The sequence below is a fragment of the Selaginella moellendorffii genome, unplaced genomic scaffold (assembly GCF_000143415.4).
Source record: "Selaginella moellendorffii unplaced genomic scaffold, v1.0 SELMOscaffold_0, whole genome shotgun sequence".
NCBI lineage: Eukaryota > Viridiplantae > Streptophyta > Lycopodiopsida > Selaginellales > Selaginellaceae > Selaginella > Selaginella moellendorffii.
Genome location: NW_003314261.1, coordinates 3,508,290 through 3,632,747, shown reverse-complemented (window position 1 = coordinate 3,632,747; position 124,458 = coordinate 3,508,290). Strand labels below are relative to the sequence as shown.

The window sequence follows — 124,458 nt, the reverse complement described above, 5'->3', positions numbered from 1 at the left end:
TTAACTATGGTAGCAAACTAAAAAGAAGCTACTTTTAGTCTCATTTTCTAGAGGCTCCAGAACAGCCAGATCCCCGCTTCTTCTCTACAAGAACTGAAGATTCCTTGGCCGCGTCCATTTCACACAAACGGCTCGCCACGTCCCAAGTCTTCAAGCCCGCCTGCTGAACACCAGCGATAACAACAAAACTACTCCACTTTTGCCAAATCCAAAGTCGGATGGAACATGATCGGGAACTCGTCGTGTGCAAGGTGCAAGAGAATCTGGCTTGATAAACAACAAAGAACAGGGAACTCTAAACCATCAGCACACCTCATACTCGCGAACTTCAGTTTCTTTCACTAGCAAATCTGGCGCAGACAGTATCTGCAGAAAACACCACCGGGTCAAAATCAGAATCAAAACGTTTTACCCAGCTTTTACCCGAACACCAGCAGGGCCAGCAACAGCGGTTACAAGACGCCCCGGTCCAGCAACAAATATTCGGTGCTCGGTGATGGCTACCAAAGTCGGATTGTAGCTTCATCCTATAAAAATATCACAAGTCCAAACCAAACCAAACGTTGTGTATTTGTTACCATGAGTTGGTCCAAGGTTCTCAACGCTTTCCCGATCTTCGACAGCCTTGTCCGAGGATTCCCAATCCGAGCGTTCCACTATATAATCTTGTATCAGCAGCATTGCGCCCTTGGTTGATGCGCGACGTCATTTGCTTCCGGATGCTGCAAAACGATTCAATGCTTACTATCGAAGAAGTGGAAGTAGGAGCTTCGACATCACAAGAGCTGGTAGAGCGATTTCGTGTCGAGAAACTCCAAGCGAGAGGTCATCCACATCGACTCGCGTGCAATCCATTGTGGAGAATCAATCCACTCACAATCATGGAGCTCGTGGATCATGGAGCTCGTGGGGGACATGAAGTCACAGACAGCGTCCTTGGATCCATTTCCATCGGCGATCTCGGCATCGACGTAGAAAAATCGCCACTGCCCAAGAGCGGCAAAATCAAGAGGAGGATGGTTCTTCGGGTGGGCTTTGGCGTGAAGGCGATGGCGATGGCGGCCGGGAGCTTCGGTTAGGATCCAAGTTTAACAGGCAGAATGCGGGTGTTTTACTGTGGATTATGGCGCAGGCGATGATCCGTGGGAAGCTCACTGCGGCGCTGTTGACGACTCGCCGCCTCTGGGCCGTGGCCAAGACCGGGAACGCGTTTGATCTCTCCAAATTGTGAGTGGATATTACTTTCTCGGATGCGAGTGATCGATGATGCGTCTTGTTGCAGCGACATGGATTTGGACCTTGATGGAGGTTTTAACAAGCTAGCCTCATCATTCAATTCTCTCTTAGAGGCCAACAGTTCTTGACCATACAGTAGTCGCTGCTCAAGACAAGCTGCGTTGATCTGGCCGAGGAACGACAAGAACGCTGACACTGGATCCAAGTGAGTTCTCTTCTTTTATTGGTTTAGAGGCCAAGCTATAAATTCTTGATTGACGGTACAGTCCATGGAGATTTCTCCAGTTGCTGCTCAAGACACGTTGATCTGTCCTGCCTGGATTCTAGGAATAACAAGAACGCTGACACTGGATCCAAAACTAAAGAAGTGAGTTCTCTTTTTATCTTGGTTTAGAGGCCACTGATGATATAGTTCATGGAGATTTCTCCAGTCGCTCGCGATGGGACGTCTGGACATCATCCTCGAGTTTCAACGGCTTGTCAAGGAGGGAGATGTTCCCACGTACATGTGTCTGAGTTAATATGGGTTTCAAAAATTGACAGAAGGGAGGATGTAAAAGAATGTTCTGCTAATGGTCGTGTGTCTCATTGAATAAGCACCAGTGGAGGCCAAGGAAGCTCCAGTATACATTGTAAAGATATGACATATCAAGACATAAAAACTGCGATATTTCAAAAGAGACTTTTCGATACCACTGTCATCAAAACCGCAGTCTTCGTCCTTGTCGCATGGGATTTCATCTTCGTCCATGCCTCCAAACCGCAGCAGATCTGGGTGGAGACATAGCCAGTCAAGGTTGGGAGCATGAACCAGTGCGTCAACTTGCGACTTGCCTGGGAAACACTCTCAAAGCTGACGCGTGGAAGGAACTGAGTTAGACAAGTACATGACAAAAGGCAAGTATGTTACCGGTGTCGTAGCTTCCCAGCAGCACTCGAATCCGAGGAAAAAACTTGCACCAGGTTGGCATCTGACGGGCACAAGCAAATGATTAAAACACCATTCCAAGCAGTGAGGAAACCACATACACGTTACGTTTATGCCGGTGTATATGTTGAGCTGGGAGCCTCGCATCCACAGCCAGGTGTGTTCAATGCAGTCCTGCAGCACAAGCAAAAGAAAGAGGCTTGTAAATCCTGCACAAGCAGCAACTTAATACTTCGAAATCTCTCACTATCACAGCTTGGAAGTGGGGCATGGTTGAGTTGGGTGGCCGAGGCACAGCAGCTCCCCGAGGAAGTCGCAAATGCGCATGGCCTCGAGGCACCGCTCCCAAGCAGAGACGCTAAGCAGGATGGGTTGGATGTTGCGAATGGGGCAATTCGCTTCCGATCGGGACCCAGGACACCCGTAGACACTGGCATCTGTATAATACCACGACAGCACCGTTTTCAGCTCTCCATCACCTGAACAAGACCAAGTATGACAAAGAAAGGAAAAAAGGGGAAACAGGAGCTTATCTTACAGTTTTGCAGCTCCCTCTCCACGTTGAAGATGAAGAAATGAGTTGGTTCATGAACTCTCTAAGCCGGTCATCAATCTCGGGCATCACCCCTGTATGAACTGCCGTCCAGCCGAGCTCGAAGACATGAGTCAGATTGTCCCAATAATCAAGACCAGCCCCTTCATCTGCCAGCCAGTTGCGCCATTACGGATGCTTCCGAAGGAAAGAGGTGCAAGACGCCTATGCCGAGGTCGCCATAGGCCTCCCAGCGAAGCAACGAATAATTCGCCGAGTATTGCCTGATGAGATTGCACTGCCTTGCCTCTCCTCCACTGGTTCACCAGGTTGGGATCATCCCCATACTCTCCTATAACTCTTTGACACCACCATACCTGGCTGAGCAAGGAGGGTCGCCGAGAAGCGAGCGCTCCACGTTCATGGATGTTCTTTGTGAAGAAACAAAGCCAACTTCGCAGAGAGCTCAAGTCATCCACACTCACCGCACAGGTACCTCCATGTGAAGCTTCGGCTTGGTGATCAAAGCAGGCATGCTCGCAAACATGGAGGGCCTCTTCCGCTACATGTTTAGCACTTAGCGCGATGAAGTCTATGGCAAGGCGCTGACATGGCAGCCGCTCGACAAGCGGCGTTGGAACAAACGCTATCCGGACGCTCACTGGAGACCGAAGCTCGCTCGAGTCAGAAACTGCTGCTCAACGGAGGAGCTCGACGCAAAGGCATATGGTCTCACGGTGGGCATCTACGGGAGAAGGAAGGACTTCCAAAGGGTAGAGAGATGCTCCGGACGTCTCGGCCTGGACATTGATGGTGAAGAGCTTCGGATGGACGAGATCTGGAGCCATGTTTCGTCGTGCCAGCTCGAGGCGGACTTCTCGAGAGCTCTTCTTTCAGAAAGATGGAGGCTGCTTGATCGAGCGATCCAAGCCCGGGAAGGCCGAGCTTGTCAAGGCTGCCAACATCGTCTATGTATGAAGCGAAGGGACGATGGAGTAGGCGCTGGACGAAATGGACGATGATGTCTTGGACATCCGCACCGACAATGCCTTGATCGATGGGTGGAAGAGGAAAAGCTTGCGGAGATGTCGAGGGCGGGGCTCAAGGCGCGAGTCACAGAGCAAGCACTCCTTGCTGCGCACGGCCGGAATGAGATATAAATCTATCAATTTCTATGTTGTTTTGATAGTCTTGTGGTGCAGAGACTAACTTGCTCTTACTGGCTCGGCCATGAGCTCTCGTGCCGCTGTCGCTTCCAGAGGCGTCTTCTCGTACCAAAAGGTCTGGACGTTGTCGATCTTGTGATGGAGCGACTTTGAACTTGGACGTGACGAAGCGCTCCTCCGGCGAGGGGTTACGGAGCGGGCTTCCACTTTCTTGGTCGTCCAGGGAGGGACGAACTGTCATGCTGGTGGTGTTGTTCATCTTTATCCAGTCGTCAGCGTACTGTAAGTCATCAAATCGTCTGTCGTTGGCCCCTGCATGGACGCGAGCTTCCAAAAGAAGAGAAGAGATGGACCTTGGTAGCGAAAGAAACGAGCGAAAAGCATGAGCTTACAATACGTTTCTTCACTTTCATCTTGAGAGGCTCTATCCTGTAGTCTAAGTCAGCTCGGACAACTTTCCAGCATCAAAGGAAGAATCAAGCAAACGGCAGCTGCGGGAGCGAGGATTCATGTGTTTAATCTTGTGGAGCTGCAAGCAAGACGCTCACATTTTAGGAGCCTTCTTGTTCATGGCTCGGCCTTTGGTTGCATGGGGATTTGGGACGTGCTCGCGATGGATCATGGCTGCAATTCTTTGCAAGAGACAAATCCACGAAATCACTACCGCTGCAAGGTTCCGCTTGATTAACAGCTCATTTTTGTGAGACGAATGCCTCACCACGACTATTTCTTCTTTCTTCTTCCTCTCATGCACTCTTCCTGCAAATGCGAAACAACCGTGGACTGACGGAATATACCTAGCCAAGAGCCCTAATGAATTAGGGCTCGAGCTGGAATGCCCCGCTGCCGCATTCTCGAACTGGATTTACATGTCTCGTCAGGGAGGAGGAGTCCACCGTCTGGTGCTGCGCCTCAAATCGCGTAGGCTGCTGTGCCTGCGCCACGGCAGATCTAGATGCGCGCTTCTGGGCAGCGGTAGAAGGTCTTGGCGCTCTCATGGTCACCTGAGAGATTACTGCTCGCCTCGCTGGTCCAACGCGCACGGTACCGCCGCCGCCACGGGATTCTTCATCTACTTCTGAAGATTTCTCTTGTGGGATGGAGGTAGCGAATTCTTCCCATGAGGACTCTGTTCCTACAGAGCTCATGGATTTGCCAACCAGTCTCTTGGTGGACGTGCTGTCCAGGATCTCCGACCCCGTTCACCTGGCCTCCATCTTATCGGCCTCTCGGCAATTCAAGGCTCTGGTGGCCACGGTCTCGTGGGAGCTGCGGCTGGTGCCGGGGATGCTCGAGGACAAGGAGCTCAAGTTTAGTCCTGGAGCGTGGCAGCGCGCGGCAGTGGCGATGATCCGAGCTCGGATGCCACTCACGCGACTTTTGGATCTGACTGGCTGCTCGATCATGGACGACGACGTTGCGTCTCTACTCGGCTATCTCCGGAACCTGCATTGCCTCATTCTCGACAGCTGCCAGAAGTTGTAAGTTTCCTTCTCATTCTCTACGTAGCTTGTACGTAGGTTTAGAATATCTTTCTTTTCTCTAACGCGTCTTGGTCTCTGCAGGACTTCCTCTGTGATAGATGCCTTGGCAGTGTCCGTGAGATCGGGACCGAGAGCTCTCAGCTTACAGCGATGTTTTAGAATTGGACCGACAGCGGCTGGAAACTTGCTGGCTGCCGCAGCCGCGGATGGCTCTCGACTACGGTGTATTCTTCTTAGTCACCTCGACAGATTGGAACTTCCCAGGGAGTCTCCTCTCATCGAGGAGGAACATATATATGAGCTCCCTCATTCATTTGAGAGGGGGAGTCTGGGATCTGCTTTGAGAATTCTGGCTCTACACAATTGCGGTGGCCTTGGAACATTTGAGCTGGCAGCGGTGGTAAGATTTTTTGTTTTTTGTTTTTTTTCCTTGCAGCAATGGTTGATTTTTCAGGCCGTAACATGTCCTTTAGTGGAGCTTATGTTCTTGGGAGGATCGGTCGAGGCCTTGGGGTTGTCTAGAGAAGAGAACCTCTCGGAGGAGAGAGTCTCTATTGCTACTATAACTCTTGTGGACTTTGCTCGTTCTCTTAAGAAGCTCCAAATGCTGGAGCTCACCTTCTTTACACAACCGGTTGTTCATGCAGTGAGGTACGTTTTTTTTTCCTTTCTCTTCAATGGAGTGTTCGCTTCCATTTGCAGGGAGGAGCTTCTTAATTTAATACAAGTCTGGAACTTTTGTGAGGAACAATCGGTCACGGCAGCTGTGTGGTTTTTGAGAGGAAGCAGTATCAAGAGCCCGGACCTTCCAATCTTAAGCAACTGGGAAGACATTCGCGAGGACGTTGCTCTAGCACTCCGTGCCGCTGCAAACTGCTCGGATATCCGCCGCCGGACGCCTCTTCACTGGACGTCATGCCAGGGCGAAGCTCACTCGGTAAAATGCCTCATCGACATCGGTGCTGCACCTAGGGGGATTTTGGACTCGTCAGGAGCTACGCCGCTGTTCGTGGCTGCTGAGTTTGGCCACGCTCCAGTTTGCAAGCTCCTGCTAGAAGGTGGCGCTGATATGTTTGCAAAGAACCGCGGTGGGGAGAATCCCATCTACATTGCCTCGCTCAAGGGCCACTGTGACGTGGTCGAAGTGATGCTCGCCTTTTGTGCGACGCGGGGATGGAACTGGCAAGACGTGAAACTATATGGTAAGCTTTTCCAAAGTTCCTTTCTTTGTAGCTAAACGCTTTGTTTCTTCTTCTTTTCCAGGTGATGGATGGACTCCTCTCATGGCGGCAGCTGTGGCGGACAGGCAAGACGTTGGAAAAGCTCTTTTGCTGGCGAGCGGCTACAACTTTAGCAGGTCCTCGTCGAGTTCCTCCTCACCAGCCACAAGGCTTTTGGACACGCAAAACAGGCATGGTCAGACCGCAATGCACATAGCTGCGCGAAGAGCCTCGGTGTGGTTTGTCACCAATCTTCTCGCAGCGGGGGCGTCCGTGGAGATCCCGGATGAGTATGGACACCGAGCACTGGACGTGGCGGTGTATTATTGTCACCACTCGGTCGTAGAGATTCTCAGGCAGTGGGAAGATCAACACAGTACCGGCGGCGGTGGCGGTGGTGGTGGAGGTGGTGGTGGTGGAACCGGCGCTAGACGAAGGCTTGGAGCAGCTAAAGCCACTGCCTCGAAGCCTCAAACAAAAATTTGGAGGGCCAAGCAACAGCACCACCACCAAGAACAAGAACACGGTAGAAATCATGTATAGATTGGAATCATGAACACGTGAGAGAGCCACAGGCTCGGCCACGCGAGATTTGAAGAACCACTGCTTCCAACATTCTGGGGCGATAAGAAAATTTAAGAGCTTGTTGGTGATGACTTTGGCCATGGATTTCCAGACTTGACGCTACAAACTTGCTGTGGCGATGGACCGTCCCATATCTCCCAACGCTTCTGGAAAAGAGAAGCCTGCAAAACACAATCCCCCTGTAGCTGCTTGCTGCTGGCAAACTTTTCTCTCGTCTTGGCAGCTTCTTGTCCTGCTGCCGAATCGAACAAGGCCTCCCAGCCTCGCTCCCATTCCAGGCTTGACGCATCACACAACTCTAGCTTCTCCATTCCATCTGTAGGAAACCATCCGGACCTCTTGCACAGCGACTCCACAATCGCTGACGAGCGCTCCAGGCTTGATACTTTGGGATTGCAAGGCCGGCAGTAAGCCCCGTTCAAAGGTCCCTTGCTGGAGATGGAAGGCACTGATAGATGCCAACCTTTTGGAGGCCACGGCCACTTCCTATGATCGATGAGGCAGAAGGAAAAGTTGGTCGGCACTGCTAGAATTCGCTGGAGCTCCAAGTGAGACTCGAAAAGAGCTTCCGGCCATAAGTTACGATCGCCCTGTGCATGGAGAGCCGGAAGGATGCTGAGCTTGAGTCCTGTGGCCATGGCAGTGGCTCGATCACCCACTCCAAGCTTGTCGTTCACTCCTCCACAGTTGTTCCCGAATGGAATAGTGTAGACACCTCTCTCGTACTTGGTTGGAATCGGATCTGTCCAGTAGCTGTCCAGCCTCACTTTGATGATCCAATCGTAGAGAAACTCGTGCTTGCGCTCGTATTCAGTGACCAAGTCTCCACACCCCTCGATCAAGCGGAAAAAATGTAGCAGGCCTTGCAAGCCATGAGAAGAACCTTCCGCCCCGACAACCTCTCGAAGGACGTTGGTCTCGGGAATTCTCGCGGGCGTGAAGAGCCTTGCCTTTGCAAAGCGTGACTTTGCACTGCGGAGGATTTCCAGCTTGTATGAATCGCGATCCAGGGGCGCGTGGAGGAAGACGTGAGCGTCGGGCAGCACGTCCAAGACGTAGTTCTTGAGGCTCAGTCCTGTGAGCTCAAACTGTCTGGCTTCGCCATACAGGCAGAGCGCCACACGCGGAGGTGAATCTCCCTGCTACGGATCAAGAACAAGGAATAAATCTCTACAACACTTACCGGTTGTATGATCATAGAGCAAGAACCTCGGAGCTTCTTGCTGTGATGTCCACCAGACTTTTGGCTAGCCTCGCGGGAGTGACAAACTTGCGGCATTCCTCGAGAGTGTTCGTCACAGGCCTTGATCTAGCCTGCATTTCACCCCGATCGCCCTCTCAGGACTAGAAGAAAATCTCACTCACCTGGGAGATCGAGAGCTGGCGGTAGCGCCTAGCGACATCGAATGCAAAAAGTAGGAGAAATCCAAGAGCAACGAGGAGCCGCGCGCGGCGTCGCCCCCGCTGGAGCATCCGCCCAGCCATTATTCCAAAATTAGGGCGCCTTGAGGAAGAACCCTAAATTAACGGCTCTTCGGACGTCACGCCAAGTTCTTGAATCCGACTTGGAAAAATTAGAATTTTTTGAGCATGGTAATTATGGTTCTTTAATAATAATAATAATAATAAAGGGGCAAAAAGTTAGATCCGGAACCCCATCTACTAGCTGCCTTAACCTGTTTATAAACTCACACGGTATCAGTCGGCGAGATAATCTCGTCAGGGGATATTCTCATCTATAAGAGCCCTAAAAAGAAAGAAACAAGAGAGAGGGAGCTTGTTTCTAAAAGAAGGCGCGGGAGGGCGAGGTCAGAGCGATGGGAGGAGGGATTCTACTGCGGGGAGTGGCTAAGGCCGTCACCAAGCCTCCGATTGTGGGTCTAGCAGCGGTGGCGGCGGCAGCGACATCGTCGAGCGTGCCCCAGTCGGTGATGATGGGCAGTGCCAGCGCCACCAGCGCCGCCGCGCTGCCGCTCCGCGCGGCAGTGGCGGATGATTGGGTGTTTGCGGGAGATGAGGAGCGATCCGAGTATTTCGTCCGCGACCATTTGGTGTTTGGAGCGGCGCCGTCGCGGGACGAGGTCGAGGAGGCTACCGCGGATTTGCAGAATGCCCTTGGCATGTAAGTTTGTTCTTTTCCTTGATGTAAAAATTAAGAATTTTTTTTTCGTTTTTTTTCTGGAAGGTGTTTTGGAGAGGGACTTCCAACTCCAGCTTTGCAGCAAGACTCCCCGGTTTCGAGCATTCGAGGGCCAAGCAGTGTTCATCTCGGTCACCCGGTTGTGGATTGGATCGAGCCGCATTTGGTGTCGCATGAGCCTGGCAACGTCCAAGTCTGTAGAAGGAACGAGGTTGCCGAGGCGTTTAGTTTGCTCCAGAACGATCCTATCGTTCAAGTAAGTGTTTTTTTATTTCTTCTTTTTTTTACTCAGTGGTGACATTTTTCTTCCAGGGGGTCGTGATGTCGGTCGCCAGTGACAAAGCCGTGTGGGATGCCGTACTGGCGAACGAGAAAGTCAAGGAGTTTAGGAAGAAGCTCCAGGAGAATGGTGAGTGTGTGCGTTTAAGCTTGTTCCACTTTGCTCCACGTAGCTCCGTTCCAGGATACGAGAGCTTTGTAGCTGGCGATGGCGAGGTCATACAGGAGGGGAGCAAGCACACACGCCCCAGCGATCAGCCCAACCCCAACCTGGTGGATTTCCTCGCGCAGCTGCTGGATTACTCCAAGAATGCCTACCTTCGAGTCAAGCGCATGCTCACTGAGCTTCTCTCCAGCTTCCTATCATTCGCCGACAATAAGTTCTTCTCAACCAAGGATGGAAACTTTGCCGACCCAGCCATCAAGTCGTGTTTCATGCTGAGCCTCGTCGTTCTCTCGGTGGTGCTGCTCAAGCGAGCCTCGGCTGCCTGAAAAGAAAGAGATCTTTCCTCCTTCCAGTCACAGGTACTTTCATTTCTCACCATAGAGTAATCCTCTCTCTTCTTGTGCATACTACTAGATCGATAGATACAGGAAAGTGGTTTAACAATTCCATGCAATACACATTTTGTTACAAGAAAGCCAGTGGCTCTTTCGAGTCAGACTCTTGGTCTGCTCGGGCCTGCCGATGGAGTGTGCTGAGACTTCGGAAGCTTGTGGAAAGTTCGAACTTTGTGTGTCGAGGGGGGGACGTGATTCGGGCCTGCCGGTGGATGGATCGAGTACTTTGGAAGCGTCCGGACCTCGAGCAGCTTGGTGCCGTCTGGAGGATAAGTGGTGCCTTTGGGAAGGTTGCTGAAAGTGAGCTAGCCAGAGACGATGGAGCGAAGATCACGATCAATCGCTGGTAGCTCTCCATTTTCTTCTTTTCTTGTGGATGCAAAGTATGGTGTGTGAGAGCCTGAGATCTGGGAGTGGAGAAAACATTGGTGCATTTAAAGGCCGCTAAAGTGAGCTCTCCTTTTCTGGTTGTGTGAGCAATTCGAGCGCTCACCCCTGGATCACATTGCAGAAACTTCTGTGGAAGTCTGGCATGGATCTGGATCAAAGTCCGAATCCGTTTCCACTCCCTTCGAATGATCTAAGCTCATTGTTGGTCGGATATGCTCCAGGACCATCACATTAAAGTGGTTCCAGCCAGGGCAAAAAATTAACGGCCTTCAGGAGCCCATTCTCTCTCCTTTGTGGGGTTCTCGTTGGAACAGCTCTCGCTTTTCCTAAGAAGGCAAGAAAGAGTCACACAGGAATGAAAAGTTTCTTTCATTAAAACACAACAAAGAGCAGGGTGGTGGTCGTCCTGGATAGATGTGTTTATAATTGCCCAGTGAGAGCATGGGACTTTTGAGTAGGAGGGGAGGAGAGAAAAAGCTGCCATTCAAGTATTTGTATGGCGTGCAATTCGTAAAGGGTGGATTTTACAATGGTTGTATGCCTGCTATTGGTCCACGTGTATTATGGTGTAAAAAAAACACAGGCATATAATATTTTACGAATATCCAATCCTTATTCCCCAGATGGAACATCATGCCCATAGCAATGACCCATGCTATGTATGGAATGGAGCCATTCATGACCCATAGACCCATTCATCCCATGCATTCTAGCAAGTTGTTAATGTTGCAAACCAAATGGACAATCGACTAGATTGCATACTATATTACCTTATCTAGAGCACTATGTTCTCACATCTTGCTCTTGGCGCTCATGGCAAAAGAATTGAATTATCCTTTTTTGGCACACCTCTTTTAACATATTGTTCATAGCAATTGTAAGTGAACTCCATCTATCTCCATTGCAAAGCCATGGATATATATTGTCTGGAGTTATATCTCTAATGCATCCCATCAAGTTAATCTTTCGTTGCCATTGATTTTCAACACTTTAGTTTTGTACCATGATGCTTAAAAGATTTGCATATGATTCAAAAGTAGGTTGAAGTCTAATCAAGTTGATGAATTGGTAGGGCTCATACTTGAATTGTGTACTATACAAAGGTGCATAGTGTTGATGTTTGGACCTAGAGTTCTTTCAACAGGAGCATGCTGAAGGAGATTTGAAAATATAAAGGTTGCAATTGCATGTAGTAACATTTAGGATAACAATAGACACTTTCAACATTTTCCAATTATAATCGTTTCAAATTGGACCTGGAGTTCTCTCAAGAGGAGTATGCTAAAGAAGATTTGAGAATATGGGAGTTGCAATTGCATGCAATAACATTCAAGTGAGAAGAGCAATAACAATGGACACTTATAATATTTCTCAATTATAACTGTTTCAAATTTTGAAATTTGTAAGAAGGGTTTCCAAGCATGGGGGAAAACTATCCAATGTATGCTGTGCGCTGCGGCCGAAGAATTGGAGTTTTCAAGGATTGAAAGCTCGTGCTCACTTTGGTAAGAGTAGATTTGTGACAGTTTCATATATGCTCTAACCCTTTTGCAATATTTGAGATTTCTGGGTTTCCTCTTGGTATGGCAAATTGGAGAGGATTCTATGACTTCTTTGAGGCATAACAATAGATTCAACAAGGGATAGGACCGAGGATTCTATATGATGCCTCCTCCTCTCAAGGCTTGACAATCCCTCTAACAAGGCAGCCCAAGACTACTTCTAATGTTGTGCCAATCACTAAGGGGAAAGGTCCTACTGAAGAAAGTGACAATGAGGGATATGTTACTGCTTAAGATGCAAGCAAAGATGAATTTACAGACCCAAAGGTGATTTTGGTTCTACCATGAAACAGGTTGAGAGTTCCTCAAGCAAGGATGGGCATCATGTAGCACCTAAGCTTGATAGTTTTGACCCAAATCCTAAATTGGGAGTTGCTTTAGAAGCTATAGCAAGCATAAGCCAAAAGGGCTACAAGTGCTTATAATGGGCATTTGTGGAATATTTTGAATATTCTTACCTTTAACTTCACCAATGAACTGGAAAGAGTCTTTTTCAAAGTGTGAAACATATTTCAAGACAATTATTTATTTTTATTGTGAAAGTGTCTAGATTACTTCCACAACATCAGCCCAATCCATACAAGCTCTCTAGATTTTGGAGTGTTCAATGGATCTTGTGTTTAGTCCACTCCATTGACGGGTATGTTAAAGGAAAGAAAACTTCTTGTATGCATGTGGAAAACCTAGGAAATCGAATAGATGATGTATTTTGTCTTTCAACTTAGATCAAAATAGGCTCTCCCAGTTGGAACTCTGAAGAATCAACCGCAAAGTGATGGAACTTAGATAACTCTTTCGGGCTCATATCTATAAAATGTTCAAATATACAAAAGTTTTAATTGTTTGTGAAAATAAATAGTTACCTCGAATGATGTCCACAATCCAGCTATGGAAGTTCTCTCCAAAGTCCTGATCAAAGATTAAGCAGTTGATGAACTCCGCGGGAGGAATGATCATCTTTACCCAAAAGGCCTATAATAAAGCATCTGTCCCAATGAGTGAAAGCCCACCTAGCAATGCTGGACTCTTGTAAGGCCTCTGACAAGCTTCCATGCACATAAGTCTCCCACTACGTTTGGCTCGATGAATAAGTAATACCAGACCACTATAGCTATGCATGCCTCCACAACCTACTCATAACCTTCACTAAGTTCAGTAAGTCTAGACTCAAGCACTGCATTGTAGTCGGTAATTGCAAGGTTCTCTAGGATGGAATCCACATACTTGTGCCAATTGCCCTCCTCCTTTAAGCTTAATGCACCTCGCAATTGGTTGAGTGCATTCCAGATATGCGGCATGCATGCCTTGAGGTCCATCTCGTATAGTCCTCCTCGGGCAAGTCTTCGGTCATTCTCATCTAGAACCTCTCCAGCTGCAATTACCAATGTTGCAATTGTACACCCGTGAGATACCTGTGCATTACATTCGAACGCTTGGAATAACAACCATCCCACAAAAATAGCCTGTGCATATAGAAATGAGGAGCATATAAAACTTGTGCTTTAAACTTAATTTACCACATACCGCTCTTCTTGTCACAATGTCCTAGAATGCATTAGCATCCTGGGATGCCAATATGTGACTCTTTCCCTAAGCACAAACAGTCTATATATCTGTAACACAAAGTTATTCTAGTGAGCCAAGTGAAAATTAAACTTACCAATCCTGGAATTTGGCGAACAACCTCCTTAATGGCTTTTGCATGTGGCTCACCCACATCTATTGTGGATTCCTAAGCTCCTCCAATCTCAAACGCATAGACCACTTTATAATTCAGTGTGTGGAGATTAATATTGGCGAATTAGAAACAACTGAATTCATTGTTTGGTGCAATCTGGAAGGACAAGTAAGGGAACTCCAATTCATAGGCAATCCATTGCTTACCAGAATGTGAGATGACCTCAAATGTGTACAAGCAAGTCTATATGGCTGAAGCATGGCCTTCTCGATGCAAAAACGAGAGAACTTACAATATAATGTTTTAGTAGTGTCACTAATTCTCTCAATTGTTGTGCAGCCCCCCAATTCCTACGTAGGTTCCTGCACAAAACAATAAGATGGTACTAAGTGCTAAGAAATAGATACATGTACTTCTTCTCAATGAACTATGCTATTGTGGACTTAACAATTGAAGATGGCACATTGATACTTACTTCAGCAAGGAGCTATTAGATTGTGTTGTCACAAAACACATCGTCATACTATGTTTTTGAAAGGCCAAGCTTAAGGAGAACACTCTCCCAATCCTGCCAATGAGGCATGGTTTGGCTGAAAAACACGCGTTGAAGAAATATTTCACTGCCAGCCCAATGGAACTCAGGGTGTTTAGCAACAGCGTCTAGTGTCTCTTCGTCACTTGTGCTCTCCATGCCAAAGCAACCAAGAAACTTGTGTTTTAGCCACTACACCTATGAGAGAACTTCAGCATCCCTCTGTGCCCTCACCTCAAGGGCTGTGGTGGCATCCTGTAAAGCAAAAACCTCCTCATGCTGCAGCATGATGAAGTTGGCACTATCTTGAGTGGTTAATCAAACAGCTTCATTAAATGCATTGGTGGCATCAATCCATCATTATTGATGTTCCAACAATCTACATGCAAACGTTAGTTTAATTTTGAATAGTACAATTTTCAATTATCTTACTCTACTGTAGAAAAGTTGTCAAGCAACTCCATAAGTAAGCGGAGTGGAGCTACTTCCCTCTAGAAAGGGGGTGGAGGCACACCATGGTCTTCAAAGCCTCCGCCATCACTGTCATACACTACCATTGGCCTATCTGCACACAAAAATTAGAAAATGACGAAAATATTCATTTATGTTAATGCTTTTTACCGGCCGCATGGCTTGGAGCCACTATCTCTGGTGATAAGGATGTCTTCGGAGATCCTTGGTGTGATTCATCCCCACCATCACCTTGTTCTTTGACTCTGATGATGTCCATGTTGTCTTGTGTGGGGAGAGTTTCTTTCGGTAATGGAAGAATATCTTCTTCATCTGTAGAGTCTTCTTCTTCATTATTCTCGTCTTGGTTTGGTTCTTGCGTGGCTGGCCTTCAAAGAAATGGCTCTATCACCAAGGGATCATCATTTGGAGTCAAGGTATTTGTAGCAACTACAATTGTAAAGACCACAACATATATTTGTGAGGAGGGAACTTAAAAAAAAAAAATGACTTACGTTCATGAACATCCTTCTCCTCGAGTGCTCGAGCCTGTTTTTGATAACTTAGCCAATGTTTGTTAATAAAATGCTCCATAACATTGTATAAGTATATTACTGTTGCCCAATTGCCATTGGCCTTGTTTGCTATAGCTCCCTATGATGTTCGAGGAGGCCAATAGCAAGGCCGGATAGAGCTGAGGCCAAATTTTGTAGACTCAGCATGGGCCTCACCACCATTGGATTGCCTTGCATGCTGGATAAATGCTCCTGGGTTGTGTGAGACACAAAATCCCTAGGCCCCAAAGTGGAGCCGGAAGGGCGCCACATGGTAGTGGCCGAAGCGAGAGCCAAACGAGCGTAACACGTTTGGACCAAAAGCTCCGACTTGAAAAGTCAAGAGCGGGAGTGGAACTCCCAACGAAGTGCTCAAGGAACGAGCACGAAGCGAGCAAAAGGCGAGGCTCCAAAAAGGGACCCAAATGGACCAACACATGACACGTGGGAGTGTCCAAGATGGAGTCCGAGGTGGACCCGAGTTGGAGTCCGAAGTGGAGTCCGAGATGGACCCGAGATGGACCCGAAATGGAGTCCGAGATGGAGTCCGAGATGGACCCGAGATGGACCCGAGATGGAGTCCGAGATGGAGTCCGAGATGGACCCGAGATGGAGTCCGAGATGGAGTCCGAGATGGAGTCCGAGATGGACCCGAGATGGACCCGAAATGGAGTCCGAGATGGAGTCCGAGATGGACCCGAAATGGAGTCCGAGATGGAGTCCGAGATGGACCCGAGATGGAGTCCGAGATGGAGTCCGAGATGGACCCGAGATGGAGTCCGAGATGGAGTCCGAGATGGAGTCCGAGATGGAGTCCGAGATGGAGTCCGAAGTCGAGACCGAGACCGAGACCGAGACCGAGACCGAGATCGGGACCGAGACCGAGACCGAGCCCGAGCCCGAGTCCGAGTCCGAATCTGAATCCGAGTCCGAGTCTGAGTCCGAGTCCGAGTCCGAGTCCGAGTCCGGAGCCTGAGAGGGTGAAAGCCCAAAGCGTTCGTCTCCCAGACCCTGGGGGGTTTGGTGAGCTCCAAAAGTATAGTAGGGGGAGGACTGCAGTGGAGCCAGTTTGGCTAGGAAAGGCCAGTTTGGCCCAGGAAGGCCAGACCCAGTGTTGGGTGAGGAACTGACCACTGGGAAGTCCAAGACTAGAGTGAATACGGACCGACAAGCGGGGTAGCTTGGTGAAGTGTTCAAGAGCCAGCTCTAGTTCCCCCGGGAGATCGACTGGCCAATGCTCCCAGTCCAAGTGTGGGTGGCACTACCTACTTGGATACCAGGCGTGGCTCAACGGAACCTCGCTCTAAGCCCATGGCTAGAGCACCTAAAGGCGAAAGGCAGGGAGAGTACCCAGGTGGCTCGCGTAAGGCCACGGTGTTCCAAAATGTTGTCCCAAAGGCCTAGACTGTGGAAAGGAAGAGGAGCAGTCCTCTGGGGTAGTGACCAAGGACACAGTCGTGTGGTGAGGAAGTCCTAGAGGACCATGGGACTTAGTGGTCGGGCTTGTGGGCCTCGATCCAGTGGCAGTGTTGGCAAACACGGCCAGGGGCAGAAAGGGACTTGGTAGGAACTGACAAAGGGACTTTCGGGAAGGCGATTCCCCAGGTCTGTAGGCATCCTAAGGATGCTAAGGAGTGGATCCAGGATGACCACTCATGGACAGATGGCCCAGTCTTGGAGAGACGGGATGGTGATGCAAGTGGTATTGGATCACTAGTGTAGCAAAGGTGAATGGGCATGGCCTTAGCGTAACGGGCCGAGGTGTCAGTGGTACCTTTGGGTGTCGGTCTTGGGACCGGACACGTGGAGCACTTGGACCAGGTGCAAGTGTGGGGTGGCATGGATGCCATTCTTGGGGCTAGCAAGTCCCAAGTCCTAAATTGGACTTATGGAGGTTGTGAATGAGACTCCTCTAAGGGGTTGGAGGTGTGGTTAAGTGACTAAAGTAGAATGGAAAAATTAGTCGCTTACAGGTTGGTCATGGATGAAGGTTGGATTCTTAAGGCTTGGAGTGATAGTAGAATCACATGTTGGGCCATGCCGGGTTGGAAAGGAATACTAAAGTATAAGCCACCCCATATGAGACACTCTAGGAGGTCCACTGCCAGCTCGTCAAGTTCTGTCACCTTCATAGATAGCTTTCTTTTCCACCCATACAAGTGTACATGCCAAGTCTTTAGGATTGCAATCCACTTGGTGACAAGAATTGTGGTGAACAACCAAGGGATCAAGGGTGTTGTAGACGACATCCCACCAATGACTTTGGATCGATTGCTATAATGTCCACAACGACAAGATAAGGACTGCCGATTGTTATCGGCATAGGTGTGCATTGCAGCCACAAGCAGTGAGACAATCTAGCATAGTGAAACAAAAATAAGTTAAACAAATCCAAAAAAAAAAAAAAGAGTGCATGGAGTCATGTTATTATGTGGCTCACATGGCAGCTTGCCTTGAGGGTTAGCTTGAACATATCTGGATGTCAAAGCTCCACTAGATGATGATGTTGATCATTGGGAGTAGTTGTGGAATGCTGATGGGGAATTATAAGCTTGTTGGTGTGGCGGCATTATCAAGTCACCCTACACAGAAAACACATGGAAAAAAAACAAGTAAAAATGAAAAACTTATCGAGCTAAAGCACTTGTTGCTTCAGGAGGTAGATGGCTAGATACTGGCATTTGTACCGGTAGATTGAGTTGCGAGAGTTGTAGTGGCTGGTGGAGTTGCAAGGCTAGTAACAATGGCACTATATGGGGTTCTGTAAGCACGTCTTGTAGTTGGTGTTGGTGGCAGCATTCTAGATTGGACAACACCATGGGCATGAGACATTCGAACTTGCTCATTTCGGATGCTCGGGCTGCTACTTTCCAAGGAAGGCGAGGAGAACAAAACATGTTGGAGGTTCTCCATATGTTGTAGTGTATGCAATGTTAGGTGGCACTCTGCTTGCTCAACTGCAGTCAGGAGCTGTGGATGGGATGTTGTTGGAGTTAATGTCCATGTTGCAGAGCTTGGAAAATCAAATGGCTGGTGTGTGTCTCATAGGACTGTTGGCTGTACCGATTGCAGAATATTGCGTGCTTGGCTACGTGCTTGCGAGGTGTTTCCTGCATAGTGTCTACTGCTGTTGAGGCGTGCGGCGTTCTTGTTTCGAGCCTAAAAGCCACAAGGGATTAGTTATGCAAACATGATCAAGGAGAAGCTACCCACTATCATAGCTGTGGCGCTCTTGCTTGGGCGATGGTCCTGTGATCGGAGGAGTGTGCACTAGAAGCCTTGCCTCCAGTTAGATGATGCAAACCGATTGGAAGAACAAACGAACTATTGATAAAATCATGTCATAAAATGAAATTGCCTCGTATCAAGGTATAATTAATATGCTAATCCCGCATGGGAACCCTAAAATTGAAGAAATCAAGAATTTAATTTAATTTTGAAATGTACACTAAAGAACACTCAATTTTCTCCGAGTATGGCCAAGTATAATTTTTCCAAAGCTCGTCGCTTCACTAGTGTTGTTGTAGGCAATGCATTCTTAATGTAAAATGGTAAATCTACACCTACAACATCAAATATTGCACACTCCATTGTTAGATCCAAATGAAGTAAATATTGCTCGTCCAAGTTGAGTCCCTTCCAATGCATAAAAAATGCCTGGTTTTGAATAGTGCCAAAATCCTATAAGGTAACCAAGCACAACGAAATAGATTTAAAGAAATTGTTCTATTCTTGCTTTAAAGATTACCTCTGACAAAGTTGCACCTTTGACATTGGAGAGAAATAATCCAGAAAGGTCTTCAATATCTTTTCCACCAACAGCCGGCATAATTCTACAAAAGCACAATTTATAAAGGATTCTGTAACAATACCAAAATTCTTACCCAAACTCTTGTTCCATTGGTTGAAATAAATTTGTTGTAACATGAGATAGTCTAAAGTAATCACCACATCGATATGAACAGACCTCATGGAAGTTCTATGTTGCAACCTAGTGTGAAATATCCTTCTTGAGGTATGGAGCAAAAACATAATGTAGACTTTGGTTATGCCATGGATTAGATACATTGAAAATTCCTACATCTTCCATGGACTCAAAAAAGGTGCTTATAAAACCACACCATGCACTCAAAAAGCTCTCTCCACAAATGCTCTATGTGCTGTAAAACAAATTTGATTTAGTCCTTATTTGGAAAAACTCTAATGCTGTGAGTACCTAGTTACGTGTTGATGTCCCACGTATGAAACTCCTAGCTACAGGACCCCAACAACGGACCATGTCCCTCTCAACCTCATTGTGCTCTGGAGCATTGTCGCTCCAGATGCACTTGGGCCTTCCAAATCGATGAACAACTTGTGCATATGTGTTGAATATTGCATGGGATTTTTTGGAGGTAGCTAGCTCGCTGTAAGGAACCGACTCCCCGAGATGTCGTAGGCTAAAGGATCCCCAAAAGCTTGACCGAAATGACAAAGAGTTCATCGGATGGGACTAAGTCGAGGATCGAGTCCAAGACCGACTCTAGGACCGAGTTCGAGATAGAGTCTGGAATCGAGTCCGAGACCGACTCGGGGACCGAGTTCGAGTCCGAGTTCGAGACCGAGTTCGAGACGGAGTCCGGATCCGAAATCGGGTCCGAGACCGAGTCCGAGGTCAAGTCCAAGGTCGGGTCCGAGATTGGGTCCGAGATCGAGTCCGTGATCGAGTCCGAACCCGAATCCGAAGTCGGATCCGAAATCGGGTCCGAGATCGAGCCAGAGACTAAGTCCAAATACTAATACGGGTCAAGGGGTGAAAGCCCAAAGCGTGCGTCTCCCAGGGGGGGGGGGGCTGCAGGGGGTTCCAAAAGTATAGTAGGGATAGTGAGGTCCAGGAACCAGTTTTGAAGGGACTCTCCAGTTGGGCTTCCAAACCGACTTGAGGTTGAGACTGGGACCGAGGGGCCTTGGGTGGGAGTGAGCATGGACTTGGCTGGTGCCGGAGGGGCCATCCAAGGAAGTGCTCAAGAGCAGCTCCCACTCCCGAAAGGGAAACCGATTGCGGTGCTCCCGGCTCATGTGGAGTGGTGCCCCACTTGAGTACCATGCGGCTCATTGGTCCTCGCCCTTCCTAGGGGCTTGGGCCTTCCTTCGGGATGGAAGTGGGGGGCGAGAGGTACCCATACCGGGCTGCTAGGCCACGGTGTTTCGCCCCGGCATCCCGAAGCAAGTGTTGCACTCAAGACTTGGGATTTAGAGGGTCCCATGATCAAGTCTTGTGGTACCAAGGGATGTTAGGAACCTGGAAGCTTGGTGTGCTTGGCTGCTTGTGCTTGCGGGGAGTGTAGCCGAACCTTAAGTCCAGTCTAACCCGGGGAGGGGGATTGGGAGTGATTTGGGAATCCGTGGAAGGATGGCTAACACCCCGTTGCTCGTGCAGTGAGTAGCTGAAACCAAGTAGGAGCTGGTACCATAGGCGAGAACCTTGGCAAGGGGACTTAGCAAAAGCCAAGGCAATGTTGGACGGATAGACGAGGTAAGCTGGCAAATTGGAAAGGAAAAATTTGTGGCTTACAATTTGGTATCGGAGCCTTTATCTCAGTTCTAGCGAAGGATAGAGGCGGATTGCTGGGAGATGGCAAGGGCAGGGCGTAAGCGAACCCAGACGGAGACGGAACCTCCGCCGGAGCTGGAGCCTCCGGTTGAACAAGAGGCTATGGATGAGGAATCCTTGCATGAGGAGGACTCTAGTGAGGAAACTTCCAAACAGGAGTCCGGTGGCGAGGTTCGGTCGTCCAAGGCTCGATTGGACGTGCTAGAAGGACAGTTGGCATAGACCAATGCCCTGCTGGAGACTCTCGTACGCAAGTTAAAGCGTGACGAGAAGCGGAAGAAAAAGCGAAAGACTGCGGATGAAGGCAGCGCAGAAGGTGCAGACCCTTCGGCAGGGACTGAGGCAAAACCAGACAAGGTCGAACAGACCGAAGTGGAATCAGTCCCTCAGGCAGTTCCCAAGTACAAACCAAAGCCCCCACCGGTGTTCAAGGGAGTGAACGACTATAAGGTTGTGGAGGATTGGTTTTACGATATGGAGGACTACTTCCGAGCGTTACGGTTACCGAGCTCGGAGAAGGTCCCATGTGCAAAACCATACTTGGCAGATAATGCCAAGTCTTGGTGGAGAACAACGGAGGCCAACGAAGGACCGGTGGCCACCTGGGATATGATGAAGGCGAGGATCCGCGCGACATACGTTCCTCCGAATGCCACTCTGCATCTGAGAGATGAGCTGAGTAGGCTGAAGCAGACTGGAACCATCTAGGAATATGTGAATGGGTTCATGGCAAAGAGGATACTTGTCACGGACATGGGGGATATGGATGCATTCCATGCCTTTATATCAGGTTTGCAAACCTGGGCTCGCGGTGAGGTGATGCGCTGGAACCCGACCAACTACAAGGAAGCGTTGGATGCGGCCATCAAGGTGCATTTCAACGATAACCTGCGAAAGGGGAACACGACGGGGTCGGGATCCACGTTTCACAAAGGGGCCAAACCGAGGGGAACATATAGCAGGGGGAAATTCAAGAAGAGTTTCTCTAAGAATGAGTCCTCGGGATTCCGGAAAGGCAAATCCGGTGGCCAGCGAGCAAGTACGTGGGGGAGTCAAGCGAAAAGAGACAAACCCACGGATAAGAAGGTCAAGTCATATAGCAGCGTGGGAAACAACGTATGCTACAACTGCGGTGAAGCGGGACACTTTTCGAGGGAATGTCCCTACCCGAAGAAGGCCAGAGCCAATATGGCCATCAAGTCGGGTGAAGTCCAAAATGAGGTATGTGATCCAGTCCCTAACTCAAAGTTACTCATTACACGAGCAACTTTGGTAGAGAGTCGTTCGCGACATCTACTAGCCCTCCGAGGGAAGCTCGGAGGTAGCTTTGTTAAGATCCTTATTAACACGGGTGCTTCGGATAATTTTGTGGCTGTAGACATAGTCCGGCAAGCCGGACTAACGGTGCAGCGGCTAGGCGAACCAAGAACTATAGAGTTTGTTCAAGGTAGCCAAAGCACCGATGAGGTACTTCGACAAGCGAGAGTCGAAGTGGGGACATGGAAAGTGGACATGGATTTCACCGTCTTGGACATGGCGGGATTTGACGTGATCTTCGGAATGGATTGGTTTAATCGGTTCGTGGTAGCCCTGCATGGACAAGGTAGGAACCTTGTGGTATTGGCGAATGCCCAAGGAAGAAGATCTAGGGTGGAGGCCCAGGATCTAAAGGTGGGGCAAAGCAAGGCCAAAGAGTCATGCTTAAACCTGGTGTCCACAAGAGGACAACTCACTAAAGGAACTAAGGCAGCCTTTTTGTGCTTACTCTCGGTGAAGAGTGACAAAAAGACAAGAACGGAAGAAGTACCTTTAGTGATCCAGCAGGCGCTGGACCAATTCCAGGATACGATGCCAGAGGAGCTATCGGCGGGGTTGCCCCCTGCACGACCGATAGAACATAAGATTGAGCTAGTCGAGGGTGCTGAGGTGGTGGTTCGTCCACCCTATCGATTGAACGGAAAAGAACTCAAGGAGCTCAAGAGCCAACTAGAGGAGTTGGTGGACAAAGGGTATGTTAGGTTGAGCAAGTCGCCGTATGGGGCGCCGGTGCTATTTGTGAAAAAGAAAGATGGATCTATGCGCATGTGCATAGACTACCGGTTGCTCAACAAATATACCAAGAAGAACAAGTACCCTTTGCCAAGGATCGAGGACCTGTTCGATAGGTTGGGAAAGGCAAAATACTTCTCGAGGATTGACCTAAGGTCAGGATACTACCAGATCAGGGTAGCTGAGGAAGATGTCGAGAAGACAACTTGTCGAACGAGGTATGGGAGCTTTGAGTTTCTGGTGATGCCCTTTGGGCTGTGCAATGCGCCGGCAACGTTTTCGGCGTTGATGAACCACATCTTTGTACCCTATCTGGATCACTTCGTGGTCGTCTATATTGACGACATCCTGATCTATAGCGAGACGCTAGAGGAGCATGCCGAACACTTGGCGAAGGTGTTTGAGAAACTAAGGGAACACAAACTGTATGCTAAAGAGAGCAAATGTGACTTTGCTCAACAAGAGGTAAAGTTTCTTGGGCATGTGGTGGGCCAGGACGGGCTCAAGGTGGACCCGGAGAAGGTCCAAGCGATCCAGGATTGGGAGCGACCATCGAATGTACATGAGTTGAGGGCATTCCTGGGGCTATGCAACTACTATCGAAAGTTTATCAGACACTATTCGAGAGTAGCCCTGCCCTTAACGGACCAAACAGGAAAAGGGAAGATGGTATGGACAGCAGAATGCGAGACGGCATTCGTCCACCTCAAAGGGAAGTTGAGGAAGGCTCCCGTATTGGCATTGCCAGACTTTGGTAAGGACTTTGAGGTAGAAACGGATGCTTCGGACTTTGCGTTGGGCGCAGTTCTGAAGCAAGACAACCATCCGGTAGCGTTCTTCTCGAAGAAGCTGGACAAGGCTCAACGGAAGTGGCCTGCCCATGAGAAGGAATTGTTTGCGGTGGTCAAGGCACTCAAGGAGTGGCGACACTACCTTGGGAGACACTTCAAGGTTTACACGGACAATGTGGCAACGAAACACTTCTTGTCACAGCCCGACCTAAGAGGGAAACAAGGTCGGTGGGCCAATGCCTTGGCCGAGTTTGATTGCGAAATTCTGTACAAGCCTGGGAAGAGCAACATCGTGGCGGATGCGCTAAGTCGAAAAGCGAGCTTGAAGTTGGCAATATCCAGCGCAACAGCAACCTTCTGGGACGATGTGCGGACAGCATATGAGAACGATGGTCTAGCACAGGAAGTGTTGCTGAGGAATCTAGAGGCGCGGGAAGCTCACCAGAGAGGTGAGCTGCCAACGGAAGAGAAAACGGGCTATGCAGAACGCAACGGACTCATTTATTACAAGCAAACGAGGGTGTATGTTCCAGAAGGGGAACTAAGGAAGGTGGCCTTAGAAGAGTGTCATGACGGACCTCTTGCGGGACACGGTGGAGTGCCCAAGACGATAGGCTTACTCAAAAGGAAGTACCATTGGCCAGATATGGCTAAGGACGTCCAAGACTATGTAAAGACATGTCCAACATGTCAGCAGGTAAAAGCCGTGACCAAGGCTAGTGGGGGCTTGTTGCAAAGCATCCCAATTCCAGATCGCCCGTGGAAATGTCTTACAATGGACTTCATCACGGGACTCCCCCCAAGTGAGGGGTTTGATGCGATATTCGTGGTGGTGGACCGATTTTCGAAAATGGCACACTTCATACCCACCACAACAGAGGTGGATGCGGAAGGTGTGGCAAAGCTGTTCTTCGAACAAGTGGTTCGAGTGCAGGGAAGACCGGAAGAGATCATCTCAGATCGAGATAAGATCTTCACCAGTAGGTTCTGGAGGACTCTCCTGGAACAGTATCGCACCAAGTTGAAATTCAGCACAGCCTATCACCCACAGACAGGTATGGGGTATTGAGTCAAGTTGTTGGCCCTAACACTTCTTGACAGACGGACAAACGGAAAGGGTGAATAGGCAGCTGGAGGATTATTTGCGATGCTATGTCTCGGGAGACCAGACCGATTGGGTAAGTCATTTGGGACTTGCGGAAATGTGTTATAACAACTCACCACATTCGAGTATCGGGGTGAGTCCATGGGAAGTCATCAATGGGCGAGCTATTGAAGGTCCTGTGGAACTCGGCGTGGCCGAGTATCATGGAGAGTTGCCCACAGTGGAGGCATTCACGGCGGAAAGACTCAGCATTTGGAATCTAGTGAGGGATTCCTTGGAACAGGCTCAACAAAGGCAAACCAAATACGCGAACCAGAAGCGTCGGGATGTAGAGTTCCAAGCTGGGGAGAAGGTGTGGCTGAACACCAAGAACCTCAGACTACCAAGTGGGATCAGCCGAAAGTTGACCCAAAGGTAAAGATGCATGTATTCCTGTAAATGAATTGATCTTGAGTTCCTTAAGCAGGTTCGCGGGGCCTTACGAGATTGAGGCTCGAATCGGTAAAGTGGCTTACCGACTCCGACTTCCTCGAGAGATGGGGAAGATGCACCCAGTGTTCCACGTGAACTTACTCAAGCCGTACTTTGAGGATCCACTTCGCAAGGACCAAGTGAGACCTTTACCTGAGGTTATCCAAGGGGAAGAGGAATACGAAGTCGAAGCCATCCTCAATGCGCGCAAGAGCAAGCGACAAGGACGCGAGGTGAGAGAGTTCCATGTGAAGTGGAAAGGATTTCCACACTGCGAAGCAACATGGGAACCGGAGGAGAACCTAGCGAACGCGCGAGATCTAGTGGAGGAATTTCTGCAAGGCAGAACTCTATGTACTTATGCAAAATTCAATTAAAAATATCAATTTGCAAAGTTGAGCAAGTGGCATATGTTGGGACCCGAAGGCGCGCCAAAGGTAAGCTAATTAGCATGGGTTGGATAGGTCAACCAGGCGTAGGGCACTACGCCCGACTCCCCGCGGGGATGTCGAATCCGTAGACGTATTCTACGGAGGTTGGGTTCGAGTCCCAACCCCCTAGTAAAGCAAGGCTGGGTTCAAGTCCCGACCCTATACTAGGGCGTGGTGAAGTGAGGAGTATAGGGACACCTATATTCCGTTGTCATGGGCTCTTGGCCGGGGAGGCTAACTTAGGCACACCGCTAAGTGGGGGGATGCCCCCGGAGACATGGACAACAAGTCGTAGGATAAAACGAGACGTTCGATGTGGGCATCGAACTTCTTTTATGGGTGGTGGAGTTGTAAGGAACCGACTCCCCGAGATGTCGTAGGCTAAAGGATCCCCAAAAACTTGACCGAAATGACAAAGAGTTCATCGGATGGGACCAAGTCGAGGATCGAGTCCAAGACCGACTCTAGGACCGAGTTCGAGATAGAGTCCGGAATCGAGTCCGAGACCGACTCGGGGACCGAGTTCGAGTCCGAGTTCGAGACCGAGTTCGAGACGGAGTCCGGATCCGAAATCGGGTCCGAGACCGAGTCCGAGGTCGAGTCCGAGGTCGGGTCCGAGATTGGGTCCGAGATCGAGTCCGTGATCGAGTCCGAACCCGAATCCGAAGTCGGATCCGAAATCGGGTCCGAGATCGAGCCAGAGACTAAGTCCAAATACTAATACGGGTCAAGGGGTGAAAGCCCAAAGCGTGCGTCTCCCAGGGGGGGGGGGCTGCAGGGGGTTCCAAAAGTATAGTAGGGATAGTGAGGTCCAGGAACCAGTTTTGAAGGGACTCTCCAGTTGGGCTTCCAAACTGACTTGAGGTTGAGACTGGGACCGAGGGGCCTTGGGTGGGAGTGAGCATGGACTTGGCTGGTGCCGGAGGGGCCATCCAAGGAAGTGCTCAAGAGCAGCTCCCACTCCCGAAAGGGAAACCGATTGCGGTGCTCCCGGCTCATGTGGAGTGGTGCCCCACTTGAGTACCATGCGGCTCATTGGTCCTCGCCCTTCCTAGGGGCTTGGGCCTTCCTTCGGGATGGAAGTGGGGGGCGAGAGGTACCCATACCGGGCTGCTAGGCCACGGTGTTTCGCCCCGGCATCCTGAAGCAAGTGTTGCACTCAAGACTTGGGATTTAGAGGATCCCATGATCAAGTCTTGTGGTACCAAGGGATGTTAGGAACCTGGAAGCTTGGTGTGCTTGGCTGCTTGTACTTGCGGGGAGTGTAGCCGAACCTTAAGTCCAGTCTAACCCAGGGAGGGGGATTGGGAGTGATTTGGGAATCCGTGGAAGGATGGCTAACACCCCGTTGCTCGTGCAGTGAGTAGCTGAAACCAAGTAGGAGCTGGTACCATAGGCGAGAACCTTGGCAAGGGGACTTAGCAAAAGCCAAGGCAGTGTTGGACGGATAGACGAGGTAAGCTGGCAAATTGGAAAGGAAAAATTTGTGGCTTACACTCGCAAGCTACAATTTAATGAGTTGCCCCGCAAATAATGGCATGTACATAGAAACTATAGCTTACAAACTTGCAATATGCTACAATAAACATGTTACTACATGTGCTGACAAAAAAGCAGAAATGAAAGAATACTCATAATCCATATGACAAAGTGCATAAGCATCCTTGTTCCTATAAATCTGTTGTCGAATCCTTGTCATGTGCCTCTGTTCCAGCCTACTTGGATCGTGAGTGGCTAAGGCCTCATGAATTTGGCATCGACTAAATCAGTATCCTCCAATTTGACAACTAGATTGGGAATTGATAATCCCCCAGTTTGTGCCATCTCAATTCATGGCATTGTTAGTTCGAACATGATGAAGTACCTCTTCAGGTGGTACTTTGTAATATACACCTTTCCAATTTGGATTGACAAGCTGCATGTATTTGTACAGTGTGTAAGCGACTAATTTTTCCATTCTACTTTAGTCACTTAACCACACCTCCGACCACTTGGAGGAGTCTCATTCACAACCTCCATAAGCCCAACTCAGGACTTGGGGCTTGCTAGCCCCAAGAATGGCATCCATGCCACTCAACCTTAGCACTTGGTCCAAGTGCTCCACGTGTCCGATCCCATGATCGACACCTCAAGGTACCACCGACATATCAGCCCGTTACGCTAAGGCCATGCCCATTTACCTCGGTCACACTGGTGGTCCAACACCACCTACATTCCAATCCCGTCTCTCAAAGACTGGGTCATCCATCCATGAGTGATCATCTCAGATCCACTCTTTAACATCCTTAGGATGCCTACAGACATGGGGAATAGCCTTCCCCAATATCTCTGTTCCGGTCCCCACCAAGTCCCTTTCTGTCCTTGGCTGTGTTCGCCAACACTGCCACTGGATCGAGACCCACAGGCCCGACCACTAAGTCCCACAGTCCTCGGGGACTTCCTCACCACACGACTGTGTCCTTGGTCACTACCCCAGAGGACTGCTCCTCTTCCTTTCCACAGTCTGGGCCTTTGGGACAACATTTCGGAACACCGTGGCCTTACGCGAGCCACCTGGGTACTCTCCTCGCCTTCTGCCCTTGGGTGCTCTAGCCATGGGCTTAGAGCGGGTTCCGTTGAGCCACACCAGGTATCCAAGTAGGTAGTGCCACCCACACTTGGACTGGGAGCATTGGCCAGTCGATCTCCCGGGGGAACTAGAGCCGGCTCTTGAACACTTCACCAAGCTACCCCGCTTGTCGGTCCGTGTTCACTCTAGTCTTGGACTTCCCAGTGGGCAGCTCATCACCCAACACTGGGTCCGGCCTTCCTGGGCCAAACTGGCCTTTCCTGGCCAAACTGGCTCCACTGCAGTCCTCCCACTTATTATACTTTTGGAGCTCACCAAACCCCCCAGGGTCTGGGAGACGAACGCTTTGGGCTTTCACCCTCTCAGGCTCCGGACTCGGACTCGGACTCGGACTCGGACTCGGATTCGAACTCGGACTCGGGCTCGGCCTCGGTCTCGGCCTCGGCCTCGGTCTCGGTCTCGGTCCCGATCTCGGTCTCGGTCTCGGTCTCGGTCCCGGTCTCGGTCCCGGTCTCGGTCTCGACTTCGGACTCCATTTCGGGTCCATCTCGGGTCCACCTCGGACTCCATCTCGGACTCCATCTTGGACTCCATCTCGGGTCCATCTCGGACTCCATCTCGGACTCCATTTCGGGTCCATCTCGGGTCCACCTCGGACTCCATCTCGGACTCCATCTCGGACTCCATCTCGGGTCCATCTCGGACTCCACTTCGGACTCCAACTCGGGTCCATCTCGGACTCCACTTCGGACTCCAACTCGGGTCCATCTCGGGTCCACCTCGGACTCCACTTCGGACTCCAACTCGGGTCCATCTCGGACTCCACTTCGGACTCCAACTCGGGTCCATGTCGGACTCCACTTCGGACTCCAACTCGGGTCCATCTCGGACTCCACTTCGGACTCCAACTCGAGTCCATCTTGGACACTCCCACGTGTCATGTTTTGGTCCTTTTGGGTCCCTTTTTGGAGCCTCGCCTTTTGCTTGCTTCGTGCTCGTTCCTCGAGCACTTCGTTGGGAGTTCCACTCCCGCTCTTGACTTTTCAAGTCGGAGCTTTTGGTCCAAACGTGTTACGCTCGTTTGGCTCTCGCTTCGGCCACTACCATGTGGCGCCCTTCCGGCTCCACTTTGGGGCCTAGGGATTTTGTGTCTCACAACTCCACCACCCATAGACGAAGTTCGATGTCCTCATCGAACGGTGAACCATTTTATAAAGTAACACCCGCATGTGTTACCATTTCCATCCTTGGCACGTAGCCAATATTTGTCAATGGTGTGACATTGAAGGCTCACAATGCCTTCTCCATATTCGTCAATGGTTGGACATTGAAGGCTCACCATGCCTTTTGCATATCCTCTAAGGAGGGTAGTCTCTCCAACTTAGAGACTGATTGGACCACATATAGTGGTTCTCTCCTTTTATTGGTTTAGTTCTCGCTAAACCTCTTAGAGACCCTTCTCTAAGTCAATCCCACTACTCCTTCTCGAGTAGTCTCAATTCCCATCGATATAACCTTTGCACTTTGGAACTTTGAATTTTGACTTCTTGGAGTCAATTTCCTAGGTGTCTCCGACACCTTGCCTTGCACCTTTTGTGCAACTCCACTTCCCATCCTAGGAAGTTCTCTACTTGAGGGCACCATCATCCTCTCTTCTATTTCGTGCCAAAGTTCCAGTTATCATACTTTGTGCTAGGGCTGTTCATGGCCCTATCATTTGGCTACCTTACCGCTCCCTCCCTTGGAGCTTCCACTTTCGCCAAATCAGAGCATTTCGAAATCCCTCCTTGGAAACACACTTCCTTTCCCACAACTTGTTAGCGTCAACACATTAGTGTTCCTCGCCTAACTTTGTCACTTGGATTCCTTCCAAGGGATTCCACGGCCCTATCTTGGCCACTCATCTTTTGCTCCTATTTGTTGATTGTTGCACCAAGCAACATCGAATCTCTACCTCCCTCCTTGAGGTATTGTTTCGATTCCATAGCAAAGACTCTTCTTTGCCAAGTCCGGAGGATGTTCACCCCTAGTACATCTCTTTAGCATCTTCTGCTATGGGCTCTATCCACGGCCCAACTTCGTGACCCTCCCATAGGTCTTTTATAAAGACTACTTTCCTCGGACTCACTATGCCATCGCACGGACATAGTTTATTTCCCTTAGGTGCTCTTCCCACTTGGTCATCACGACCAAGCCACACCACCTTAAACAGTTCAATTTCAACATTTTGAACCGGGAACTTCATTCCGTAGCCAACCAAGGACTTTGTCTTTATCTGGCCATAAGATCACCTAGTGATCTCACCTTGGCACCTTAACAGAGTTGCCAAGAGGTACTTGGTTTTCTAGACCTCCAAGTTGTTGACTATAACCCCGGGGGCATCCCCCACACTTGGCGGTGCACCCAAGCTAGCCCTTACGGCCAAGGGTTCATAACAACTGAGATTAGGTGTCCCCATCTCACTCACCACGACCTTGGTGCCACTTGCACCAAAGTGTTTAAGTTAGATATGCTGAGCTTTCACACTAAGCAATCTAACCGTGCATCACGACTCCGAGGCATCCCTCGCTTGGCGGTGTGCCCAAACCAGTCTCCCCACTGAGAGTCCATGACCACCGAAATATGAGTGTCCTCATATTCCAAACCATCACCACGCCCTAGTGATTTGGGACTCGAACCCAAGCTCTAGAGGGTCGGGACTCGAACCCAACCTCCGTATATGCATCTACGGACGGCATCACACTAGATGCCTGGCGTGACTCCCCACGCCGGTGCACCAACCTATTTTTAAAGCGCGCTACAGATCACAGCTTAGGAACCTAGTTCCTCCACACTGCCAAGTCCTCTCACTTGACATGTCTGTGATCATGCATGGACTCCTCCATGCTCGGCCCCCTGGCCCACCCTTTTTGAAGATATCACCTTCAACTAGGGTCTTTGTTCCCCCGACGTGCCAATCTCACTTGGCAAGTCCTCCGACCATTGTAACATGGTTCCTGCATAAGCGTGAAAGTCCTTGACCATCGACTTTCGTTCAAAGCCCTCTCTTTGAACACTCGGGAACTACTTCCCTAACCTTGATAACCTTGCCTCATGGCAAGCTTCAAGACCACGCTTCTGCTGCGCCACTCTGATTTCGCGCGTTCCATGAACCATTTACACTTGGCCTTTCTAGGTACTACGCTACCTAGAATCGTCTTTGGGAACCTTGAAGGAACTCTGTCCCTCAGCTTGCTAAGGCCTCCCCTTTCGCAAGCTTTATAGTTGCCATATAGTCTAACATGGACAATTCCATATCTTAGACTCTCCATGGCATCACGGTTGCTAGCAACAACATCCTCGAGCACCCTCTTGATTCTCCACTCCCAACTTTCATAACCACTGTTGGATATGCCCTTTGATTTCTATGGTTCAGTTCCATCCCAATACTACTTGCCTTTGGCTTCACACCTTTCCTTCGGTCATTCTCCTCCAGACCAGGAGGATAGCTTTGCACTTTCTATCATGCCTTAGCAAGTATTCTTAGGGATGAACCTACCCAATAGCCCAGGGAGTGGTTCCTCAATCCGGGTATGCTCAGCTTATAATCCCACACACTGGGGTTACATTGTTGCTTATGGGCCTTTACATGCCCATCACTAGCCTTGCCAAAATTTCATTTTTGGCTTTGTCCAACTTGGGTAGACAGTCCTCTCTTGTCTCCGCAACCTTGGACATTTGGATAGCACCTTCTATCCATCATTCGCTAGGGACTTAGTCCCTTGGGCTTTATCCATTGCCCTCGCAATATCAAACACCACCTTCTGGTGTTCTAGAGTGTTCGGGTGTCCCAATGATGGCTTTCTTGACAATGAGTATTTCCTTTTATGACATTGACTTACTATATCGCAACATAAGAAATTTATCCCCCGTAAGGGTATATCCGACTTCCCTATACTAGAAGTCTTGGGTAGCTACCTTCTACCCGTTTAATCAGTTATTTTGCACCTCTTGCTTAGTTGCCTCATAGTTGTCAAGTCCTACAACTCATTGCTTGGTGCTTTCACACCTCCATCACTATCTGGGTCACCACACTCCAATTGCATGCTCTGCAGCTTAAGCTATGCCATTCCCATTTCCATTGGGATTCCTTTGGCAAGGGGTTCTCATGAACCCACCAACATAGCCTCAAGGTATCACACCTTGGCACATTTGGTGTCTCCACACCATCGGCTCCACGAGCCTACCTCTATGACATTTCCCTTCGTGTCTAAGTCTTTGCCAAGACCAACACCGCTCTTTCTCATGCCAACCATCTGTTAGCACTGCCCCATAGAGGTCACACACAACTTTATGTCAAAGTTGTTTTCTTCTGGGAACACCTTTCCCATAACTTTAGCATGGCACATTTTGCCATCGATGAGATACTCTCTGTTCTCATCCTTGGATCATACGATCCCCCCCCCATCCTTTGTGGGGTACAACGCACCTCAATCCAAATGCTTCATTCAGCCCTTTTTAGGACTCTACTTGAGTCGTCTAGCAGTTTTGGACTTGGTTAATCCACCGACCCGTAAGGTCCTACTTGTGAGGCACTAGCTCACTAGAATACACATCTTGCATTCCGGTCCTACTCAAAAGGACTATTTTCACAAGTGTTACTCCGACACTTGATTTTGTTCTCTGGGGGCAACCTTTGCCCCTTAGGACTACTTGTCCATGTGATGAGAATACCAACTCATGCACTTAATACACCCCCAACTCCTTGGGTTGTTCCAGCATTTATTAAAGGTAGCCCCGGCCACCATTTCAAGGACTTGAGTCCTCTTCCGTATTTGGCCTTCCACGGTCATTACCTTTGGTCTCACATTCATGAGCACTAACCTCAACTATATGAGGATAATCTTGTGACTCCTTTATTGTTTTGGAGTCTCTATCTTTCCCGTGATCCCAACTTTAGTTGTTTACCACAACAACCTAAGCCAATTTGCTAAGACAAATGCTCATCCGGATCACATCCTCAACTCAATGAGGAAAACCTTGCACTGTTCCCAAGATCCCAAAGTCGTTCCATTATTGGCCCTTTTCTATCCACCACCTCGTCTACAAGTTCACACATGAACTGTAATGGAGAGCCATGTCTTCCAGACTTGCTACTCCTCAAGGATAGGCCCACTCCTCGGACCTTCCGATGCCAACACTAGTGGTGATATACTTGAGCACCAATAAAAGTCGGACTAAGGAACAGCTCCGATACCAAATTGTAAGCGACTAATTTTTCCATTCTACTTTAGTCACTTAACCACACCTCCGACCACTTGGAGGAGTCTCATTCACAACTGTGAGACACAAAATCCCTAGGCCCCAAAGTGGAGCTGGAAGGGCGCCACATGGTAGTGGCCGAAGCGAGAGCCAAACGAGCGTAACACGTTTGGACCAAAAGCTCCGACTTGAAAAGTCAAGAGCGGGAGTGGAACTCCCAATGAAGTGCTCTAGGAACGAGCACGAAGCGAGCAAAAGGCGAGGCTCCAAAAAGGGACTCAAAAGGACCAACACATGACACGTGGGAGTGTCCGAGATGGACTCGACTTGGAGTCCGAAGTGGAGTCCGAGATGGACCCGAGATGGAGTCCGAGATGGAGTCCGAAGTGGAGTCCGAGATGGAGTCCGAAGTGGAGTCCGAGATGGAGTCCGAAGTGGAGTCTGAGATGGAGTCCGAAGTGGAGTCCGAGATGGAGTCCGAAGTGGAGTCTGAGATGGACGCCGAGATGGAGTCCGAGATGGAGTCCGAGTTGGAGTCCGAGGTGGACCCGAGTTGGAGTCCGAGATGGACCCGAGATGGGGTCCGAGATGGAGTCCGAGATGGAGTCCGAAGTCGAGACCGAGACCGGGACCGAGACCGAGACCGAGACTGAGATCGGGACCGAGACCGAGACCGAGGCCGAGGCCGAGACCGAGCCCGAGCCCGAGTCCGAGTCCGAATCCGAGTCCGAGTCCGAGTCCGAGTCCGAGTCCGAGTCCGAGTCCGAGTCCGGAGCCTGAGAGGGTGAAAGCCCAAAGCGTTCGTCTCCCAGACCCTGGGGGGTTTGGTGAGCCCCAAAAGTATAGTAGGGGGGGAGGACTGCAGTGGAGCCAGTTTGGCCAGGAAAGGCCAGTTTGGCCCAGGAAGGCCAGACCCAGTGTTGGGTGATGAGCTGCCTACTGGGAAGTCCAAGACTAGAGTGAACACAGACCGACAAGCGGGGTAGCTTGGTGAAGTGTTCAAGAGCCGGCTCTAGTTCCCCCGGGAGATCGACTGGCCGATGCTCCCAGTCCAAGTGTGGGTGGCACTACCTACTTGGATACCAAGCGTGGCTCAATGGAACCTCGCTCTAAGCCCATGGCTAGAGCACCTAAAGGCGATAGGTGGGGAGAGTACCTAGGTGGCTCGCGTAAGGCCACGGTGTTCCGAAATGTTGTCCCAAAGGCCCAGACTGTGGAAAGGAAGAGGAGCAGTCCTCTGGGGTAGTGACCAAGGACACAGTCATGTGGTGAGGAAGTCCCAGAGGACCGTGGGACTTAGTGGTCGGGCCTGTGGGCCTCGATCCAGTGGCAGTGTTGGCAAACACGGCCAGGGGCAGAAAGGGACTTGGTAGGAACTGACAAAGGGACTTTGGGGAAGGCAACTCCCCAGGTCTGTGGGCATCCTAAGGATGCTAAGGAGTGGATCTAGGATGACCACTCGTGGACACATGGCCCAGTCTTAGAGAGACGAGGTGGTGATGCAAGTGGTGTTGAACCACTAGTGCAGCAAAGGTGAATGGGCATGGCCTTAGCGTAACGGGCCGAGATGTCAGTGGTACCTTTGGGTGTCGGTCTCAGGACCGGACACGTGGAGCACTTGGACCAGGTGCAAGTGTGGAGTGGCATGGATGCCATTCTTGGGACTAGCAAGTCCCAAGTCCTGAATTGGACTGATGGAGGTTGTGAATGAGACTCCTCCAAGTGGTCGGAGGTGTGGTTAAGTGACTAAAGTAAAATGGAAAATTTAGTCGCTTACAATTTGGTATCGGAGCTGTTCCTTAGTCCGACTTTTATTAGTGCTCAAGTATATCACCACTAGTGTTGGCATCGGAAGGTCCGAGGAGTGGGCCTATCCTTGAGGAGTAGCAAGTCGGGAAGACATGGCTCTCCATTACAGTTCATGTGTGAACTTGTAGACGAGGTGGTGGATAGAAAAGGGCCAATAATGGAACGACTTTGGGATCTTGGGAACAGTATATGGTTTTCCTCAAAGAGTTGAGGATGTGATCCAGATGAGCGTTTGACTTAGCAAACTGGCTAATGTAGTTGTGGTAAATAACTATAGTTGGGATCACGGGAAAGATAGAGACTCCAAAACAATAAAGGAGTCACAAGATTTTCCTCATATAGTTGAGGTTGGTGCTCATGAATGTGAGACCAGAAGTAATGACCGTGGGAGGTCAAATACGGAAGAGGTCTCAAGTCCTTGAAAAGGTAGCCGGGGCTACCTCTAATAAATGCTGGAACAACCCCAGGAGTTGGGGGTGTATTAAGTGGATGAGTTGGTGTTCTCATCACATGGACAAGTAGTCCTAAGGGGCAAAGGTTGCCCCCAGAGAACAAAATCAAGTGTCGGAGTAACACTTGTGAAAATAGTCCTTTTGAGTAGGACAGGAATGCAAGAAGTGTATTCCAGTGAGCTAGTGCCTCACAAGTAGAACCTTATGGGTCGGTGGATTAACCAAGTCCAAAGTTGCTAGACGACTCAAGTAGAGTCAAGGGATGGTCCTAAAAGGACTGATGGAAGCATTTGGACTGAGGTGTGTTTTACCCCACGAAGGATGGGGGGGGATCATAGGATCCAAGGATGAGAATAGAGGGTATCTCATCGATGGCAAAATGTGCCGTGCTAAAAGTCGTGGGAAAGGTGTTCCCAAATAGAAAACAACTTTGACACAAAGTTGTGTGTGACCTCTATAGTGCCGTGCTAACAAATGGTTGGCATGAGAAAGAGCGGTATTGGTCTTGGCAAAGACTTAGACACAAAGAAAAAGTGTCATAGAGGTAGGCTCGTGGAGCCGATGGTGTGGAGACACCAAATGTGCCAAGGTGTGATACCTTGAGGCTATGTTGTTGGGTTCATGAGGACCCCTTGCCAAAGGAGTCCCAATGGAAATGGGAATGGCAAGGCCTAAGCTGGAAGGCATGCGGTTGGAGTGTGGTGACCCAGATAATGATGGAGGTGTGGAAGCACTAAGCAATGAGTTGTAAGACTTGACAGCTATGGGGCAACTAAGCAAGAGGTGCAAGATAATTGGTTAAGCGGGTAGAAGGTAACTACCCAAGACTTCTTAATGGTATAAAGAAGTTAGATATACCCTTACGGGGGATAAATTGCTTATGTTGCGATATAGTAAGTCAATGTCATGAAAGGAAATACTCATTGTCAAGGAAGCCGTCATTGGGACACCCGAACACTCTAGAACACCAAGAGGTGGTGTTTGATGTAGCGAGGGCAATGGATAAAGCCCAAGGGACTAAGTCCCTAGCGAATGGTGGATAGAAGGTGCTATCCAAATGTTCAAGGTTGCGGAGACAGGAGAGGACTGTCTACCCAAGTTGGACAAAGCCAAAAATGGAATTTTGGCAAGGCTAGTGATGGGCATGTAAAGGCCCATAAGCAACAATGTAACCCCAGGGTGTGGGATTATAAGCTGAGCATACCCGGATTGAGGAACCACTCCCTGGGCTATTGGGTAGGTTCATCCCTAAGAATACTTGCTAAGGCATGATAGAAAGTGCAAAGCTATCCTCCTGGTCTGGAGGAGAATGACCGAAGGAAAGGTGTGAAGCCAAAGGCAAGTAGTGTTGGGATGGAACTGAACCATAGAAATCAAAGGGCATAACCAAGGTTGGTTATGCCAGCTGGGAGTGGAAAATCAAGTGGGGGCTCAAGGGTGTTGCCGCTAGCAACCGTGATGCCATGGAGAGTCTAAAATATGGAATTGTCCATGTTAGACTATATGGCATTTGGAAGGCTTGCAAAAAGGGAGGCCTTAGCAAGCTGAGGGATAGAGTTCCTTCAAGGTTCCCAAAGACGATTCTAGGTAGCGTAGTACCTAGAAAGGCCAAGTGTAAATGGTTCATGGAACGCGCGAAATCAGAGTGGCGCAGCAGAAGCGTGGTCTTGAAGCTTGCCATGAGGCAAGGTTATCAAGGTTAGGGAAGTAGTTCCCGAGTGTTCAAAGAGAGGGCTTTGAACGAAAGTCGATGGTCAAGGACTTTCACGCTTATGCAGGAACCATGTTACAATGGTCGGAGAACTTGCCAAGTGAGATTGGCACGTCGGGGGAACAAAGACCCTAGTTGAAGGTGATAACTTCAAAAAGGGTGGGCCATGGGGCCGAACATGGAGGAGTCCATGCATGATCACAGACATGTCAAGTGAGAGGACTTGGCAGTATGGAGGAACTAGGTTCCTAAGCTGTGATCAGTAGCGCGCTTTAAAAATAAGTTGGTGCACCGGCGTGGGGAGTCACGCCAGGCATCTCGTGTGATGCCGTCCGTAGATGCATATACGGAGGTTGGGTTCGAGTCCCGACCCTCTAGTGCTTGGGTTCGAGTCCCAAATCACTAGGGCGTGGTGATGGTTTGGAATATGAGGACACTCATATTTCGGTGGTCATGGACTCTCAGTGGGGAGACTGGTTTGGGCACACCGCCAAGCGAGGGATGCCTCGGAGTCGTGATGCACGGTTAGATTGCTTAGTGTGAAAGCTCAGCATATCTAACTTGAACGCTTTGGTGCAAGTGGCACCAAGGTCGTGGTGAGTGAGATGGGGACACCTAATCTCAGTTGCTATGAACCCTTGGCCGTAAGGGCTGGCTTGGGTGCACCGCCAAGTGTGGGGGATGCCCCCGGGGTTATAGTTAACAACTTGGAGGTCTAGAAGACCAAGTACCTCTTGGCAACTCTGCTAAGGTGCCAAGGTGAGATCACTAGGTGATCTTATGGCCAGATAAGGACAAGGTCCTTGGTTGGCTAAGGAATGAAGTTCCTGGTTCAAAATGTTGAAATTGAACTGTTTAAGGTGGTGTGGCTTGGTCGTGATGACCAAGTGGGAAGAGCACCTAAGGGAAATAAACTATGTCCGTGCGATGGCATAGTGAGTCCGAGGAAAGTAGTCTCTATAAAAGACCCATGGGAGGGTCACGAAGTTGGGCCGTGAGCCCATAGCAGAAGATGCTAAAGAGACGTACTAGGGGTGAACATCCTCCGGACTTGGCAAAGAAGAGTCTTTGCTATGGAACCGAAACAATACCTCAAGGAGGGAGGTAGAGATTCGATGTTGCTTGGTGCAACAATCAACGGATAGGAGCAAAAGATGAGTGGCCAAGATAGGGCCGTGGAATCCCTTGGAAGGAATCCAAGTGACAAAGTTAGGCGAGGAACACTAATGTGTTGGACGCTAACAAGTTGCGGGAAAGGAAGTGTGTTTCCAAGGAGGGATTCCGAAATGCTCCGATTTGGCGAAAGTGGAAGCTCCAAGGGAGGGAGCGGTAAGGTAGCCAAATGATAGGGCCAGGAACAAGCCCTAGCACAAAGTATGATAACTGGAACTTTGGCACGAAATAGAAGAGAGGATGATGGTGCCCTCGAGTAGAGAACTTCCTAGGATGGGAAGTGGAGTTGCACAAAAGGTGCAAGGCAAGGTGTCGGAGACACCTAAGAAATTGACTCCAAGAAGTCAAAATTCAAAGTTCCAAAGTGCAAAGGTTATATCGATGGAAATTGAGACTACTCGAGAAGGAGTAGTGGGATTGACTTAGAGAAGGGTCTCTAAGAGGTTTGGCGAGAACTAAACCAATAAAAGGATGAACCATTACATGTGGTCCAATCAGTCTCTAAATTGGAGAGACTACGCTCCTTAAAGGATGGACAAGGCATGGTGAGCCTTTGATGTCAAACCATAGACAAAGATTGGCTAGGTGCCAAAGATGGAAATGGTAACACATGTGGGTGTTACTTTATGAAAGGGTTTACCGTTCGATGAGGACATCGAACTTCGTCTATGGGTGGTGGAGTTGTGAGACACAAAATCCCTAGGCCCCAAAGTGGAGCTGGAAGGGCGCCACATGGTAGTGGCCGAAGCGAGAGCCAAACGAGCGTAACACGTTTGGACCAAAAGCTCCGACTTGAAAAGTCAAGAGCGGGAGTGGAACTCCCAACGAAGTGCTCTAGGAACGAGCACGAAGCGAGCAAAAGGCGAAGCTCCAAAAAGGGACTCAAAAGGACCAACACATGACACGTGGGAGTGTCCGAGATGGACTCGACTTGGAGTCCGAAGTGGAGTCCGAGATGGACCCGAGATGGAGTCCGAGATGGAGTCCGAAGTGGAGTCCGAGATGGAGTCCGAAGTGGAGTCCGAGATGGAGTCCGAAGTGGAGTCTGAGATGGAGTCCGAAGTGGAGTCCGAGATGGAGTCCGAAGTGGAGTCCGAGGTGGACCCGAGATGGACCCGAGTTGGAGTCCGAAGTGGAGTCTGAGATGGAGTCCGAGATGGAGTCCGAGATGGAGTCCGAGTTGGAGTCCGAGGTGGACCCGAGATGGACCCGAGTTGGAGTCCGAGATGGACCCGAGATGGGGTCCGAGATGGAGTCCGAGATGGAGTCCGAAGTCGAGACCGAGACCGGGACCGAGACCGAGACCGAGACTGAGATCGGGACCGAGACCGAGACCGAGGCCGAGGCCGAGACCGAGCCCGAGCCCGAGTCCGAGTCCGAATCCGAGTCCGAGTCCGAGTCCGAGTCCGAGTCCGAGTCCGAGTCCGAGTCCGGAGCCTGAGAGGGTGAAAGCCCAAAGCGTTCGTCTCCCAGACCCTGGGGGGTTTGGTGAGCCCCAAAAGTATAGTAGGGGGGGAGGACTGCAGTGGAGCCAGTTTGGCCAGGAAAGGCCAGTTTGGCCCAGGAAGGCCAGACCCAGTGTTGGGTGATGAGCTGCCTACTGGGAAGTCCAAGACTAGAGTGAACACAGACCGACAAGCGGGGTAGCTTGGTGAAGTGTTCAAGAGCCGGCTCTAGTTCCCCCGGGAGATCGACTGGCCGATGCTCCCAGTCCAAGTGTGGGTGGCACTACCTACTTGGATACCAAGCGTGGCTCAATGGAACCTCGCTCTAAGCCCATGGCTAGAGCACCTAAAGGCGATAGGTGGGGAGAGTACCTAGGTGGCTCGCGTAAGGCCACGGTGTTCCGAAATGTTGTCCCAAAGGCCCAGACTGTGGAAAGGAAGAGGAGCAGTCCTCTGGGGTAGTGACCAAGGACACAGTCATGTGGTGAGGAAGTCCCAGAGGACCGTGGGACTTAGTGGTCGGGCCTGTGGGCCTCGATCCAGTGGCAGTGTTGGCAAACACGGCCAGGGGCAGAAAGGGACTTGGTAGGAACTGACAAAGGGACTTTGGGGAAGGCAACTCCCCAGGTCTGTGGGCATCCTAAGGATGCTAAGGAGTGGATTTAGGATGACCACTCGTGGACACATGGCCCAGTCTTGGAGAGACGAGGTGGTGATGCAAGTGGTGTTGAACCACTAGTGCAGCAAAGGTGAATGGGCATGGCCTTAGCGTAACGGGCCGAGATGTCAGTGGTACCTTTGGGTGTCGGTCTCAGGACCGGACACGTGGAGCACTTGGACCAGGTGCAAGTGTGGAGTGGCATGGATGCCATTCTTGGGACTAGCAAGTCCCAAGTCCTGAATTGGACTGATGGAGGTTGTGAATGAGACTCCTCCAAGTGGTCGGAGGTGTGGTTAAGTGACTAAAGTAGAATGGAAAATTTAGTCGCTTACAACAACCTCCATAAGCCCAACTCAGGACTTGGGGCTTGCTAGCCCCGAGAATGGCATCCATGCCACTCAACCTTAGCACTTGGTCCAAGTGCTCCACGTGTCCGATCCCATGATCGACACCTCAAGGTACCACCGACATATCGGCCCGTTACGCTAAGGCCATGCCCATTTACCTCGGTCACACTGGTGGTCCAACACCACCTACATTCCAATCCCGTCTCTCAAAGACTGGGTCATCCATCCATGAGTGATCATCTCATATCCACTCTTTAACATCCTTAGGATGCCTACAGACATGGGGAATAGCCTTCCCCAATATCTCTATTCCGGTCCCCACCAAGTCCCTTTCTGTCCTTGGCTGTGTTCGCCAACACTACCACTGGATCGAGACCCACAGGCCCGACCACTAAGTCCCACAGTCCTCTGGGACTTCCTCACCACACGACTGTGTCCTTGGTCACTACCCCAGAGGACTGCTCCTCTTCCTTTCCACAGTCTGGGCCTTTGGGACAACATTTCGGAACACCGTGGCCTTACGCGAGCCACCTGGGTACTCTCCTCGCCTTCTGCCCTTGGGTGCTCTAGCCATGGGCTTAGAGCGGGTTCCGTTGAGCCACACCAGGTATCCAAGTAGGTAGTGCCACCCACACTTGGACTGGGAGCATCGGCCAGTCGATCTCCCGGGGGAACTAGAGCCGGCTCTTGAACACTTCACCAAGCTACCCCGCTTGTCGGTCCGTGTTCACTCTAGTCTTGGACTTCCCAGTGGGCAGCTCATCACCCAACACTGGGTCCGGCCTTTCTGGGCCAAACTGGCCTTTCCTGGCCAAACTGGCTCCACTGCAGTCCTCCCCCTTACTATACTTTTGGAGCTCACCAAACCCCCCAGGGTCTGGGAGACGAACGCTTTGGGCTTTCACCCTCTCAGGCTCCGGACTCGGACTCGGACTCGGACTCGGACTCGGACTCGGACTCGGATTCGAACTCGGACTCGGGCTCGGCCTCGGTCTCGGCCTCGGCCTCGGTCTCGGTCTCGGTCCCGATCTCGGTCTCGGTCTCGGTCTCGGTCCCGGTCTCGGTCTCGACTTCGGACTCCATCTCGGACTCCATCTCGGACTCCATCTCGGACTCCATCTCGGGTCCATCTCGGACTCCATCTCGGGTCCATCTCGGACTCCATTTCGGGTCCATCTCGGGTCCACCTCGGACTCCATCTCGGACTCCATCTTGGACTCCATCTCGGGTCCATCTCGGACTCCATCTCGGACTCCATTTCGGGTCCATCTCGGGTCCACCTCGGACTCCATCTCGGACTCCATCTCGGACTCCATCTCGGGTCCATCTCGGACTCCACTTCGGACTCCAACTCGGGTCCATCTCGGACTCCACTTCGGACTCCAACTCGGGTCCATCTCGGGTCCACCTCGGACTCCACTTCGGACTCCAACTCGGGTCCATCTCGGACTCCACTTCGGACTCCAACTCGGGTCCATGTCGGACTCCACTTCGGACTCCAACTCGGGTCCATCTCGGACTCCACTTCGGACTCCAACTCGAGTCCATCTTGGACACTCCCACGTGTCATGTTTTGGTCCTTTTGGGTCCCTTTTTGGAGCCTCGCCTTTTGCTTGCTTCGTGCTCGTTCCTCGAGCACTTCGTTGGGAGTTCCACTCCCGCTCTTGACTTTTCAAGTCGGAGCTTTTGGTCCAAACGTGTTACGCTCGTTTGGCTCTCGCTTCGGCCACTACCATGTGGCGCCCTTCCGGCTCCACTTTGGGGCCTAGGGATTTTGTGTCTCACACAGTGTTGGCTTGGAAATTTTAAGATAGCATGCGAGGTAAGCAGTAATCTTAGTCTCGAGGATCTTCAGGTGCATCCAAGTGCCAAATGCAGTTGGACTACTGAATCCCCTCGATTGCAAAAAATTATAGAAGGCCTAGAAACATGCAAATCATGAATTTAGGAGGCTAGAAACTAAACAAACCTTTGGGAGAGCATTGTTATCACTATCCATACTGGAACCATAGTCTGAATCACTAAAATTGGATGGAAGGCCATCCACCTCATCTTCCTCCACGTCTTCCAGTAAACCTGGAAGAAAAAGTTTCAGTGACACAAATTTGAAGTAAATTAGGGAGAAAACTATACTCATGGTAGGAACTTGAAAGTCCATACAGATCAATTGAGTAGTAAATCAAAGCCACTTCCAACACTGCCCACAAAAATATTTGAAACTAATCACTAGCAAACCAAGTTACCTTCCATATCTGCTACCAAGAAACATGCTGAATAACATAGCACTAAAGCAGGGCACTAAGGCACCCTATGACCTAATGAATCCCTATGTCATGGGGTCAAATTTGATGATATGTGGCATCTATGTATCACACATTGTTCATATTATGGGGACATCATTGACCCATCGGGCCAGCATCCATGGGGTATCCATGAGGCATCCAAATGACATTTAATGCTGAACCAATAGAAAACTGCCACATGGATGTTGTATTGTGAGTGAAATCTACCACAGTAACACTCACCCTTTTATGAATTGCATGCCATAATTTGCTAAATGTTTCTGTTGCATGTGGCTTCCCTTTGATCTTCCATGCCATGTAAATAAAGAGTGGTCTTTGATAAAGAGTGGTTGTTGACGCCGTGGTCATGTTCCCCATAAATGCTGGGAGGTAATGGGCATGGAAGTCTGAAAGAAGACAAAGAGATCCTTTCTCTAGCAGGAAAAAAATTCTATGTGAACACCATCTATTGCCAACAAGATAAAGAAAGGAGTGGAAACTGTGAGTGGTAATGGGACTGATTGGGAAAAACATGAGTCTACCCACCAGTCTCTCCACATCAAGATTTAAGAAATCCTGATCACTAAAAATTTTTCCTAACCAAGAAAAAATGGCACTTTATTCATAACTTGCAATTTGCAACTATCCTCTAGCTATTTAGATACATGTTTTGCGAATTCTATTGCACTCATGCAAGAATCTAGCAATTTGAAAAATAAACAAATAAACAGAGTTCAAAAATAGTTCAAAGTTCACTAAAAATTGAGTATTAAGCCCCCTTTTTATCTGAAATCTCTTAGTGTAAATTCTCTTTTTACATTTCTTAAGTTTTTATATTTAGACTTCTCACTTAGCTCACTCAAACGTAATATTCCAAGACTTAGAAAAAAAAATGCCTTTTTATTCATAAGCCTTATTTTCTGAACCTTTCATTCTTTTTAGTTGCTATCCACCATGTATCATAAAATGCATACATCCATACTCTACCTTTTTCAGTGCATTCAATAAGAATCTGTTTGTATCTGCCTTTGTAAACACCAAAGATTGTAGAAATCTACCAAGTTCTCTGTTTGAGATGGGTCCATTGTTTGACGTTAGAGATCCTTTAAGCTTTATAAGCAGCTAGCTCTTGCTCAAAACTATGGCCGGCTTCGCCTACGTTGCTATTGCCTACCTTCTAGCAGCTATGGGAGGACTCATGTTTGGATATGATGTTGGGATCTCAAGTAAGCACTCGAAGATTTCTACTGTGACCTATGGATAAAATTTCTTTTTTTGGTTTTTGTCAAGGTGGTGTCACCTCCATGGATGATTTCCTGGGAAAGTTTTTCCCCAGCGTTCTACAGAGGAAGCTGCAGCTTGTTGGAAAAGAAGGCAACTACTGCAAGTATGACGACCAGGGCGTGCAGGCGTTCACGTCGTCGCTCTACCTCACGGGTCTGGTCGCCACCTTTGCAGCCTCGTACACGACGCAGAGATTCGGTCGGAAGCCAACCATGGTGATCGCGGGACTGTTTTTCATCGCCGGGGTGGTGTTCAACGCTGCTGCGGAGAACCTGGCCATGCTCATCATCGGCCGGATCCTTCTCGGCTGTGGCGTCGGCTTTGCCAACCAGGCCGTCCCGCTATACCTCTCCGAGATTACTCCCACTTGTTACTGGGGCGGCCTCAACATTCTCTTCCAGCTCAACGTGACCATCGGCATCCTCATCGCCAACCTCGTCGTCAAGCTCCACCCATGGAGCTGGCGGCTCTCACTCGGCCTGGCTGGGATCCCCGCGGTGCTGCTCACAGTCGGAAGCCTGTGCCTGTGCGAGACTGTTGAGATGGCAGTCTTGATCATCTGACACGTGGCAATCCACGTCCAATGCAAAAGGAGTACAATGAATGTGCTCTGTATAGTGTTTTTCCTCTTTTCTGCTAGAGAGTCTGTTTGGGAGGAGAAGGCACACAACAACCATGAGCACACCCCGGAGGACTCAGCTGCCAACAGGTAATCTCTCCCTTAGCAATACGTCGCCACCACCATGGCTGGTCGCCCTGCCATGGCCTCTGCATTCGGCAACTAGCAGCTGGTGCTTGGCGCTGGCTGGGAGATACGATGCCGCTTCCGCTGGGCGCTGGGCACTAGACTGATGCGAGCCACAAGCACAAAGATCCTGCAAGATAGAAGCTCGATCGGCCTGGAAGCTGATCCGCTACGTGGAGCAAAGTGGAACAAGCCTAAACGCACACACGCACCAGTCTCTTGGAGCTTCTTCTTAAACTCCTTGACTTTTTCGTTCGCCAGTGCTGCATCTCACACGGCAACCCCAACCTGGTGGATTTCCTCACGCGCTGGATTACTCCAGCCTTCGAGTCAAGCGCATACTCACTGAGCTTCTCTCCAGCTTCCTATCGTTCGCCGACAATAAGTTCTTCTCGACCAAGGATGGAAACTTTGCTGACCCGGCCATCAAGTCGTGCTTCATGCTGAGCCTCGTCGTTCTCTCGGTGGTGCTGCTGCCTGAAAAGAAAGAGATCTTTCCTCCTTCCAGCCACAGGTACTCTCATTTCTCGCCATAGATTAATGCTCTCTACTACTAGATCGATAGATACAGGAAAGTGGTTTAACAGCATTCCATGCAATACACATTTTGTTACAAGAAAACCAGTGGCTCTTTCGAGTCAGACTCTTGGTTTGCTCGGGCCTGCCGATGGAGTGTGCTGAGACTTCGGAAGCTTGTGGAAAGTTGGAACTTTGTGTGTCGAGGGGGGGACGTGATTCGGCCCCGCCGGTGGATGGATCGAGTACTTTGGAAGCGTCCGGACCTCGAGCAGCTTGGTGCCGTCTGGATTTTGTGGATTGCTCGGTCCAGCGGGAGGATAAGTGGTGCCTTTGGGAAGCTTGCTGAAAGTGAGCTTTCTAGCCTGCGACGATGGAGCGAAGATCACGATCAAGACGATGAGAGCAACGAGAAGGGATCGCTGGTAGCACTCCATTTTCTTCTTTGCTTGTGGATGCAAAGTATGGTGTGTGAGATCCAAAAAGCCTGAGATCTGGGAGTGGAGAAACCATTGATAGATCACGGCCATTTAAAGGCCGCTAAAGAGAGCTCTCCTTTTCTATTCACGTTCCTGGTTGACTGAGCAATTCTAGCGCTATTGCGTGCCAGAACCTTCTACTTCCAGCGCTCTCCCCTGGATCACATCGCAGAAACTTCTGTGGAAGTCTGGCGGATCAAAGTCCGAGTCAGTTTCCACTCCCTTGGAGGAATGATCTAAGCTCATTGTTGATCGGATAGGCTCCAGGACCATCACATTAAAGCGATTCCAGCCACTGGTGATACAGTTTTGTGGGAGGGACTGCGATTTTTATAGCCAGATGATCCTTTGGTAATGATTAAACGTGCTAGAGCCAGAGATGCTCTTGTTTGAACAATCAACTTCCAAGTCCTTTTGGAACTTTGGATGTCAATCACGGATCCACCAGAGCTTCGTCTACCATTTTCAAACACTTTCGTACTACACTTTGAGACTCTGTCTCATCCTCGATAGTGTTCTTGATAGTGGAGGAGACGCACGAACACAAGCAAGTAATCGAGCGAGATCGTTCCTCCTCGAACACTCCAGCTGCTTGAGCTCTTGCTCTTGCTCCTCTACTGTGATGCTTCAGATCTTCAAACTGCTTTGTCACAAAACTGGGAAATCGATAGGATCACACTTGCAATCACTACGCAGGAAAGAATGACGCAAGCTTGCCCTGTTTCTACTGGACGAAAGCTGTTCACAGTGGGATCGTTTACTCCTTGCATCACTTTCAACAGGATGAGCATCGATCTCTGCAAAACAATCCAGGTAAATAGCATCAGCAGTTGATATGTGTGTTGACCTTCTCGGAGTGACAGGCACGACCAAATCTCTCCCACCAACACTCTGGAAAAACAAAGAAGCTTTAGAAAGCCAAGAGCGCACTTAGTAGCATGAGCGCTCAAGTGCCATCCATGAAAGAAGCCAGCTTTTTCCAGTGTAAGAGAGAGACTTGGAAGTTCTACAAACTTAAAACTCTATGTCTTGATCGCCTCCTCCCGGCACAGAGAATCGATGAGATCCAGCGTGCTCGCCCTCAATCTCCTCACAGACTCGGAGCTCACCTCGCGCTTCACAATCTCCTCCACATCGCTCTCAAACCCCTTCTTCACCGCCGCGGCGATGGCCATCACGTACGCCCCACAGTCATGCCCGTTTTCCTGCTGTGGTGTGGCGGCGCTCACGAATCTGGGCTTGGAGCCGACAAGCTCCGAGACCCTGGCATGGAGCGATCGGGCGTAGCGATCGTTGGCGCCGTCCAGGCTATCGAAATGGAGGCACGAATTGCTGGGCCTGTGGAAGACCAGGAGGCTCCAGTGGCTGCCCCGCTCTAGATTCCCATGGCTGGAGCGATACTCCACATCGGCGCTATCGTTGATCGGGAGGAGCAGCATCTGCCGGTCGCGGAGATTGAGCGCCGCCAGTGCCGGTGCCAGATCTCGCGCGTCGGCGCAGTTCGTGATCCAGAAGCTCGTGGATGGGCTTACCAAGAGCACATCGCTGCTTCCCGATGAGGAGAGATAAGAGAAGAAGAAGTCGATGATGTGGTCGTTGATGAAATTCGGGGGATGGAGGAGCTCCACATCGCGCCGGCGGAGGAGGACGTCGCCATAGCTAAGAACACGCTCCATTCCAGAATTTTCGGAAGAACCCTAAAAATTTGAATATCCGGAAGAACCCTAAAAATGCACGTAAAGAACCGATCCAACGGTCGAAGATTGTTTTAAAAATGCAAAAAAACAGTGAAAATGTTTTAAAACCTTCCACCAACACGAAGCAAATTCACCATTCTACCACCACCATCCGACTGTCCGCCCCTTCCGCTAGGCCCACTCTGGTATGGAGTTCTTCCAACGCTACTATAAGCATCTTGGTACCTGGTACTCTGATAGCCAGCGGCGTAAGATCCTCCAGTTCCACCACCGCCACCGCCACCACGCTCGCCGCCGCCGCGCTGGTTCTTATCCCTGCCATAGCCTCCGCCACCACGCTCGCCGCCACGCTCCCTCTTCCCCGCCACCGCTCCAACGTAGTCCTGCGTATCCTTGTGCCTGCTGAAGAAGTCCGTGCCACCACCACCACCACCGGTGCGAGCATTGTCAGCGAATTCGTTCATCTCCACCAGCGTCGAGAGCTTGTCCACGAACTGGATTGCCAGAGCCTGGAGCCTCGTCGGCTCCACGTTGTGTGGGACGATGCAGCGAGTCGGCTGATCCCAGCTGCCGTGGAACTCCTCCGCTGCCATGAGCCGGCTGGCGATGCTGTGAACGAGCCCCTCCGGGAGATCAAACATCGCCATGAGCTGGTCCAGGCTCAGCGAGTCGTAGGACGATGCGTACGTGAAGAGATAAGTCCGCAGCGCCTCCTCCTGGATCTTGCTCTTGAGCATGTCCATGGCGAACTCTCGCTTCCGGAGCAGCTTCCAGATATCCAGGCCCTGGACGATCGCCACCGCCTTCTCCCAGTCGCCCTTCATCAGAGCCCGGCTCGCAGCCATGATGTTGTCACGGATGTTCTCTGGGGGCCCGATGAAGGCCTGCTTCTCGTAGATGTCCAGGAGACGGCGGAACGTCTTGCTGTAAACTTTCTTCTTCACGTCGTGCGCGTTGGCGGCCATGTTGGGAACCTCCAGCAGCATTGCACAGATTAGATGGACCGCCTCTAGTAGCTCCAGGTTGATATGCATGTGAAACGGCATTTGACGGCGGCGTTCGAGTTTTTCCTACACAAGAAAACCACCTCACAAGTTGAGAAGAAACACAAAACTATGAAAACAATCACCTGTTCTGGAGTCTTGTCGTAAAACCGACTCTGCTGAACTCCTTGTGCAAGGAGCTCTTTCACCCGTCCGCCGGCATAGAACTCCGACAGGCACGCATGCGTTTCAGTGATGAGACCGGTCCGGAAGGCACACAGTCCCAGCTGCGCCATAGCTCTGTTGAACAGGATCTGGCTCAGGATGTCCATGTTCATGATCCCATCTTGCAGTCGGCTCGACAGCAGGAGGTCCCTCGCAGTGTAGAAGTCGTCGAAGATGGCGTAGTGATAGATGTCGCATAGCATGGCCCTGGCTTTTGTGCGCTCGTCTCCAAACTTGTAGATCAGAGTTATGAGGTCGTCCATCATAGTCCGACTGAGTTCCGGAAGGTCGGGCGTTCCCAGAACCAGCGTGGTGTCTTCCGCACCAGCCTCCGCCGTCTTCTGGCTCTCCCCGAGCTTTCTCATGGCCTCGTAAACCTCCTGAGGCTTGTAGTAGACGTGTTCCAGCCTGCGAAGTGCCACCCGAGCGGCGGCTCTCGTATCTCCAATGCGCTCCACGTACTCCTGAACACTCTGTGCCACCACCAAGAAGGCTGGCTCGTCCTTCATGCGGTCGACATAGTCCTTGGTGTGCGGATCGATCACTTGCAAGCTCTTGAAGAGCTCGTCGTCCAGCCGCTCCACGAACCCAACAATGTTCCCCCAGACGCGAATCTGGCCGGGATAGTCGTCTCCCTTCTGCGTCTCGTTCTCCGACTCGGGCTCGGCATTCTCGCTCATGACAATGTTGGGATGCTGCGCTAGTATGTCCAGAATGGCCATCATGCTATGCGCACACTTCTTCCACACGTTCACCGGAAGATGCGTGTTCAAGCTCGTCGTCACGTCAAAGTGAGCCGAGACAACGTGGAGGAGGATCTCGAGCTTCTGCGCCGGGGTCTTTGCAATCGTAACGAGATAAGTGAGCTGCTCAACCTGTTCCACTCGATCGGTTCCCTTCCTCCCTCGAGCAGCAATCACCTCCTTGAGCTTCTTATCCACCATGTCCCAAGTTATCTCGCTCGGGTCCTTCTTGATGATATAGCTAGGCCCCTTGCCCGACTTCTGCCACCCATCCTCGTTATCCGACTCAGACACCGGAGCAACGTCTTGAACCTCCTCGATAAAGTCCGGCTCCGACTCCTCGCTGCTCATGTCGCCCTCGTCATCCTCGTCCTCGGCCTCGGACTCTGGGTTCTTGCGGAACTGCTCGATCTCGGCCTCGTAGATCTTGTTGTTCTTCTTGAGCTTTTGCTTCATGTAGTTGAAAGCCTTGGAGTTGCTGCTGTTCATCTTCTTCTTCAGCTCCTTGTTGCCCAGTGTCTGGCTCAGGAAATCCTCGAGGATGACCAGCGCCTTGATGTAGATGCGAGGAGGAGCCGCCGTCTCAGTGACGCGTAAAACCTTCTCCAGCTGCTTGTTGATCTTGTCGAAGCTCTCCTGGAGGCTCACCCAGTCGTTGATCTTCATGTGATTGCGGATCTGGTCGATGGTTGCCGACATCTCGTCGAACCTCTTGACCTTGGCCGAGCGGACGACGCGCTTCTCATCCTCCGACCCCTCGCTATCGCTCGTTTTGTTGAGATACTTGTTCCCCGCCTCACCGGGCGTGACGATATCCTTGAAGTCATCGGCATCCTCGCTCGATTTCACATCGTCCTCCGAGTCGCTATCAACTCCCTGCACGAAAACAAGAGATCAATACCAAGAGCAACACGAATCCGACGCACCTGGTCCCAGAATTTCGACATCCCGAGCGCCAATTCGGTCGCCAATTCGATCGCCAATTCACCCTAGCCGAGCCGCTGCTAGAACCCTAACTTTGAAAAGAACCCTAGATTTAAGAGAGATCCATATCGTACAATAGGATTCAAATTGAACGGTGGGCATGGTTTTTACAAATGGGAGGAGAAATGGAGACGATTTCTTCCTCATCTAGGTAATGTCGGCGATCGAGAGAGGTTTCTAATCGTCCATGGTGATTCCAGAGTTTGTTGCCGCGGATCTCTTTCTCGCTCTTCTTCTTCTACGTCTCTGAAGTCACGGCAAGAGTCGATCGAGCTTAGGTTAGAAGTGCTAAGAATCCGATGGATGGGAGAGCTTACTCCTCTTCGGCGTCGTCGTCGTCGCATGGGCGATGGGGCAGCGGGCGATCGTCTCGGTGGCGCCATTCCTTCGCTCTCTCACAACTCAAATGCCGCCCGCCAAAAAACATATACCCTGAGCCAAGCGTCATGGATCCGCCACGTCACGCGGGCGGACACTGGCACGTCATAAATCCGTTAAAAGAAACCATTGGCTTCCCGGGATTCGAACACAAACTGGTTCGTTAGGGTTTTTAGGGTTCTTCGCTCACGCTGGATGTCCTTCGCGGCTGACTGGTGGATTTGTAATCAGCGCAGCTCGATATCAGCCGCATTCTAAGATTTCTCTCCGTTACTAGTTCTAGCTAGCGAAATCCTTGTGACTGGTAGATTTTCGGCAGGGAATTCTAACATTTCTCTCCATTTCTAGATCTATCTAGCGTTTTCAACAAAATCCTGGGAGCTCTGGAATTGGCATTTCCGGTAAGAAATTTGTAAGTTCTCACGCTTCCAGACGACAGCACACTCCTTGCTCTGGTTAGACAAGCATCCTTTTTCTTCATTATTTCCAAAAAGTAGTTCGTTCCATCCGGCATGTACAGTGATTGATTAACACTTCCCGTAAGTTCTCCTGTTTTTTTTGTTTTCTTTTTCCCCTAAACTCTCTTGAATATCTTACACGATGAAGATCGCAGTGAAGAAGATCTTGCTCATGGCTGTCCAGCGCAAGAGAGAGTCGCGGGGTTCCATATCCACGGCACCAAGAACTTCCGCTGGTTCACGCCCTCCACATTGTAGCTCGCCTTGGAGCTGGGATCCACGGAGAGCTGCCCCGGATAGCCAGGATACGACCCCGGCCCATAGCTGCTGGAGCAAGCTCCCGCCGCCTCGAGCGCAAACGTCTGCTCGCCCTGGTAGTACGCGGTTCCAAACGGATTGGTGGCGGCTCCAGCGAGAACTTTGGCGATGGTGATGATCATCCCGTCCACCCCGACGCCGTTTGGAGCGGTGAGAACCTCCTGGGGGCCGAACTGCGGCTTGGCGTATGGCCAGGCGCAGAATCCCGGGCACTGCGCCTCGGAGTTGCCAACCCAGGCGTATGGAAGCATTGCGCCGCCGGTGGAGGAGCCGGGGAAAGTGTAGAGGTGCTCGCCGCAGGTGTTTTGGCAGAAGCCTTGGACGCTCACGTCGGCGGCGGTGAGGACGAGATAGATGCTGCGGGGGTCGGACGGGAAGGCCTTTGAGCGGATGGAGCTCGCGACCAGGGTGGCGATGTCCGACTTCTTGAGGGATTTGCCGAGCGAGTACTTGCGATCGGTGGCTTGCTTGGCCAGGACGAGGCTCTGCGCGACTCCCTGGCCTTTGGAGTCGGTGTACTTCTGCGTGAGCGACCACCATTTGGCGACGGTGGAGGAGCTCTTGGCCGCCGCCGGAGAGAAGCTCGAGAGGAAATCGGTGATGGTGGCTTTGTCGCTCTTGGAGAAGCGGCCGTAGAGGACGAGGTAGATCTTGATCGGCTCCGGGCCGGAGAGAACGGGGCCGTTGTGGTAGTCGAGGACGAGCGGTGGCGTCTCGACGAGCTTGGATTGAGCGGCCATAGCGAAGAGGGAGAGGAATGCAAGTGCTGCGAGAAGCGTGGACGCCATTTTCGAGCTCGAGAAGAGAAATGCTAGAGGAAGAGGATGCTCGATCGATCAAATCCTCGCAGCTGGAATCGAAATGGCGAGATGCTCGATCGATCTATCGAAATGGCGAGCTTGGAAGGAAGAGAAGAAAGGCTTGGAGAGCTTGAAAACCTTGCTGCTTGACCTCTGGAGCGCCGCGTGGTTTTTATACTTGGCCATCTCCTGGCGTTTAAGCGCCTAATAAACTCATCGGTTTAGTAGCTTAATGGGGGCTACGCTGGGTACAGTGAGGCTGTGCCTGGGTGTGTGTTGACGAGTGACGATTGGGAAATTTCCAGGGAATGACGGGTCTACCGGTCCGCGGACATCGCCCTATGACGTGGCACGCGGACAGCTCGCCAGCCTGGCGCTCTGCTGGCGGGCCCGCGGCATGGGCCACGGATTCAATCATTTCTGGTGGGCCACCGGGTTATCGCCACGTGCTGACGGCCACCGCCAGGGCTGCTACCGCGCGGTGCCGGCGGCGGGTGCCGCGCGGTACAGTGCGGTAGAATTTGGGGTTTTTGGGCTGTCAACGTCGTGTGAGCGAGCTGGGAGCCCATGCCCATCCCATGGTCAGATCAATCCAGCCGTGCAAGAGCAAGAGAATTCTGTTTGGCCTGCAAAGCACTCATTGGAGGCTTTCATTCAAGTCGATTCATGGCGAGCTCTGCTCGGCCTGGCTTGTTGCATTGATTGATGGATCAATCACGATGCATAGACGGAGAATGGAAAGATGGGGCCCCAGACTCTGAGTAGCCAGCCCGAAATTCCAATGCACGGCAAAGGGATAGAGGAGCAATTAGAAAATCGCAGGGCTACACACGATCTTTGGTCTGGGCGAGTGTAGCGATCGCTTTCCTGCCTGAGCGGAGGAGGATGAATGAGTATCAAAGACATTAACAGCTGATTTGATGCTTCCAGCCATGGAGCAATCGGAGGAACCATTGAACTTGGCAGTTCTTCGACGGTACAAGACATGATCTCTTGTCTATGGGTCGCTTTCCACACCCAGAGGAGGAAGACGAAATCATAACCGTTGGCTTCTCAATTTGAATCTGGACCGCTAGATGTCATATGGTTGGTGCATCCAAGGTTCGATTCCGGTACTCGAAATTCTTGGCGTAGGGCTTTCTCGTTTGGATGGATTCCATCGAGAAGAAGGGTCCGATCGAGGGATTCTTCGTAGAATGTGGAATGCGGGCGTCTAGGATGGTCTTGGGAGTGATCGATCGCGGAGGTGAGAGGGATGTAGATTTTGAGCTATCCTCTTGGAATCCGACCAAGGGCGATACGCTTGCGATTGTCGTCAGGGTGCCGCCTCCCAGTGATCTCTTCCAGAAGCTCAACTTGTCTCTCAGGTGAGAGAGAGAGAGAAAGAGTTTTTCCAAAGGATGATCCTTTCTACTTGTCAGGGAGATTGTTTGGGGAAATTCTTTTGTGAGCGTTACTTATGGCGGGAGTGAGATTCCAGCGTACCCGACCACCGAGGAAAAATCTATCTGGAGAGCACTGGCGCCGTCCACGCCTCTCGATGTTCCTGGACCTCGCTCGTTCGCAGTGAGCCTTGGATTTTTTTTACTTTCATATGGTTCTTTTGCTAATGGTTACAACTAATAGGTGGACGTAAGAGATGGACGACACAAGCTCTATCGTGGAAGCATACAGATTGTTGACAAGGACTATCCAGTGGAATCGATCTGGCTCAGCGATACAAAGTCTAGCATTTCTGGTAAACTTTGGTAAGCTTTTCTCTCGCCTTTGATTTAGTTCATCGTCTCACGGGTTTTCAACAGGAACTAGGAAGGAGAAAGCGGCCATGGAGGTGTTGCGACTTAGCAAAACACCTGTCCAGCATTGGTCCGGTCCCTTTAAGCTTCCAGCACAGGGAGATGTCACTACTGGATTCGGCCTCCAACGTTTCTACAACGGAGTTTTCGCTGAAAAGTAAGAAGTTTTTTTTCATGGACAGAAAAATCAAGATTGTTTTTACAGCTACTATCATCAAGGAATCGACTATGGTGCCGAAGAGGGGACTCCTGTCAAGGCACCCGCGAAGGGTCGCGTGGTTCTTGTTGGTAAGGAAGCTGATGGTTTCCAGCTTCACGGGAACTGCATTGGCCTGGACCATGGTCATGGTGTAACTTCCATCTTAATGCATCTCTCATCGGTAGACGCCGTGTAAGCACGCTCTAGACTTTCTTTTCTGTGCTGTGACATTCCTCACAGCTTTTTTTCCCTTACAGTGAAGGAGAGATAGTGAAACAAGGCGATACCATTGGCGCCGTGGGAGACTCCGGCCTCGCAACAGGACCACATTTGCACTGGTATGAAGCATGAAGGAACTATTTTTTCAAATCCTCATCTTTTTTGCTGGAAACAGGGGCCTCCTTGTCAATGGGAAAGCCGTGGATCCCAACCAGTGGCTGGCAAAACAATGGTGGCTCTAATATACCATGGATTCATTTTGTTTTGGTTGTCAATCTTTTGCAATGAATTTTAGCTTGCAAGAGAAGTTATTATTTGTTGTATTTCTCCAGCATCACTGTGCCTCGCCCAAAACTCCAATTTTTCTGCTTGCCTCGGACAAAAACCCCAGGATGGAGCAACAGGACGCGCTAGAGGCCGGATTATCAAAGCGCTTCAGGAGTGTAACACTGTATGGTCACAACTCAAAGCTCGTCAGCTGAATCCTGTGCATCAGCAACACTGTGCTGTTCGTTGATGTCATTGACAATATCAAGGCCGCAGTGGAGAGCCAGTGTCCCTCTTGCTCTTGGTCCATACTTGCTCAGTGTTTGAACTTTCCCTTTCTTCCTTTCGTTTAAGCTCTTCTTTTGAGCCAACTTCTTCCTAAAGGCCGCAAGTGTTCCTTGAATTTCTATTAAGATATTCCTTGATCTTTTAGATTCCTTGACTATAGATCTCAATTCTAATGGTTTGTGAATGGTCTGCTTATATAGTTACAAAGCTTCTGGAATGCAGAGACAGCATCACCGCCACAGGCCTTTCTGCAAACAACGGTGAGTTCGCTTACCTCTGGACTTCCTCTAAGTTCTCGTCACGTGTACAGCACCACCAGTGCCAAGCGATGATCCTGATTCACATTGAAAGAGGTGGAGCTCACGGCCATCCCAGTGCCAACATCTGGTGTCTTGCAGCTCCTCTCAAAGTTCCAAGCCAAGGGACTGTCTGCCCAAGACCTGATAACAACATCTGTCGGCCACAACATGAGGGATGTGAAATTTGCTCCGAGGCAATTAATTAAGTGCTAAGACGAAAAACACCAAATAACTACTTTTGTGAGGATGCCATATACTAATATTAGCATAATGGGATTTTAGTAGTTGTTAAATTGGTTTTAATCCAGATTATTGTATATAAAATAGAGGTTAAAAGATATGTACATTTCTTGTATTCCTTTTCCATATTCCATGAATTCACACCTTTAGCTTCTTAAATTATGAATTCAAATAAATAATAAAAAAGAATATTATATAATTAGTATAGTTTAGATTTAAAAAATGAATAAAGTGTGTGCCATAAATGAATTAAATAATTTTCTATGTGTTGTATAACTAATGCTTAATAGAAGTGTTATATACATTAATAAAAAAATTGATCAAATATTTTTTAAGGATAATGAGGTTAAAAATATGATTAATTATTCAAGATATTGTGTCGCTCTTTATTTAATTTTAAACCCTAATTCTATACTCTGATTTGATTGTTGATTCAATTAACAAAAAATACAACCTTGTTGATTTGATTTGAAATTAAAAATACTATTACATTAAGCTTTTACTTTCATATTATAACATTTCTATAATAAATTTGTATTAAATTTTATTTTATTTCAATTTAGACCCCAGTTAAGACGTTCTCAAAAATTCAAATTTAATATTTTTATTAAGTGACCCAAGTATTTAAAAATACCTTTGTTCCTTTTTTACATATGTCTAAAAATAAAATTTACTTTATAGTTAAATATAGTTAAAACTATGTGTGCTAAATTTGTTGTGCAAATCATAAATTAATGTAATTAAAAGAATTAAATATGTTTTATTATGCTAAAGTATTTCGAATAGTATAAATTTAGGTGAAATTATATAATAAATATTTACTGAAATATTACTAAGGTATTTATACATTTCATTGTTTTTATTAAATTCATAAATTTATTTAAGTTTCTCTATGTAAATATTTTAACATGAATTTAATGTTAATATATATTCATGAATAGATGGATGTGTTTTTTAAAAATATTATTCATTTTAATTTATCCTCTTTAGTGCATAAGGTATTTTGTTTATATATTAATAAACTGATTTTTAGGCATCCTAAATTAAAAATAACTTTTTTATTAAAATAAAATTTATAAAGTTGTTTTATACACCAGTCTATTTCTATATTTTATCAAATCAATTAATTTAATATTAAAGGTGTTTTAGCATTTTATTTATTATAATTTTAAAAAATAAACTACAAATTCTTTTTAGGATGATAGTGAATAGATTATCTATATAAATATAATTTGGCTAATAAAAATAAATTAAATAAATATATCAAAATAATCTATAAATTTTTCAACTTACATATATTTTTTAATGATATATGTAGTATTAATAAATATTTAAATATTTATTTTTTAACAAACTTTGCATCACTAAATATATTTTGGAAATTTCTTGATGTAAATTGAGTAAAATATAATATTTCAATAAAAATTTAACATAAAACTATTTGCAAAATAAATTTTAAATAAAATATGTTTTTTTTGTAAGTTTTCCTGTGCTTTGCATATTAGTTTTGTTTATGACATCAATTAAATATTGTACCATTCCTTTAATAGTATTTATAGTCTTTAATATATAAAATTATCCAATAATTTTTACTATTTAAAATAGTAATAAAATTTATTACCTCTGTATTTTAATTTAATGATTGATTAATAATTTACCTTATCTTATTTTTGGATTAGTCTTCACCTCAATTTAATATTTATGTGCCTTTATGTATGTGGCTACTTTATAATTCTAGATATTTTTGAAAGTGTATTCCATTTATAAACTTGATTTTTTATTTAAATTTTTTCTCATGTATGATTCATTCTAAAATATATTTCTTCTCACCATGTTTATTTAAACAAATCTATACGTGAAATTTATATAAACACAGTTAATGTATAGTTTTATATCACTATGATTAAGATTATTCTTTTAGCTACATATAATCATATTTTGTATATTATTTTCTAATAATAACGATAATAATATAAATTATATATTATAAATAAAAACTTTTAATTATATTTTTTTTATTATTTAAATTTTTGATAGTAAGAATAAAATAATTTTATTTTACAATATAACTATTAATATAATTTCCTCTTAAAAGTTGAACTCATTACTCTCTGAGGAGAGTTTATTTAAGTTATTTCTGTATTATATATTTACCTTTGGTTTTCTATATACATAAATTATTAACTGGTTTCCATCAAAATATGAAATGAGAGTCAAATCTTCACATTGTGGCTTCTATTAGTCCATTAGTGAATTTGCTAAACAATATCATAAAACAATCGAGATATGGAAACTTGAGCTTTGGTGAAAGAGTTATTTCAAGATTCAAGAGGTGATGTTTTAAAAGCAAAGTGGGTAAGTGCTGGATTTAAATAAGCTTCCATCAAGCAGCTATGGCAATGATAAAATCACAAGGACTTAAACACAAGGGTGTTATTACTTTTGCTTGATTGCCCAAAGACTATTTACTATAATTTTAATCCTCCTTGGGAGACAACATTTCTAATTAACGACTTTTTTTCTTCGTGGTTGCTCCTCCTTTTTTCTTAGGCACAGCTGTACCATCAGATGAAGAAGACTTTTGTGTTTTCTGCTTTTTCCATTCGAAGATTGCAGCCCTAAAATCATTCATCTTGGCAAGCAAGGTGAGAAAAGGGATGAGCTTGAGCAGCTCCTCATCTTCATCGTCACCATTCCCTTTGGAGAAGAAGGGCTTGATGGGCAATGCATTCTCCACATTCTTCTTGAACATCTCGGGCTTGTCATCCACGACCACGACCCTCTTCATGTCCCGGCCTAGCAGAGCTGCTGGCTTGATCACAAAATCCACGCATGAATCCCCGTACAACCGGTGTGCGATGCTCCCATGCTTTCGATCAATCTCATCCACGATCTTCTCTGCACACTCTCGAGTTCCTGCTGTGAATAGCACAACCTCATACAAATCCTTGACAGCGTGGAGGAATTGATCGAGGCCGGGCCGTGAGACGCTTCCATCGATCAAAGTGTTGTCAAGATCGAGCACCAGAGTTGGGCGGCCAACCTGAGCGCCAACCTGCGGTGGCAACAAGTTCTCTTGACCCATTATAAGCCCTAATCCTATTTTACCCTAGTTTTAAACCCCGGTCATTACATTAACAATGACGTGGCATTCTGCAGTAACGCCACGTTGGATAAGTGGTGTGGCAACCTTTAAAAGCTCTCCTTTCGAAACTCAAACCTGGTGCTGGTTCTCTGCGAGAAGGTCCAGGCGATTCCTTCCAGCTCCTTGGCTGCCGAGGCCATGCCGCAGTAGAACACGCCGACACGGGCACCGGGATGGTTTGCGGCCAGCCTCGCGAAAACTTTGTTCCAGTTGGGCCGAGCAAAGTGCGTGCGAACCTGTTTCGCTGGACCGCGTTAGCACCAGGCAAATTCAGAGCGAAAAGGAGAAAAAGAGTTTGGCTATACCCGAGTTCCTGAGACAATGTCCACGCCACTCTTAGCGTGATGGAGGGCCTGGACGAGCGTTATCAGGGCCGAGCGAGCGTCTCCTTCCTCGTGAACGCACGTCAGATAGTTGTGCATTTCAATCACTGCCTGTGGATGTACACGCATAGCTCAGGAAGACTTAGACAAAAAATTGTGTTGTACCTTGTGATCCATCTCGGCCACCTCGTTCATCACCCCCTTGAACCACTGGAAGGAGCCTTGTTCTTTGGTCACCCAGTAGAAGTAAGCGTGGCTTGGACAGCGTCGCGGGGACTGCTGGTACTCCGGCTTCCCCGTCTGAGTGTTGAGCATGTCCCTGAGAATGCTGATAAACGGCGTTGCCCCGATTCCAAGTCCGACAAGGAGCATCACGTCGTATTTGCGGTAATCCTGCGCTGCAGCTCCGTAAGGTCCATCTATGTAAAGCTTTGGAAATCTGTTCATGCATTCAGTTTGATTGTGCCTTTCGGTTTTCTTTTGAGAAAATTTCACTCATTACCTTCTGAGTGCGCCTTCGTCACCACTGTCTTCTCCTTGTGCTTCGATCTCCTAATGTCTGTGGTAAGAACTCGAGCACAATCGAGAATCATTGTGCACCTTTGCGAATGTCCTCATGATCTCTTCCGTCCAGTCCCCCAAGCTGCGAACATGAACACTGAGGTGTTCATCTCCTGGTGCTGACGTGATTGAAAACGGGTGCCTACATCGCATACATGTAAACATTGTATACGAGAAGTTTCAAGGTCTTACCATTCGAATGGCGATATTGAGGGGCATTGAATAAAGATGTACATCCCACTCTGGTATTTAAAGCCGGGAGGTTTTGTCATGTGAAGAGACAAAACATTTCCGGGAAAAATGGCAGCCTAGAAAACAAACGAGTTCATTGATCTGGTAAGTTACAAAAAATTAGTATAATTACCTGTACAATGTCAACCTTGTAAATGCATGCTCTAGATACTCTCAAAAACCGTTCTCCAATGTAAAGAACTGTTGGAACAAGAATGTACAACCACGTCTATGGAGAAAAAACATTAGTATATTGACAAATACTGACACACATACCGTTTTCTCTGACCATTTGTGCGTGAGGAAAAGTAATGTCGAGTGAACAATCAAGAGAGCGTAGACAATGGCGAACAGATGGTGAGAATACCAGAACACGTTGAACCCGGTAAGTTTGTCAAAGGGTCGGCGGAGCTTGAGCCTGTTCTTCCTCGCGAGGTTGGTCGCAAGAAGAAACGACACGGCCATCAATATAACCATCGCGATCCCTGTCACGCCTTCGACGGACATGACCATGCCCAGCATAGAAGGCTGGCAGCCGTGAAAGTCTCTTCCCAGAGTACGCATGAAAGTCTTCGACTCTGCATTGGCAATGCGGGGGAAGTCACAGGTCAAATGAGCTCCTCCGTGAATAAGCACTCCCAAACAAATAGCTCCTGCCACTGTCTGTGTATGAAAACAGTAAACAAAGAAGCTTACAGAAAAAAAGAAATGGACTTTTTTACCTTGTGAAAGCTGATGCTGTCATCGAAGGGAATCACTGAGCCGAGCCTGGTAGAGCGGAGCCACGTTATAGTGTTTCTACAAACAGGGAAAAGGATGAGTGCCATGTTGAGCTTGAGTGTCTCGGCAGCACCTTTGGCCATGCTCACGCAATACCCCATCACTTCAAAGCCGGACCGGTAGCTGTACTGCATGGACTTCCACATAAACAGCGCGGCCATGGCTCCAAACCACACGCCAACAATCCAGAGTCGACGCCAATCCTCTTGGAAAGCATTCTTGGTGCTGCAAGCAAGGAACTGTAGCCTCCCCAGCCTTTCGGCGTTACACGGGTAATGGCTCTGGTAGTGCTGCCGGAACGAATCAGCCTCAAAGGCGCGCTTGCTTAATAAGCTCTCGAGCTGTGATATCTGTGATGAAGATGATCGAGTCGAGTTTGAGTAAAGAATGTAATCGAAGACGAGAAAGAAAAACTTACGCCAACTTCGCCTTTCTTCTCACGATCCAGTTCTTCCATCAACAATGCCGCGTACTCCTCCGCCTGCTCGTCGAGAATCGAGAGTCGGTTGGCCGACGCGCTCAGAAGGATGGCCTGAGAGTGATCAACCATAAGCCTGGAGAAAATACGAAACTAGCTCGAACGTACACTTTTTAGCTCCGACCCACTGATCTTTCCATCCCGGTCTCGATCGCATCTGCGAAGCACACGATCGATCGATCACAGGGCATTTCTAGAAAGAAATCCTTACAGATCGAAGAAGATTTGCATCCTCGAGGCGGTCGTCTTGTCTGTGAGATCCATCCAGAGATCCCAGAGCTCATCCTTGCCAATGTCGTGACGATCCTCGACGGCGCTGGTGGTGACGCCCCGGGAGTGCGCTCTCCGGCGCCGCAAGACGCCCAGGAGCTCCGCGGCAAACTCCTCGCTCTCCGGCATCCCTGCATTGCGATCAAAGAAACCTAATACTCCACAAGAACCAAGAAAATCGTCCTCTAAATACCAATGCACGCGCCAAATCGGCCAGGCGGGAGCTTTCCATCGCTGCTCGAGAGCTTCTCGAATCGCTCCATCACTCTGTGCCACACCGCCTCGTCCCCAGCGCTCTCCGTGCGCTTGTCGATAAAGCGGAGGCCCTCCAGCGCGCTAGTCACATTGTTCCTGGCAGCACTGGCATCCTCGTCCTCCACCACCGGCATTACGCGAGCATTGCTCCTAGCCATGGCGCTGCCGGAGCTCTCGCTATCGATCACAAGCTCGACAAATCCCGGCTGATCCACCAGCGGCTGTTCGTGCGATCCCTCGAAATATTTTGCCGCCTCTTCCTGCTCGTCCGCGCGAGGAATTTCCCCAGGAACACTGCCGCTGCCGCTCGAAATCTCATCCTTCCCGGCCGGCATTTGCGAATCGCGAGCGCCGGATTGAGAATTCCGCACCCCCTGCGTGAAGATCGAGCCTTGCAGAAAGCCTGGAATGGGGATTTCTTGCGCGCTTTCATGCATTGCACTGCAAGGCAGGCGGGAGAGAACTGCGCGCCACCAAACACCAAGATTCCAGAGCGCCGATCGATCGAAGGCGAGAAAAAAAGGAGTGCCTTTTGATCCAATCTAACAGCGCGCTGGAAGGAACTGACGATCGATCGCGACGGCATACGAACATTTGGGCTTGGCAGAAGAGGAGTACACACACAAAGGAGAGGAGGGAAGCGTTTCTATTTGCATTTAAAACCGGTGGGTGGAAATAGGTAGTGATCGATCTTCAAAGCAATGAAATATCGATCGATCCATCGCTCCATCGCCTGCCCCGTGTTGGTAGTTCTCTCCCTTTATATCCTTTCTTTCTTCGCATCTTCTTCGCTCTTCTTTAATGTGGGAGAGTTTAAGTTCTTCCTGGAAGGAAGAATTAGCAGCCATTGGACAGACTTTGGTGCCATTGGAGCCTAGGGTTCTTGGGCGATGCCCACTGATGCCCAGATATTCGCTGATGTCCTCAAATTGTGTGCCCAATCGAAGGATCTCAGCACTGGCAAGCAAATTCACCAGAGGATCATTCACAGCCGCCTCGATCGCAATCGCTACCTTTGCAATCTTCTCATCGATATGTATGGGAAATGCGGAAGCATCCAAGGCGCGAGATTGGTGTTCCAAGCAATCGACAGGCCCAATCCTTTTACCTGGAACATTGTCATAGCTGCAAATGCCGCGAATGGGCATTTGGAAGAGGCCCGTAGCCTCTTCGATCGAATGCCCAAAAGAAACTCCGTGTCGTGGAACACAATTATCTCAGCTTACGCCCAACACGGCAGATTAGACGAAGCCTGCCATCTCTAGACTGGACTTAAGGTTTGGTTACACTCCCCGCAGGCACAAGCAGCCAAGCACACCAAACCTCCAGGTTCCTAACATCGCCCAGATCCTCAATCAGCAGTGCAACCAGATATCCTGGAACGTAATCGTCCAGGCTTGTGCTCTAAACGGGCGCAGGAGCTATTTTTTTTATACGGTGAGGTCTCGTTCGGAGTGAAGCTCTTGTGCTATGCCGGAGCTGCTACACCAAACGTGTAGTCCTACTAACTTGCTCCTCTCGGCTGGTTAGGGTGCTGATGCGAGGAAGACGACTTGGAACCTTTAAACACTACAAGGCAAAAACCCTATTTTAGGCATAGGGCTATGGAAGGAAAGATTCCGGTGGTGGATGCCATGCGTTGGCGATCGCGTGGCCGAATGGTTCCGCAGCGGCATAGGCTCCAGACTGCTGATGGTTGTGGGGGCAACGTTCTCTCACTTTGGGCTGGAGCTGGATCATCCCCCGGGTGCGTGGTTCTTTGAAGTCCTGCCCGACTCCACCGTCTCTTCCACTGTGTCGGAGCTCAAGTGGAAGATCTGGACTGTGGCCGTCGCACGCGTCCTTGGCGCTACCGTGCCGGATGGCTACTTGCACCTCTTCATCGCGGCCGACTACTTCACGCGCCATAGCCCACATCAAGAGCAATCTAGAAATCCTCATCCCCGCCCCGAGTGCTGCACAGGCCGCTGCACGTACGCCCTGACCGACCTCCACCTTGTGAGTGCTTGTTTGGATCGTGTGGCAAAGTGTTATGGTTTTTCCTTTTTTGCAGCTCGAGGAGTCGGACGCCATCGTCTTTCCCATTGGTCATCACAGATGAATATGTGTCAGGTAGCTCTTGTTTGGATTCCTCTCAAACTGAGAGCTTGGTTCCTTTTCCACAGCCATCGTGTCGATATTGTTTCCTTGCACTCTCTCGCCCACTTGCGTTGCTGATGCCGCTCTCCTGTTCGATGCGAGCGGCAAGGTTTGTGTCGTCGTCTTCACCTGGCTGTTGCTCCAGCTGCAGAGCAACAAGCAGCCGCTGGAATGGCTCGACGCATTCGAAGCACAGGCTATAGCAGGTGACCGTGGTGGCGGTGGCGGAGCCGGACCCCTGGAAAATCTCTTGCTGCTGTTCCTGAGCAAACAAGCACCGCCGAAGGATGAAAAGTTCTCCCCGGCATCCTTGGACGAGCTCAAACGGATACGTTCCTGCATCGAGAACGCGCCCAGGATAGAGTGGAAGTCCATGGACATCACCGTCGCTCTGCGCCAGATGTTGGAGGTATGATGATTGACACCGTTTTGATTTGAGAGAGCATTCAAGCTTCTGTGTGGCAGGAGGTGATGGCAGCGGGAGAAATCCAATGGGACAACCAGATGCGTGCCCGGCTCGAGCAGTGGATCCAAGGCCACTACAACTTCCACCGCGTGGAGCCGCTCTTCCAGGAGTACGCAGACGTGAGCGTGCCGATAGCGCGCCTGATCTCTACATGGATGCACACGAGGAAGGGATGCCGCGACCACGCCGAGCTCAAATCCCTGTGCTCGGCAGCGACATCATCGGAGTCGATTGTGGAGCACATCCAGGCTACGATGAGCCGGGGAAGCAGCGACGAGTGCCGCCAGCTTTGTGACGCGGCTGCCACCGTCTTTGGCAATGACTACGGTAGCCTTTTCGTGGAGATTTGCGCCAACGTGCAGTGGGATCCATGCCTGACCGCGTGCTCTCTAGAAGAATTCGGGGCGATCAAGCCGGCAGCCTGGGACGGACTCTTCCGGACCGCGAGCTCCGAAAACACGCTTCGAAGGCACCGTTTCGACGATGGCAGCCGCAACGAGGGCATATGGAGACCTCGGATTTCCGACATGATCCTCTACATAGTTTACGTAAGCATGAGAATGATTCCATCCATCGCTTACGAGTTTGCTGCTGCAGCTGATCCTCGAGGACTGCTTGGGCGCCAGCGTTGATCGTGAGAGGTGGAAACGAGAGTGTGAGTCTATACAGTGCCTTTCTCTCTGCTCAATCGTGATCCTTTTTGCTTGGATCGTCACAGGCAAGTCACTGCTGTATACCAGACGTGGGGGGCAGCGCGTGTCCCGCAGTGGGAAAGGGGTTTTTGTTGCGATTAGCAACTCCACCAGAGGAATCTGTGAGGCGTTTGCGGCGTGGATCCAGTCTCCAAGCACGCAGAGGGACTTGGGAGCGAGCTCGGATGAGATACGTCATGGCATAAGAGAGGCAGTCGTCTCGGCTGGTGGAGTGGAGTATGACGAGGACAGGCAGCAACTCTGGGCCGGGATGCAAGAGCTGCTGGGTGTCACTGGCAACATTTGGATTTGCATGCTTGCTCGTGCCTATGTGCAGCACGAACACCACTTTGGTGCTTTAAAAAATGCCGCAAATTATTCCGCTGAAGATCTGCCCACAATTGTCCGCAAGCGTTCAGGCCCAGAGAGTACACCAAGGATCGAAGTTTTCCTCGGCCTCGGCAGCGCTTCCAGGATTTGAGTTTTGCTTTTGCTAGAGAAGTTTCCCTGCAATTGAGATTTCTTTCAAAGCCAGGCTAATCTGCTATTTGCTGAGGCTGTCAAACCGGGACCCAAAAGGAAGCACACCTTTTCTAGTAGGAGAGTCTGCCGCTAGAATTGATTCGCCCCAAGAAGTACTGCCACGTCAGCACGGTCGAAGGCTTCACTTGCTATTAATAGGAAGTGAAGCCCTATAGAATTATATAGATAGGACTAATTATTGATGCCATAAGCAACAAAGGCTCGTGAGCCTTTTCGACATGCTCGCAAAGAGTCGTAATCAAACTCCCTTTCACTCAGAGCTTTTCTCCTTGATACAGATACAAGAAGGTCGTGGACGCCAATATCAACGTCAAGGTTGCGGTTGCGAAGCTCGGTCAGGTGGAAGAGGTTCCTCTGAAGGTTGGGTAATGATGGATTGACTACAGATGTTTCAATAATGCAAGTTTTCTTGCGGCCAACAGAGCTACATATCTACACCGATTTTTTCGCGCATTGTTCTGGGACGATCCTAATTCCTAGAAAACCGAAGGTGAGCATTCTCTTTGTAGCGAGCTTCTTATCCTAAGCTTTCGTTTCCAGGTTGTGTATGCGCTTTTGCACAGACAAGAGTTGTTTCAACCGTTTAAGGAGCATCCTCGTTTCTATGAGCTTCTGGAGAACATATTCAGTGTGAGTTTCTGGTCGAATTGCTCTCCAATGCTTGACGTTTTCATGCGGCGATGCATAGGTTCTAGACTTTTTCAACGTCCGCAACTTTTTCAACCAAGATTCGAGAGCGCCGATCGATCGAAGGCGAGAAGAAAAGGAGTGCCTTTTGATCCAATCTAACAGCGCGCTGGAAGGAACTGACGATCGATCGCGACGGCATACGAACATTTGGGCCTGGCAGAAGAGGAGTACACACACAAAGGAGAGGAGGGAAGCGTTTCTATTTGCATTTAAAACCGGTGGGTGGAAATAGGTAGTGATCGATCTTCAAAGCAATGAAATATCGATCGATCCATCGCTCCATCGCCTGCCCCGTGTTGGTAGTTCTCTCCCTTTATATCCTTTCTTTCTTCGCATCTTCTTCGCTCTTCTTTAATGTGGGAGAGTTTAAGTTCTTCCTGGAAGGAAGAATTAGCAGCCATTGGACAGACTTTGGTGCCATTGGAGCCTAGGGTTCTTGGGCGATGCCCACTGATGCCCAGATATTCGCTGATGTCCTCAAATTGTGTGCCCAATCGAAGGATCTCAGCACTGGCAAGCAAATTCACCAGAGGATCATTCACAGCCGCCTCGATCGCAATCGCTACCTTTGCAATCTTCTCATCGATATGTATGGGAAATGCGGAAGCATCCAAGGCGCGAGATTGGTGTTCCAAGCAATCGACAGGCCCAATCCTTTTACCTGGAACATTGTCATAGCTGCAAATGCCGCGAATGGGCATTTGGAAGACGCCCGTAGCCTCTTCGATCGAATGCCCAAAAGAAACTCCGTGTCGTGGAACACGATTATCTCCGCTTACGCCCAGCACGGTAGATTAGACGATGCCTGCCATCTCTTCGCCCATATCCCCGATCAGCAGCGCGACGAGATATCCTGGAACGCAATTGTCCAGGCTTGTGCTCTAAACGGGCGCTTGGATCGAGCGCAGGAGCTATTCGATCGAATGCCGCAGCACAGCATGATCTCCTCCACCGCGCTTGTCGCGGCGTACGCGAGGAGCGGAGATCTCTCCCGGGCGAGAGCGATCTTCGATCAAATGCCGGATCGCGATGCTGTCTCCTGGATCGCGATGGGGAGCGCTTACGCCCAGATCGGCAATCTCATCGAGGTCAAGAGCCTGTTCGATCGATCACAGACTCTCCATCGATCCTCACAGAATGCGCTCGTCCTGGAATCCTGGAATGCCCTTCTCGTGGCATATGCCCGGAATGGGCATCTGGCAAATGCCAAGCAAGTGTTCGATGAGATTCCCCACAGGGACATCGTGACGTGGAACTCGATGCTCCAATCGTTCGCGGAGGCAGGCCACGTGGAAAGCGCGCGGGAGATATTCCTCTCCATGCCCGAGAGAGACGTGGTTTCTTCCACCGCGGCGATGGTGGCGGTAGGGCAAGAGAGTGCGCGGGAGATCTTCGCTGAGATGCCCCAGAAGAATCTCATCAGCTGGAACACGATCATGACGATCCACTCGCGGAGTGGCGATGCGATCGGCGCCAGGAGACTGTTCGATCGCATGCCCGAGCGCGATCTCGTGTCGTGGAACACTATGATCGCGGCGTATTGCCAGTCGGGGCGAATGGAGGACGCGGAATCGCTGCTAGAATCGATGCCCGTCTGGGATCCAGTGTCGTGGATCTTGATGATATCCGGCTATGGCGAATTTGGCGATGTGATCCAGGCCAAGCACGCGTTTGATTTGATCCCAGACCGGGACAGCGTCGCTTGGAGCGCGATTATCTCTGCGTATGCTCGAAATGGGCATTCCAGAGAGGCGCTGGCGCTGTTTTGCCGGATGGATCTGGAGGGCATCCCGCCCGAGCAATCCAGCCTTGCCAGCGCCATCGATGCTTGTGCGGCCCTCTCATCGCTCGCGCTGGGCAAGATCATTCACTCCATGGCGATCGATGCCGGATTTGCCTGGGATGTGATCGTGGCGAGCGCGCTTGTGGATCTCTATGGCAAATGCGGGCGGTGGGAGACGGCCATGGCGATCTTCGAGAAGATGCCGCGGAAGAACACGGTTTCCTGGAGTGCTGTTCTCGCCGCCAGAGCCAGGAGCGGGGCTGGCGGCACCGCGGCGGCGGTGGAGATCTTTGGGCGAATGGCGCTGGAGGGATTCGGCGCCGATCCAATCGCGTTCGTGACCGCGCTCTACGCGTGTAGCCATGGCGGATTGCTGGACAAGGGATTGAGCCTCTTCGCATCGCTGAGCAGCGATTTTGGGATGGATCCGTGGGGGGCGCACTACGTGTGTGTGATCGATCTCCTCGCCCGGTCGGGGCAGCTTGGGAGATCCGAGGAGCTTATCGCGAGCATGCCATTCGAACCTGGGATTGTGGCGTGGTCGTCGCTGCTCGGGGCGAGCAATCTCCAGGCGGATGTATGGAGAGGGCGTCGCGCTGCCGAGGAAGTCTCGAAGCGCTCCTCCCAAGAACCCTAAAAACAGAGTGATGATCTATCACAGTCGATTGAGATGAAATTCTATGCTCGCAACTCGATCGGGCATTTCCGAGGCGGCGATCTATGCGCAGCTCATCCGCAGCTGTGGATCCGAGAGGAATCTCGACCGTGCGAGGCAGATCCATGCCCGGATCATCGCCGCCGATTACCCGCTGGATCGCTACCTGAACAATCTGCTCGTGGAGATGTATGGCAAATGCGGTGGCGTGGAGGACGCGCGCCGCGTCTTCGACGCCATTCGCGATCCCAACCAGTTCTCCTGGAATCTCATGCTCTCCGCGTGGATCCATGCCCGCAGCGGTGGCGGCCTCCACCGCGCGCGATCGTTCTTCGATGAAATGCCGCAGCGTGACACCGTATCGTGGAACGAGATGATCACGGCATATTCCCAAGCCGGGCACCTACACGAAGTCAGGGCTCTCTTTCGCGATATGCCCAATCCTGACCTAATCTCGTGGAATACGCTCCTTTCAGCAAATGCCCAAAAGGGGTTTCTGGAAGACTCTAAGCAACTCTTTAGAGATATGCCTTGCCATGACATGGTATCATGGAACTGTCTAATCTCCTGCTTTGCACAAGATGGAGATTTGGACAAAGCACGAGCTTTGTTTCACAAGATGCCCCAATGGGACATAATTACGTGGAATACACTTATTTCGATTTATGCCCAAGCCGGGCATCACAGGGAGTGCAAAGACTTGTTTGAGACGATGCCACGTCGGAACGTGGTGACGTGGACGGCCGTCCTTGCCGTACATGTCCAAAACGGCCAGGTGGTCGAGGCCCGACGGACGTACGACCGGATGCCCGAGTGGGACGTTGTGTCGTGCTCGGCTATGGTGACGGCATATGCCCAAGCCGGGCATTTGGAAGAGGCCAGCGAGATCTTTAGAGGAATGAAGCAGCGCAACACGGTGGCGTGGACGTCGCTCCTGGCGGCATATGCGCAGGCCGGGAACTTCCAGCGCGCGAAAACATTGTTTGCGGAGATGCCGGAGAAGACGGTCTCGGCCTGGAACTCGATGATCACGGGCTATGGCCTCCACGGGCACTTGAGCGAGGCGCGCCGGTTCTTCCTCGAGGCCCCCGCGAGGGACACGGTCACCTGGAACGCGATGATCCAGGCGTGCATTGATAATCTTCGCTTCCAGGATGCCAAGGGCCTGTTCGATCAGATGCCCCACCACGACGTCCTCTCCTGGAACTCGATGATGGTGGGATTCTCGCAGCTCGGGGAGCTCCGCGAGGCGGAGCGTCTCTTCCGATCCATCCCGGAGAGGAATGTGGTTTCTTGGAACACGATGATCGCCACTTACGCGCAGCATGGATTCGTCCTCGAGGCCGCGGAGCTCTTCGATCGTATCCCCCGCCGCGACATCGTCACCTGGAACGCGATCATCTCCGGGTTCGGTCAAAACGGGCTTGCCGAGGAGGCCAAGGCGGCGTTCGAGCAAATGCCCGAGAGGAACATGGTTTCCTGGACGGCCGCGATCGCGGCGTTGTCCCAGAACGGACGGCTGGATGAGGCCCGGGACCTGTTTGAAAGAATGCCGCGCCGCGACGTGGTGGCGTGGAGCGCTATAATCGCCGCGAACGCCCAGAACGGCCGTGGGTGGCAGGCGATACGCCTCTTCCGCCTCATGGACCTCGACGGCGTTCGCCCGGACATCAGTACATACGCCAGCGTTCTCGACGCGTGCGCGGGCGTTGGATCGCTGGGCCTGGGCCGCCTCGCGCACGCCGACGCCGTCCACGCGGGCGTCCACGTCGACGTCGTCGTGGCGGGAGCGCTGGTCAACATGTACGGCAAGTGCGGCCAGCTCGGCCCCGCGCGGCGGCTCTTCGACTCCCAGCAGGTAAGGAACGCGGTGACGTGGACCGCCATGGTGGCGGCATATGCCCAGAACGGCCATGGCGCCCAGGCGCTTGAGCTCTTCCACGTCATGAACGCCGAGGGCGTGGGCGCGTGCTCGGTTGTCTTCGTCAGCATCCTCTCCGCGTGTAGCCACTTGGGACTGGTCCGCCAGGCACGGGACTACGTCCACTCCATCACCCGCGACCACGGGATGGCGGTGACGTGGGACCACTACCACTGTATGATCGACGTGTTTGGACGGGCAGGATGGCTCCTCGAGGCCGAGGAGCTCATCACGAGCATGCCCTTCTTGCCCGGGGACGTTGCATGGACGACTCTGCTATCGGCGTGTAAGCTCCACGGTGACAAGCACCGAGGTAACCGAGCCGCGGACGTGGTGATCGAGCAAGAGGACTCGGACCAAGTCGGCTCGGCTTTCATGCTCTTGAGAAACGTTGTAACGGATCCTCAAATTGTCTTTCAAAGTTAATCCAAGCCAAAATTAATTTTACATCCAGTTCTTGCCAGCTGAGAAGTTTCGTCTGTGCCTATACACCACCATCCTTTGATTTTGGAGAGAGAGGAGAGAACCCAGAGAGAGTAGAGGCTTACGTTGTTTTGTCCGCTTTCTTATGTCTGCATTGCCTCTGCGTGATAGTTCTCTAGATCAGCATCCAGCTCTTGGGCCGACTTCACTACGGGCTTTCCTCCTCCCTTGCCTTTACCGCCGGCGGCGCCGCCCAGCAGACCACCTTTAGGTCCCCCGGCGATGGCAGGCTTCCGCCGGATTCGCTTCCCAATCCGGCCTCGTCCGGGAGTTCGTAAGCCGCCGCCGCCGCCGCCGCCGCCGTTCGTGTTGCTCACAGCGTTGACACTGCTCCGAGTTTTTAGAACTTGCACAATCGATCGGTGAGGACGTACCTGGCAGCAAAGGCGGTGGCAATGTTAGTGCCCAAGCACTCGATCTTCATGGGCTTTCCATCGAGTTGGACATTGTTATAGTGCTTCATCGCCTTGAGTGCATCGTACTTCCTGGCGAAGACCACGTCCGCTGTACACTGCAATTCAAAAACAAAAAAGCAGTCAGAAATTTTTAAAACAATCCTGGAGGGAAATACCTTTGATCTTCCACTTCTGTCGAAGTGGACTGCGCACCGCTTCAAGTCTCCCTGCTCGGAGAAGAGCTCCTGCCAAGAGAAGAGAACACCCAACATGAGAAAAAGATAAAAGCATCACGAGACAAAAACACAAACCTTGATATCGTCAGTGGAGACGCCGTGGTCGAGGTTAGAGATAAAAAGCTTGGTGCCAGTCTCAATACCGACGGGCTTAGTCCGGGCACCACCACCCACGAACCCATCTTCAAACATGTCATGCTGCCAAGCACCGGCACCGGCACCGACACCGGCACCCTCTGGAGCACTCCGCCGAGAACGCTGAGAAAAAGAAGAAGATGAGACCACCGCGCCATTCTAGAGCCGGTTCCTAGAGCTTGCCTTTCCAATGGAAGACGGTGTCGTCCGGGGCCCGAGGCGGTTAGGGGCGTTACGGATAGGGCCCGAGGCCCGAGAACCGCCGGCACCACCGCCGCCCCCCCGCCGCCTCTTGCCGGCGCCTCTAGCCCCGGCCTTGTTGCTCTTGATAATATCATCCAAGGACTGATCTATGTTCGACATGGCCGAGGAGCTGGACGGATCGACCGAGATCGTTGCCACTGTGAAAAAGAAGACCCAAATAGAGGCTTCAGTACCAAAGATGAGTGGATCCAAGCTTGGCGAGGAAGAGGACGATGACACAAATCAGCGCAGCCAGGCGAAAGAAGGAGATTACGACCCAGTAACAGGCAGAGAACTCTTTTTTTCTGATGCGTGGTATGTGTGTGTGGAGGCGGCAGAAGATCAGCATCAAAGGGCAACAAGAAAAAGGAAATTTCTTGCGGAGAAATCCTAGATCTTTGAGCTCGAGAGGAGAAGAATCACGATACGATACCAGTACTGCTTCAAATCGGCGATCCGCGACGGCGCGCCTTGCTCTTGAAACCCTACCCCAAAGGCGAAGCCAAAATATCACCGGGGCTGACCTAAAAAATGGAGGTAACGTCGGTTCCGTCTATAGATCTTTCAAGCCTCCAGCGGAATATTCCGTCAGGGCGTTTTTAGGGTTCTAGCGGGGGAGAGAGAGGAAGCCGCAATGCCGAAGTCGAAACGCAACAAGCTAGGTGAGCGATAGAATGCGCGATTTTCTCGCTCTCATCGTGATTTTCTCGCAGTTACATTGTCCAAGACGAAGAAGAAGGGCCGGGAGCACAAGGAATCCATTGTTACCGCCGTGAGGAAGGCCTCGGAGGAGTTTAGGGAGCTCTATGTCTTCTCCTTCGAAAATATGCGCAATGGGAAGTTCAAGGCTCTCCGGGACGAGCTCAAATCCAGCACCAGGTCTAAATTCCTTTCTTTGTTCTTCGCTGCTGGATCTGTGACAAAATGTGGCTATACACAGATTTTTCCTTGGATCGAACAAGGTTCTGCAAATAGCGATTGGAAAGGGCCCTTCCGACGAGGTGAAGGAAGGGATCCATAAAGCCAGCGAGTTCCTTTGCGGGAACACGGGAATGCTCTTCACGAATTTGCCAAACGAAGAGGTGGCCAGGTTCGTTTTGAAGAAAAAATTTGCTTCATCGCTCTAAGGGGAATGATATCGCAGGATTTTCACAGACTTCGAGGAGCTGGATTTCGCTCGAACTGGCAGCACGGCGACTGAAACGGTGCGTGTAGACAATGCTTTTGCTTTTGCGTGGTTTTCTTCGTGTAGCTCACTGTGAGTGACTACACAGGTGGAACTCAACGAAGGCCCACTGGAGCAATTCACGCACGAGATGGAGCCATTTCTGCGAAAGCAAGGAATGCCTGTTCGTCTAAACAGAGGTATGAAGATCAAGCGAGAGCTAGACTAACTCCGGCTTGCAGGCGTTGTGGAGCTGGTCGGCGATTACACCGTGTGTCGAGAAGGCGAAGCAATCTCGCCAGAAGCATCGCGGATACTTGTGAGTCATCACAAAAAACCATCGCTTCTAGCGCTCTAATGTTTCTTCTTTCCTTGCAGAGGCTCTTGGGAGTGAAAATGGCTCCCTTTAGAATGAGCCTTTTGTGTCGCTGGAGTCCCAATGGATTTAAAGTTTTGAAAGCTCCCGAGAGCCAAAAGGCTTTGCAATAAGAAAAACAAATATTTAAACTTGTGTGAAGAGCCCTAGCTTGCCCTAAATTTTGAGCATGGCGGACGCGCGGAATGCTCCACAGATCCTCCAGCACGTCTCCAAGACGCTCACCTGCACGATCTACGACACGCTCTGGGTCCCCAGCAGGTAATCTGTGTGGAATCCGTGGGAAAAACTTAGCTCTAGCAGCGAGCTACTGGGAATTTTTGATGCAGTGCGCGGTTCGTTCTCTTGGGATCGAGTGCGCGCTCCACAGGGACTATCCAGGTTAGAAACGCATTAATGCAGGGATCTCTACTTTACAGCTTTTCTTTCTTGGCTTCTTTCTTCTTTCCTGGTTTAAAACGAGAAGTTCTTTCTTATTTGCTTCCATAAACTCAGGTCTATGAGCTTCAAGGGAACGATGTCAACAAGCTCGAAGAGGTTTGTTCTTGATGCGTACTGTGGCTGGAAATCACGTAAAAAATTCGAGTTTTCAGGTGGACAAGCAGTTTAGTTTCAAGTGTGGGACGTTTGGTGCCTCGGACCTCGTAAGCACCCTGTATCTGGTGCTAAATAGTTGGATATTATTTTTTCTTTTGCTTCAGGTGAATCGTCAGCTAGCAACAGGGGATTTTAAGGGAAACTTGCAAATCTGGGACCTCGAACGACTTGGTTATCCCGTCTATCATTGCAAAGGTAGATAGCTGTTTTGTTCTTCCCGACAAACCATAGTTTTTAACACTTCCGCAGCTCATGAAACAATCATCAATGCGATTGATGGCGTTGGAGGCTCGGGGCTTGGTTTTGGAGCTCCAGAAATTGTTACGGGATCACGGGATGGTACTCTTCTGTTTAGCATATGTTCTGATTGATGAACTCCATTTCCTCAGGACGTGTTTGTGTATGGGATCCTCGGCAGAAGGACGAGCCAGTGAGTACCGTGTGGCATAGTTTTCTTTCTAGAATTTATATCGAATAAGCTGTGCTAGGTATCTTCGTTTGAGCCGGAGCGAGCAGACGCTGCAAGAGACTGCTGGACAGTAGCATTTGGTAAGATGGCTGTGTCGCGTTTTTTCCTTCACCATGGCAAATTCTGGCATTGGCAGGAAATTCATACAATGACGAAGAACGTTGTGTTGCAGCCGGTACTATTTCCACTTTTGCCTCTTGTGCTGAGTTCGCTGCAGTGGCTGGTTTCTTTTATTTCAAGGCTACGATAATGGTGACATAAAGCTTTTTGATCTAAGGACTGGAAGCGTTCGCTGGCAGACCACAGTTCGGAATGGAGTACGTAAACGTGAACTTGAGCTTGAGCTTCTAAGTCTAATAAACTGCTGCAGGTTTGTGGTGTTGAGTTTGATCGCAAGGACGTCAAAATGAACAAGCTTGTGGCAACAACACTGGAAGCGACCTTTCATGTAAGTATATTCCATTCCACCTTAACTTTCAAGAAAGCTGAGAGCTTCTGGCAGGTTTATGACATGAGGACTCATCACCCAGAAAATGGCTACTCGTCCCTGACCGAGAAGGTGAGCTTTTGCTGGTATTTCTCGACTTTTTATCTTTAGCGTTGTGATTTGAATCACAGGTATCTCACGGGACAACGATCTGGGGAGTGAAGCACCTCCCACAAAACAGAGATATCTTCGCCGTTTTAGGTGGTGATGGCTCTGTCAGCATCTACAAGTATTCGTATCCGGATCAACGATCGATGAAGGACGTCGATGGGAAATCTTACGGAGTAAGGACAATTCACATCTTCCATCTGAATTGTCTCACAATTCTTTGCTTTTGGTGACAGGTTCTGGGTCAAGTTCACCTTTTGTCGTCCAAAGTTCTCTCGACACAACCAATAGGTGCATTCGGCTGGTTCGTCTTTGCGTGAAAAAAAGAAAAATCTGGTTTAGTGGTGCTGATGGAAATGTTGCAGGAGTCCTGACAAGGAGGGTCTAGCTGTTTTGGGCTCTTTCGATCAGTGTTTGCGAGTTGGAATTGTGACCAAGTTGAGCAAGAGTTAACTAGAAAATACTTCACGGGTATGCCACTTTGCATTCGAAAGTAATGGAAGTTGGCAGCGACATTCAAGAGTATGTTTCCAGACTGAAGTTGTGTGGCAAAACTAGAAATTTGACTGAAGGCAGACGCATTCACGCATCTCTATCAAAGAGCCTGCATTGTGCAAATAGATTTCTGGCCAATTTAGTGATAGAGATGTATGGGAAGTGTGGCGATGTCGCAGGAGCCAAACAAGTTTTTCATGGACTCGGTAGTCCTAATGTCTACTCCTGGAATCTCTTGCTGGCCGCTTATGCCCACAACGGGCATTTGGAAGAATCCAAGAGAATCTTTGATTCTATGCCGGAGCAAAACATCGTGTCTAGTAATGCCATGCTTGCGGCGTATGCTAAGGGCGGGGACCTTGATAAAACGAAGGATTTTTTCGAGGCACTGGCCCAGAAGGATGAAATCTCAATCACCACCATGCTCCTGGCATATGCCCGTAACGGGCATGCCGATCAAGCAAGGGTTTTGTTTGATCAAATGTCCAACAAAGACATGGTTTGCTACACGACTCTAATCACAGCATATGCCCAAAGCAGGAAAGTTGCCGAGGCAAGATACTTGTTTGATAGAATGCCGGAACGCGACGTTGTATGTTGGAACGCCATGATCTCCTCGTATGCCCAACAAGGGCATACAGACCAGGCATATAATCTTTTCAAGAATATGCCTCTCCCGGACGTGATAACATGGACGGCTGTGATCAGCGGGTACGCCCAGCATGGCCAACTTTCCCACGCAAAGGACTTGTTTAACAAGATGCCCCAGAGGAGCCTCGTCTCCTGGACGGCTATGGTCACGGCCACGGCCAAGTACGGATGCACGGAAGATGCCTTTTTGATGTTCCACAAGATGCCCGAGTGGAGTACGGTCTCCTGCAATGCGGTGATTGCGTGCCTGGGCCACTTTGAGGATATTTTCGAGAGAATGCCGTACAAGGACATTGTGACGTGGAATGCCATGGCGCAAGCTTATGCCGCGTTAGGAGATTTTGGTAGTGTAAAGAGAATCTTTGACACCATGCCCGAGTGGGACATGGCCTCTTGGACAATCATGATACTGGAATATGCTCGCCACGGCCGTCTAGGAGATGCGAGGCTCTTGTTTGAAAAGATGCCTAACTGGGATTTGGTTTCGTGGAATGCTATGATCAACGCATATGCCACAAATGGGCAGTTAAGTGAATGTAGCAACTTGTTCATGCGGATGCCACAGCGTGACGCTTCTACTTGGAACTCTATGGTCTTTGCAAATGCCCATGCCGGGCATATAGAAAACGCGAAGTGGCTTTTCGACCTAATGCCGGAGTGGAATGTAGTGTCATGGACAGTGCTTCTAGCAGCATATGCCCAAGCTGGGCATCTGGCTTACGCCCGTGAGATGCTGTGTCAGCTGCCGTGCCAGCATGCCGTGCCTTGGAATGCCATGATCGGTGCGTATGCCCAGCTTGGGCATGGCATGGAAGCCATTCAAGCGTTTGGCGAGATGAAGAACAGGGGTGTGTCACCCGACAGCGTTACGTTCGTGAGTGTCATCGCTGCGTGTGTGAGCCTTGTGACCGCCGGAGTTAACTGGGAGCTCGTCCGCAGCGTTTTGAGCCAGATCGCTTATAGAGAAACCTGTGTCCTGAATGCCATCGTAGATATGTATGGTAAGCTTGGAGCCGTCGAGAGAGCTAGAAGAGTTTTCGACAGCATACCTCGGCCCACGACGGTTTCCTGGACGGCGATCATCTCGGCTTATGCTCAAAACGGATCACACCACGCTGCCCTGGAGCTTGTTCTTGCAATGGAAGCTGACGGTGTTAAGCCGGACGATGTTGCCTTTATCACCATTCTCGCGGCCTGTAGCCATGCCGGGTTACTAGCTCAAGGCAGGAAGTACTTCAGGTCCATGAGCGAGGACCACGGCCTTCTCCCGACGATGGACCACTTTAATTGCATGCTAGATCTCATGGGACGCGTTGGATATCTGCAAGAAGCTGATGAGCTCGTCAACAGCATGCCTTACTTGCCTGGATCCATGGCATGGACGTCGCTGTTTAGTGCGTGCATGCTACAGAGAGATGGTCGTCGTCGAGTTCTTTTTGCTGCTGAAAAGAGCTTGCGTCTTGACCTTAAAGATGCTGTTCCGTATCTAGCAGTATCAAACACACTATCTGCGTCGGAGAGAGGCCACAGTCTTAGAACGAAAGGAGGATGAAATTTTGCAGAGCGTTACCTGTTCGCATTCTTGATCGCCTGGAGTGGCCGGCGCTTGCACCTTCTTTTGCTGACGGGTGTAAGCTTCGGAGTCGCGTTTTCAACACCTGTAAATGCCTCACCGGGCTGGGACTGGACAGGAGGGCTCAAAACATCCAAACGCGTTGCCTGCCTCTTAACTCTTGGCGGCGTGTGGGCCTCCTTTGTTCTGGCAGCGTGAGATGGCGCTTGGTAGTGTAACATATCCTCGTGTACTTTCTGAGAGCTCAGAAGTTTCACTTTGAAGGGAGTCTCCGCCGTGAAGCACCCCGTTGTACAGCTTGGTGCATCCCGTTCAATTAGCACATTTCCATTGTTTACCTGCATTTGGAAGTTAACAAAACAGCAGGTTTGTAGATCACCAAATACCAGTTGCAGTAAAGCAGCGAAAGATCTTGCTACGTCGTGGCTGTCTTGCCCCTTCACTATCTGAGTAAAGGAGCTGACCCCATCAGATTGCTCCGGTGCTTCGTGTAAGCACCTCTCAATGATACGCTCCCCATAAACATGTATATCAAATGCAGGACGTGCATCCTACGAGAAATATCAGCAAAACGTTTGAAGTGTGAAGCGTGGACATACCTGCTCAGCCAATGACGCTTCTACCTTCACCTTCCAGTTCGAAACGCGAGAAGCTAGTTCAGCTCGGAGCTCAGCTTCTACCAATGTTTGCATCACAGAATCCTATATATGAGCAGCCAGGTGAGTAGATGTCGAGGAGGTGAAAACTTTCTACCCTTGTCGCATGACACAGCTTTTCAAAAGATGTTTCCCCCTGCTGCTCAGACGGCTCTGGAGCATTCAAAGGTTCTGTTTCTCCGCCAGCTTCTGGAACAGTGTTATCCCATGGTTCGAAGTTGTCAACGTTGTCAGGTTCATCATCAGATTCCGGAGGTTCTGCAGCTGTTTGAAAGTCCGGCTTCGCCTGGCAACGGGAACTAAAAGTAAAATATAAATGCCAAAAGCGGCATTACCTTCTCGGCGGTTCGAGAGTTGGTCTTTGTCGTCCTTTTAAGTCGGTCAGCAGCTTCCTTATCCTGTAGCGCCTCCAAGAACTCGCAAAATGTAGTCCCGTTTCTCGTAGCCATTGGAAACTCCACATCAACCACGGGGGCTTTAGTAGGCTTTTTCCTAGACAGAAGACCTGCGGAAAATCTCAGTTAACAAAGGATCAATGAAGATAGCTTTTACCTCTCTTATACGGCTTTACTAGAAGCGTTCCCGGTTCGTGAGGATTGAGCCGTGCCCAGGGATCGTCCTCATCATCTTGCTGTTGTTGCTCGTCCGCGTGTGGGATGTTGTTAGCACCTTCAAGGGGTGCATCGAAGTTAATGTTTCTCGCAGAACACGGCTCAAAGTCGTCTTCTGGACCTTCACAAAAATCATCTCCCGCATAAGATGGCCGAGTTTTTTTGCCAGAGCTGGCTCTACGACCCGGACTTGATGCTCTGTGGCTTCTCGATCGTGATGAGCTTGGAGGACGAGGAGTCGCTCTCTCAGCTCTAGGAACATATAAGTAGTTATCAACGGCCTCGGCATCGCAGGGGTCTAGAAGCAGGAAATCTCTATAAAGAAAGCTCGTTGCAATCTGGAAAGGAAAACCAAAACAATGAGAATCCAGAAGTAGAAAAAACCACTGACCTGGTAAGTTGACAATTCACCACCGTTTTTCATCGTCTCGAAAGCATCCCCTTCGACAACGAGAAGACTTGTAGGAGGCCTGTTTAGAGAAGGCGTGATGCCGATACTCTCGCCATCGTTGAGATCGATGTTTGTTTCCTCTGTAAGAAGTAGTCACGAACCACATAAGAGCATAACGCGAAGTACATACCAGGCACATCATCCAAGTTAAGAAACTCTTCCTCTTTCTCTTCCTCGACAACCTCGGCCTCCTTGGCACTCCCATTCTCGGGCAAAGCGCACTTCTTTTGGCTGATGAAGCTCAAGGCCTGGAGAACAAGCGCGTACAGGTACTCGACCTTCTTGCTATACACCTGAGTCGATCCCTGGATGAGCAGCGCCGCTGGAGTTGGAAAAAAACTTGGCTCAGGGATTTTCCTATCTCACTAGATCGACACATACCTTCTGCGAAATTCAAGCAGCTCTGCCCATCTTGAAACGGCGGTGTGAGATGGAGCTGGGAGAGATACTCCTCCAGCTCCTGGGCGACATCCACAGACCAGTTCTCTCCCAAATCCCTGCACGGCTGGAGGAGATGCGCGTAGCGGGGCTCGCCCTCGCCCGACGCCATAGCTAGAGCCCTAGCATTCAAATTTTTGGCGGGTAGACGGTGGATACCGTCCGCGTGGACGGCTCACAAAATTCAGCTGAATGCAGTTACGGGCAACAAGGGTTAGGATTTGGGGGTTTTTGGCCTTAGGGCGAGCCCATTCCATCTCTCGCGCCATCGTCTAGGGCGAGGGCGGAGCCATCGCGATCCGGTGCTTGGATGAAGAGGATTCCGATCGTTTGCCACCGGCATTGCGATCGTCATCGCGATCAGGTACTTGTTCTTGGAGAATGCAGCGGAAGCCAAAGCCTGCGTCTGGGGCGGGATTCGGCGTGGTTCCTCCCTATCAGCCGAATATCGTCCCTCGCGTGAAGATCTGGTTTCCTCCGGCGTTCACAGCCAAGTACAAGCCAGAGCCAGAGCCGGCCCCGGCGGAGATCAGCTCATATCCGTCGAAAAAGAGAGATTTTGATACCTTCGCTCAGGATGCCGAGGTGTGTAGTTTCCAGGGGGAGGATATTGGGGGCTATCCTCCCAGGGCGGAGGAGATTTTGCTGTTCCAGGACTTGAAGCGTAGGCGCGGCGAGCGTTTCACCTTGAAGGATATTGAGGAGGACGAGAATGCCAAAGTTTTGGCCGAGAAGGAGATGAGGAACTTTGAGGGGTTCTCTCGGCCCCGACCACCTGAAGCTGGGAAAGGCCCTCCAGCTATTTCGCTGTCGATCGACTTGTTCGACAATCCCGAGATCGATCTCAAGCATCCTTCCACGGACATTCAAGAGGTAAAACTTTTCTTATAACTGGTTGCTTTCTTAGATTTGTGTGTTAACTTCTAACGCACAGGCCCAAGAACGTGGTGAGAAAGGAGCCAAGGCAAGAGCAAGGTTTTATGCCTCTACTGGCCTTTGTGAATGGGTACCCTGTTACGTGCTCGAGTACGACAGAAAGAACGACACTTACTTGGTTGAGTTTACGTTTAACGAGAAGAGAAAGGTCATAAAGAGGTAGTAGCTGCTCATGCTTATGGATCATACTGATAACCGGGGTCTATGCAGGCTAAGTTTCATATTGGACAGGGAAAGAGAGCGCGCATTTGTCGCCAGAGTGTTTGCTGCCAAAGACCTTCGAACGAGGGTTGAAACTCAAATGGTAATCTTTTATGTGCTCCTCGTCGTTCTTCTATAATCCTAATCAATAAATTCTAGTTCAGCGCTATTCCGCGTATGTTGAGGACCTTCCATTCAGAAATCCTGAAGTGATTGACGATCAGCTTTTGAATCGCGTTTTAAACATGTCTGGAGTGGAGCTTTCTAGAAAGTTTACCGCCACTGTTGCTGACTATTTCGAGGACATGAAACGTGACTATCGTCTCAGTGTAAACAGCTCGATTCTCAACCATTATCAGCTTCTTAACGAAGACGAGCGACCCCGATTTGCCGCTCTTCAAATATTTTCCAAACTAAAGCAGGAGACATCTTGTCCAAGGTAGTTCTCGTTTTTGTTCTCTCATGTTTGTTTAAGTCGGGATGCTGCAGACAGGGTTGTGTTCCTTTGGTATTTGATACACCGTTTTTCTTCGTACGGGAAAGCATATCTAGAACACTCTGTGTTGCTGAAGAGGCTTTTCTGCTTGGTTTGCAGCTGTATTACAAGGAGATGGACATCTCAGAGGTTTCTCTAGTCGATCCACAACTTTACAGGGATCAGAGACCATGGTTACTAGAAAATTTTCGTGAAACCCAAGAAGAGTATATCAGGGAAACTGTCGAGTACTTCAGAAACGAGTACGTACGACATTCTATCAAGTTTAAAAGACTAATTTTGTTGTGCAGGTGGGTGCCGAAAGTCGTTGGCATTATTGACGAGTTGGTGTCCCCAACCGCTCAATATCCACAACGATCGATGGAAAGGCTTATGAACTACATGATGCGACTGTCGCTGACAATGAGAGAACAATTGGAGATGGTGATTTTGCTATCTACGTCTGGTTACCGTAAACTGTGGGAGCAGTATTTGCCGTCAGAAGAAAAGGTGCCTGAGCATCAGGGGATACACAGGCAGCCGTTGTTCACCATCCAGCTGACGGTGGCTGATAATGAGTTTGTTTTTGTGCCTTCTCTAGAAACAGTCGAAAGCACGGTACTCGGCATCTATGACCACGCTATTCAGTCCATCAAAGGGATAGAAGATTTGCAGTCAAGGTTAACTACTGTCACAAATCTTCTCGTTTCCAATGAGATATATACACTACCACCGGACGAGATACGGCTTGTCGCATCCCGGAAAAAGATAAAGGTTCCTCGTTCTTATCATTCTCTTGCTCACGTAATACTTACACCCTGTGATCTGCAGGAAATTCTAGAGTACAACTTTCAACCAGCACGCAAGCTGCAGGAAGATTATCAAGAATACAACGACCTTGCGCATTTGAATATTGAGACTTTTGCGGAGTTGTATATTGCGGCTAAGCATTCTCTCGAGGACTACGAGCAGACAATCACGACTTATTTGGAGGTATGTTTGATGATAGTTTAGGCGTTGCAGCTGATCGATTTGCTCACAGGTCGCAGAGGCTGCATTTTGGAGATCTGAGAGGGAAGTTGTAGTGCCAATGTTTCATATCGATTGCACAACCATACGTGATTTCCTCTACAAGAAAGCTACTGCTATAGCGAACAAAATCAGCTGTCAAATTCTTGAAACCACAATTGCCAAAAACACCGTTCTTTGTCAGAAGTATAATGACATCGATCAACGGCTTGGGATGTAAGTAATTTGTTTTAGACTGCTGCTTCCTGCTGCTAAAACATGTAACAACAGTGACATTCCGAATCCAGAGGAGCTTGATGGCATCAGAAAGTACGTTATTTCAAGTAAAAAAGAGGTCATACAACTGGAAGAAGAAGTTGCCAAGTCCGCTCAGGTTTGTGTTCTTTTTTAGCAAATTTGTTATACAAACGTTAAGTTTCAGGTTTGGGCAATGTTCGACCGGAAACAATTCACAGTTTCCGAAGAAAACATGGACCACTTTTGGACAACACAGGCTTGGCCTCAGAGAATCGGGCTTGCGATTGAGGACTGCGATGGCAAAATAACACAGTCGAAGGTTAACGTGTATTCGACAATTTAAACATGACAAATGTGCTCCTTTATTACAGATGAAATTCACCGCGCAACTAGCAATGGATCAGCTGAAACTGAAGGCGGATCTTAAGAAACTGGGAGAGGAAGTGCAGGGGTTTACGAAGTACGGCGATATCGATTCGTTTGAGGAACGGATACTTGTCGTTCAAGAGATTGAGGACAAGATTAAAAAGTACGGAGAACTTTCTGAGCTGTACAACAGTCGGGAACAGGTCTTCGGCCTAACGGTTACCGAATACCCGCAAATCGAGCAGCTGGAAAAGCAATTTGAAATGTGCGGCGTTGTCTGGCATACTGCCGCGGACTTCCTTCGAGTTTTGCCACAGTGGATGGATGGTCCATTTGGTTCTATCAACTCCGAAGAGATGCAGCAAAATGTCGATAAGTGGTTCCGTGCTTGCGCGAAAAGCGTGAAGCAAGTCACAGGGGATGTGAAAATCGTTGCAGAGCAGTTGAAGAAAAAGATTGAAAGCTTTATGGTAAGAGTCTGTGGCTTGAGACAGATACTTGTACTGACTGTCATGTTTTATAGGTGAACATTCCCATGGTCACTGCCCTTCGAAATCCTGGCATGCGAGATCGTCATTGGAAAAAGCTAAGCGACCAACTCGGATTTGAAGTAAAGCCCGGGCCAACTTTCACGGTATCTGTCGCATTGGAATTGGGACTTCCGAAGTACATGGCAGTGATAGAGGATGTAAGTATCTTCTTCATACGATACCAGCACTCTCATAACAAGGAATTGTCTCACAGATAAGTGAGTTCGCAAGCAAGGAGTACTCGGTTGAAGTTACCATCGACAAAATGCAAAATGATTGGGTTGGAATGAAGTTTGATTACGTTATGTGGCATAACACGGGCACCTGCATTTTGCGTGGACTGGACGATCTTCAAATGCAACTGGAAGATCATATTGCGAAAACGCAATCCATGCAGGCGTCCCCGTATGTAGGCCCGTTCGAAGATCGTGTCAAACTTTGGCTGGCCAAACTCAACCTGGTGCAAGAGGTGCGAATTTTAGTTCCTGTTCTCATTGTCTAATCTTCTAAGTTATCGATGTTTTAGTGAAGCTTGCAGACGCTAGATGAGTGGCTGGCTTGCCAGCAGCAGTGGCTCTATCTCGAGCCAATCTTCACGTCGGAGGACATCATGCAGCAAATGCCCGTTGAGGGACGAAGATTTAAGGCTACCGATGCGTCTTGGAGGAGAATTATGGACAAGCTGATGAAAAATCCAGAGGCTTTGGTTGTTGGAACGGACGAGGAAATCTTGAAGGGCCTCAAGGAGGGTAACAAGCAGCTGGACATGGTTCAGAAAGGTCTGAATGAGTATTTGGAAACGAAACGGTTAGCCTTCCCCAGGTACGATAGAAAAGCGTATATGGTTCACTCACTAATTGTTAAAGAATGTAGGTTCTACTTCCTATCAAATGATGAGCTCTTGGAGATATTGGCCGAGACAAAAGACCCTTTAAGAGTCCAACCTTTCTGTCGCAAAATTTTTGAAGGCATAAGTCGTTTGGAGTTTCAAAAGAACCTTGAAATTACGGCGATGATCAGTGAAGAGGGAGAGAAGGTCGGCTTTGTTACCAAATTTAATCCGAAAGATGCTGCTGGTGCGGTGGAAAAATGGTTGACACAGGTAGGCTATGGTTTTGTTGGTTTCCCTAAGTGTTTCAAATAACAGGTGGAAATGGCGATGAGAGAGAGTTTACAAGATGTCACAAGAAGATCATATGAGGCATATCCCGTGTCAGACAGATTAAATTGGGTTCTTGTGTGGCCTGGACAGGTCGTTTTGTGCATTTCATCCCTCTATTGGACGTCTGAAGTTGCAGAAAGCATTAGGAAAGGAACACTCCAAACTTATGAGCAGAAGTGCACTCAACAACTCGAAGCTATTGTCAATAAGGTTCTTCTATTTTCAGATAAAGCACGGCTCATATGTCTCTTACAGGTTCGTGGTAAGCTAACCAGCTTAGAAAGGAAAACGATCGGAGCTCTTATTGTCATTGATGTCCACGCTCGGGATGTGGTTAAAAATCTTGCTGACGCCAACCTTTCCGAGGAAACTGATTTTGAGTGGACAAGTCAACTGAGGTGCACTCTTCTTTGGATAAAATCTAAGTATCAACTGTGTCTTTCTTACAGGTACACGTACGAAGATGGTCTGGTCATTGTCCGTATGATTAATGCCTCGCTACCTTATGCGTATGAATATCTAGGAAACAGCAGTCGCTTGGTTATAACCCCGCTAACTGATCGGTGTTATCGAACACTTATGGGAGCCTTGCATTTGAATCTGGGAGGTGCTCCTGAGGGACCGGCAGGTGCATTTTTTGTTTTACTGAATTGTCATTGTTGTCCTTAACACTATAAGCAGGTACTGGCAAGACGGAAACTACCAAGGATTTGGCAAAAGCCATTGCAATGCAATGCGTTGTGTTCAACTGCTCAGATGGTCTTGATTACTTAGCCATGGGAAAGTTTTTTAAGGGTTTAGCTAGCTCCGGTGCTTGGGCTTGCTTTGATGAGTTCAATCGAATTGACCTGGAGGTAACTTTCGTGGCATACTTACACTTACAGTGAATTTGGTGTCGTTCAGGTGCTCAGCGTGATAGCTCAACAGATTATGACAATTCAAAGAGCAAAAGCAGCCGGTCTAAAGCAGTTTGAATTTGAAGGTGTGAAGCTTACGCTGAAAACAACATGCGCTGTGTTTATCACCATGAATCCGGGTTACGCTGGGCGTTCTGAGCTCCCTGACAATTTAAAAGCACTTTTTCGAACTGTGGCTATGATGGTTCCCGATTATGCGTTGATCTCGGAGATAACACTGTACTCCTTTGGATATCTACAAGCTCGTGAGCTTGCTAGAAAGCTAGTTGCTACATATCGGCTATGTAGGTACAGACAATTACTTTCTCGCACAAACTTTTCTTTGAAACTAAATTAACGTTGTTTGCAGTGAACAGCTCTCTAGCCAAAATCACTACGATTATGGTATGAGAGCCGTCATTTCCGTGTTAAGGGCCGCAGGAAATGTGAAACAGAAGTTTCCTGATGAGAACGAAGGGGTCTTGATGCTGAAATCATTAAAAGATGTGAACTTGCCAAAGTTTCTTGCGCATGATATTCCTCTATTTGAAGGTATTCTCATGGATTTGTTTCCTGGAGTCGTTCTTCCATCTCCAGACTACAAGTTGATGGAGATTGCTCTTCATAATGCGTGTAAGAAGCGCAATCTTCAGCCGACCCCTGTTTTCTTTGAAAAGGTACGTTGTTCATTGTAATCAGTGAGACCTTTTTTACTTCTTCAGTTTCGCAGATTTTTCAACTGTATGAGATGATTCTTGTGAGGCATGGGCTCATGATTGTCGGATACTCCTATGGCGCCAAAACCGAGTGCTATCGAGTGCTTGCTGCAGCTCTTACCGAACTTTGCAATGGCGGCATCATGGAGAACGTGACCAAGTGCTACTGCCTCAATCCAAAATCTATATACATTGGTCAGCTTTATGGACAATTTGATCCCGTATCTCACGAGTGGACCGATGGCATTCTCGCAAAGAACTTTCGCAATGCTGCAGTTGATACGACACCAGATCGCAAGTGGATTCTGTTTGATGGTCCAGTTGACGCGGTATGAAACTGTATGCTGGCACATCTGTTTTTTTCTGATAAAAAGTTGCAGGTCTGGATTGAAAACATGAACACGGTTCTCGACGACAATAAGAAACTGTGCCTTATGAGCGGCGAGATCATTCAAATGACGAACTCTATGAACCTTATTTTCGAAGTGCAAGACCTTGCAGTCGCATCTCCGGCAACGGTTAGTCGCTGTGGAATGGTGTATACTGAACCAAGCCAGATCGGATGGGTGCCTCTGAAAGTATCATGGGTGAAGAAAATGACCGATAACTTTCCCGGCATCGTGGAGGGGATAAAGATCGTCGAAGCCATGCTGGATTGGCTGGTGGAGCCGTGCCTGCAGTTTGTCAAGAAGCACTGCAAAGAAATAGTTGCGGCATCTCCAATCAACCTTGCAGCGAGCCTGATGAACATGTACGAAAGCTTCCTCGACGAGTTCAAGCAGGTGCCAAACGCTCCAAGAGCATCGACAATTGCGGTTCATATTCTTCCACTGCCTCGCGGCGACGACATGGTCAACTGGTTGCAGTGCCTCTTCATAACAAGTCTTATTTGGACAGTCGGTGCAACTGTTGACGTTGAAGGACGGGCGAAATTCGACGTGTTCTTTCGGAAGCTCCTTGCGAAAGAAGACGACCTTGGCTATCAGCTCGCTGCAGGGCTGGAGATTATGAAACCGTCCTTTGCAGTCGCGTTGCCTCTTCCGGTTACTGGCCCGTGCTACAACTTTGTATTCTGGAAGATCGAAAACTGCTGGAAACAGTGGATGGACATCATTGACACAAGAGCACCATCTGTGGACGCGGAGTTTAACGACATCATTGTTCAAACAATTGACACTGGGAGATATTCGTATCTGCTGCAAGTCCTTGTCACTCATCAGAAGCATGTTCTTATTTCGGGTCCTACAGGAACAGGTTTGCCAACGTTCATGATTTTTTTCAACTTCTGAAGTTTCTTTTTCTTGGTGTTCTCACAGGTAAGACCGTATACATCAAGAACGAGCTTACTGCCGGACTTGATAAAGCGGTTTATCGGAATATCATGATGACTTTCTCCGCGCAAACAAATGCAAACCAGACTCAGGTGCGTGCTTTGTTTCGTGTTTTTCTACGATATTTACGCTTACAATTTGTTCCAGGATATCATAGATGGAAAACTGGACAAAAGGAGGAGAGGTATTTACGGGCCCCCCTATGGAACGAGATGCGTCATTTTTGTTGATGATCTAAATATGCCTGCGCTCGAAGTTTATGGTGCTCAGCCACCTATTGAAATATTACGGCAATGGATGGATCATGGTGGATGGTAACTGTCTTTTGCATCTTTTTCATTGTTCTTACGTTTTGCTCATTACATTGAAACAGGTATGATAGAGCGGAGCTTACATTCCGCCAGCTGATTGACATTCAGTTTGTGTCAGCCATGGGTCCGCCTGGAGGTGGTCGTAATCCTGTTACGCCTAGATATCTCAGGCATTATGTTGTTCTTACTATCCTTGACTTCGACGATGCTACATTAGCAACGGTCTTTAACACAATCATGGCATGGTGGGCAAGGAAGTCACGGTTATCGACTGATGTAAGTCGCCTCTTTTTTACTTTCCAGCAGCCACTGATTTGTGCTTCATCCTGCATACAGATAAGCGGCATTTTAAACCTTCTTGTTCTTGCAACGATCGACATTTATCGATCTATCCAAAAGGAGCTACTGCCTACGCCACCCAAGTCTCACTATACATATAATATGCGAGATCTGTGCAAGGTTTTCCAGGGGATTTCAATGATAGGAGTTGCTCTGGAAGAGAAAAAGAATCTCGTTCGCCTTTGGGTTCATGAATGCCTGCGGGTATTCTATGACAGGCTTATCTGTGACGAGGACCGCGATTGGTTTGTCAAGTATGTGCAAAACAGGATTGAGTCTCGTTTGCAGCTTAAATGTGACTACGTTTTTGGCAACTATGATTATGCCAATTCCATCCGAAACGTAATGTTTGGCGATGTTATAGATACGACTAACTTTCCAAAGAGGTATGTATCGCAATCTTTGCTGGCATTTCGCATTTTGCTTAAGCAACTGTTTCGCAGGTATGAAGAAATATATGATGCGAAAAAGCTGCTCACGTTTATGGAGGAGCAACTCGCTGAGTTCAACTCTCAAACGAGAAATCCTCTCGTCTTGGTTCTTTTTGCGTATGCTGCACAGCACGTTTTGCGTATCAGTCGAATTCTTCGACAACCTTATGGAAATGCTTTGCTAGTAGGAGTGGGAGGAGTAGGCCGCCAATCTCTCACCAAACTGGCCACTTCCATGGCGAGTTATATGCTGTTCCAGATACAAATTAGCAAGCTTTATGGTTTTATGGAATGGAGAGAAGACCTGAAGGTTTGTCTCTTTTCTCTTTCTTTCTTGGTACAAGATATGAATGTTGCAGGTGGTTTTGAAGAAGTCTGGAGGTGATAACAATGCCACTGTTTTCGTCTTCAGTGATACTCAACTCAAAGAAGAAAGGTTTCTCGAAGATATAAACAATATTTTGAACACTGGAGAGGTATAGTAGCTGTAACCAGTTTCCTGACAGCCTCAATCTTTTCTGGTTTCCTTTCAGGTGCCAAATCTTTACCCGAAAGATGAGATTTTGCCTATCTTGGATTCCGTGAGGGTCCGTGCTAAAAAGGCAGGAGTAGAAGGCACACAGTCGGAACTTTACATGTTTTTTGTGGAGCAATGCAAGAGAAATCTGCACATGGTTATTTGCATGAGTCCATTTGGTTCGTCATTTCGAACAAGGCTCCGCATGTTTCCATCACTTGTCAACTGTTGTACCATTGACTGGTTCACGGAGTGGCCTGCAGAGGCTCTTAAATCCGTTGGCACGCGTTTCCTCTCAGTCGTAAGTTTTGCTTTCGAAGTTTGATTTTCTTCGGTGCTAATCTATCGCTGTTTCAGCTGGAGTTTAATGAGGATTATATATTACCTGGAGTCATAGACATGTGCATGGCATTTCATCAGAATGCTAGTGACTTATCTGATACCTTCTGGCAAGAGCAGCAACGACATTTTTACGTGACGCCGACTTCATTTCTGGAGCTCCTCAACACATACAAGTCTCTGCTTGGGGAGAAGAGGTTGCAGATTAACACAATCAAATTCAGATACGTGGTATGTTTCCGACTACGTGCTCGTGCACGTAAAGTTATCCTGCTGTAACGCCCATTCATTCTATTACTGTCACACAGATGGGACTTGAGAAGCTGCTGGGTGCCGAAGGCCAAGTAAATGTAATGAAGAAGGAGCTTGAAGCTCTTCAGCCCATCTTAATCAAAACTGCCGAAGAAACAGATGCACTTCTTGTCACCATCGATAGAGATCGGAAGGAGGCCGAGGCAACACGTAAGATTGTGGAGGCCGAGGAAGCCATTGCCAATGTCAAGGCTTCAGAGGCGAAAGCAATCAAAGAAGATTGTGAATCAGAGCTTGCTGTGGTAAGTACTCTGCAATTGCTACTTGCACTTGGATTTATAATCTGATGCATGTAGGCTATGCCAATGCTGGAAGCTGCTCTCTCTGCGTTGGATACTCTTACAAAAGCAGATATTACAGAAGTCAAGGCCATGAAAAATCCACCGGCACCTGTGAAAATTGTCATGGAAGCCTGTTGTTTGATGAAAGGGGTAAGAATCGATGTAATTTTACATACTGAACTAAGAAGATTTTGTCCAACAGGTTAAGTCGAGGAGAATACCTGACCCAAACAGCCCGGGAAAGAAAATTGAGGACTATTGGGGTCCTGCGCAGCAAATGCTTGCGGACACAACTTTCCTTCCGTCATTGAAGGAGTATGATAAAGATAACATCCCTCAGGCAATAATTGATAAGATACGGCCATACTTGCAAAGAGCAGAGTTTGATCCAGAAGTTGTGAAAAAAGCATCTAAAGCTGCCTATGGACTTTGTTGTTGGGTGCGAGCAATGGAAAGCTATGATAGAGTGGCGAAGGTACGTCAAGGAGTATATTTACAAGCTTCTTTGCTCATTGCTTTTCTTTCTTACAGGTTGTGGCGCCAAAGCGGGCGAAGCTGCAAGCAGCCACTGATGAGTTTAACGAGCTTCAAATAGCTTTGACAGCAAAGAAGGAAATGCTGAGGCAGGTAGAAGAGAAGCTGGGAAAGCTTCAGAAACAGCTTGACGCCATGGAAGCTAAAAAGGCGCAGCTAGAATCGGACGTTCAAAACTGTCAAAAGGTGAGAGGCTTCATTTTACTGTTGATGGCATTTGAGCACTAACATCGTTCTGTTTTGCATGCAGAAACTTTCACGCGCAGAAAAACTTATAGGTGGTCTTGGAGGGGAGAAGGCAAGATGGACCAGTGTGGCAGAGGAAATGGGAAAACTCTATCTGGATTTAACTGGAGATGTCCTCGTTGCATCTGGATACATTGCTTACCTTGGAGCTGTGACGCTAGCTTATCGGGAGAGACTACTGGATTCCTGGGTGACAATGTGCAAGGAGAAGAACATCCCTTGTTCTCCGATCTTCAAGCTGACCACAGTCCTGGGCAATCCTGTGGCAATCAGAGACTGGGTGATAGATGGTCTGCCGAACGACGGGTTTTCGATAGATAACGGGATCATTATGGATAATGCCAAGCGGTGGCCGCTTTTGATTGATCCTCAGGGACAAGCGAATAAATGGATAAAGGTACGAGTTTGTTTCATAAACTTGTTCTAAAGTTCAGGGTCCTTTTGCAGACGATGGAGAAGGCAAAAAATCTTCAAGTGGTAAAGCTTGCAGATGCGGACTTTGTACGAAAGCTGGAAAATTGTATCAACTTTGGGTATCCTCTTCTCTTGGAAAATGTTGGCGAAGAGCTTGACCCAACATTGGAGCCAGTTCTCACCAGAGCCGTTTTTAAGATGGGAGGTTCGCTTCAAATTCGCATTGGTGACAACACAATTGAGTACAACGAAAGTTTCCGGTTTTACATTACGACAAAACTCCGGAACCCGCACTATATGCCAGAGGTATGCTCAGTGTACAGCTTGAATCAAAGTTTGACTGATGTGGATTTTAACTGCAGGTGTCCGTCAAGGTGACGCTGCTCAACTTCATGATTACTCCTGAAGGGCTTTCAGATCAAGTTCTCGGCATGGCTGTAAAGAACGAACGCCCAGATCTTGAGGAAGAGAAAACACAGCTTGTGCTGCAAGGAGCAGAAAATCAGAGGCAGCTTAAGGACATTGAGGATCGAATTATCGAGGTGAGGGAGAAGTGACTCTGTTGAGGATATAACCAACTAAATTCCTTACAGGTGCTTTCAAGCTCCGAAGGCAATATCCTAGAAAATGAAACTGCTATCAACATTATTTCTTCGTCCAAGGTTCTGTCCATTGAAATTGCGGAGAAGCAAAAGGTGGCAGAAAAAACAGAAGCAAAGATTGATGAAGCCCGTAAAGGATATGTTCCCGTTTCTGTGCATGTGTCGTGCCTATTTTTCACGGTCTTGAGCCTGTGTAATATTGATCCTATGTATCAATATTCTCTGACTTGGTAAGCTGTCTTTCTTTTCAGTGCAGCATCTTATTTTCTTGCTGCCTGTGCAGGTATCTCAACCTTTTTCAGCAGGCAATGAAAGACTCCGAGAAATCGGACGTGCTTGACAAACGGATAACCATTCTCAATGACTTCTTCACGTTTTTGCTCTACTGCAGTGTCTCAAGAAGCGTTTTTGAGAAGGATAAACTACTTTTGTCCTTCTTAATTTGTACCACTCTCATGGAGAAGGATAAGCAGCTGAACGCCGAAGAGTTCCGGTTTCTAATTGCTGGCTCCGTAATTATGGAGCGAGATCCTCCGAAGAATCCATCGAAATGGTTGGCAGACAAGCTCTGGCTTGAAATGGTTCAACTTTCCAAGTTTCCAGCGTTTGCGGTACGTTTTTGTGAACTTCTTTTGGCCGGCTAACATGTCCTTGACAGGGTTTTAGCAAATTCTTTCAAGAAGATTCAGAGAGGTGGAGACATATTTATGACAGTCCTCAGCCTCACAAAGAACCACTTCCTGGAAACTGGGGTACAACCCTCAATCCGTTCCAGAAACTACTTGTCTTGCGAGTGATACGGCCAGACAAAATTGTTACGGGTATCAACACGTTTGTTCTGGAGACAATGGGTCAGAGGTATGTTGAACCTCCAGCATTTGACTTGGAAGGTGCATATAAGGACTCGACTCCAGTTGTTCCGCTCATTTTTGTACTGTCGCCTGGATCGGATCCAATGGCAGCTTTGCTGAAGTTCGCAGAGGAGATCAAACAGGAGGTAGGACTTTCTTACTGTCTTTGATCCACTTTTTCACGTATACTTGATACTCACAGGTTCAAAGTATTTCACTTGGACAAGGCCAAGGCCCAAAAGCTTCTCAGATGATACAAATGGGAATGCAACTTGGTTTCTGGGTGGTGCTACAAAACTGTCATTTGGCAGCTTCATGGATGCCACAGCTAGAGCGTATATCTGAAGGCATGAGTCCGGATACCACGAATGCGGGATTTCGGCTGTGGCTAACAAGCTATCCAGCTGAACACTTCCCGGTGGCTATCCTGCAGAGTGGTATCAAGATGACTAATGAATCTCCGAAAGGATTGCGAGCAAACATGCTCCAGGTTTGGCCATCTTTTTCGACAGTTTCCTGTAATGCAACTTTTTGCTGGAATGCAGAGTTACCAGAGCTATCCCATCAGCGACCCGGCCTTTTTCGAGTTCCAAGGAGAGAAAGGACCTGTGTGGAGAAAAATGTTGTTTGGCCTGTGCTTCTTCCATGCGTCGGTTCAGGAACGTGTCAAGTTTGGGCCGCTTGGCTGGAACATTCCTTATCAGTTCAGTGATCCTGATCTCAAGATCAGTATGAGACAGTTACAGGCATTTTTGATCGAGTTTCCGGACGTCGTTCCGTTTAAGGTGAGCAAAAGCTTACCTCAGCAAGATTACTCATTTGTGATGTGTTTTCAGGCACTTGTGTATCTCACGGGTGAATGCAACTACGGAGGTCGAGTAACAGATGCACACGACCGGAGAACTCTCATGTCATTGCTGGCCGTTCTGTATACTCCGGAGATCCTGGAAGACGATTATGCTTTTTCGCCATCCGGTATCTATTATGCGCCCCCGGATTTCGAATACGACGAGTACATCGAGCATATAAAGCAGTTCCCGTTGATAGCATCCCCGGAAGCTTTTGGTTTGCACGAGAATGCGGACATCACCAAAGATCAGCAAGAAACTGATCTCCTGTTGTCCTCAATTCTCTCAACACAGGTAACAAGGAATTCACACCTTGCAAACAAAACTTACACGTATGTATACGTTTTGTGATGGCAGAGTAGCACTTCGAGCGGTGGTGGCCAGAGCAAGGAGGAAGTTCTCCTGGAGCTGGCCAAGGACCAGGCCAGTAGGATCCCGCAGCCTTTCGACATAGAGCTGGCTCGCTACCGCTTCCCGGTGAGGTACGAGGAGAGCATGAACTCTGTGCTTCACCAGGAGATGACCCGCTACAACAACTTAACCGAGGTACCCTTGATCTAAGCATTGTTTCCTCACACTTGCAAGCTTTGTCTCCAGGTGATCAGAACAAGCTTACACACGCTCCAGCGGACGCTCAAGGGCCTGGTGGCCATGTCCTCCGACATCGAGAAACTGGCCAACAGCATGTACATCGGCAAGATCCCGGCGATGTGGGCCGGGAAGTCGTATCCATCGCTCAAGCCGCTGACGAGCTACGTGGCCGACCTCCAGCAGCGCCTCAACATGCTCCAGGTGTGGTCGGAGCGGGGTCCTCCGCCGCAGTTCTGGATCAGCGGCTTCTTCTTCACGCACGCATTCCTGACGGGCGTGCTCCAGAACTACGCGCGCAAGTACAAGATCCCCATCGACAACGTGTGCTTCGAGTTCAAGTGCCTGCCGGCGAGCCTGGAGCAGGACAAGAAGCCCGAGGACGGGTGCTACATCTACGGCATGTTCCTCGAGGGCGCGCGCTGGGACTTTGAGAAGATGATGCTGGCCGAGTCGCTGCCAAAGGTTTTGTACTCGCCGGCTCCCAAGATCTGGCTGTCGCCGTGCGAGGTGTCCAAGAAGAAGGAGTTCCCGTGCTACCACTGCCCGCTCTACAGGACGGCCGAGAGGCGCGGGGTGCTGGCCACCACCGGGCATTCTTCCAACTTTGTGTTTAATGTGGAGCTCCCCACGGACATGCCGCCGGATCACTGGATACGAAGAGGGGTCGCCATGCTTCTCCAGCTCAGTGATTAAGCTATCTTTCTCTGTATTTGTTTGTACAAATGTATCAGATTCATGATTTGGTTATGTATGATTAACTGCATATGTGAATGTAAAGACCTCTGAACAATGCAATACAAATGTTGCTACACACAAAAGAAAAAGAACAAGAATTTAGAACAGGAAAAACAGCTATGATTATTTACAATTGTCAAACAATACAAAACACTATTTTCTGATCATATAGTACAAATACATGCCAAAAAAAAACATATGTGGCAACCCTGTGGAGGGAAAAATTGTTGGGAATTCTCGACATGGTATTTGAAAGAGTCGTGTGACAATCCAAACACGCATTCAAAGCTAGCTTTTCTGGCTCTGGTGGGATTTGCAGTAGTAATCCGCCGTGTCGCAGCGAGCTTGATTCTTGCACGGTTGGTTGCTGGCAGTGAGACCCTTGCACCGCTTAAGCTCCTGCTTGGCACGCTCGTTGGGATCGGCCAGTTCCAGCAGCAGATCAAACTCTTGGAGGCACTTATCCACGTCGGCAAACCGCCTCAAGCTCGCAGGGTCGCCATCCGATGCAACACTCTCCGGCATGACGTCGAAGTAGTCATCTTGAATCGCCTGGTTGCCTTTGACAATCCATTTCGGTAGCACCTCCGTCTTCCAGGCCTCATGAGTTCGTTTCTTGCTCTTGGTCTTCCAGCCAGCCACAGTTATCTGCACCGCTATGATCTTTAGAGTGCCATTTCTCTCCAGCTTGAGAAGGATCAGGTCCACCGCTCTCTCATTAAAAGCCGCAGGGCCGAGAAGAACGCCTTCGACAAGCTCCTCCATCGTCAGCTCCGAGACAACGTTCCTCTCGCAGCCGTGACGGTACACTCTGTAGTGCTTGAAGTCGAGACCGAAAAGCCGCTTCTGGAAGCGTACCACAGCGATGACCAGCCCCTCGACGTTCCACCCCACACGCGCCGAGTTCCTCGGGCCCTGGTCTTGCTCACAGTCGAGCCTGACAGCCGCAGCCCACCTCTGGATGTCCGAGAGCTGGAGCGAGCTTTGCAAGCTTTCGTGCTGCTCCATGATGTAGCTCTCAGCTTGCGAGCGCAGGAAAGAGCTGAGGATGTGAAACTGTTGCTCCTTCTCATCGTAGTAGAAGCACGTCATGTCCACCTTGTCTTGCGTAAGTAAGTGCCCGCGCTCTCCAGAAACGACCAGTGCCATTCCAGCCGATAGCTCCCTCCGGTTCACGAGATTCCCGATGAACTTGCTGTAGAGCTTGTGCGTATATGCCGCCTGGATCCTTCCCGCGAAGTCTTTCTCGTTGCCCTTGACGTCCTCGTAGAAACGCAGCAGCAGTGGCATTCCACCGGTCAAGCGCTCCAAGTCCTGAAGCTGCGAGACCCCGTCGAGGCTCGACTGCGCAATCCAAGTCGCGAGCTCGCTGCTGTTGTAAGGCCCGTCAAAGTGGAACGTTTCCATCTCCTCGTCGGCCTTGTCACTGTCCTCCCAGAGTTGCCTCTGCCTGCTGTTGACGGACGAGACCGTGACGAGGACCTGAAACATGGTGGCTTCTTGCAGCGCGTCTCTGAGCGGCGATCCAGTTTTCTCAAAGATGTCCCACTCGTCTACCACGAAGAGCAGCGAGCCTCTCTTCTGAGCCCGGCACCAGAGAACAAGACTCTCCAGATTCTCCAGCTTGGCGAGCTCGCCATCCCTCCCGCCCCTCCCAAACGCCAGGAGCAGCGCGTCCACGAGCACAGCATGTGGATTCAGCACGAATCGCTTGCCGAGGATGTAAACCACGCGGCGCTGCCTCGACGCTATGAGATAGCCCGCGATGGTGCTCACCACCCTGCTCTTTCCGGACCCTTTGGCGCCCAAGACTTGCATCGGCCGGAGCGGCACCTGGGCTAGGATTCTCGCGTAGAGCTTCTCCCCGAGGGCTCGCCCCACATAGCTGTAGGAGGTGGCAGCGGCGTCCCTGGTGGGCGGGACGAGGTGCAGCACCGAGCTCGTGTCCCAGATGAAGTTGGCATCGATGGCAAGCCTGGTGTCGGATGGACCAAGACGAGTGTAGACCGCCTCCAGTCTCGATTCGAGCGCATCGCGCTCCTGCACGCTCTCACCAAAAACAAAGTCTTGCTCTTGGGGCCATGGTCGCTTCATCCTCCAAGTCCTAAATTTCTCTTATGGCTTTCTTAGTGTTTTTATAATTGCAATTGAGTGGAGGAGTGCTTTGGGACGAATCTTGCTTTCCCTTTAGTTGCCAGGGATTGACATAAATCCGTGTTTATTCTTCCGCTAGCAGTAGAAGATGAGGCTGAGAATGTTGTAATTTCACAAGGAGTCACTTCAGAAAGTAAAAATACCATGAGACCTTCCGTGCTCGAAAGAATTTTTGAAAATCTTGCATTGTACCCTAATATATACATTTCACATAATTCTAATGGAAAGATGGCCGAGGTCAGGGCGTCAACAAGATCTTGCCGAAATGCTGGTTGGCGACCATGAGCTGCAAGGCCTGGGCCGCCTCCTCCAGCGGGAAAACCCTGTAAATCACCGGCTTCACCTTGCCTTCCTCCACCGCCGGCCACACATTCTGCCACACCTCCGCTACGATTTGCGCCTTGCTCTCTGGAGCTCGAGTCCGCAATCCCGCGGCTGCCAGGTTCTCAAATAACACTCTCAGCCAACCAAAGCGAAAGACCCTCCTCTCCCGCATTACCTGAGACTATCAGCCGTTTCTTCAGTATCGGCAGCAAACTCAGCTGGCCCGAGGCCCCGCCCTGGAAGCCGATTATGAACAGCCTCCCATCCATGCCGAGGGCCTCCAGGTTCCTCTCGAAATAAGACGCTCCCACCATGTCCAGTATCACGTCCACACCTGCGAGAGGCATCCAGTGATAATCTTGGAGCTCCGCCACTCAAAACATCACGGAAAGGCTAACCTTCCCCGTGGGTGGCCTCTTTCACGCGCGCGACGAAATCATCGTCCTTGTAGTTTATCGCCACCTCCGCTCCCAGCTGCTTGCACAAGTCGAGCTTTTTCTCCGATCCTGAGCCGGCCCCCACTGGTTAGAAGGACGTGATCACGGGGACTCACCAGCAGTAGCAAGGACTTGGGCTCCAATCGACTTCGCCATCTGGATGGCAAAGGTGCCAATCCCGCTGCTGCCGCCATGTATCTGGTTGCACCAAGCACAGCATGTTTGTTAAGCGATGGAAGAATCTCTAGAGAAGTTCTAACTTACGAGGACGCTCTCCCCGGCGGAGAGGTGGCACGCCATGAAGACGGTGGACCACACCGTGCACGCAACCTCGGGCAAGGACGCGGCATCACGCAGCGAGACCCCTCGCGGGATTGGAAGAAGCTGGCTCGCAGCCACCGCAACTTTCTCGGCGTAGCCCCCGCCCCCCAGGAGCGCGCACACCTGCGAGCACCACACTCACAGCATAAGAACTAAGATGTGTGAGCCCCATTCGCTCCATCGCCGCCTATCCGGAGTGGAATCCTCTATCCCCTAGAAACCTCGCGGGACACTAGTGCTCAATTCACCTGGACTTGGCTCAGCGCATTTTACCTCGTCCCCGACTTTCCATCCATCCACGCGCGCGCCCAGGCGCTCGATCACGCCGGAGCACTCGAGGCCCAGGTAGGGCGGGGCTCCCGGCGGCGGAGGGTGCTGGCCTTTGAGCTGCAGGAGGTCGGCGCGGTTCACTCCCGCGGCCGCGACCTTGATGAGCACCTCGTCGTCGCCAATATCAGGATCGGGCACCTCGCGCAGCTCGAGCACCTCCGGCCCGCCAAGCCCCTTCGCTACCACTGCTCGCATTTCCTTATCCCCGCGCTGGCGCCCTAAATCGTATACTTCATGTTAAACCAGATTAAAGCTTTTTGTTTAAGGCTATAAACATGTTTAGCTTAAGATGAAAGCATATTCTAGGAATATCCGTGTCTTTCAAATCTATCAAGGACGAATTTTGACAAAGCTATGGATAGCCTTGGGGGATATCAAAATTGCTTGGCTTCCTGTACAGATATAAGAACCAAACGAATCACCTCTCTACTTGAGTAAGCAAGGTATGTGCTGTTGTTCCATTGGACCCCATGCCGGCCTCGAGCTACCGTCCGCTGCTAACACTAAAACCAGTTCTTCGACGTCCTTGGGGACAAATTGTCCATCGCCTGGCCGCAAATCCACGAGAAGATCAGCAAGACAACGAGGAGGTCGAAGAGAAGCGCTCACCAAAGTGTGCATCTCCGTGTGGGAACTCGAAAGCAAGTCCTCCGATATCATCTGGATGCTGGACGGCCTCGCGCTGGCTCACGTTGTCGCTCTCGGTTGCCCGGCAGGGAGAAGTCGTGGTGGAGGACGTGACGGTCGAGTGGACGCTTCCATTGCACGTCGGCGTGGGAGTTCGAGTGATGAGCCAGCCCATCACCTCCTCCATATCAACTTGGCCATCCCTTGGAGAGCCGTTGTCATATTCCCTCTGAAACGAGAAAAGCCTTTAGCTATGCGCTCGATCGTTAAACGAGTAGCCAAACCTCGTGCTGTGCTGCCAATGGGTCTGCAACAGGAAACATACCGAAACATCTCGATACGCCTCCTGTATCTGAATGCCAGCAGGAAGTTTTGGTCAGCACAAGACAAGCGAGCATGGCTGCCCAAATATATTCATTACCAGACTCCTGGGTGTGTTTCTGCAGGGTGAGGAGGACCATTTCCCCCTTTCAAGTTTTGGCAACTTACGAAGAAAGTCATTCTCTGGAATCCCGATAGAAAAGCTTTGCTTTACGTATGCTCTGCTTACAGGGAAGAAAGAATTATATAGATCCTCTCTGCAGACGAAAAGTTAGCCTCGGCAACATTGACAGCGCGACTATTTACCTGTTGTCATTGTGTTCTACCATCTTCTTTGGTCTTTTGGGTTCTTTACTATAATCTGCGTCATCCTGGTGCTCGTGATCAACTAATAAGTCTGTGACATGGCTTGCTGGCTTAACCCGATGCGACCGTTTCTTACAAAGAGCATTAAAGCGGTTCTTGACAGCGTTGTCTGTCCTGCAAGCCTAAGCTTGATCAATCTAGCGTCAAAACAGTGGGTAATGAAACTCATACCTCCCCGGCACCATTTTTGCAATTTCAGTCCAGCGATTACCATATGCATTATGTCCCTGGAAGCAGAAGCGGTGTCATTGGTTATGGGAACTTGAAAATTTCGCCAAACCTCGAGTAACATCCGATCTTCTTCTGCACTCCAGCTGCTCTTATTCATACACATGTGTAGGTACGTTCGCCATCTAAATCAGAAGAACATATCAACGCAAGTGAAAAACTTGAGCAACGCCATCGTGTTACCTTCTTCGGCATTCACGAGGAGTTTTGTTCTGCATTTTAGCTGAAATGATATGCCACCTGAGCATAAACGAACCACTTCAGAAAAAACTAAAGGAAAGCTTGAAAGTAAGAAATAACACTATACGTACTTCTTGGTTCCATGGCGTTTGACAAGTTCTCTTAGCATTTCATCTTCCTGGTGGTGGCTATGTCAGTCAGATGCAGAAAGAGCTTGTAAGTACATTGCTGTCAGTTTGACGAGGCCAAAACAAACCATAAGAATCGAAAGAAAAAACCTGCTCAGTGAACACGGCCGGGGGATCCGACGATAGGCTCGAGTCCGTCGGCGAGTCTGGAGGAGAGGAATTGGGGGTATCGGGCATCGTGATGCTGGGGTGAGGGATATAACTAGCATCGGGAACAGCTGCCTCCATTCTCAGCGGCCTTAAGCTCTTCTCACCTGGAATCCTGCTCGAAATCCACCGAAAATCTTCTCAAGGGGACGAATCCAAGCGCGGCGAAATCCCGGCTTCTACCTGGAAAATGCGAGCCGGCGCCGATGATCTGGAGCTCAATAGCCGCTGTGACGCTCTCCATTGCCCCGGCGCCATGCCCGATCGCCTCCTCCCCACTGCTTGCCCTATAACACTTCCGGAGCAATGGAAAAACAAACACGTTACATATACCAATATGCCTTTCAACCGTTTCTGTTGAGACACAACCCTGCCACGTTGCCCTAGAAAAGATTTTAGGTCGTAGATTCTGTGGCGGAACTCTAGCTCGCAGGGTTCTCTTTCTCCTCTCTCTTTTTCTATGGCGCGTGGAGCGATTGCTCGGGAGCCCATGGATCGTTCTCTTGATCCTCTCCGGTATGCTCGATGCGATTCGCCTCCTCCTCGATTAGCCAAGATTTCGCGCTGCCGCTCTTGCAGATTTTGATCCTCCGCGCGATGTCGTCGTCCTCCGGGATTGCCTGTTCTTGCGATGCGATTCCCGGCGAGAAAAGCAAGGGGAAATGGAAGCTAGGCGAAAATGGAACGAGATTACGGAAGCGCGACGATCGTTCTCGCGAGCTGGAAGATCGGAGTGGCGGTGGCGAAGCGGGCGGAATTTCCAGGGGTGTCGATGGGGTTTCTTGGTGCCAGTATCGCGAATCCAGTGACTGGGGGGAGTACACGGAGGCCCAGCTAGAGAATCTAGTTCTGGAGAGTATCAAGGTAACGATCGAGACCGGCGTGAGAAAGCTCGTGGCGATGGGTTACAGCACGGAAGAGGCTACAGATGCCATCGTCACGAGTGGAAACTACGTGAGGTTCTCGGCTACCATAGAAATTGCCGAAGGCCACTTGAAGAAAGGTGGTGGTGGCGGTGGACGGAAGAAAGTACCAGCAGGAGAATTTACGGTGGAGGAGTTTGAGAGGCTTGCTCTGGCGAAGATGATCGGAGCTGTGAGAAGCGATCGACCGAGCTTATCTAGGCCTGACGCTCTGTGGTGCCTTCTCGTGTCGGATCTGGACGTCGTGGCAGCCATCAAGGATTTGGAGTCTATAGACAACGCTCTGAGTTCTTCGTCATCTTATCCGGCGTCTCCTCATCTTTCGTCCACGCCTCAAAGACCGACTTGCGATTTCAGCAGCGACGATGAAGATGAGCTAGATATGAACGAGGAGTTGCGGACAGAGTGCTTGTCTGCGTGCACCGAGCTCTCGCTCGCGTTAACTGCTGATCCAAAGTATCTCAAGCTAAAGCCAGTGACATCCGAGAGCGATATACCCCGGGGCATCGACGTCGTGAACAGACTTTTCGAGTCATTGGATAGCAAGAGCAAGGCCATAAAGGAGCTTGAGGAGAAGGTGACGGATCTGGACAGGCAGCTGGAAGAGAGGACCGAGTGGGCGCGTGCAAAGGTGCTTCAGGCAGCGCAGCGACTTAGCAAGGATATCAACGAGCTGAAGAAGCTGAGGGCGGAACGCGAGGAGGCCTTCCGTGCGAGCGAGAGCAACACGAAGAAATACTTGGAGCTCGAAAGTTCGTTTCAGAAGTTGACAAGTCAGCTGGACCAAGCTAAAGTCGGTTTCCAAAAAGTCGAAGCCGTAAACGCAGAGCTACGTGCGGAGCTAGAGGCGACCAAGCTGAGTGCTTCGGAATCGTTCGAGAGCAGCGTGAAAGCTTCAAAGCAAGAACGAAAGCTGCTGAAGACGGCTCAAAATTGGGAAAAGCAGCGAGCCAAGCTACAGGAGGAGCTCTCCACCGAGAGACGGAAGCTCTCCAAACTCCAAGAACAGATGGCGCAAACGAAGGAAATCCAGCACCAAGCCGAGGTAAGAACTTCAATCCTCTCGTATTCATATGTTAACTTCCATGAACACTGTACAGGATAGGAGCAGGCAAGACAAGAAGGCCAAAGACGAGGCACTCTTTCGTTTGGAGGCCGAGAAACTAGCCAGGGAGAAAGCCGAAGCGGCAGCCAAGCAAAGAGTGGAAAGGATACAGAGGAAGTCCGAGGCGGATCTGCGAGCTCACAGGGACGAGATACACAAGCTGGAGCAGGAAGTTTGCAAGCTCAAGTTCGGTGCTAGCGAGCTAAGCTTGTTGGACCTGAGCGAGCAGGACGCGATGCCGATGGCGTGGGGCGTCCGGAGGGACAGGGAATGCGTCATGTGCCTGTGCGAGGAGATCTCTGTGGTGTTCTTGCCGTGTGCTCACCAGGTGGTGTGCGTCAAGTGCAACGATTTGCACGAGAGGAAGGGGATGGCCGAGTGCCCGTCTTGCAGAACGAGGATCCAGCAGCGCGTGCGAGTCTACAATGGCGCAAACTAAGAGCTACTTCTCAGGTACACCATTTTCTCTTGAGATATGTGGAGACAATGTTTTTTGGCCCAGTGAATCTCACACAAGGTGAGTGATCTACAAGCTAGAAGGTACACCATCTTTCCACCAAGAGAGTGATCTAATGGTACAAGCTATGAGGTACACCATCTTTTCACCTGGAATAAGGAATATAGCGGAAACGATACCTTTTCTGTTCTAATAATTTAGTCTCGTAGGTTCAGCTTGAGAAGAAAACGAGATGTTGTCAGCTTCAAATTATTCGTGGTTTTTACATGTCAGCGAAACCGACGGTGATGGTGCTCCTCACGGAATGGACACCATCGCTCCACACCACGTCGCCAAATGCAAAGCTCCCGGATAAGGTCCGTGCTGGTTTTCCCTCGGCGCTCAAGCGGACAGTGTACTCCAGCTTTGTGGCGTTGGGACCAAACTTGAGCTCCCGGGGAGCCACCGTAACGTTGATGCCTCTGGGAGAGTTCACGGTGGCTGTGTACGTCGAGTCGGCGGGGCCAACGTTGGTCGCGGTCCTGGAGACACGCTGTGGTGTCTCTGGATCGAAGTCTGCAATGGTGATCGTCGGATAGTTGAGGTCCTGCGGCCGCAACTTATCTTTGCAGTGGACTTCGGCCAGGCCAGTGACGATTCTCAACTTCTTCGAGTTGTATCCGAGAGAGCAGAGGTAGAGGACGTAGTCTGACGTCGAGATGTCGTAAACAAGGCCCGGGTCGGAGGCCCTGATGGGATTTATTTCCCCAGCACCATAGTCGAATGGAGTAGCAGTCTTTCCATTGTAATCTTTTAGCTTCGAGCTTGTAGCTGCGGCAAGAGTGTTGTTTAGCTCTAGAACTTTGACAAGGAAAGAATGTGGAGGGCAAACCTGTTGTCATCAGTGCCGACTTTATCATAGAAGGGCTCCAATCCGGATGGAGGGACTTGACGTATGCAGCAGCGCCGGTGGCATGCGGGCACGACATGGAAGTTCCGGAGAGTATGTTGAAAACTGTGGAGCCTCTGTTGTTTAAGGGATCCACATTCTTTATGGGAAAATTGTCTGGTGACCATGATGCTAGAATGTTTAGACCTGGAGCAATTATGTCAGGCTACAAAATATGAAAATCAGATACACGATTCATTACGAGCACAAATGAAAGTTTTACCTTCAGTATTTCCGGCAGCATGTCACTTGGACCTCGCGAAGAGAAGACAGCAACTACGGGAGTGAGAGAGCCGTCTAACAGCGTACGAGTTGGAAGAATCGAAGCCGTGGGTCTCCTGCAGGAGAAGAAATAACGAACAAACCAACGTGTTCCGGAAGCTTACGTTGTGGAATTGATGTAAGACAGTATGCGTTCACCAGAAGCAGTTTGTATGAGTGTCGAAGGCAATGCGAAAGAAAACGCAACATCTGTAGCGAGCTCATTAACCTGGATCAGACCAGCTGCACCCAAGTTACGTAAAACGGCACTGCTGTTTCCGACCCTGCTACCAGCACGAATACCATGGTGGCAAAGAACTATCTTGTCTTTGACTTTGGAGGAATCAAGGGAGTTCTTAAGGCAGAACCTGAAAATGGTAGTTGCTCGTACTGGTTAGAACACAGGAAACTAAGATAGATCCCCATACCGTGCACTGTCTTTCGATGAGTGTTTTAGAGCAGCATCAACACTGTTGACAAGACCATATGTATTTTTCTTCATTTTCTTGACGTTCAATCCAGTTCCCTGCAAAGAAAGATAGGCTCAAAGCCGTATAACAAACCAAAACAAACGTTACCTCTAATGTTTCATTGTTGCCAAGCTGAACACTCGAGACAAGCCTCCGGTTTGTGGAACTTGCACCAACAGTCAAAATCCAAGGTGCTACGTTGGTCACTGTGGATTTGAAGGGTCCGGAGTTCCCAGCCGAGCAAGAGACGAGAATCCCGTGCCTCATTGCATGGAAAGACCCAATTGCAATAGTGTCCTCGTCGTAAGGAACTGTCTGTCCACCCAAGGAGACCGATAGCATGTCGACTCCATCATGAACAGCATCGTCAAATGCAGCGAGCACAGAGTGATCCATGCAGTCTCCAAAGAAGCACACCTTGTAAACCGCAATCCGGGCCTTGGGAAGGCCACCCCTGGCTTTTCCTTCACAAAGGCCATACAAGCTCGCGTGATCCACCACTCGTCCAGCAATTGTGGAGGCCGTGTGAGTTCCATGCCCCATGCCGTCCCTGGCATTTGTGTAGTCGCCAACGCTCTTGTTTTCATGGAAGGCTCCGTGAAAGTATGATCGAGCACCTACAATTTTCCTGCCAGCAGAAGCAAGCACCATGTAAGCTAGCTTTCAAGGTGATAGTTTACCTGTTACACCGAACAGCAAGCCCGGGCTTATCATTCTCGCACTCGCCCTTCCAGCGCTCTGGAACAGGTCCCATGCTGTGATCCCGAAAGCTTTCGGACTCCGGCCAGATGCCTGCACACACTTCTTTCATTTAAGTGAGAGAAATAACTAAGCAAAAGAATTTACCCGTATCCAAAACACCAACAATGACATCGCTAGTACTACCATCTTCCCACATTCCCTTAAAGTTTCCAGATGTGAGCCCGAGGAACTGCCACGATTGAGTGGTATGGAGCTCAAGTTTTCTGCTCCTAAACACGCTAACAACGCCAGGCATGTCTGCAAGCTCAAACGAGTTAGAACAAAAGATAGGAAGAAAAGGAACGGAATCGATACACACCAGCGATCTGAGCCGCTTGTTCGCGAGTGAGCGTGGCCGAGAATCCACTAAACGCGTGCTTGTAACTGTAGATTATGGAGCTCGACGCCTCATCTTCACTGTGAGTCCTTATTAAACACGCATGAAAATTTCTTTTCGATCGCAGACCTGTCGAACGCATCCATCAGTGTTGATTGCTGCGATGCGAGCAGCACCTCCGGGGCCGCGTTTCCCTTGCTTCCCATGTACACGACATAGACCTGCATTATCGCATTATCGATTCATCCATCCATCCATCGATCCATCGATCCATCGATTGAATGATCGGCCCTTTCTCACTCACCGCTTTGTCATCGATCGAACACCTGCCGGCGACGATGAGCAGAGGCAGCAGACACCAGAAACATCTAAGCGCAGCGGCCATTGGCCGGAAGGAGGTAGAAACCGCCGAAGAACCCTATAATTTTTGTTCCGTGTTCTTGCTAACATGTGGAGGAATGAAGCAGCAGTCAAACTTACGTGATTCTCTTGTTTTTGCTTTTGCGGATATTATTCCTGCGCATTAAATTGAGTGAGGAACCAGGGTGGACATATCATCCGGAATACAAAACCAGCCGTCCGATACCATCCAGCGCTTTCAACCTTTAGTCCCTTAACCTTTTTACACGTACATTAATTTACGTTTACACATCCGATATTAACATAAATAAAATATAGAGAACTGGAATGGCGCTCACCAAAGATTGGAGATTTTTACAAAGGCATGTAAATTTTTGCCGAGAGAACAAAATCACACGTGGATACGTGAACACAGCCCCACGCAACCCCATGCAGTGCATGATGTGGCGCCATCCCCGGCGAATAAAATCTTTGGCGCTTGCTATGATGATGCGTTTGAACGATTTCGCGCATGTATTGCTTTGATAGGGCAGCGGCTCTCGTTTTAGGGGGACTCCCAGCGAGAAGAGGAGCGTTTGTGTCCAGGTTTTACACAAGAACGAGCAGGGCCTTTTCTCGATCGTGTCCCGGAGCGAGAGCTATGGCGACCTTCCCAGCGCAGAAGCAGGAGTCGCAGCCTGGAGTCCAGCACGTCATGGATCCCCATCCCCGCACCAAGCGCTCGGATTACAAGCCATCGGACAAGCTCAAGGTTAAGTCGTTGCTATTTTCAAATCTCGGGCTTGTTCGATTTGATGCTTGTGTGTCCCACAGAATAAGGTGGCTCTGATAACTGGGGGAGACTCCGGCATTGGGCGAGCTGTGGCTTACTTCTATAGCCTCGAGGGCGCCAGTGTCGCCATAACTTACGTGCCTGGGAAAGAGGAGAAGGACGCGGAGGAAGCGATCCATATGATCAAGGAGGCCAAGACCGCGCATGCCAAGGATCCGATCATGATCCCAGCCGACATTGGTTACGACGAGAACTGCAAAAAGGCAAGCCCGATTGAGTTTTGCAGACTTCAAGAGAAACTTTCGTGACGATTCTTTTTTCGGTTATGTTCTTGTCGATCGCATTAGATTGTTGACGAAGTGGTGAAAGCTTATGGGAGGATTGACATACTCGTCAACAACGCCGCCGAGCAGTACCGCGTACAGAAGATCGAGGACCTCAAGCCGGAGCAGCTGGAACGCGTGTTTAGAACCAACATATTCTCCCACTTCTATCTCTCCAGGTAAATCCTCTCTAGTATCAATCAAAACTGAGTTGCCTCTCTACGACACAGGTATGCCGTGCCTCACATGAAGGAAGGCGAGGGCTGCATCATCAACACCACCTCTGTGAACGCCTACAAAGGAAACAAGACTCTCATCGACTACACGTCCACCAAAGGAGCCATCGTCGGCTTCACAAGGTCTCTCGCTCTCAACCTCGTGGATAGAGGAATTCGTGTGAATGGTAAGCTCGTCCTTGTTTCATAATTCTCGTCCACCTTTTGTCCAAACCAATTGTTGCTTGCTACTCCTCCAGGCGTTGCTCCAGGTCCAGTGTGGGCTCCTTTAATCCCAGCTTCGTCGCCGGAGCCCGAGCAAACCGAGCACTTTGGCGAGCAGTGCCCGATGGGAAAAGCTGCGCAGCCGGACGACATTGCTCCCTCCTACGTCTTCCTCGCCTCGGAGGACGCTGCCTTCTTCACTGGACAAGTCCTTCATCCAAACGGTATAGTATATATCTTTTCTTCCTCTATCAAGGAGCTCTTAAGTTACTCGTTTTTCTCTGCAGGAGGGATGATTGTAAATGCATAGGCCAGAGAAGCTGATCGAGAACAGTTGTGAATCAAATTGAGAACAGTTGTGGATCAAATCAAATCGAAGTTTTTTCCATCACGCCAATGCGGCCTTCACAGTGAGTGGTATTCTAACTTTGTGCTTGTAGCTCTTCCAGGTGAGAGATCCAAACACGTAGTCCTTGCGTGGCATCGTTGCGTTAAAAGTAACGTTGAAAGCTAGAGTTTGGCCCGCTTGAGTAAAGGCGAGCTCGGACGGCTCGACACTCACGGACACGCCCTCCGGAGCTTCGATCTTGGGCCAATACGTCGACACGCAATCCCCGACATTGGTCACGAACCGGGTCACCGTTTTCACCCCTGTCAAGTTGGAGAGAGTGATGCTGGGGAGATTGAGAGCGCTCGCCGGCTGCGCCACTGTGCTGCAATCTATCCCCCGCTTGCCGGTGATGAGCGCGACGGCGACCGAATCATACAGGTCGCACAGGAACGCGATGTAGTCGCTCTCGGATACGTCATAGATCAGGCCCGGGTGTGCTGCCGCATTGGGATCGACGTGACCGCTTCCAAAGTGGAAAGGCGTGGCTCTCTCCAGAGCGTTGGTGAGAATGTGATTTTTCTTGTTGTCCACCACGGTTGCTGTTATTACGAGAATTGAGTGAGATTCTTATATCATCTTGGAACTCTGTAGTAGCATACCTGTGGTGCTCAGTGCTGATCTGATGGCCGCGGGACTCCACTCTGGGTGATAAGCTTTGAGGAGAGCGATCATCCCCGCGACATGGGGACACGACATGGATGTTCCAGACATGCTTCCATAGCTCCCGTCTCCGCTGGCTGGGCTGATCGCCGCTATGATGTCTACTCCCGGAGCAGTGATATCGGGCTGCGTAACAGGAGCCACAGTCACTAAGCAATTAGAGAGATCTCGAGCATCTTACCTTGAGCACGTCCGGAACAACGACGTTTGGACCTGGAGATGAAAACGCTGCCATGACAGGAGCCTTTACACCTGACATTGTAACTGGAGGGGTGATATAAGCTGTTGGATGCCTGCGTAAAGAAAACAGTCAGCTTGGAAAAAGGAAGCTTTACGTACTCGGAAGCGTTGATGTACGAGAAGATTGCTGCTCCATCAGTATAAGTAACATGAACCGTAGGCACGAAATGGTCATCGGCCAGAATTTCGTTTCCTTCAGCCGGTCCGTTGCAAAGGATCATTCCAGCACCACCAGCCAAGAGGACATTATGGCCCTTGTCAACGCGACTGTTTTCACCGCGCAAACAAGCCACTATCTTGCCTCTCACCTTCTCGGGATCCAAGGAACCCACCACACACAACTCGCTGCAATCCAAAAGGACGTCAAGAATCAGTGCTGCCTTTCAAAGAACTGGAACAAAGAAAAGCTTTACCTGCGCGATGAATTTGAAGTTGGTGCAAAGGCATCCTTGCTTGCAATGAGCGGGTACTGCCACGGCTTAAGCTCTTTGTAAGAGATCGACTCACCCTGTAGAAAAGCAAACGTAAAAACCACGATCGATCGAAACATAAGTTCGTCACCTTGTACACTGCACCATTCCCAAGCACAGCTCTCGACGAGAAGTTCCTGTCCAGGGTACTAGCAGCCACCGTGACGATCCACGGCGCAACGTTGGAAACTACCCCGAGCGTCGGCCCGGCGTTACCGCCCGAGGCAACCACGGGGATCCCTCGCTGGACAGCGTGGAAGGCGCCAACTGCTGTCGCGTCGGAGAAAAATTCCCCTGGATCTCCCCCTAGAGAAAGCGTCATCAAGTCCACTCCATCTTCGATGGCCTGATCCATGGCGGCAAGGATGTCGACCTCGCTGCAGCCTAGAGGCCAGCAAACTTTGTAGATTGCCAGCCTCGCGAACGGCGCCCCTCCCTTGGCGGTCCCATTACCATAGCCATGCAGACTAACGTTTGGCACAAATCGTCCAGCGGCCGTGGAGGCGGTGTGCGAGCCGTGTCCTTCCTTGTCCCTGGCCGAGAAGAAGTCTCCGGCCGCGGAGATGTTTTCGGCCCTCATGCCTTTGTAATAGTATCGAGCGCCAATGATTTTCCTGTGAGAAGGAACATAAAGAGTCTAGTTTCTCGATCCTGGAGTTTGTAGCTCACCTGTTACATAGCGAGGAGTTGAAAGCTTGGCCGGCTTGACAGATTCCTCGCCACCGGCTGGGAACCGGACCCATTCCTTCATCGGAGAAGCTCTCGGACTCCGGCCACACTCCTGGCAATCGACATGATATTCATTAAGATCCTAGAGATCTAGAAATGAAAATTTGCCAAAGGAAAAAGATCGCAAACAAGGAAGATTGAGATGGGACAAGGCGAAGGAAAAAGATCAAGAGCAAACAAGAGATCTTACAAGACGAATGAGATCCAAGAACTTCGAAAATGCAAACAAGAAGATCGAGATGGAAGAATGCGAGAACCTTACCAGTGTCAAGCGAGCCGATGATAACATCCTTGCCATAATCCGTGTTCTTCCACAGCGATCCGCCCACCCTGGACAAGGAATGCTTCCTCCCGCGGCGATCCACCGACAAGCCTAGGAAATCCCACGACGCAGTCGTGTGGAGCTTTGAAATGCCACTGGGGAAGACGGAAATCACGCCCGGGAGACCTGGATTTCCAAGAAAACAAGAACAAGAGAGAGTTGGATCTCTCTAATAGCGCCGGCGCTAATTACCAGAAATGCGATCGACCTGCTCGTCCGTGAGCTTGGCCGCGAATCCACTGAAAGCGTGCTTGTAGGAATAAATGAGCGCCTCGCTCGCGTCCTCACTGTTCCATCCAAATCATAATTTAGGGTTCCAACGCCAACTTTGTTTGGGTGGTAGCAAAGGAAAACTCCCTCCTAAGATCGACTTGATAAACTTTTTTCGATCTTACCTTCCAATTGTTTCCGCGAGAAGCGACGAGTGCGACTCCGCGATCGCGTCCGGATGCAACTCCGGGTCCGAATGCCCCAAGTAGACAATGTGAAGTTTTGCGGGCTGCAATACAATACGAAGGATGTTAACTCGGGAATTTGGGTATCCCAGCTTTTTACAAACCTTGGAGGCTTCGACCTGGAATTGAAAAAAGAAACAAACGGAAACCAGGAGCCAAAACATTGCAGCCATCTTTTCTCGGCTCCTAATTTGACAATCAGCGTATTTAACCGGTCTAGAGCCATATATAAACCAATCAACGTCCTAATTCGGCATTTTTCATTTTCCTCAATCTTTTATTACATTTTAAGTTTTGTCTAGAAATAAGTGCTAAAAAACACTGTGTCTTAAATATAGCAAAATATAGAGAAATAACACACGGAAAACTGTGCAAATTCCCAATTGGAACAATCCATGTTACAGTTTTGGAATGGTGGCGAGCGAAAAATCTCTCCTCCCACCCGAGCAAATCAAACAAAAAAAAGAGAGAGAAAAACTCAGTCAGTGTTTACAAACGCGAGCCTCTTTTGGAACTGTGTATACAAGTCACTTCTCGTCAGAAACCGATCTTCCGCGAGCAGTGATCTGTCAGGTTGGCAACCATAAATCCGGCAAAAACCTGGCGATCAAACGCTGGAATCAGACACAAAATCTATCCAGCACTGGACTTACTTGAGCCGAGCCAAGAACGTAAATGGCCGAGTAATGGCGTCCATGGACAACCATATCAGCTAGCATGGCAAAGGGTATTGTCAACGACATTCCTAGCGTTGCCACGAGAGGCGTCGTCCATACCACTGACAATGCCCTGCGAGAAAGTAAACAAAGATTTGTGACGAAATGCCCATCTACATTTTCCAAAAACTCACCAAATGTAATCGGAGAGAACACTGCCAATGAAGCTATTTGCAAGAACAGCCTCGTCCACCTTTGCCGACCGAGGTATGCTTAGACTCGGCTCCAAGCCGAGTGCATGAAGTGGCCAAGCTGCAACAACAAAGCCAGTTTTAATCTTTCTGCAAGAAAAGAATACGAAAAACAGAAGTAAAAAAGGAAATACTCACTGAGCCACCAGAGGCCAATAAGTGTAAACAATCCAATGAATCCGAAAATCTTCTGGACATCCACAGTCTCTCCATCTTCCCCGGCTATTCGCTTCAGCGAGACTGCGTACACGCCAAGGACTTTTCAGCGGAAGAAAACCTTCCAAACGGCAGCTTACCTGTGAAGAGACCATACGTAACAGCCGAAGAGAGCCCCAGGATGTCTCCAACCATGTCATGCTTGCTCGGCCTTGAAAACAACCGATGAAAACTTCAGGAAAAGCGGAGAAAGAAAAGAAAATGGATCAGCTACCTCGACAAAGTTGCTTGCACGTCATCCTTCGCCCATGTCCGCCCGAGTGTTGTCATGAACACTCCTATGATCGTTATGAGCACTGACACGACTTTCAAGACGTTAAACTGGTCCTGCCCCAACAGCGTTCCAAACATCAACGTGAACAGTGCCGAGGTAGACGAAAGAATCGTTGTGCTTGCAACGCTCGTATGGGCCAAGGCGGCGTTCGACAAGTACTAGAAAACAAACACACGTCAGTTTGGCTGCCGGAAATCCCAAAGAAAAACTTCTATCTCGAGTTACCTCTGTGAGTAGCCAAAGAGGAGCCAGATAGAGGCATGCCTTTGCAACATCCCAGTCTGTCCAAGTTACTTTCTCTGGCGCTAGCTTTGACGCCAAAGAAGGTTTCACAGAGGCTCCTGGAGCTTCGACATCTTTCCCATTTTCCTGGAGCATGAGATGCTGTAGCTCCATATCACTGGCCTTGACGCGGTTTCTCTTGGATGGAGAATCCAGCACGCCACCACCACCATCTGAGTTTTCTCGTTGAATTTTCCTATAGCGCCTTTGGAAGTAAGAATAGATCCAGTCTTTGAGCACCGACAACGGCAAGTAGACGACCATAAGCGACGCTCCCAAGTAGGAAAGCGCAAATGGTTGCTTGTAAGCCTCGAAAATTTTCTACGGAGAAAAAGAGAAAAATTCGAGGCAAAGACTTAGAAAGAGTCCACGAAAAGGAAAGAAAACCGACATACCTGTGTGACTTCCGCCGAAGTGACCCATATCACGACGACCGTGGAGAGAAGCACCAATCCAGCCTTGTATTTCCAGGCCATGGAATGGAACCGAGGGAATTCTCACATAGCTACCTCAAAATGCGCCATTTCGCGCTGCCAGATCTGCCGCAAGCGAGCAAATTCCTCGCCCAGATCCCGCTCAATGATCCATCGCGAAGCTCAAACAGCTGCAAGCTCGTGGAATGCCGATCCCTCCCCGGCGCGCCAGTGAACGCATTCTTCCCATTTTAGGGCTCCAAGCTACCTAGGCGGTAAACAATCGGCATCCGGGATAAAGACGAAGCGCTTGTGTGGGGAAGCTTTAATTTGTTTGTGGTATATTCTATTTCCTAATAAACATTCTAAATTTACGGCCCCTCAAATCCTGGCCGTTCAATCTGGCGCCTCTTAGGAGAGCAAAATCTGGAGCGTTTATTTTGTGATCGCCTTGTACTGGCACACGGTCTCTCGTATAGCTCTCTCCACTGGCAATCTCTCCATGCTAGAAGCTCCATAGAATCCATGAACTCCCGTGGTTCTCTGGAGAACATACTTGGCGTCCTCGGGTCCAGCGATCGGTCCTGATAAGAAAATTCTAATCAGTATCAATCGATCTTCCAAGTTTTTTTTTTGACTAGTTTTGCTGGTTTTGACGAAAGAAATCACGTACCTCCGTGACACAGGACTATGACGTCTGGATTTATCTCCGAGGCAGCGTTGGCGATCTTTTGGACGCGATCAACACTTTGATCGAGCGTGAGAGCGGTGCTAGCACCAATGGAGCCGGCGGTGGTGAGTCCCATATGAGCCACGATTATGTCCGCGCCGGCTTGTGCCATTGCTCGTGACTCTTCCTCGTTAAACGCATACGGTGTTGTTATAAGTCCCATTTCGTGAGCCTGTTTTATCATCTCTACTTCCACCCTGTGTGATTAAACAGTGTTAGTAGTGTCTCTTTTTCTTCCCGTCTTTCTCAAGAGTATTGTATCTCGAAAACTACGTACCCGAATCCCATGCCAGTTTCTTCAAGGTTTTGTCGAAAGTTCCCGTCAAAAAGTCCTACAGTAGGGAAATTTTGCACACCGACAAATCCAATCTGCTCGAGCTCGCGTAGGAAGCGACTCATTTGCCGGAAAGGATCTGTGGCGCAGACTCCAGCAAGAACTGGAGTTTTCTTCACAACCTGTAAGGAGACAAAAACAAGTAATTCTTTGGAAAAAGTTTTGTAAAACTTGAGCTAGAGATGAACCACAAAATGAAAAATCAATGAAACTTACCGGAAGAACTTCGTTGGCCATGTCTACAACGACAGCGTTGGCGTCTTTGAACGGTAGCAAACCCGCGAGAGAACCTCTCCCGGCCATCCGGAAGCGTCCAGAGTTATAGATGACGATCAAGTCCACTCCTCCTTCCTCCTCAAACTTTGCAGATATTCCAGTCCCAGCGCCAGCACCGATTACAGGAGCTCCATCTTTAATTTGCTTCTTCAGATTTGCGAGGATTGTCTCGCGTGCTAGAACTGTTTCTGGAACGATAAAACAGTGTGTGCGTGAGTGGATCAAACAAAAATAGCTACCTGGTTTTGCGTCTTTTCTGATACTAGGAAGTGGAGGTTTCCTCGTGACGCTGGTAGATTTAGTCGAGGTATTGTCAAGTTCATCAGCTGGAGGAATTTTCGCCTGATCAACGGGAGGCACGAGTTCCAGAAATGCTTTGACGACAGCTCGAGAGAACTCGGGATCATTTATGTTGCAAGGAAGGAACTCTAGCTGCAATGGAGCAAGACGATGGATCGTTAGAAACCATCTAAAACTTCGCGAAAATACCTGTCTGTCCGGCGTTTGATGTATTTCTTTCTTGAGCTCGTCTAGCAAAGCATCTGTTGCCTCAGGACAGAAAAATGGCATGCCTTCGGCGTCAAGCGCTGAAACTCCCTTGAGAGGGCACAAGATCCGAACAGGAGACGAAGATCTGTTGACACGCTCGGCTATAAACTTTGCAAACTTTCGATTTTCCTCTGCTGTTGTCCGCATCAAAGTCACCTACGAGAAGGAAAACAATGTTTAGTTAAGCGAGCTCAGCGAGTACCTGGCTGTTATGGACGTGGAATTTACGTCCAGAAAACTCCGAAGGGACTGTCTTCTTGCTTCCAAAGTTCACCATGTCGAGAGCTCCAAGGCTAAGAACAAGAGGAATTTTTTTCTCCACGGTTGACGTGAATCGATTCTCATCACAAGCCATTACACCACCGACAATGTGATCGGCCACCTCGGTGGTAGTAAGATCGAGCACTGCCTGGAAGTGAAAGATCAGAAGAAACTAAAAGAGAAAAAAACGTAGAAAAAAAAAAAAAAAACCTGGAAGAATCCTTGAGCTACTAGATTTTCCATGGCTTTTCCGCCAGTGCCCGTGGCATGGAACACAACAACTTCGTATCCTCGCCGCTCGAGCTCCTCACGAACCGCGGTCACGCAGGGAGTTGTCACTCCAAACATGGTCACACCAACACTCGGCCTTGCCGAAAGTTTTTCCTGGATCACTCCAGCAGTAGAGAGTTTTCTCGGCACCCTTGCTGCTACCATCCCGGCAAACGCCGCTGCGGCGTTAGCGAAGATGGTGGTGCTTACGCTGTTAATCCCGGCAACGTCCACCACCGATGGAACCAATATGAGATCACTCGACCCGATGTAAGCCGCCGTGTTGCCGCTAGCAACCGTGGAGACGATAACTTTGGGGATTCCAATGGACAAATTTCTAAGAGCCGGGGAGATCATCCCAGTTCCTCCGCTTCCTCCAACTCCAATCGCCCCCGCGGCTGCGGATTTTGTCCTGAGGAAGCCCTCCAGAGCAGTGGCCATGACGGAAGTCGCCGCCCCTCTTTCCGCTGGCAGTGAAGATAATTCTCGAGATCTCGCATCTGGGTGATGCGAGAGAACTGTTTCTCGGCTGACAAACTCGTCGCCGGTGTTCTTGGAGTCGTGATCTTGTGAAGTTGAGACATCTACGGTAACGATCTTTGCCTGAGAGACCTTTCCATAAGGAAGAGTTGTAAGGAAGATAAAATGCAGCCTACCTGAGCGTGGAAGAGATCCAAGGCTTCGCAGATGCATTTGATGAGATAGTCGAGCTCCTTACCTTTGGTGTCAAGGCTCGCAATGCAGTAGACAATCCCAGCTCCATCTCCTCCCATCGTTTCCCTAGAGATTGTTAAAGTATTTACTTGATGACGAGAACATATCAGAACATGTTGTATAATTATTTTATTAATAATTTTTTTACACTATTATCTGCTATTAAATAATGTGAAGTCCAAGTGTACAGTTATAATGTTATATATTAATATTATTTTAGTGGAAGTTTGATTGGTTTTAATCCAAACCACTTGCTCTTGTATAAGCTAGAGTTTTTGGATTAATTGATATAAATATTTTTATATTTTATTTCCATATTCCATGTATTCACATTGAAAGGCGACTTTAATTGTACTTAAAGGGCTGTTTGAATTAGGATTTTGTGAGATTTGTTGTTGTGAATGTAACTATTGGTATCAAAAGTTACTTATCAATTAATTTTTTCAAATATTCTTTCTTAATTGCCATGATACAAGAGGTCAGTATTGTTAGTTTTTTTTTCAGTCTCTACTCAAGCTAGTTGAGAAACTAGTCTTCGTATGTGCACTTGACCAAAAGAGTATAAAGACAAAATTCCTAAGTGCTATTAATCAACTATACTTGACTTAGTTAGAAAAACTTATTCATTGACTTGCACTTGTTAATGTTGGCAATCCCCGCAATATTGAGTTTGGTCTTTTAATATTCACAAAAAGATAATTTACTGTGTTTGCCAAACACCTTTGCTATCATGCATCTTGTATTAGTTTTGTTCTCCCAATTACTATTTATGGAAAATATCTAGATTTGCTATTGGCATATCTACAGAATATAAAAATTGTCTTGAACACAATGTGTGAGTGCTTAGAATATGGAAAGGGAATACAGAAAATGTGCATATCAATTAACCCAAAAACCCTAGCTTATATACAGGAGCGAGTGGTCCAAATTGAAACCAATCTAATGATTATCAAAATCCCATTATGCTAATATTAGTATACGGCATCGTAGCCATACACTTGGCCCTCACATCATCCCCTCCTCTAGGAATAATGGAAGGCTGTCAGGGTTCTCTTGTAGATGGGCCGGGATCTGGAGGAATGTCAAGAGGAGGCATTGGTGGATTTGTAGATGGTATTAATTGCTCCTGAAGCGTTTTAACCGTTGCACATGCACAATCTCCAGAGGATCGGCTTGCTGGACGTTATGCCAAACCTCATAAACTTGTGGTCCAACTTGCCACAACACCCAATATGGTCCTTTCCATTGTGCAAGGAGCCCCTTAGATAAACCACGTACCGTAAGATGGCATCCACTTTGTATTTCGCAAGTGGACGATGATGGGAGTTGTAGTGTTGTTGTTGTCCCATTTGTATGCGGCCTAAGTGTTCGGCAGACTCTGCTCGGACAAGTGGAAGAATGCTCGTCAAATATTAATCCCACGACCTAGCATCGAGAGCTCGTGGCAATTGTGAAAGTAAACCCAACTCTGTTGGTAATATTGGATTATGACCATATAGGAGTTTATATGGTGAAGCACTAATAGAACTCTACACTTCTATGACATAGGCATACCGAAGAGACAGCAAATAACCATTCCAATCCGAATGTTGAAAGTTCACATACTTCGCAATCATCCATTTGAATGTCCGAATGAGCCATTCCACTAGACCGTCTGATTGTGGATGATAAGCACTCGTGAAAGTGTGGCGTATCCCCAACCGAGATGTCAAAACATGAAATGCCTCAGCCATAAATGCAAGACTATTATCTGAAAGAATCCGTTCTGGACAAGAATGTTGGAACACCACTCGATTGAGGAGGAAGTATCCAATAGCAGTTGCCGAGGCGCTAGCAAGAGCACCAACTTCCACCCAACCAGTCAAGTAGTTAAAAGCAATAATAATATACTCATTGCCCGTAGTCGGCTGTGGAAAAGGTCCCATAAAATCAAACACCACCAACTTAAACAGACGAGAAACTACAATTGACTCTAACCGTCCTTCTGCAGCACAAGGAGGAGTATTATGAGTTTGGCACCAAAAGCAGCTACGCATATACCAGATAATATCACGTCGCATCTCCAGCCAATAGAAAGACCTGCGCAGCTTCTTAGTCACATGACAATGTTCCACATGCCCACCTAAAACAGGAGAATCATGGTAGGTATGAAGAAACCGTTGAATAAAGATAGAAGGCACCACTAGCCGTAAATGATCGTCAGGATCCGTCCCCACAAAATAAAGAAGGCCATCTTCAAAACGATATTGAGAATGTAAATGCCGAAAAGGCAAGTCATCAACAAGTGATGCAGAATTCTCAAATGCATCTTGAAGCTTTCGAATCTATGGCTCAATCTTTTGAGCCTCGTGAACCTCATCAAGAGAAGGTAGATCTTGCTCTACGCCTTATGGACACTGAATGTCAAGTATAACAACCGCCGATGGCATAGAATCCTTGTCTAGAAAATCCACAGATGCTAGAACAATAGGCTCATCAGAAACATGAGAAGAGAGTGGAGAAGGAAGAGGAGCTCAAGAAAGGGCATCAGCATTAGCTATAAAACTCCCTGAGTGATGAACAACATCAAAATTATATATCCAAAGCTTCAAAGCCCACCGAGTAGTACGACCAACCAGGTTCTTCCACTTCAATAATGCTCCACTACTTATATGAGATGATCTTGTTTTGATAGTGGTTGATGTTGCTGTTGTTCGTGCTCAAGGACAATGGCAAGGATGTGGTATAGGTCCAAGGACACAACTTACCTTGAGTATTGCATTTCCTATGAAGGTTTATAAATTAATTTTGACAAACTTGTAGTTGTTCTAAAGCTCCCTACTTTGAAATGTATAAATGATATATAGCACTTCCTACCTATGGGGGTTCCAACTGTACAATAAGGATAGTAGGTAAGTCAGGTATGGCCAACCAACCTGAGGCATAGTTTAACTTTTGGTTGTGTGCCTATTCTTGTTTTTCATTTGGCTTGGGTCTAAACCCAAATTCTACACCATGCTAGCTAATGGAGTACCCATATCCTTGTGTTAGTGTAGTGTACATAATTTTCACCCTTTATTCTATGGTGATTTACCATAGGATAACCATGAAGTAGAACCTAAACCCTCCATGTACCACATGTCATATGCCATATGACATACCACATGTTCAAAGGACAAAGGAGCAAAACTTGAGTTTTAGGGCCTTAGGCCATTGAATGAACAAATAGAGCCAAACTCCAAAGTATGGAGATAAGGAGTGAAAGAACCAAAGCACGAAGTAATTCTCAAGCGTTCAGCCAAAGGAGCGAAGGGACAGGAGCACAGAGCAACTTGGAACAGTCATAAAGCATTTAGCATCCGAATGCCAGGACTAATAAGCAAAACGGAGCCAAACAGAGTTTTGGCACTATTTCAGCACTGGTGGCCTAACACGAGGATATAGGTACGTACTACTCCAACTAACATGGTATGGAACTTGGGTTTAGACCCAAGTCGAACGTACAACAAGGACAGGCATGCAAACGGGAGTTAAACTATACCTTAGGTTGGTCAACCATTCCCAACCTACCTACTATCCCTACTATACATTTAGAACCCCTTTGTAAGTGATTAAATTTTCCATTCTACTTTAGTCACTTATCCACACCTTTAACCATTTGGAAGTGTCTCACTCACAACCTCCGTAAGTCTTATTCTAGATTTAGAGACTTATTAGACCTAAGAATGGCATCCATGCCACTCAACCATTGCACTTGGTCCAAGTGCTCCACGTGTTCGATCTTATGACCAACACCCAAAGGTCACACTAATATATCAGCCTATTACGCTAAGGCCATCCATTCACCTTTGTCACACTAGTGATCCAACACCACTTACATTACTGTCCCGTCTCTCAAAGACCAAGCCTATCCATTCACAAATGGTCATCCTAGATCCACTCTTTAGCATCCTTTGGATGCCCACAGACATGAGGAACAACCTTCCCTAATATCCCTTTTTTGGTCCTCACCAAATCCCTTTCCAACCATGGCTATGTTCGCCAATACTGCTATTGGATCAAGGCCCACCAGCCTAACCACCAAATACCATAGTCTTCTAGGACTTCCTTACCATGTAACCATATCCTTGGTCACTACACTAGAAGACTGCTCCTCTTCCTTTCCATAGTCTGGGACTTGGGGACAATATTTTGGAATACCATGGCTCTACTCGAGCCTCATGTGTACTCTCCCTGCCTTTTGTTTTTAGGTGCTTTAGCTATGGGCTTAGAGTAAGGTTCTATTGAGCCATGTCAAGTATCCAAGTAGGTAGTGCCACCCACACTTGGACTGGGAGCATCGGCCATTCGATCTCCTGAGGGAATTAGAGCCGGCTCTTGAACACTTCACCAAGCTACCCCACTTGTCAATCCGTATTCACTATAGCCTTGGACTTCCCAGTGGTTATCCCATCACCCAACACTTGGGTATAGCCTTCTTAGGCCAAACTGGCCTTTTATGGCCAAATTGGCTCCACTGGAGTCCTCCCCCTACTATACTTTTGAAGTTCACCAAACCCCCTAGGGTCTGGGAGACGAACGCTTTGGGCTTTACACCCTCGGACTCGAACTCAAACTCAAACTCGAACTCGGGCTTGGACTCAGACTTACATTTAGACTCGGACTTGAGCTCGGGCTTGGTCTTGGCCTTGGCCTCAGTCCTTTTCTTGGTTTTGGTCTTGGTCTCAGTCTCGGTCTCGACCTCGGACTCCATCTTGAGTTGTTCTCGGACTCCATCTCGGACTTGATCTTGTGTCCATCTCGGGTCAATCTTGGGTCCATTTCAGACTCCATCTCAGTCCATCTCGGACTCCATCTCAAATCCATCTCAGACTCCACCATGTGTCATGTGTTGGTCCCTTTGTGCCCCTTTTCTAGAGACTCTCTTATTGCTCGCTTCATGCTCATTTCTTGAGCACTCCATTGGGAGTTTTACTCTTGCTCTCAACTTTTCAAGTCGGAGCTTTTAGTCCAAACGTGTTACGCTTGTTTGGCTTTTGCTTTGGCCACTACCACGTGGCACCCTTTCGGCTCCTCTTTGGGGCCTAGGGATTTTTATGTCTCACAACTCCACCACCCATAGAGGAAGTTTGATATCCTCATTGAATGGTAAGCCCTTTATAAAGTAACACTAATATGTATTACTCTTTCCATCCTTGGCACCCAACTAATATTCGTCAATGGTTTGACATCAAAGGCACACTATGCTTTATCCATCTTCTAAGGAGCATAGTCTCTCCAACATAGAGACCCATTCGACCATCGGGGGTGGTTCTCTCCCTTTTATTGATTTAGTTTTTGTTAAACCCGTTAAAGACACCTTCTCTATCTCAATCCTACTACTCATTCTCAAGTAGTCTCAACTTCAATCGATAACCATTCCACTTTGGAATTTTTAATTTTGACTTCTCGAAGTTGATTTCTTGGGTGTCTCTAACACCTTTCATTGCACATATAGTGCAAACTTCACTTCCCCATCCTAGGATGTTCTCTATTTGAGGGCACCATCATCCTCTTTTCTATTTCATACCACTTTTGGCACTAAGTTCCAGTTATCATAAGTTATGCTAGGGCTATCAACAGCCCTATCATTTGGCTATCTTGCCACTCCCCCTCTTGAAGCTTTCACCTTTGCCAAATTGGAGCATTTGGGAATCCATATTTGAAAACACACTTTCTTTCCCGCAGTCTGTTAACATCTAACATATTTATGTTCCTTGCCTAACTTTGCTATTTGGATTCCTTCCAATGAATTCTATGGCCCACACTTGGCCACTAGTCTTTTGCTCCTATTTGTTGATTGTTGCATCAAGTAACATAGGATCACTACTTCCATTCTCAAAATATTCTTTTGGTTCCATAACAAAGGCTTTATTTTACCAAGTCTAGAGAGTGCTCACCCCTAGGAGGTCTTTTTAGCATTTTCTACTATGGCTCCATCGACAACCCAACTTTGCAACCCTCCTATGGGTCTTTTCTAGAGCCTACTTTCTTGGACTCACTATACCATCCTATCGGCACAATTGATTTCCCTTTAGGTGTTTTTCCCATTTGGTCACCTTGACCAAGGCAAACTATCATCAATAGTTCAATTCAACCCTTTGAACTAGGAATTTTATTCCTTAACCTTACAAGGACATTGTCCTTGTTTAGCTGTAAGATCACCTAGTGATCTAACTATTGTTACTTTAATAGGTTTGCTAATAGATACTAGGTCTTCCAAACCTTTAACTTGTTAATTATAACCCCGGGAGCATCCCCCACACTTGGTAGTGCCCCCAAACCAGCCCTTCTAGCTAAAGATCCATAGCAACTGAGATTGAGTGTCCCCATCTCATTCACCACGTCTTTGGTGCTATTTGCACTAAAGTGTTTAAGTTAGATATACCAAGCTTTTACACTAAGCAATTTATCTATGCATCATGACTTTGGGGCATCCCCCACTTGGCGGTGTGCCCAAATATAGCGCACCTGAATTTGGAGTTGAACTCCAAGCCTGTTGCACTATGAAACGAGGGTCCGGTACAATCCCACAAACACCAGCTCCCCATATCCAGCACCTGCACACAAAATGGTGTCAGACCGAGTCTAGCACAATTTTGGCATACCAGTGGCTTAACGTGAGGAGGAGGGTACCCCACCGATTAGAGTAGCATGGAGCTTGGGCTTAGACCCAAGCCGGATGTAAAACAAGGAGCAACACAGCCTAGCAAGAGCCAAACTAATGTCTCAGATGGTTAGACATGCATTCCAACCACTATCCCTACTATACATTTGGAAACCCCCCTCCCCCCCCCCTTTGAGGAACACACACTTTGGGCTTTCACCCCAAGCCTCCCTTAGTACCAGAAGTTAGTCTCTGGGACAAGCTCGAAACTTACTAAATATGGAATGGCATTAGATTGCAAATTTGGACACAGGATGAACACCATTGTGTTCAGGTTGATCTCTACATTCCGTAGATATGCCAAATGAGCTAATCTAGACACTTTCCATAAATAGCATTTGGGACTGAAATGAGACCAACACAAAAGGCACGATAGCAAGGGTGTTTGATAGACACGGTAAGCTATCATCCAGTGATATTGAGGGACTAATCTCAATATGCGAGGGTTCTTGTCACTAGCAAGT

General features: G+C 49.1%; 28 protein-coding genes and 1 long non-coding RNA gene across 36 annotated transcripts; 15 read left to right on the top strand and 14 right to left on the bottom strand.

Moving 5' to 3' along the window:
- The first annotated feature begins 4,692 nt into the window (after positions 1 to 4,692).
- Positions 4,693 to 7,222, top strand: LOC112346327. The gene is made up of 5 exons (XM_024675054.1): positions 4,693 to 5,343; positions 5,428 to 5,746; positions 5,801 to 5,997; positions 6,049 to 6,548; positions 6,610 to 7,222. Exons 1-5 carry the CDS (start codon positions 4,961 to 4,963, stop codon positions 7,107 to 7,109), a joined length of 1,899 nt encoding a protein of 632 aa, XP_024530822.1. The 5' UTR covers positions 4,693 to 4,960; the 3' UTR covers positions 7,110 to 7,222.
- Positions 7,091 to 8,655, bottom strand: LOC9656183. 2 transcript variants are annotated; one of them, XM_024675060.1, is made up of 3 exons: positions 8,517 to 8,655; positions 8,335 to 8,465; positions 7,091 to 8,290 (listed from the first exon to the last, which is right to left on the bottom strand). In XM_024675060.1, exons 2-3 carry the CDS (start codon positions 8,428 to 8,430, stop codon positions 7,202 to 7,204), a joined length of 1,185 nt encoding a protein of 394 aa, XP_024530828.1. In that variant the 5' UTR covers positions 8,431 to 8,465; positions 8,517 to 8,655; the 3' UTR covers positions 7,091 to 7,201. The 2 variants fall into 2 exon arrangements, with proteins under 2 accessions (XP_024530828.1, XP_002960371.2); XM_002960325.2 differs by having other exon boundaries at positions 8,335 to 8,655.
- Positions 8,656 to 8,906: 251 nt separating this feature from the next.
- On the top strand, positions 8,907 to 10,211 carry LOC9632014. The gene is made up of 4 exons (XM_002960966.2): positions 8,907 to 9,273; positions 9,337 to 9,547; positions 9,604 to 9,700; positions 9,755 to 10,211. Exons 1-4 carry the CDS (start codon positions 8,969 to 8,971, stop codon positions 10,060 to 10,062), a joined length of 921 nt encoding a protein of 306 aa, XP_002961012.1. The 5' UTR covers positions 8,907 to 8,968; the 3' UTR covers positions 10,063 to 10,211.
- Positions 10,212 to 44,612: 34,401 nt separating this feature from the next.
- LOC9656181 (sugar transport protein MST4) lies at positions 44,613 to 45,299 on the top strand. Its single transcript, XM_002960965.2, has 2 exons — positions 44,613 to 44,653; positions 44,718 to 45,299. Exons 1-2 carry the CDS (start codon positions 44,614 to 44,616, stop codon positions 45,272 to 45,274), a joined length of 597 nt encoding a protein of 198 aa, XP_002961011.2. The 5' UTR covers position 44,613; the 3' UTR covers positions 45,275 to 45,299.
- A 1,784-nt stretch (positions 45,300 to 47,083) lies between these two features.
- LOC112345584 (NEDD8-specific protease 1-like) lies at positions 47,084 to 48,144 on the bottom strand. Its single transcript, XM_024672701.1, has one exon. The coding sequence runs from the start codon at positions 48,125 to 48,127 to the stop codon at positions 47,474 to 47,476; it is 654 nt and encodes a 217-aa protein (XP_024528469.1). The 5' UTR covers positions 48,128 to 48,144; the 3' UTR covers positions 47,084 to 47,473.
- Positions 48,145 to 48,188: 44 nt separating this feature from the next.
- On the bottom strand, positions 48,189 to 51,117 carry LOC9632013 (eukaryotic translation initiation factor 3 subunit C). The gene is made up of 3 exons (XM_024674370.1): positions 51,026 to 51,117; positions 49,278 to 50,975; positions 48,189 to 49,218 (listed from the first exon to the last, which is right to left on the bottom strand). The coding sequence occupies exons 1-3, from the start codon at positions 51,044 to 51,046 to the stop codon at positions 48,250 to 48,252; spliced, it is 2,688 nt and encodes an 895-aa protein (XP_024530138.1). The 5' UTR covers positions 51,047 to 51,117; the 3' UTR covers positions 48,189 to 48,249.
- Positions 51,118 to 51,917: 800 nt separating this feature from the next.
- Positions 51,918 to 53,264, bottom strand: LOC9656180 (protein EXORDIUM-like 1). Its single transcript, XM_002960322.2, has one exon. It carries the CDS (start codon positions 53,023 to 53,025, stop codon positions 52,090 to 52,092), a length of 936 nt encoding a protein of 311 aa, XP_002960368.2. The 5' UTR covers positions 53,026 to 53,264; the 3' UTR covers positions 51,918 to 52,089.
- An 896-nt stretch (positions 53,265 to 54,160) lies between these two features.
- Positions 54,161 to 55,574, top strand: LOC9656179. The gene is made up of 7 exons (XM_024672533.1): positions 54,161 to 54,404; positions 54,459 to 54,603; positions 54,664 to 54,775; positions 54,840 to 54,990; positions 55,039 to 55,224; positions 55,290 to 55,370; positions 55,427 to 55,574. The coding sequence occupies exons 1-7, from the start codon at positions 54,187 to 54,189 to the stop codon at positions 55,491 to 55,493; spliced, it is 960 nt and encodes a 319-aa protein (XP_024528301.1). The 5' UTR covers positions 54,161 to 54,186; the 3' UTR covers positions 55,494 to 55,574.
- A 141-nt stretch (positions 55,575 to 55,715) lies between these two features.
- Positions 55,716 to 59,430, bottom strand: LOC9632012 (CTD small phosphatase-like protein 2). The gene is made up of 3 exons (XM_002960321.2): positions 58,908 to 59,430; positions 56,115 to 56,259; positions 55,716 to 55,896 (listed from the first exon to the last, which is right to left on the bottom strand). The coding sequence occupies exons 1-3, from the start codon at positions 59,428 to 59,430 to the stop codon at positions 55,716 to 55,718; spliced, it is 849 nt and encodes a 282-aa protein (XP_002960367.2).
- A 28-nt stretch (positions 59,431 to 59,458) lies between these two features.
- Positions 59,459 to 62,760, bottom strand: LOC9656178 (respiratory burst oxidase homolog protein A). The gene is made up of 13 exons (XM_024677076.1): positions 62,327 to 62,760; positions 62,075 to 62,264; positions 61,972 to 62,020; positions 61,804 to 61,917; positions 61,328 to 61,735; positions 60,882 to 61,268; positions 60,739 to 60,834; positions 60,567 to 60,682; positions 60,414 to 60,516; positions 60,316 to 60,365; positions 59,979 to 60,252; positions 59,796 to 59,924; positions 59,459 to 59,726 (listed from the first exon to the last, which is right to left on the bottom strand). Exons 1-13 carry the CDS (start codon positions 62,721 to 62,723, stop codon positions 59,538 to 59,540), a joined length of 2,502 nt encoding a protein of 833 aa, XP_024532844.1. The 5' UTR covers positions 62,724 to 62,760; the 3' UTR covers positions 59,459 to 59,537.
- Positions 62,761 to 62,996: 236 nt separating this feature from the next.
- Positions 62,997 to 69,352, top strand: LOC112345868. The gene is made up of 9 exons (XM_024673519.1): positions 62,997 to 63,624; positions 63,983 to 64,396; positions 64,554 to 64,936; positions 64,993 to 65,620; positions 65,712 to 66,113; positions 66,217 to 66,289; positions 66,507 to 66,593; positions 66,792 to 66,858; positions 67,350 to 69,352. Exons 1-9 carry the CDS (start codon positions 63,279 to 63,281, stop codon positions 69,336 to 69,338), a joined length of 4,389 nt encoding a protein of 1,462 aa, XP_024529287.1. The 5' UTR covers positions 62,997 to 63,278; the 3' UTR covers positions 69,339 to 69,352.
- Positions 64,000 to 66,219, top strand: LOC112344808. Of its 2 annotated transcripts, XM_024670198.1 has the most exons (6): positions 64,000 to 64,386; positions 64,442 to 64,500; positions 64,554 to 64,936; positions 64,993 to 65,541; positions 65,591 to 65,648; positions 65,712 to 66,219. In XM_024670198.1, exons 3-6 carry the CDS (start codon positions 64,901 to 64,903, stop codon positions 66,164 to 66,166), a joined length of 1,098 nt encoding a protein of 365 aa, XP_024525966.1. In that variant the 5' UTR covers positions 64,000 to 64,386; positions 64,442 to 64,500; positions 64,554 to 64,900; the 3' UTR covers positions 66,167 to 66,219. The 2 variants fall into 2 exon arrangements, with proteins under 2 accessions (XP_024525966.1, XP_024525961.1); XM_024670193.1 differs by having other exon boundaries at positions 65,591 to 66,219.
- On the top strand, positions 69,287 to 71,726 carry LOC112344806 (pentatricopeptide repeat-containing protein At2g35030, mitochondrial-like). Of its 3 annotated transcripts, none has more exons than XM_024670187.1 (2): positions 69,287 to 71,375; positions 71,551 to 71,665. In XM_024670187.1, the coding sequence occupies exons 1-2, from the start codon at positions 69,382 to 69,384 to the stop codon at positions 71,612 to 71,614; spliced, it is 2,058 nt and encodes a 685-aa protein (XP_024525955.1). In that variant the 5' UTR covers positions 69,287 to 69,381; the 3' UTR covers positions 71,615 to 71,665. The 3 variants fall into 3 exon arrangements, with proteins under 3 accessions (XP_024525955.1, XP_024525947.1, XP_024525941.1); XM_024670179.1 differs by having other exon boundaries at positions 69,289 to 71,371; positions 71,547 to 71,665; XM_024670173.1 differs by having other exon boundaries at positions 69,293 to 71,726.
- On the bottom strand, positions 71,677 to 73,293 carry LOC9632010 (THO complex subunit 4A). The gene is made up of 6 exons (XM_002960319.2): positions 73,203 to 73,293; positions 72,710 to 72,927; positions 72,467 to 72,649; positions 72,332 to 72,400; positions 72,135 to 72,271; positions 71,677 to 72,087 (listed from the first exon to the last, which is right to left on the bottom strand). The coding sequence occupies exons 2-6, from the start codon at positions 72,887 to 72,889 to the stop codon at positions 71,844 to 71,846; spliced, it is 813 nt and encodes a 270-aa protein (XP_002960365.2). The 5' UTR covers positions 72,890 to 72,927; positions 73,203 to 73,293; the 3' UTR covers positions 71,677 to 71,843.
- Positions 73,294 to 73,320: 27 nt separating this feature from the next.
- Positions 73,321 to 74,451, top strand: LOC9655867 (mRNA turnover protein 4 homolog). The gene is made up of 7 exons (XM_002960962.2): positions 73,321 to 73,431; positions 73,483 to 73,648; positions 73,710 to 73,859; positions 73,914 to 73,974; positions 74,044 to 74,134; positions 74,177 to 74,253; positions 74,313 to 74,451. The coding sequence occupies exons 1-7, from the start codon at positions 73,404 to 73,406 to the stop codon at positions 74,421 to 74,423; spliced, it is 684 nt and encodes a 227-aa protein (XP_002961008.1). The 5' UTR covers positions 73,321 to 73,403; the 3' UTR covers positions 74,424 to 74,451.
- A 1-nt stretch (position 74,452) lies between these two features.
- LOC9632009 (WD repeat-containing protein 92) lies at positions 74,453 to 76,496 on the top strand. Its single transcript, XM_002960961.2, has 15 exons — positions 74,453 to 74,571; positions 74,640 to 74,691; positions 74,806 to 74,847; positions 74,904 to 74,954; positions 75,012 to 75,102; positions 75,157 to 75,246; positions 75,297 to 75,337; positions 75,396 to 75,456; positions 75,513 to 75,551; positions 75,617 to 75,693; positions 75,747 to 75,824; positions 75,879 to 75,935; positions 75,995 to 76,147; positions 76,208 to 76,275; positions 76,337 to 76,496. Exons 1-15 carry the CDS (start codon positions 74,480 to 74,482, stop codon positions 76,422 to 76,424), a joined length of 1,080 nt encoding a protein of 359 aa, XP_002961007.1. The 5' UTR covers positions 74,453 to 74,479; the 3' UTR covers positions 76,425 to 76,496.
- A 121-nt stretch (positions 76,497 to 76,617) lies between these two features.
- On the top strand, positions 76,618 to 77,896 carry LOC112345854 (pentatricopeptide repeat-containing protein At4g02750-like). The gene is made up of 2 exons (XM_024673423.1): positions 76,618 to 77,774; positions 77,860 to 77,896. Exons 1-2 carry the CDS (start codon positions 76,618 to 76,620, stop codon positions 77,894 to 77,896), a joined length of 1,194 nt encoding a protein of 397 aa, XP_024529191.1.
- A 2-nt stretch (positions 77,897 to 77,898) lies between these two features.
- Positions 77,899 to 78,273, bottom strand: LOC112344491. The gene is made up of 2 exons (XR_002991720.1): positions 78,167 to 78,273; positions 77,899 to 78,093 (listed from the first exon to the last, which is right to left on the bottom strand). It is a non-coding gene; the product is annotated as an uncharacterized LOC112344491 (long non-coding RNA).
- A 304-nt stretch (positions 78,274 to 78,577) lies between these two features.
- LOC9655866 (condensin-2 complex subunit H2) lies at positions 78,578 to 80,958 on the bottom strand. Its single transcript, XM_002960318.2, has 10 exons — positions 80,790 to 80,958; positions 80,539 to 80,730; positions 80,349 to 80,488; positions 79,899 to 80,295; positions 79,682 to 79,851; positions 79,444 to 79,632; positions 79,290 to 79,391; positions 79,077 to 79,241; positions 78,688 to 79,028; positions 78,578 to 78,625 (listed from the first exon to the last, which is right to left on the bottom strand). Exons 1-10 carry the CDS (start codon positions 80,956 to 80,958, stop codon positions 78,622 to 78,624), a joined length of 1,869 nt encoding a protein of 622 aa, XP_002960364.1. The 3' UTR covers positions 78,578 to 78,621.
- A 157-nt stretch (positions 80,959 to 81,115) lies between these two features.
- On the top strand, positions 81,116 to 82,210 carry LOC112344483. The gene is made up of 4 exons (XM_024669365.1): positions 81,116 to 81,719; positions 81,781 to 81,941; positions 81,993 to 82,086; positions 82,143 to 82,210. The coding sequence occupies exons 1-4, from the start codon at positions 81,228 to 81,230 to the stop codon at positions 82,194 to 82,196; spliced, it is 801 nt and encodes a 266-aa protein (XP_024525133.1). The 5' UTR covers positions 81,116 to 81,227; the 3' UTR covers positions 82,197 to 82,210.
- Positions 82,211 to 82,222: 12 nt separating this feature from the next.
- Positions 82,223 to 83,472, top strand: LOC112345796 (dynein heavy chain 12, axonemal-like). The gene is made up of 4 exons (XM_024673270.1): positions 82,223 to 82,422; positions 82,473 to 82,721; positions 82,770 to 83,232; positions 83,290 to 83,472. The coding sequence occupies exons 1-4, from the start codon at positions 82,229 to 82,231 to the stop codon at positions 83,470 to 83,472; spliced, it is 1,089 nt and encodes a 362-aa protein (XP_024529038.1). The 5' UTR covers positions 82,223 to 82,228.
- Positions 83,473 to 83,533: 61 nt separating this feature from the next.
- On the top strand, positions 83,534 to 96,066 carry LOC9655865 (dynein heavy chain 7, axonemal). The gene is made up of 39 exons (XM_002960959.2): positions 83,534 to 83,703; positions 83,758 to 83,860; positions 83,909 to 84,043; positions 84,096 to 84,560; positions 84,614 to 84,778; positions 84,835 to 85,089; positions 85,159 to 85,442; positions 85,494 to 85,722; positions 85,768 to 85,992; positions 86,038 to 86,180; positions 86,232 to 86,410; positions 86,464 to 86,636; positions 86,686 to 86,987; positions 87,049 to 87,355; positions 87,409 to 87,723; positions 87,775 to 88,648; positions 88,711 to 88,817; positions 88,873 to 89,039; positions 89,099 to 89,312; positions 89,373 to 89,761; positions 89,819 to 90,116; positions 90,166 to 90,282; positions 90,340 to 90,624; positions 90,681 to 90,893; positions 90,971 to 91,216; positions 91,271 to 91,405; positions 91,458 to 91,730; positions 91,787 to 91,975; positions 92,040 to 92,432; positions 92,483 to 92,755; positions 92,812 to 92,991; positions 93,043 to 93,281; positions 93,335 to 93,662; positions 93,710 to 94,048; positions 94,105 to 94,392; positions 94,448 to 94,687; positions 94,739 to 95,044; positions 95,108 to 95,296; positions 95,348 to 96,066. The coding sequence occupies exons 1-39, from the start codon at positions 83,549 to 83,551 to the stop codon at positions 96,032 to 96,034; spliced, it is 10,404 nt and encodes a 3,467-aa protein (XP_002961005.2). The 5' UTR covers positions 83,534 to 83,548; the 3' UTR covers positions 96,035 to 96,066.
- A 2,321-nt stretch (positions 96,067 to 98,387) lies between these two features.
- On the bottom strand, positions 98,388 to 99,846 carry LOC9632008 (quinone oxidoreductase PIG3). The gene is made up of 6 exons (XM_002960316.2): positions 99,586 to 99,846; positions 99,256 to 99,435; positions 99,108 to 99,189; positions 98,953 to 99,060; positions 98,730 to 98,888; positions 98,388 to 98,665 (listed from the first exon to the last, which is right to left on the bottom strand). Exons 1-6 carry the CDS (start codon positions 99,835 to 99,837, stop codon positions 98,469 to 98,471), a joined length of 978 nt encoding a protein of 325 aa, XP_002960362.1. The 5' UTR covers positions 99,838 to 99,846; the 3' UTR covers positions 98,388 to 98,468.
- Positions 99,847 to 102,085: 2,239 nt separating this feature from the next.
- Positions 102,086 to 104,377, top strand: LOC9632007 (MND1-interacting protein 1). Of its 2 annotated transcripts, XM_024671095.1 has the most exons (4): positions 102,086 to 102,215; positions 102,279 to 103,667; positions 103,723 to 104,180; positions 104,230 to 104,377. In XM_024671095.1, exons 2-3 carry the CDS (start codon positions 102,297 to 102,299, stop codon positions 104,164 to 104,166), a joined length of 1,815 nt encoding a protein of 604 aa, XP_024526863.1. In that variant the 5' UTR covers positions 102,086 to 102,215; positions 102,279 to 102,296; the 3' UTR covers positions 104,167 to 104,180; positions 104,230 to 104,377. The 2 variants fall into 2 exon arrangements, with proteins under 2 accessions (XP_024526863.1, XP_002961004.2); XM_002960958.2 differs by having other exon boundaries at positions 102,086 to 103,667.
- Positions 104,378 to 104,400: 23 nt separating this feature from the next.
- LOC9655862 (CO(2)-response secreted protease) lies at positions 104,401 to 107,358 on the bottom strand. Of its 2 annotated transcripts, none has more exons than XM_002960314.2 (11): positions 107,226 to 107,358; positions 107,051 to 107,142; positions 106,904 to 107,001; positions 106,690 to 106,842; positions 106,524 to 106,635; positions 105,952 to 106,471; positions 105,802 to 105,899; positions 105,499 to 105,741; positions 105,336 to 105,450; positions 105,056 to 105,278; positions 104,401 to 104,994 (listed from the first exon to the last, which is right to left on the bottom strand). In XM_002960314.2, the coding sequence occupies exons 1-11, from the start codon at positions 107,304 to 107,306 to the stop codon at positions 104,447 to 104,449; spliced, it is 2,283 nt and encodes a 760-aa protein (XP_002960360.1). In that variant the 5' UTR covers positions 107,307 to 107,358; the 3' UTR covers positions 104,401 to 104,446. The 2 variants fall into 2 exon arrangements, with proteins under 2 accessions (XP_002960360.1, XP_024526853.1); XM_024671085.1 differs by having other exon boundaries at positions 106,904 to 106,996; positions 107,226 to 107,245.
- Positions 107,359 to 107,764: 406 nt separating this feature from the next.
- LOC9655861 (NADPH-dependent aldehyde reductase 1, chloroplastic) lies at positions 107,765 to 109,213 on the top strand. The gene is made up of 6 exons (XM_024671103.1): positions 107,765 to 108,032; positions 108,095 to 108,316; positions 108,401 to 108,555; positions 108,607 to 108,779; positions 108,852 to 109,040; positions 109,104 to 109,213. Exons 1-6 carry the CDS (start codon positions 107,793 to 107,795, stop codon positions 109,124 to 109,126), a joined length of 1,002 nt encoding a protein of 333 aa, XP_024526871.1. The 5' UTR covers positions 107,765 to 107,792; the 3' UTR covers positions 109,127 to 109,213.
- LOC9655860 (subtilisin-like protease SBT5.4) lies at positions 109,190 to 112,256 on the bottom strand. Its single transcript, XM_024673198.1, has 10 exons — positions 112,024 to 112,256; positions 111,821 to 111,915; positions 111,569 to 111,754; positions 111,247 to 111,358; positions 110,669 to 111,191; positions 110,521 to 110,615; positions 110,207 to 110,452; positions 110,049 to 110,160; positions 109,807 to 109,993; positions 109,190 to 109,746 (listed from the first exon to the last, which is right to left on the bottom strand). Exons 1-10 carry the CDS (start codon positions 112,254 to 112,256, stop codon positions 109,205 to 109,207), a joined length of 2,331 nt encoding a protein of 776 aa, XP_024528966.1. The 3' UTR covers positions 109,190 to 109,204.
- Positions 112,257 to 112,436: 180 nt separating this feature from the next.
- On the bottom strand, positions 112,437 to 114,436 carry LOC9632006 (thiamine-repressible mitochondrial transport protein THI74). Its single transcript, XM_002960312.2, has 8 exons — positions 114,158 to 114,436; positions 113,706 to 114,083; positions 113,421 to 113,638; positions 113,287 to 113,357; positions 113,129 to 113,230; positions 112,934 to 113,051; positions 112,737 to 112,872; positions 112,437 to 112,683 (listed from the first exon to the last, which is right to left on the bottom strand). The coding sequence occupies exons 1-8, from the start codon at positions 114,236 to 114,238 to the stop codon at positions 112,621 to 112,623; spliced, it is 1,167 nt and encodes a 388-aa protein (XP_002960358.1). The 5' UTR covers positions 114,239 to 114,436; the 3' UTR covers positions 112,437 to 112,620.
- A 60-nt stretch (positions 114,437 to 114,496) lies between these two features.
- Positions 114,497 to 117,382, bottom strand: LOC9641492 (UPF0261 protein mll9388). Of its 2 annotated transcripts, XM_002960311.2 has the most exons (9): positions 117,252 to 117,382; positions 116,536 to 117,198; positions 116,267 to 116,473; positions 116,005 to 116,220; positions 115,755 to 115,947; positions 115,456 to 115,703; positions 115,183 to 115,361; positions 114,849 to 115,102; positions 114,497 to 114,759 (listed from the first exon to the last, which is right to left on the bottom strand). In XM_002960311.2, the coding sequence occupies exons 1-9, from the start codon at positions 117,366 to 117,368 to the stop codon at positions 114,611 to 114,613; spliced, it is 2,226 nt and encodes a 741-aa protein (XP_002960357.1). In that variant the 5' UTR covers positions 117,369 to 117,382; the 3' UTR covers positions 114,497 to 114,610. The 2 variants fall into 2 exon arrangements, with proteins under 2 accessions (XP_002960357.1, XP_024528663.1); XM_024672895.1 differs by having other exon boundaries at positions 115,456 to 115,947.
- Positions 117,383 to 124,458: the final 7,076 nt, after the last annotated feature.

Bases quoted from the DNA above. Each gene is read 5' to 3' on its own strand.
- LOC9655860 (XM_024673198.1), bottom strand. From the start codon at position 112,256: ATGGCTGCAATGTTTTGGCTCCTGGTTTCCGTTTGTTTCTTTTTTCAA. The intron at 111,359-111,568 runs GTAAGGTTCTCG...GTCGATTGCCAG, and splicing joins CATCGGCTCGCTTGACACTG to GAGTGTGGCCGGAGTCCGAG. The intron at 109,747-109,806 runs GTATGCTACTAC...TCGTAATAACAG, and splicing joins ATCAGCACTGAGCACCACAG to CAACCGTGGTGGACAACAAG.
- LOC9632009 (XM_002960961.2), top strand. From the start codon at position 74,480: ATGGCGGACGCGCGGAATGCTCCACAGATCCTCCAGCACGTCTCCAAG. The intron at 75,103-75,156 runs GTAGATAGCTGT...ACACTTCCGCAG, and splicing joins TCCCGTCTATCATTGCAAAG to CTCATGAAACAATCATCAAT. The intron at 76,276-76,336 runs GTTCGTCTTTGC...GAAATGTTGCAG, and splicing joins CCAATAGGTGCATTCGGCTG to GAGTCCTGACAAGGAGGGTC.
- LOC112345796 (XM_024673270.1), top strand. From the start codon at position 82,229: ATGTCTGGAGTGGAGCTTTCTAGAAAGTTTACCGCCACTGTTGCTGAC. The intron at 82,423-82,472 runs GTAGTTCTCGTT...GGGATGCTGCAG, and splicing joins CAGGAGACATCTTGTCCAAG to ACAGGGTTGTGTTCCTTTGG. The intron at 82,722-82,769 runs GTACGTACGACA...TTTGTTGTGCAG, and splicing joins GTCGAGTACTTCAGAAACGA to GTGGGTGCCGAAAGTCGTTG.
- LOC9656180 (XM_002960322.2), bottom strand. From the start codon at position 53,025: ATGGCGTCCACGCTTCTCGCAGCACTTGCATTCCTCTCCCTCTTCGCT.
- LOC9656179 (XM_024672533.1), top strand. From the start codon at position 54,187: ATGGATTCCATCGAGAAGAAGGGTCCGATCGAGGGATTCTTCGTAGAA. The intron at 54,604-54,663 runs GTGAGCCTTGGA...TACAACTAATAG, and splicing joins CTGGACCTCGCTCGTTCGCA to GTGGACGTAAGAGATGGACG. The intron at 55,225-55,289 runs GTAAGCACGCTC...TTTCCCTTACAG, and splicing joins CTCTCATCGGTAGACGCCGT to TGAAGGAGAGATAGTGAAAC.
- LOC9632013 (XM_024674370.1), bottom strand. From the start codon at position 51,046: ATGTCGAAATTCTGGGACCAG. The intron at 50,976-51,025 runs GTGCGTCGGATT...GTTTTCGTGCAG, and splicing joins TGTCGAAATTCTGGGACCAG to GGAGTTGATAGCGACTCGGA. The intron at 49,219-49,277 runs GTGATTGTTTTC...TTTCTTGTGTAG, and splicing joins ACGACAAGACTCCAGAACAG to GAAAAACTCGAACGCCGCCG.
- LOC9632010 (XM_002960319.2), bottom strand. From the start codon at position 72,889: ATGTCGAACATAGATCAGTCCTTGGATGATATTATCAAGAGCAACAAG. The intron at 72,272-72,331 runs GTATTTCCCTCC...TTTGAATTGCAG, and splicing joins ACAGAAGTGGAAGATCAAAG to TGTACAGCGGACGTGGTCTT. The intron at 72,088-72,134 runs GTACGTCCTCAC...AACTCGGAGCAG, and splicing joins GCCACCGCCTTTGCTGCCAG to TGTCAACGCTGTGAGCAACA.
- LOC9656183 (XM_002960325.2), bottom strand. From the start codon at position 8,430: ATGCCGCAAGTTTGTCACTCCCGCGAGGCTAGCCAAAAGTCTGGTGGA. The intron at 8,291-8,334 runs GTAAGTGTTGTA...GATCCGTAGCAG, and splicing joins GCTCTATGATCATACAACCG to GGAGATTCACCTCCGCGTGT.
- LOC112345854 (XM_024673423.1), top strand. From the start codon at position 76,618: ATGTATGGGAAGTGTGGCGATGTCGCAGGAGCCAAACAAGTTTTTCAT. The intron at 77,775-77,859 runs GTGGAATGTAGT...ATGCTGTGTCAG, and splicing joins CTTTTCGACCTAATGCCGGA to CTGCCGTGCCAGCATGCCGT.
- LOC9641492 (XM_024672895.1), bottom strand. From the start codon at position 117,368: ATGGGAGGAGATGGAGCTGGGATTGTCTACTGCATTGCGAGCCTTGAC. The intron at 116,474-116,535 runs GTTTTTTTTTTT...TTTCACTTCCAG, and splicing joins TAGCTCAAGGATTCTTCCAG to GCAGTGCTCGATCTTACTAC. The intron at 115,362-115,455 runs GTAAGTTTCATT...GTCTCCTTACAG, and splicing joins TGGCCAACGAAGTTCTTCCG to GTTGTGAAGAAAACTCCAGT.
- LOC9632007 (XM_002960958.2), top strand. From the start codon at position 102,225: ATGCGATTCGCCTCCTCCTCGATTAGCCAAGATTTCGCGCTGCCGCTC. The intron at 103,668-103,722 runs GTAAGAACTTCA...AACACTGTACAG, and splicing joins AAATCCAGCACCAAGCCGAG to GATAGGAGCAGGCAAGACAA.
- LOC112344806 (XM_024670173.1), top strand. From the start codon at position 69,382: ATGCTCGCAACTCGATCGGGCATTTCCGAGGCGGCGATCTATGCGCAG.
- LOC9655867 (XM_002960962.2), top strand. From the start codon at position 73,404: ATGCCGAAGTCGAAACGCAACAAGCTAG. The intron at 73,649-73,709 runs GTCTAAATTCCT...GGCTATACACAG, and splicing joins GAGCTCAAATCCAGCACCAG to ATTTTTCCTTGGATCGAACA. The intron at 73,860-73,913 runs GTTCGTTTTGAA...ATGATATCGCAG, and splicing joins CCAAACGAAGAGGTGGCCAG to GATTTTCACAGACTTCGAGG.
- LOC112345584 (XM_024672701.1), bottom strand. From the start codon at position 48,127: ATGGAGCGTGTTCTTAGCTATGGCGACGTCCTCCTCCGCCGGCGCGAT.
- LOC9632008 (XM_002960316.2), bottom strand. From the start codon at position 99,837: ATGCGAGCAGTGGTAGCGAAGGGGCTTGGCGGGCCGGAGGTGCTCGAG. The intron at 99,190-99,255 runs GTAAGTTAGAAC...TGGTGCAACCAG, and splicing joins CCGCCGGGGAGAGCGTCCTC to ATACATGGCGGCAGCAGCGG. The intron at 98,889-98,952 runs GTTAGCCTTTCC...TGCCTCTCGCAG, and splicing joins AGAGGCCACCCACGGGGAAG to GTGTGGACGTGATACTGGAC.
- LOC112346327 (XM_024675054.1), top strand. From the start codon at position 4,961: ATGGAGGTAGCGAATTCTTCCCATGAGGACTCTGTTCCTACAGAGCTC. The intron at 5,747-5,800 runs GTAAGATTTTTT...TTGATTTTTCAG, and splicing joins CATTTGAGCTGGCAGCGGTG to GCCGTAACATGTCCTTTAGT. The intron at 5,998-6,048 runs GTACGTTTTTTT...TTCCATTTGCAG, and splicing joins CCGGTTGTTCATGCAGTGAG to GGAGGAGCTTCTTAATTTAA.
- LOC9655866 (XM_002960318.2), bottom strand. From the start codon at position 80,958: ATGGCGTCGGGCGAGGGCGAGCCCCGCTACGCGCATCTCCTCCAGCCG. The intron at 80,731-80,789 runs GTATGTGTCGAT...TTCCAACTCCAG, and splicing joins CTGCTTGAATTTCGCAGAAG to CGGCGCTGCTCATCCAGGGA. The intron at 79,852-79,898 runs GTAAAAGCTATC...GATTTTCCGCAG, and splicing joins AGTAAAGCCGTATAAGAGAG to GTCTTCTGTCTAGGAAAAAG.
- LOC9632006 (XM_002960312.2), bottom strand. From the start codon at position 114,238: ATGGCCTGGAAATACAAGGCTGGATTGGTGCTTCTCTCCACGGTCGTC. The intron at 113,358-113,420 runs GTAGCTGATCCA...GTTGTTTTCAAG, and splicing joins GTGCAAGCAACTTTGTCGAG to GCCGAGCAAGCATGACATGG. The intron at 112,873-112,933 runs GTGAGTTTTTGG...ACTTTCTCGCAG, and splicing joins GTTCTCTCCGATTACATTTG to GGCATTGTCAGTGGTATGGA.
- LOC9655861 (XM_024671103.1), top strand. From the start codon at position 107,793: ATGTATTGCTTTGATAGGGCAGCGGCTCTCGTTTTAGGGGGACTCCCA. The intron at 108,317-108,400 runs GCAAGCCCGATT...CGATCGCATTAG, and splicing joins ACGACGAGAACTGCAAAAAG to ATTGTTGACGAAGTGGTGAA. The intron at 109,041-109,103 runs GTATAGTATATA...TTTTCTCTGCAG, and splicing joins ACAAGTCCTTCATCCAAACG to GAGGGATGATTGTAAATGCA.
- LOC112345868 (XM_024673519.1), top strand. From the start codon at position 63,279: ATGCCCACTGATGCCCAGATATTCGCTGATGTCCTCAAATTGTGTGCC. The intron at 64,397-64,553 runs GTTTGGATCGTG...CCTTTTCCACAG, and splicing joins CCTCCACCTTGTGAGTGCTT to CCATCGTGTCGATATTGTTT. The intron at 64,937-64,992 runs GTATGATGATTG...TCTGTGTGGCAG, and splicing joins CTCTGCGCCAGATGTTGGAG to GAGGTGATGGCAGCGGGAGA.
- LOC9656178 (XM_024677076.1), bottom strand. From the start codon at position 62,723: ATGCCGGCCGGGAAGGATGAGATTTCGAGCGGCAGCGGCAGTGTTCCT. The intron at 61,918-61,971 runs GTACGTTCGAGC...GATCACTCTCAG, and splicing joins GTGGGTCGGAGCTAAAAAGT to GCCATCCTTCTGAGCGCGTC. The intron at 59,727-59,795 runs GTATAGCCAAAC...CCAGCGAAACAG, and splicing joins ACATTGTCTCAGGAACTCGG to GTTCGCACGCACTTTGCTCG.
- LOC112344483 (XM_024669365.1), top strand. From the start codon at position 81,228: ATGCAGCGGAAGCCAAAGCCTGCGTCTGGGGCGGGATTCGGCGTGGTT. The intron at 81,942-81,992 runs GTAGTAGCTGCT...GGGTCTATGCAG, and splicing joins AAGAGAAAGGTCATAAAGAG to GCTAAGTTTCATATTGGACA. The intron at 82,087-82,142 runs GTAATCTTTTAT...AATAAATTCTAG, and splicing joins CGAGGGTTGAAACTCAAATG to TTCAGCGCTATTCCGCGTAT.
- LOC9655862 (XM_002960314.2), bottom strand. From the start codon at position 107,306: ATGGCCGCTGCGCTTAGATGTTTCTGGTGTCTGCTGCCTCTGCTCATC. The intron at 105,742-105,801 runs GTATGGGGATCT...TACCATTTTCAG, and splicing joins TCATCGAAAGACAGTGCACG to GTTCTGCCTTAAGAACTCCC. The intron at 105,451-105,498 runs GTAAGCTTCCGG...CTTCTCCTGCAG, and splicing joins TCTTACATCAATTCCACAAC to GAGACCCACGGCTTCGATTC.
- LOC9656181 (XM_002960965.2), top strand. From the start codon at position 44,614: ATGGGAGGACTCATGTTTGGATATGATGTTGGGATCTCAA. The intron at 44,654-44,717 runs GTAAGCACTCGA...GTTTTTGTCAAG, and splicing joins ATATGATGTTGGGATCTCAA to GTGGTGTCACCTCCATGGAT.
- LOC9632012 (XM_002960321.2), bottom strand. From the start codon at position 59,430: ATGGGTCAAGAGAACTTGTTGCCACCGCAGGTTGGCGCTCAGGTTGGC. The intron at 56,260-58,907 runs GTACAGCTGTGC...TGTGGCCGACAG, and splicing joins AAAGTCTTCTTCATCTGATG to ATGTTGTTATCAGGTCTTGG. The intron at 55,897-56,114 runs GTACACGTGACG...TGCGGCCTTTAG, and splicing joins CGCTTGGCACTGGTGGTGCT to GAAGAAGTTGGCTCAAAAGA.
- LOC9632014 (XM_002960966.2), top strand. From the start codon at position 8,969: ATGGGAGGAGGGATTCTACTGCGGGGAGTGGCTAAGGCCGTCACCAAG. The intron at 9,274-9,336 runs GTAAGTTTGTTC...TTTTTCTGGAAG, and splicing joins TTGCAGAATGCCCTTGGCAT to GTGTTTTGGAGAGGGACTTC. The intron at 9,548-9,603 runs GTAAGTGTTTTT...TTTTTCTTCCAG, and splicing joins AGAACGATCCTATCGTTCAA to GGGGTCGTGATGTCGGTCGC.
- LOC9655865 (XM_002960959.2), top strand. From the start codon at position 83,549: ATGTTTCATATCGATTGCACAACCATACGTGATTTCCTCTACAAGAAA. The intron at 88,649-88,710 runs GTTTGCCAACGT...GTGTTCTCACAG, and splicing joins TTCGGGTCCTACAGGAACAG to GTAAGACCGTATACATCAAG. The intron at 89,313-89,372 runs GTAAGTCGCCTC...TCCTGCATACAG, and splicing joins AGTCACGGTTATCGACTGAT to ATAAGCGGCATTTTAAACCT.
- LOC112344808 (XM_024670193.1), top strand. From the start codon at position 64,901: ATGGACATCACCGTCGCTCTGCGCCAGATGTTGGAG. The intron at 64,937-64,992 runs GTATGATGATTG...TCTGTGTGGCAG, and splicing joins CTCTGCGCCAGATGTTGGAG to GAGGTGATGGCAGCGGGAGA. The intron at 65,542-65,590 runs GTAAGCATGAGA...TTGCTGCTGCAG, and splicing joins TGATCCTCTACATAGTTTAC to CTGATCCTCGAGGACTGCTT.